A 144,179-nucleotide genomic window follows, 5' to 3' on the forward strand; every position below is an offset into this window, starting at 1 on the left:
TTTTACCACAGCACCCCTCATCACAGGTGACAAGAGTCTAGTGAGGAAATTCACATATTCTACATGCTCCTCCTCAAACTATTTGGAAATGTGCAGGATTAGCTGGGAATTGTAGTGGGGGTTTTGGTGGTTTGTTGATTTTTAATTTTTTTTTAATGAAGAAGTAAAAAAAGTTTAAAATGCTTTAAACATTGTATGTGTAGATAATTCAGACAATTGGACTACCTAGTATGTAAGTCATTAATTTCTAGAAGCACCTTACTCATCCTAATCATAATAACATCACCCATTTAAAAAAAAAAAAATCTATACTCCTATGTTTGCTCTCATTTACATCTAATAACAGCCATAGTGACCTCAGCACCGGGCATTCTTGGGGATTAATGACCAGCTGAGACTAATGGCACCCTTGGCTACATCTCTGGTCATAAATGCCTGTCAGTCTATCATCAATCCTCAGAAAGTGTCCTATATCCAGATCATTACTACTTAGCCAGTAGTTAGAATGAAAATGAAGAGTGAATGTATGCAAAGATTTTCCCCGTATTATACATGGGAGAGTGCGTTTACCCCATCAGAAAGCTTTGCCTTAATAAGACATCACAGCAATCTGTATTGACTCACACACATTGAGTGCATTTCTGTGATTAGTCCTTGTGCAATTAACCCCCTCAACAACACATAATGAGGGAGAAGCAGCAAGAATTCAGGTTGAGAATTGCTCCTAGGTCTCTCCCTCTTGGGAGTGGACAAAGTGCAACCCTAGTTTGGTGCTGTCACTAACTTCTGTCCAAAACATGGTTTTCTGTGACTAGCAATATCCAGCCATGATGGATATGTTTCAGTGCTCCCCATGAAGGCAAAGGCTGAAAGCCTCAGCCTAGATAGATCATTGATATGCCATAAGAGTCAGCAAAATGAATCTCACTAAGAGCCAGACGATAAGAAGTGCACCATCAGTCTGAGTCAGTGGTCACTTTCATATTCTTTCCATAATGGCTTTCAGGGGAGATGCGTTTTGAGGATTTGACCCAAGAAGTCTCTAGGATCTGTGTAATTTTTCAAAATACAGCAGCAAAAGCAATCCAAAACATGTGCCTCTGAATTGCTGGAAATGCCAGAAATGTTTGTGAAGACAAGTAAGAAAACATGGGTATGATTTGACTGACAACCAACTGTTGCCATTTTTACTTTTCTGTCGACTGAATGACCTCAGGAAATATTTATGCTGGCAAAATTGTAGGTGCAAAATTGGAAAATGAATTGAAACTCAAGCTGGCAGGAAACTGCTTTCTCCACTCCCCTTCGGTATGTGTGGGTGTTCACATATTTAGAAACTTAATTAATAGTTCTTAGGGACTTTCCCTGGCTATTTTTCAATGAAGAATGATGCCAGTTGATGATTTAAATTTTTTTTTATATATATACATATATATAACTAATTAAAACCAATATATTTTGGTCTGGAAATATTCAAATGGGGAAAAATGTGATTTTTTTACCGTCTATTTTTCACATAGCCTTTATCATTTCAAGACAGTCAGAAATGCTGTATGCTTTGCCTACTGATGCATGTCATTTCACATGTAGCCTCTTGGGCTTCTGCTCTCATAAAAGGCTTAGGTCTGACCAGTCCTTACAATTTAATTTGTTGCTTCTTTTAGTGCATGTGTTGCGCTTATTGTCCTGAGAAATTTCTGTGGTTAGGAAATTTTCATTTGGAGAAGACTACGCCTCTCTAGCCTGGAATTCTCATGAACCATAGTCTGCTATGAAGAGCAAACAGCACAAGAGCTACTGCATCTGTGGGACACAACATCAGGAGATGAACTAGCCTCAACAGTAGCAGAGATGGTGCCCACTCTGGGTGATGGTGTTTGAAGCTAAGCTCTTGAAGTGATTATGGTGTAGGTGCAGAGCTTCAGGACCAGATGCTTTGATCTACAGTTAACTTTCTTCTCAGTATCTGATGCAGCTATAGGACATCCAGCCCTAGCATGCCATTGCACTATACTGCATAGGCAAGAAGGAACATCAGGGTTGCTAACAATGGTACATACGAGGGAAGGGATATTTCCCCATTCCAGGTGTCTTCTGATTATTTCAAATTTCTTCACTGTTTTAAAAGCATTGAGAGGGTATTTTTTATTTTCCTGTCTCTAGATGTTTATTTATTTATTGTTGTTTCTTCTATACACATGTTGAGGATAAATAATTGCTGGTTTCATTCTCAGAAACAAGTACATTTGGTAATCTTAGGTTCATAGGATCACAGGATGTTAGGGGTTGGAAGGGACCTCTGAAGATGGAGTCTAACCCCCCTGCCAGAGCAGGAATCTAGCACAGGTAGCACAGGTACACATCCAGATGGGTCTTGAAAATCTCCAGAGATGGTAATGGTAACAGTTAAACCAAATTCTTAGGAAGTCTTGAACACTGATGTTGAAAGGAAAACGAAGGTTGCTACACAGAAAACAATCCGTCAGAGAAGAGTACTGGGAGAAAGGCCTCCCACTGGCCTTAATTGTCTTTTACATGTGTTCCTGTAATTTCCATTGTGTTGCTTGTGTGTGAAGGAAAGAGAGGAAAGGGGTGATTTTTCTAATAATTCATCCTAAAATACTTTTTACTTTTTCATTCATGTAAGTGTTAAATATAGATAAGAGGATATGGGTTAACATAAGAGTCCAGTGCAGAGCAAACACAGAAGTTTAACCAGTCTGTGCTCTTACTGAGATGTACAAGAAGTGTTCAAGCTAAAACTGTTGAAAAACCTCTCAATAGGAGTCCGTCATCTCCATAGTTTGCATTCATTCATCTTTTTCTTTTGTAGGAAAGAAAGGAAAAGAAGCTATCTAAATCAATGGGATTAAGCAGTATTTTGCCAATTTACACTGACACCTGGCTCCTTTAAGATAAGGCCTAAATGAACATTCACTTGTGCCAATGCATACACTCAGACTGTTGACCTAACTGTTTAATCTATCATTCCTGAGATTTGGATGAACAAATGCTGGAACTAATCCTGTCTATTGCATATAACCTTATGCCCAGCCAGGCATTCATAAAATGTTATCAACATCACGTGTCAAAGAACTTTTAAATTTATTTTCCATTTTTATTTTTACTTTTAAAGGGAGAAACCAGAAGTGAATATCAATCAATCCCATCATAAGCCGTTTGAAAGTATTATGTACTATGTGAGGACAGGTCTTTAACATTCATTAAAACTGATGCAAGCATTATATTACTCAAGGAGCAGAAAGTCTGGGGAGAATAAAATACACAAAAATTCTGCAGAAAAGAACATAGACATGAATGACAAAGGAAAAATTGGTACATAATTTTCTGTAATAGTAAGCTTTGCTATGCATGCGAACTCTTATCCCCCTTCCAGTATGAACATTATAACTAACAATTTGCATGGCAAATGAGAGACAAATACGCCTGACCCTTTGGCTTTGCAATACATCTGAGAGCAATATGTCCCCTGTGAGAAGTTCAGGACTTTGTCCTGCCATTGTTCCCAAGCCAGGATGTAGCTACACCATTGTAAAATCATTGTAACCCTCACCCAGCTCTGCTTCATCACATTTTAATCTTATACCTGGATGGGTGTGCAAAGATGTCCCAATGCACAAGGTGCAATCCCTCACTGAGTAACATTGAGCCTGAGCATCCAGGACCTAAAATTACAAGAGATTATTTCTGCTTTGAATTGTCTGAGTTTTTGTCCAAGTAAGTGGCAGCCAAAGGAGTTGTGAATGATAACATTGCCTATGAATAGCCTGCAGTGGCAGGTGGGAGTGTGTGAGGACAACAGGGAAGGCTATAATAACCTCAGCACTTCAGTGTCAAATAAAATAAAAAACCAGAGCAGCATCAGCAGTCAGGGAACAGTTATTCAGTGCTTTTATTCTTTATTATGCTTTATTACTATTTTTTACATAACACTGTGTAACTATTATTGCCAGCTGTTGCATTGGTCTGAAACTACATTTCCCTTCTCCATTATCCTCTTCCTTACCCTCTGAGACTGGGATTACTGCTGTGAGAAGTTGGTATCACAGCAATACCCAGCAATGGCTAGATATACACTGGAATTTTACCTTGTCTAGGTAAGTTCTCTGGCCTATTAGGTGTTTACCCAGGGTGGCATTACTCTAGGAATAAAAGCCCTTGTCCTTCTCAATCAGATGGCACATTCTGATTGAGCTAGGATTTCCACTGAACAGCTGGACTACAATTAGAAACTGATATCCATGAAGAAAGAGCCATTGACTAATTATGCTAATAAGATAATAGTCACCACCTCTTCAAACTGCAGGCTTGTCACATCTCTCAATGGTACTGTACCGAGGGGTATTACAAAATCTGCTTTCAGAGCCCAATCCTGCTAGGGTTTGGAAGGGTCAGACTCAGAACTTGTCTTTTCACAAGTTAAGGAGATTCTTTGATAGGAACAGTTTAAGATGAAATTGAAGGAAAATGAATTTCTGAAACTGGGTTACAAGAACCAGTGGAGGTTCAACTGCCTCCAGCTCAGTGAGAATACCGTTTATTGAAAAGGATGACTTCATGTTCAGAAGGAACAACTGATGGTGCCCTTTGTGTTAAAAAGCCCAATTTTATACAGCTCATGCAAGAGTAATTTAGAGCTGTAACGCATGGATTTAGTTGTTGGGAAAGTAGTCTTCAAAGAGATTTTTAAGTCTATTGCCTTGTTTTTAACCCTCATTATTAACCCTTATAGAATTATGATGGAGCTTTAATATGAAGTGTGATTAACATGAGTTTATGCTCATACCTATGCTGGTACACTGAAAATGTACTGAATATGATAAAAGATTGAAGTCTTTATTAAAATCACTGCCTCCATGTTAAAAGAATATAATTGCAGATGCTTGTTTGTTTGATTGCACTTTTCTATTTCAATGTATGGCTGCAGAGGTTGAGAACTTTTGTTTTATGTGATGTCCCTACAAGAGTTCAGAGCAAGCCCACTGTAGGGTTAGAGCCTCTGCAGAGCACTGCATGGCAGGCATTGCATTGCATTGCCACCCAGCTTGGCCAGTTGCACACGGTTGTTATTCACCTGGGAGAAAGCAATGCAGCTCCTCTGAAACCCGTCACAACTGCCTATTTTTCAAGAGCAGATTTGCTCAAAGGCCAAAGCTCAGCCAGGCAGTGTTAGGCTTCTCTGCACTGGCACACATTTATGGGTCCACATGAAAAAAATGTTTGTGTTGTTTTGTTGGACTCATAACAGCTTGTTGACATTGATAAATGTAACTATTCAACTTTAACCCTTTTCAGAACTGTACATTGAAATTCATTAGTTAGAAATCATAAATGGGTATCACTGCTCACTCTGCCTTGATGAGAGTCTTACAGCAACTGCCAGTTCTGTTAGTCTAAGTGCCTACAGTAGATGCTGACCCTTCAGAAGAATATACTGCTGGTAATCCTCACAGTGATGTGTCTAATAACACTGCCTGAGGTACTGATGGTCACTTGTTCATGTGAGGTACACAATACTGAAAAGATCTAAAAGTTGAACCAACTCATAGTGAAGAAATGAAAATCCCTAGTGCCACTGGGACATGAAGAGACAACAAAGTCTGAGACAAAAAAATGGCCAAAGTCCACTCTAGTCACAGCATTAAAAAATACTGCAGGCAAAAGGAGTGTCCAATGCCCGAGTATTTGCATCAAACATAATGCACAACACTGTCCACATGATTTAATTATCAGCAAGATTTTGTTCTCGTTCATGTTCAGACTCTGGCATTGTAATGAGCCTATTTCTGCTTAAACAAGCTTTTTAATATTCACTTTTTCTCAGAGACCAAAACATTTATGAGATGCTTTTTACATAAGGTGACTCTACTGAAATCTGAACAAAATTGCTCCTAAATGTAATGCTTTCAAACTTGCTGAGCAAGCATTGAAATGTTTACCTGCATTGTAAATGGACAGGACAAAATTATTCCTAAAGTTAATTAAAAATAAAACCTACCTCTATTTGCATTCATAAAGATCTAACTTGACATCCCAAAAGCAGCTATTATATGTCAACATGTCATGTGCATTGGGAATATCTGATCCAATTCACAGCTCATAAATGTCTAATTTAAAAAAAATATATATACAACAATTTTAATTGGTTCATTGCATCATTTGTTTTTATTACAGTTTTAAACTCTTGCACAATAGTCAGGGATAAAGCTCTTTCAATTTACAAGGAAAAATATATGAAGAAGGGTCTTAAGGAATATAAAGCTAAGTAGGAGTTCAATAATCACCATATGTACAGTGATGGCTAAATGGCTGAATGCTAGTTAGGTTGTAAATCTGGATTTTAATATATTATGAAGTGGACTGAATTTATCTGTGATATGTTTTAACAGTGCCAGAAATGTCAAAATAGAACTAAAAAGAACGTGTTGTTAAGTTTTAGGTTCAGTCCAAAACTTTAAGCTGATGAGCACAGCAGACTATATTATTTCTTGTTTAAAAAGCACAGAAAAGAGAAAGAAGTCACAATATTATTCTCCTGGTTGGTTTAGCCACTGATGATTTTTAGAATACTGTAGGGGAGAAAAAGTTAAATAAGATATGTTTTATGGCTGACAGAGTTTTTGTCTAATATTTGATAAAGAAAACTCAATTTGTAATTATTTATGAACTAGCATCAAAGAGTTTATTACTTTGATTACTCACTAATCATTTCCCGTAAACGCAGTGACCTAAAAATCCCATATAATCAATAAAGTAGTAAGTTTCAGATTTAAATCACTGCACCTTGTATTCTTGAGTAAACCTTTGGGTAATTTACAAAGGCTGTTGGATTTTATAGTAAGTGTTTTTCAAACCAAGCTGGATTCTAAACAATAATGACTTTTTAATGTGGATCTGTGATTACATTGTCATAGTGAAATACGACAGTCTTTGAGTGCATTCGAAATGAGGCAGTGGGTGAATTACTCCAAAGGCATAGATTACCATAGCCTCAGGTAAAGCAATCTTCATAAATTAAACTCCAATCTAAACTGACCTGTCACTACAAACCTGTTGCTAATCCCAGTAACTTAAATTTTGGTGTACAATTTGTAAACAAGCTCTTTTCTTATTACCACAATAGGAGACAGTTACTTTGCTAAAGTGCTTTAAACTGAATGTGAGGGAGGAAAATTGTACATAACTGCTTTATGGGTTTCTTTTCCATAATTTCAAAAAGCTGTTAGTTTAGGAAATGTAACTTGTTTGCTAAAATGTTTATGCTTTTATGATATCTCAAGCAGGCAACTGAAGGAGCCTTTGTCATATACAGTGACCACAGCACTTTCCTAACTCATTTTTAATATACTGAGCATATATGACTCATGCTCAGCAATAACATCTACAGATCGATGATGTCCAGAAAAGTTTTGTACATTTAGCTGCTATTTTTTGGTGGTGCTTTTGTTTGTTTGTTTGTTTGTTTTCCAGAGCAGCTGTCTTCTGAAAATTGTATGGCTTGTCTGGTGACCAGAAACTGAAGGCATAGTTCAGAGATGGCTTTGGATGAAGAGGCTGAAAGAATCTCTGTACCAGCTCTTCCCGCAGCACTGCTTTCAGAGCAGCCCACCCACCACTGCAGGGACCCTGCAGGCACAGCAGTCCTGACCCTCAGTAGTTTTCAGCCCAGCCTATCAAAGATTGAGTTCTTCTCAGAGTGGGCACTTCAATAGCCTATACAAAATTCAGGATGTCCATGGTGGTTGAAAACCAAGGAAGAAAGCAGAGCAGAGAGTCAAGAATCTCTCGAAATGTCAGAGAAGTAGGGCAGGTATCACCACAGCCATTGAAGTCCAACTTTTCCCTACTTAATGTTTACTCCTTCAGTTCTGGTGCCTATTCACATTTTCCCCCAGCTTTTATCCCACTTATCTCTTGGGCCAACAATTCCTCTGTCAGCACTCCTTGTGTTACCAACTGAGGCTTACACAAGCCCAAAAGATGAGCAGACAGGGGCTTAAGAATACATTGAAGTATTTATTTTTACTGCACTTTCATCTGTCCTATGGGCAGCAAAGAAGAAATCTTAAAATCTACAGATGGAAATTGAAATACATAATTTAGTTAATAGAAGTACTGGAATGAAGGATTTTTATGAAGATAGTTTGGACTTTTTTTAAAACTTATTTCAAGTTCTAAGAGTGATAATCCCATGGTGGCTGGAAAAGTTGAATACTTCTCATGTCTACCTGCATGAACAGTGGTTAATGACTATCAATAGTAAGTTCAATCTATGTTAATCAAGACCTTCATATTCATACAGCATGGCCCTTAGTTAGTTGCTTTTCAATGATTTGCTTTTTAGTCTAATAAAAGTCCCACTCAGCCTTGCATACATGATAAACATGATGTTCTCACAGCGTGGGATCTGGGTTTGAGTCATAAGCTCAGTTCTTTACTCCCTGGGATGACAGGTTTATATATAGGAAGGTAATGAGGCAGAGAAAGGTTTCCCTGTTCTTCCCCCTCTTGAGGGTGTTAAGCCTTCCTTATTAAAAATGACAGAGGTCTGGGTCATGAAGACATTTCCGAGAACTGAACAGAGCAGGTTGAAGAGGTATGAATTTTGTATGTACTCAATTTCATTAAACATCCTTTATTCAGATGATTTCCTTTAGGATGAATATTTCCTTCCCCATCCTAATTACATACTAATATCATGCCCACTTCTTGTGCTCTTCTTCTTACATGGTTATTCATCCTCTAATCATACTCACTAAATCTGGTGTCTAAAGAAAACTGGTGATATACAGGCATTTTGTGTCTGCCAGGCAGTTGGCATCTCATGCCCAGTTATTTTGTGCCTTGCGACCAATTCCATCCAAACTTCATGTCTAAAATGATGTCTCATTTTTATAAGAGTCATGAGAGCAATCAATTGTGATATGTACCTTTCTACACAGGGAAAGATCCTGCAGATGTCGGTGAATCTACCCTAAGGTGATTCTGTGAAGGACAATAACAAGCATTTTTGTAAATATTGTTATCCTCAGTAAAGCACAGATATACTTCCTATACTTCCCACCCCTTCCTCAGAGGGATGGCTGAAAGCACTTCATCAGCCCATGGCACTTTCATTTCACTTCTTCCTTTATCTGCTCTCCAGCAGCATTGCTTACACAGAATTAATTTGCTCCTCTTACAATGGTGTCCTTAATTGAATGACCTCATGCTATTTTTTCATGCCTCATGTAGTATACAAGAGGGGATGTGGTCACAGACAGAAAAGAAATTATTTCTTCCCCCTTATCACCCTCTAGGGTTTGGCCCAAGCCATACTGACCACTGTTTGAGTTGTGCCTGCCCGCAGAACTGCCTTTCCTTCTGGACTTTTCTGGAGTGCTCCATGCCACAGTGTCTGTCTCACAGTTATTAATGTATTTCCATAACATCTTTGAGAGGTGAAAAAATAGTAACCCTATTTCACAGACAAAGAATTCAGGCAGGGAGGGTTTAGGGCTAAATGCCTGGGCCTGGATTATTGACACTCAGTGAACTTAATCTCCTATGTCATTTCCTGTGTTCAAAGACAAAATCTGATGGACATCTTTGCAACCCACAAATGAATTTTGGTGCAGGGGCAGAATCTACTTTCCTCTGTAATGGACATTGAAGGGCACTGGACAGACACTGGACATCAATGCCCTTTGTACTTACCTCGACTCATGTCCCAAAATATCCAATTCCAGTTCACAAGGAGCCTCTGTACATATGTGCCCAAACTGACCAGAGGAATTATTGAAGATATTTTCTGGGTACTCTCTTTGCAATGTAAGTGATCTTAGGTCACCTAGATTTTGTTCATGATGAACAGTCATGTGAAGCCAAGGAGACATTTATGCAATGAAAGTAAAGTACTTTGAGCTGTGCAGTCTGTTTTAGTGGAGTAATAAGGAATTCTATTTTCACATTAATGACAATACAATTAATTTTAAATAATCTTAATTTTAATTAGAAAAAAGGTCTCTGAAAGTCTGGCTTGGTTTGCATTTCATAGTGACTTTTGATAGCTAAATTGCAAGTGTAGGAAGTACTGCTTTTCATGAGCTGATGAAAGAAGACCTTTTCAGTGAAAATAGCATTGAAATTACCCAAGTAAATAAGCTTTGAACACACATCACAAGCCAAGACACCCCCTCAACCATGTCAGACAACACAATGCATATGCCACAATAAAAATTACATGCTTTGACAGATAGAATGGTGTTCTGTACCACAGTGATTGTGAACAGGTGAAGTTAGTGTTACCTCACCTTCACCAGCACAGTCAAGAGCCAGCTGTGGAGGAAGTACAGGATAAGAAGAATAAAAGCAAAGAAAGGAAGACACTGTGTGGAATACAGTGAACTATGAATTGGCCTATACTTACTACTACTCATCCATTGTCTAGCACTGAAATATTTCTTTTTAATCTTTTATGTCCCATTATTTTTGCACAGGAGTCTGGTTTGTTGATGGATATTTCAAGCACCAGGTAAGAGTGGATGAGAAAAGAGGGGGATTATAGAGAAATAGCATCTCAGTGTATCAGTATGATTTTCATCAGTAGAAGCATGTAGACGGGCGACAATGAAAGAAAATTCTTAGCAAACCATGATCTGACAACAACTTCACCTCTGTTCCTGAAAATCTGGGAAGTGTTTTGAAGCATGAGCAATCCCAAAAGATCATCCAGCTGTGAGATGTTTGGAGGACATCATGGCGACAGACCAATACTTTAAAGGGATCAAAGCAGACCTATTATCTTCTTCATTCCCCAGTACATCCTCTTTTTTTGCCCACATTTCAGCCTTTGGAAAATGCCTGCTGTAATCAGTGCCACATTTTGTAAGGAGCAGGTAAAAGAGCTTCCACTTACAGGAAGAACTGCATCACTACTGAGGCTGCTGACACATTCTGACTACAGGCCCTTGCTTATTTGCTCTGCTGCCAAGAATATCAATTGGATACTACACTTGCTATTGATCCAAATGAATTTTTTTGGTTGTTTTTATTGTGGTAAAAAATGTGAATGCATTATGCTATGTCATGTAACCCTATAAACCAAATGAAAGGTACAGGAGAGAAAGAAGCAGAACAGAAAGACATCAATGCTAGTGCTGTGTATTTTCCAGTCTATAACGTTGCATTTTGGTGGATAGACAAAAACCACAACATATTTTCTTGTGTCTGAGTCTGGAGATGATTCAGCTTCTCTCTGTCAAACCTTGATAGGAGTGTCTGTGGTGATTAACACAGCTCCATCATTCTGGCTGATAGCACTATTTGCAACATCTTAATTAAGAAATTAGCATACCTGGAGCTGTGTGTGACATTCAAGGAAGAATCTGGAAGATGGGTTTCATTGTCCTCACAATTCCTTATCCATCCTGAGCTGCTGTACACAGACCAATGAGTAGTGAGGTGTTGCAGGGCCTTTGCAAGCCCCTTGCTTGGCCCATCTCTCTGCTCTGGCTCTCAAGTGGAAATCTGTTCTCCTTAATGCACAATGGGTCCATGACTAGAGAAGTGACCTCACACATATGCGATGCAGATGAAGCACCCACAAAACAGTAAAGGGTGGGTGTTTGTGTTGGAGTGGGCTTTTGGAGGCTGAATTCCTTGCTCTCCCTGATGGTTGACACATCTCTTCTCCCAAGGATGGGCAATAACTCTGATAAGCTTTCAGTGTGTTTTGCACTAATAGGTGCCTTATGCTGAGATGAAGGTTAATAAAAGTCAAGTTCCTGTACACTTGCAAGGCTGTTCCTGGCCACTTATGAGGCAGCCTCTGTAGTTTTGGTTGTGTTTCTCTGACAGGCACAACTGTGGCTGTTCACATGAAGTTTAGCAGAAGTACTTAAGGTGCTTAAAAGCTCTGGATTTTATGCATCTGTTTTCAGCTCAAAGTTGCAGTTTTGTGTCAAAGATCTAGCTTTTCTGTCCTTGGAATCAGTAGCAAAACATTGATTCCCACGTCATTTTGGTATCTGCAACAATCAGCAAACAAGAAGTTTTCCCAGCTGGATGCTCACTTGCATGTAAAGGTGGTGGACTTCTATGTGTTTGTACTCTCCATGGTCATAGAGCCTATAGCATTGTTTCTGCCTACACACTTAGTAATATGTCCTGGGCAGAGGTTATTAGTCTGCTAGCCAGCTGGAAAAGGAGTCAGATTCACAACTGAATGGTCCCAGGAGGACCCAATAGTTTATTCTGTCCTGTGTAGTGGATATTTCGTGTTTATGGAGTCTTTGCAGGGATATGTAATTACAGAAGCAAATCACTCTTCTGGCATAGCAAGAAATACAGTGATGTGGGTCAAAGACAATAAAGCTCGTATTCCTGCCTTTTTGTCTTTGCAATGCTCTTGAATCTCCCTTCTCCTTAAAGCAGTGTCTCTTGCGTCTGGGATACCTCACAGAAATACTTGGCTTCTCCTGTAGAGCCTTTCCTCCTCGCTCACATAAAACCTGCTTCCTTTTTCCTAAGATGTCACATATTCCCCCATCCCCAAGTCCTTTTTTCTCCCCCTCTGAACATGTCCATCCATTTTTCAGGAAAATGCAAAGAATCATGAGGACATCTGGATATATTCGTAATATGTGCATGGAAATAACAATGTAATAAGCTGCATACTGAATGGAAAATAAAGTCTAAACAGTTGCAAGCTTACCTCTAGCATAAATATCAATCAGTGTGCTTCAGTGGATTTGTGCCAATGTACCCCTACTGTGGATGCGAGCCAAAATTTGAACAGCAACAAACAGCCCATTATCAATCCATTAGTCTTCAGTGACTGAACTATACACATAAAATCTTGTTTTACATGCATACTCCTGCCATTCCCCAGCAGAGATAATGAGATTACATGTGCCGTATCACTCAGCCCAGAAACTTGTCACATTCTAATGAGTTCCTTCTCTCTGCCCACAGACACAAATAAAACACCTGCTTTTTCTTTTCCTACATAAGAGGCAGCCAGCAGCCAGCAGCTCACTCATGAAAATGCTGGCACCCACTGCAGCACCCAGCTAACATGTGTGATGATTCATTGCTAGCTTTGTCTGTCACTTTGCATCACGTGGGAGAAGAATAGAACAGGCGGTGGCATGTACTGCAGCATTAGATGTTGCTGGGAAATTTAACATGAATCATTCCCCCAGTCTCTGCTTGAAAGCTATTTTCAGAATAAAATTGTTTTCCTTCCTTCCTTCTTTCCTTCCTTCCTGCCTTCCTGCCTTCCTGCCTGCCTGCCTTCCCTCCTGCCTTCCTGCCTTCATTCCATTTATGGAGTTTTGATGAAATACGAAAAGAAAAATTGGATAAGATATTTTTATTAATTTTGGTTAATACTAGTGTCATGATCCTTTGCCCTATACAATTTTCCTGTCCTTGAGCTAGATCTATTGTGTGGATATTTACAACTGACTGATGTCTACATTATTGTAACTCTTTTTATGCTTATTTAAAAATGCATCCACACAAACAGCCATAATGAGCCTTGTACCCATTTATTCACGTTACCAAAGGTTGTCTCAAAATCTGACCATTTCTAGTACCAAGGCCTCAACCTGGCTGGAAAGTTACTGTTGTACCTGCAGTTATCACCTGAAGCTGACCCACAGTACCAACGTGCATGTTCTTTGCCTACAGCAAATGTGAAATACCTAGCACAGTGTGACTCTCTTAGCTGGTGCGCAGCCACTGCTGAACCTTGCTCACATAACAGTGCACCTGAAAGACACTTTCCCACTCAGAAAGCCACTTTCTTTTTTTTTCAGAAAAGGCTTTTTGGGAGTGACTTTTTCTTTCTTTGCCTTTCCCACACTAGCATTCTCTCCCAGCAAATGGTGGATCTACTGGTGATTTACCCAGGGAACTCCAGCTAAACCCATCTCTTGATATTATAGTGATGAGACAACCATCAGTATGCCATGTGGGAAATTTTTTTTTTCTGCATGTTGCACAGTGCTTCTGTAGGGCTGCAGTCTGCAGAGGGTCAGTTCAGGGTGTCCAAGTGGAGTGTAGGGGGTGCATATGTCTTGTGCTGGTTGTCTGCTTTGGAATAAAGTTTGTGTTTTGTGAAAAAAAAAAAAATCCTTTGTAAAACTCACACAAAATCACAGAATGTTAGGGGTTGGAAGGGGCCTCAAAAGATCATCCAGTCCAAGCACCCTGCCAGATCAGGATCACCTACAGTAGGTCACACAGGAACGCATCCAGGTGGATTTTGAATGTCTCCAGAGAAGGAGATTCCACAACTTCTCCAGGCAGCCTGTTCCAGTGCTCTGTCACTCTCACAGTGAAAAAGTTTTTTCTTATGTTCATGTGGGACCTCCTAGGCTCCAGCTTGCACCCCTTACCCCTTGTCCTGTGAGTGGACATTATTGAGAAGAGCCTGGCATCATCCTTGCAGTACTTATTTACAAAAATGAATGAGGTCATCCCTCAGACTCCTCCAAGCTAAAGAGGCCCAGCTCCCTCAGCATTTCCTCATAAGGGAGATGTTCCACTCTATCATCTTTGTGGCTCTGCACTGGATTCTTTCAAGCAGTTCCATGTCCTTAAACTGAGAGGCCCAGAACTGGAATCCATATTCCAGATGCATCCTCACCATGGCAGACCAGAGGGGGCCACAGCCCTTTTAATACATCCCAGGATGCTATTAGCTTTCTTTGCCACAAGGGCACGTTGCTGGCTCATGGTCATCCTTTTGCCACCCAGGACCCCCAGGTCCCCTGTGCTGCTCTCCAACAGGTCAGTCCCCAGTCTATGCTGGTCCATGAGGTTGTTTTTTTCCCAGGTGCAAGACTCTACACTTGCTCTTGTTGTATTTCATTAATTTTTCCCCTGCCCAGCTCTAGAGCCTGTCCAGGTCTTGCTGAATGGCAGCATAGCATTCAGGTGTGTCAGCCACTCCTTCCAGCTTTGTGTCATCAGCAAACTTGCTGACAGTGCTCTCTGTTCCCTCAGACAGGTCAGTGACAAATATAACGAGTAGTATTGGTCCCAGTACTGATGCCTGAGGAAATCCATAAGATACAGATCTCCAACTATTGACCACAACTCTCTGACTTTTTTCCTTCAACCAGTGCAAAATCCACTTTATGACCCGATTATCCAGACCACGCTCAGTTTAGCTGTGAGGATTTCTGCTCTGAGATGATGCTGTGCAAATGGCATCCTTTGTTTTAGTGATGGAATTCATACTACAAATAAAAGAAAATCTAGCTGCTCATTGTGCTTTTTGATGTTGATTGAGTACATTTTGCTGAAGAGCTGGAAAGGCAAAAAGATGTACAAAGGAATGGTCAATGTATCCCCTAGATTTTAAGGTGGAATAGCTCATTGATCTTGTTTGGTAGTTTGTGTAAATTCCATGGTGCAATATGTCTTAGAGCCTGAAGAGATGAGTGAGGATCTTTAGAGCTCATCTGAGCTGAGGAGGAAAAGGGGGGAAAAAACCCTCTCCCATTACTGTATAGAGTGGTTGTCTTTTCAATTATGGATGAAAAGATGAGTGTGACCCTGAGGGGCTGGATTCAGATAGAATGCAAGGTGGGAAGAGCCTTAAAACCAAGCAAAATCTTTACTAAGAGATGATTAAAAGGGGACATAAATGTCTAGAAGTGTTTTAAAGAGAGAAGCATGATCGAGAGAGGGGGAAAAGATTCTAGTGAAACATGGAGTAATGGTATTAAATTAACAAAAGGAAAAGGTTTGCTGCCTATCAATAAAATCCTTTCTGTTTTCCTGTGGCTTTGTCTCCCAAGGGAAGTTGCAGGAGCTCCATCATTTGAGTCCTGGCAAATGACTTGGGACAAACCACAAGAAAGTGTAGTTTAAGGCACATTACTGTGATGTTTGGGGATGGAATTACTGATCTGGTGGCTTATTTCTCCCAACCTGCTTCCTTGGGAAGCTACAGCATTAAAGAAAATTGAAAAAAATACAACAGGAGTAGCAGGTAGCTCCTGTTTATACACAAATAACAGCACTACAACAGCAGAAAGAGGCACAAATAGAGCAAAAGGACTGACAAAGGCTACTAGCACCTGGGAAAAGGAGGTATACTGAATAAATTGCAGGAATGAGACAGAACATATGAATGGGATTAACAAAAGCAACTAGCACTCTTGGATAGAGACTAGCAGAGGTACATAAAGACATTTGTGCAACAATTCTGTGCAAAAATTAGTGCAAACTTTCTTCTGCTCTTGGTCACTCTATTTCTGCCATAGGAAATTCAAGCCTAGCAATTAATAGAGGAAGCAAATCTTATAGAATATGCTCAGAGTTTTCCCTGAGATTAGTCTGCCTGGAGATCTCATTCCCCTCAACAGAATGTAAATCTGAATGCCCCATTTTAAGCCCAGCATCAGGCAGGGTAGGAGGTGCTCACATCTTCCCAGGTCACTCATTCCACATTTTCCATCACCAGGTGGGAATACATGAAACACAGAAGTCACTGGTGCTGCTGCAGAATCCAGGTACTTGGAAAAGCCACCTGGAAAAAACAAACAGAAAAAGTAGATCGGGAAAATTGAATCACTACAGGAAAAGGCCTTGAACTGTATCCTGTAAGTGAAAGGACAGAACTCCACTTCAGTAAGAACGAGAAGAATTTGTAACAGTTTCCTTTGAAACACTGGAGGAAGGTGTTTTTGTGTGCTCTGTAGTGCTGATAATCCATTTTGCATCAATATTTTAGCTACCCTCTAAAATTCTCAAATATACATTGAAGCATTTGTTGGCTAAGCCCCACATCACCCTGGTGCAATAAAAGTCTCACCTTTTCAAAGTGCTGGGAATACCCAAGGCAAAGGATGTCTATTGTTTGTGGCCACAGAGCATCAGATCTGGAATCACATATTGCCACTCCTGAGCTTCCAGGCTGCTGTTCAAAGCCTGTGTCTGGTCTTACACCCCTCTTTATCAGTGAGCTCTATGATTATGCACACACTTTAACTTAGTTAGCAGGATTTTACCAACTGCTTGAGCTCTGAAGGATTTATTGAACAGATTATCTAACTATAGAATGGTGTACGATATTTCACCAAGTTAGCTCAATAATTATTTAAAATAATTTTAAAATACTGTTTTTAAATGGAATTCCTCAATATTGAACTACAGATACCTGGGAGCTGGCTAAATTTTGAAATGAAACACTGGTAGAAATCTGCCCATTCTGATTTGCTCAAAATTCAGCTGACATCTTTGTCATTGCACAGAATCCCATTTTTTTGCAAGAAGGTCAGAAAATGCACCAAGGGGAAAATGCAACTGAACAACTGAGCACCTCTGCTTTCCTGGGAAGAACCTTCAACATTTTGTTGTAGAAGTGAGACCAATAGCTGAAGAATAAATCCACTCAGAAAAGCAAGAAGTAATAGTGATGCTTTAAAAATAAAAATAAAAAAAATAGTCATAGGACAAATTGCTTCTCATCAAGACAGCAGAGAAAACTGATTTAATTTCTTTGATATAAGTCAACAATAATTAGTAAATCTCTGGAAAATAAATTCAACCACCTTGAGAGCAGGCTATAAATGCTAAGTATATTGTGTCAAAAATTAACATATGAACCTCAATCTGTGCACCAATTCAAAATCTGATTTAACAAACTGCTGTTATTAAAGTCATCTGGAGAACATTCCATTATAAAAACAAATGAAATCTTAACTCTCTGTAAAATAAATATTATTTTTTTCAAAGCCTAGGCAGAATGCATTAACTTAACGTGCAATGGTCTAAATTATGTATTAAACTCAATTATTTTTATTACTACTTTTCAATTAAGGTGACATGATTGACTCCGTTATTATTAGCGTCTCAGTTCTGATACTACCTGCATGTCAACTTTTGCTATCTTCTTGGGGAAAATTTGCTCCCAGAGCTGTTGCAATGAAGTCTGTCCTCCGGAGTTCTAACAAGAGAGGTTTGTTGTGAAGAACAAAACAGCCCTGTTGTTTATTGGAAGATTAGAGACATGGTGCTTTCTGTCAGCTTTGGCAGCATTTTGGGTGAAAAGTATGACTACTAATGTTCAAGAACTCAATTGTTTGGTTCTTACCCAGGTTGATACTATGGATATGTTTTTGAAATTGCCACTTTCTTTTACACTTTTTTTCTGCCTTAACAGTCACCAAGAATCTGACCCAGTTTGAAATGCTGAAGCTACTTATAACATGACATGGATCTGAATTAGAGAGGGAAACATGAACTGAATCAGAAAAGGAGATCTCATTGACATTAATGTCTACAGTCATTGGACTAATTCAATGAATTAATGCAGCAAGTTATTCCAAAGATATTGTTCTCTTATACCATCATCTTTGTACACATAGAAATCAATGTTAATGACTCTTTTTTAAAAAAGAAAAAATTGCTTGTGTGAGTTTGTAGTTTTGAAGTGTTCATCATTCTCTATTTCTAGTGTAATTTCTCACAGCCAGAAGTCATGGTTTCAGTGTTTATAAATGTTCTAATGCTAGTAACACATGAAAGTTCCTTGGAACATAGTTTTAGGCTTAGACAGTCATCAAAGGAGATTCCACTAGCACACTGTATCTCAAGGAATTTTACTATAATATGTGGTTTGCATATCCTGAAAAACAAATACACAAATTAAAAATCTTAGTCAGATCTCTTCTTATTTTCACTGGGAAACCTTCTCAGAGATCCTGGAAAAGGCTTTAAACTTTTATTTGTATGGTGACTATCAGATTTGATGCACTATCTCCTTCATGTGTAAAGGTCCTGTTTGTAGAATATAAGCCTTCAGCGTCAGCGTTGTGCTCATACGCTCCATGCTTATCGTCTTGGAAGAATCCACATATTGTGTCTGTGCTTCACCAAAAGCTTTTTGTTTATTCATTTGATGAATTTCTTTGAGTTTAAAGAAAGAAATTAATTTTACTCTATGTGATCATTAGAAAAGCTTTTAATGAGCACTGTAAAACCCAACTAATTATCACAACGGCATTTAACTCTAAATAAAATTGACAGGGAGGAAGAATATGATACATATAATTTTGCACAGTTTATTAAAACACATCTATCACTTTTTTTTCCTTCTAAGTAACCTGATCATATTATTCTATGATAATTTTGCTAATATTTTTTTCTGTGCATTTAATATTTAAGTGGCTTTTACTGATATTAAAGTCATAATGCATTTTATGGAAATTACCTTGCATTCTAATTACTTTTCTTGGTGAGGAATGGTAAATAGAATTATCTTGTTATGCTTGTTGTAGATGAAAGCAAAGAAACATTTAATGACAAGAGACTGCTAACAGAAAAAAATTTTCCATATTCACGTTTTTTCAAATGAGTCTCTTTTGCCATCAATTCAGAGACACACAATTCGCAGAACCTCTAACAGGAATCAGGCATGTGTATGAACAACAAAAAGGCTGTGAACAGCAAGTCATGTGCTTTTAACATCATTACTTTCTTTTTTTATACTGTCTATCTTTCCAAACGTAAGCTGAGGAGAGTTGAGAATAGACAATGAGCTACCTCAAGAAGGCAAAAAATGCAAACAACCCTGTCCTTGAGCCCAAGCTGCCCCATGCTTTCAGAAAATCAAGATACAGTTAGAAAACTATAAATTCAATCTACAAAAATTATGAAGTCACAGCCTCTGTAGAAGTTAAGTCCTTGCCTTGTTATTTTTTCCCACCAGTTCCTTATATGAAATATACTTACAGTCAGGTATGAAAAAAGAGGAGTTAATTGCTGGGAAATCAAGTTTTCATGCCACATCTGCTCTCAGTTATTCTACTAAAGTCCAAATGAGGGCACAGATAAGACTGAATTAGCATATCTGAAAACAAGATTGGACAATTTTTTAATGAATCTTTATAAAGATGAAAGTTTGCTTCAGAACTAGCACCATCTGAGCAGGGCCCCACTGGGGATATGAGATCTAGTCAGGCCTCAGAGAAATCATGCTTCACTGGCTAGCTTGAGTTGGGATACGTCTGTGAAATCAAAGTGTACAGAGGCCCTTACATTGTATGACTTTGTAACATTCTGTCACCAAAGCTGCAAAATGGAAAGTGACACAGCAGAGTATAAAGTAAAAATGCAAAATCACTACATGAAAGGGGTTGGAAAGGACCTCTGGAGGTCATCTAGACCAACCATCCTGCCAGAGCAGGTCCACCTAAAGCAGGTTGCACAGGATAGTGTCCAGCTGCTCTTTGAATGACTCCAGAGATGGGGACTCAACCACCTCCTTGGGCAGTCCATTTCAGTGCTCCATCACCCTCAATGTAAAAACGTTCCTCCTCATGTTTAGATGGAAATTCCTATTTTTAAGTTTGTGCCTATTACCTCTTGTCCTGTCACTGGGCACTACTGAAAAAAGACTGGCCCCATCCTCCTGACACCCACACTTCAAGTATTTATAACTACTGATAAGATTCCCCATCAGTCTTTTCTGTTCCAGGCTGCAAAGCCCCAAATCCCTCATCCTTTCTTCATAAGAGAGATGTTTTTGTCCCCTAATCATCTCCATAGCTCATTGCTGTACCTTCTCAAGTAGTTCCCTGTCTTTCTTGGATGGGAGAGCCTAGGCAAAACTGGGTGCAATATTCCAGATGAGGCCTCACCAAGGCAGAGTAGAGGGGGTGAAGATTCTCACTCAGCCTGCTTGCCTCACTATTTTTGATGCTCTCCAGGATGCCACTGGTCTTCTTGGACACTAGGGCACATTGCTGGCTCATAGTCACCCTGTTGTCCACCAGAACTTCCAGGTCTTTTTCCAGCAGGTCAGACCCTAACCTGTACTAATAAATGTATAAAATGAGAAGTAAGTGCATAGTAACACTAACAAACAAAATTTTAAGTGCCAGTGTTGTTTCTGTAAGGTTCCCCAAACTTTGCATTTTATTTGACAGTATATGCATTTTTTTCTGAGGACCTTTTTTTGCACTGGCACCGGGGTTTCCTTACACATACTAAGATCTACACGTGTAGAGGTAACAATTATGCCACAGGTAATATATTTTATTGGTGGTTATACTTGCAGTAGCTCCACCACCATGGATACTGGATAAAAGAGTTATCTCTAAGTGCCTCTTAGTCAAATGCAGATGCAGATGTATTAACATCACTTTTCTGCTCTATTTAAGTGATGCTTTCCCTGTAGCTAGAGACAGCTGCAAAACAAAACTCTAGAGGGTAAGTGAAGATTTGAACTTTATTAATCAGTGAGCCTCCTGGGGCATGTAGACATGCCATGGTCATCTTCTTCAGTCTGGCCCTCATGTCACAGAGGAAGGTCCCCCTAGAAATGTTCTTGCCACAACTACTGATCTGTGTGGGGACATGCACATTTATTGCCTCATGACTGAGAAGGAGCAAGATGAATGGAGATGTTCTCTATCAAAGGGCATCTCTGAGTCTTTCATTTAGTCTTCACATGCGCTTTACTTCAATGGTCAGCATTTTCTGGTAGCATCTCCAAACTGACCGGCAAGACACATGTGGTAAGATTATTGTTGCTCTCATTTATTTAAGTTTCAGTCTTTGTGTTCTAACAATGGTGTAGTATCCTTCATAACAAGAAAGTGGATGAAAAATGTAAAGTGAAGCTTTAACTCATGCTGAAACTGCATATTCAGTTTACCTGAAACATTATTTCTACACTAAGTAAATTTCCATGAGAAATTCTGAGTTCTGATAATAATGTCAATTTCACAATGTTCTAAGCTTTCTTTCCACTAGAAATGACCATTAGATGAAATAATTTTAATTTAGTTTTCAGCTCACTTCTCCCTGTTTTTGAACAGCAAGAAAAGTAGTTCTTCCCTTGTCATCACTGAAAACTCCACTGCAAACTCTAACCCAGTAGTCCAGTCTGTAAATCTATTAATTCCTTTTTAGTGAAAACATCTTCTGCAGCATCTACCACAGCTGTACAAACAATAATTACAATAATATTTCACTGTTATACTAAAGATCAAGTTATCTGTGTAGAATATTTAGGAAGGTCAGTGTCTCATACATAACATACAGGCAAAGATAGTGCCTCCAAAGTATGTCATTAAAATTTACTGCAAATGCACTACAACATTTGAGTTTGCCATGTACATGTCTCCCTGTAATAGAACAAGTTTCTAAAATGGATTAAATCCTGATTTGATTTTACTACTGTACATATTACAAATGCATTTAATTTTAAGTGAAAAAATAAAGTGTAGCATATGACATCCTAATCTGATGTATAGCAGTTTCACCAGCAATTTCCTATGAGATATGTCCCCTTTTTTTGGTAAAAATATCAGGTTGCTTGAGTAGGTCAATAAGGCTTTATATGTGGCAGCTTGGTCCTTAACCAAATACCAGATAAACTGAAGGGATCTCAGCAAGAGGGACAAGAGTGAGTTGAAGGAGGTTTACTTGTTTTACAAGGCACAAAGAAATTATTCTCCCTTGCTGTGTTCCACCTTATTTAAATAGACATGGAAGGAAAATGCATGCAGTGCTTTTGAAAGTTCACTGGAAGATTTACCATTGACTTTTAAAGACTGGGAGAAGCAGGGAGAGAACAAATGGATATGGATGTGTATCAAAGACACAATCTTGTCTTGGAGGTCACTGGGTATCTCACTGATGGAAAACAAATAAATGAGTAATTGCATTAACTGAATGATTGGGTTATGGGCATTACTCTCTTCAGAATCCTTCAGAGGCTTCAATATGTTGACTTCAGCAAGGCAAAATCCTCTCAGGGCATCATGACCATTATGACCTCTTTTCTCTCAAATTATGTTAGTCCTGAATAACATTTATGGAAATTAACTTATTAGTGCAAATTGATACATGATGCTAGGCCAGCAGAATTGGCTGTTCTGTATTATTTTATTTATGCTGCAGCACCAGTTATAGTGTAATAAACAGAAAATGACTCTATCGTTACGCAGAGGGACATTTAAGTTAAGAATCATGTTGTTTCAGAATCAGAATGAAATCTTGTTTCTTTAAAATCCTTTGTGCCATCCTAAAGATGTATGTATTCGTTCACATCTTCTGTCATTCACTGGTTTTCCATCAAGATTTGTGGTGGAGAAGGGCAAACCGGGGACAACACCCTGCACACAAGTCTTGAGGTGAGGAAGCTGAAAAAAGACAAAACAAGTGCAGGCAGAAGGGTGGAGATGATGCCCCAAGGCTGCTGATGGTGCCAGTGGTGCTGGGGATGTGGCTGCAAGGCTTTGCCAGCCTCTCATGGTCTCATGGGGACCATGTGGAGGTTTCCTTATGCCAAGGCAGGAGGTGTCACGTACGTCCAGCCACAGGGCAATACCTCACATCTCCAAAAGAATAGCAGAGAAATCTCTGCAAGTGCCAAATCCCCAATCCAGTAGTGTGATGGAGGAAAGCCAATGTACACAACACAATACCAGAGCAGCATAATGCAAAAATCCAGGGAAAGAATCCACTGACACAAAAGCCATAGTTAACTTACTACTGCTTCATTTATCTCCCAGAAAGGCTGGGAGAGAAGTCTGAAGGAGAATTAAGAAGCTTCCTATGTGGCCAGATGCATTCATATGCAAATATTTGTCTGCAAGGCTTGAGATTAGTAGTACTGCCCTGGGACCAAAAGAACCTGTCCTGAGCTTTCAGTAAAGCACCTCAAACTGGCTTTGCCATTGCCCATGTCATACTTACACGTGAGACCTTCTAATCTCACTGTATCATTTCAGTTAATTTGGGGGCAGCCCCTGAGGCATAAGAATGTTTACATCAGCTGTCTGACAAACCATCACACATAATGAGGAGAAAAATAAAATTCAAACTACATTTATATGGAGGGAATGGAAACTAATTTTCACAGGAAAAAGAGAATTCTCTCAGATTCCTTCACATTACCATATGGAATTGCACCAGCAGTTGTAAAACAAAATTTAAATGATATTGCTGAATGTCACATCTAAATCTCTGGCAAGTTTTCATGATGGCAGCATTTTGATCTTTTTTTTTGCCTTTTTTTTTTTTTCCTCTGACCCTAGGGATTACGAACAAAAGCTTTCCTTTCTTTTTTTTCCCATTTCACATTCAAATTAAATCTTATCTGAAAATTAACAAAGCTTGTGTTTCAAAATGAAAAACGGAGATAATAAACGCTTACACTGTGCATGTGAAAAAAATCTTTAAGTTGAAAAGGAATAAATTGTAATTTGTTTTCTTGTATTTGCATATGTCATAGAACCACAGAATGGTTTGGGTTGGAAGGGACCTTTAACAGTGATTTAGTTCAATTTGCCTGCCGTGAGCAGAGACATATGTAACTAGATCAAGTTGCACAGAGCCCTGTTCAACCTGACCTGGAATGTTTACAGTGTTGGAATTTCTACCACTTCCTTGGGCAACTTGTGCCAGTGTTTCACCACACTCATTGTAAAATATGTCCTACTTATATCTAATCTAAATTTACCCTCTTTTAAAATCATCACCCCTTGGCCTATTGGACAGAATCTGCTAAAAGACTGTCCTCATCTTATGGGCTTTTTAAGTACTGAAAGGCAGCAATAAGGTCTCTTCTCTAGGGTGAAGGATCCCAAGACTCTCAGCCTTTCTTCATAGAAGAGGTACTCCAGTCCTCTGATCACTTTTTGTGGCCTCATCCTGCTGCAACATGCCCATGTCTTTCATGTGTTGAAGACTCCACAGCTGGACACAGCACTGCGGGGGGGGGGGGGTGGGTTTCATCAGAGCAGAGTAAAGCAACAGAATTACCTCCTTCTACCTGCTAGCCATGCTTCTTTTGTTTCAGCCCAGGATCATATTGGCCTTTTGGGCTGTGGGCATGCATTTTAAGCTCGTGTGCAGTTTTTCATCCATCAGTACCACCATGTCCTTCTCCATAGGGCTGCTCTCAATTCCATCATCCCCCAGCCTGTATTGATACCAGGGGTTGCTTCAATCTAGGCCCATGACTTTAGACTTGGCCTTCACACAGGCCCACTTCTCAAGCTTGTCCAGATCCCTCTGGATGACATCCTGTCCCTCAGGTGTGTCAGCTGCACCGCTCAGCTTGGGGTTGTCTGCAGAATTGCATTGATAAAGATATTAAACAGAACAGGTCCCAGTACAGACCCCTGAGAGCCACCATTTTTCATTGATCTCTATCTGAACACTGAGCCATTCACCACTACCCTCCGGGTGCAACCATCCAACTAATTCTTAAGCCATCAAAATTTTCTCATCAAATCCATCTCTCTGCAACATATCAAAAGGGATGTGGACCACCATATAAGAGGCCTTATACAAGTTCAGATACATGACATTCACAGCCCTTCCTTTGTTAACAGGTTGGGCAGGCAGTAGTTTTCTACCAGTTTTTAAAATGGGTCTGTGACAGTTTTGGCTGTGCCTTTAACAAAGTTTCAAGCAAATCTACAGTTGGGTGTTAAAAGGAAAACAAAGATTGTTCTAAAAGAATTTCATTGGTCAGATGTGAGATGTACCATAGCAATAGCTCACATTCCTTTCTCATTCTTCTCTCTTCCTTCTGGCTGCTGGCATGTCAGTGTCTCAAAGGAGGAGTTATCTAAAGACCTTGAGATAAGCATTACTAGCTTTCTAATGACGCTTTTGAACTAACTGAAATTTCCCTAACATCTCTCCTTTTCTCTTTTCTTCTAATTAACCAGAGGAAAAAGGGATGGGAGAGGTTGGGGGAAGTGGGGCAGTGTCCTCCTGCCCAAGAATGATTTCTGTGCTGTTTGCTTTTGGTAAAAACTTGTCTAATACTGTAAATACTGTACATTTTTGTACATGTTCATTGCATTCTGTTATTGCTTTAAAATACAGCCCCTTCATTTGCTTCCCAGACTGAGTTCAGCTGAACTTTTGTTGATGTGTGTGGGTTAAACCATCACAGGGTCCAGTGTTTCCGTTTTTCCAGTCACCAGGGATTTCACATGACTACTTTGACTTTCCAAGTATCATGAAGAGTGGCTTGTAAACTACATGATCCCTCAGATCTCTGGGATATCTCTCATCAGATCCCATAGACTAGTGTATGTTCAGGTTCCTCAAGTGGTCACCTACTTTATCTTTTCTTATAGCAAGAGGTACTTTCCTCTCTTGGTCTTGCAGTCCCTTAGCTTGGGAGGTGTCAGAGGCTGCCAGTGAAGACTGAAACTAAGAGCTGTTCAGCACTTCAGCCTTCTCCTGTTGGCACCAGTTGGCCAATCTTGCTCATCATGGTGGGTATGCTTTCACTGACCTTCTTATTCTAGTAGAAGCTTTTATTGTCCTCTGCATCCTTTGCCAAATTCAAGTCCAGCTTCAGCCTGGCCTTCCTGACTCCATCCCTACACAAATCTTACTTTCATAGAGTGTTTTGTGGAAAGTTTGCAATTTTGCCCGGTTATCTGGGTAGTGATACCTGGCTGCACATAGCCCCCACTGGCCATTTCAGCTGTTGGAAAGAATTCAAGTACAAAGATGTTCTGTGAATGCTCATTTTCCTCTGGCTGTCTGAAATGTACTTGAGAGGAAGCAAAGGATTTTCAAGAAGGGTTGGCTGTCTCAGCTTCCCAAGTAACATGTGCGGCTTGAGCAGTGAAAAAGGTGGCTTTGTAGCAGAGTTGGACACTGTATGAATGCATCAAGTTTAAAACAGAAGCCTCTGGAGCAAAACCAAAGCACAAAAAAAGCCACACTCTGATGGTTCAGAGTTGCAACAGATTCAAAGCCTTAGAGCACAAGGCACAGCAGCAGAGATGCAGTGACAGCTGTCTGCGAAGCTACACAGTGGTTGAAAAGACAGAGTGTGTTGCACGGTACAGGCAATAAAATGCTCAGATATTTGGGGAAGTTTCTGGAAAACACTGAGCTGCTGCTTGGTGCTGTGTCTGGGCACCAAGGGCTCCTGAGTGCCCTGTCTTTTGCACAGGGACAGCACATGGATACAGGACCTACTGTGCTCCAGTGCCATGACTGTCCCTGGGGTGGCTGCGAAGAATGTGAGTTGCAGATTGTAACACACTCAGTATCAGCTTGTATAAGATGTTGCTTAGTGTGCTGATATAAATACCCAGTACATGACACTCTTCTCTTTTTCTTACTTCTGTTTTTCAGTGCTAGTAAATAAATAAATAAATAATCACAGAAAAGTAGGCTTAAAAATTCACCCATTAGCCCCAGAGTGACATTTAATGTTGATTTCCCTCTCTCTCACATTCCTCCTCAGAGACCTGAAGATATGAGGAAAAGAGAGGAGCAGAAACCTGTGGTTCATCTTGCTGGGCTGCAGGCTGCCCAGCAAGCCTGGTCCTTTCAGCATGCCATGGGAGGGAGCAGAGCTGCCAAAGGGAGCTCATTAGCATCACTAACAAAGGAGTAAAGCCACTGACTAAAACAACTAAAATCCCCCTTCTTGCAGAAGAAGGTGGTATAGAAACTTGCTAGCCTTACTTCCAGCCTCCAGCACCCGCTAGATTCAACTGTGTTGGGCTGCCACAAGGCTTCTTTGTCCCAAAACTAAGCATGAGGACAAGTGCCACCTGCCTGATTGAGAGGGACATGGGAAGGACAGGGAGAGCAGGAAAGCATTTCATACTGTTTGGTAGGGGTAGAAAGCAATGTAGTGCTCTGAGCTGTCACACCCAAACAGGGGGATACAGAAGTTACAGGAGCTCTATGTATTGCTATTGTGCAGCCCTCAGTTCAGCCTGTTTTCTCAGGAAAGGGAAGAGGGTCAAGGGGGTGGGAACAGAACTAAATCTATAGCTCTTCATAAGCACTTAAACCTGAAGCTGTCTTGATGCAGATTGAATCAAAATAATATCTGAAACTTTCTTTTCTGAGCCGTTCTTCATAAATAGTAGCTTTCTGAATAATGTGAAGCTGTCAGAAAACAAAACAAAACCACAAAACCAAAACCCAAAACAATGCATGCCATGGTTCCTCTTCCTTTCTCAATCCTGATAAATAGATGTGAGTCTGCTAACAAAGAATTCCAGTGAGCTTAGATATCTGTAAAATTTGTGCTTCTAGTATCTCAAAGATTTCTGGGCCCACTCTGATCAGGGCTGCAATTCAGCCAAGTCAACTAAGAAAAATAGCAACTTCAAGAGGAAAGTTTGCCAGGAATTCCTTGTTGAGGCCTTAACAATCTTTTCCTCTTCAAAGAAATTTCTTGCAGTTTTATAAAACTTACAGCCTCATCCACTGAATTATGCCTTTCAAATACCCTTTTTACTGTTTAATAAACATGACATTAGTTTAGTGTTCAGTTTTGAAGAGGTCTATTGGTCTGTCCCCTTCCTTCTGCAAAGTTTGAGGTCTGTCTATTTTAATTTTAGGTGTAGCACTGCAATTCACCAAAATCTGTGAAAGAACCACTAAATGTGAGAGTACAGTCTAAGTTTATTTTTTTATATTCTCATATGGTGCCAGTTCTTCCAGGACATCATTCCAGAGCCATATAAACTCCAACAATGTTACTTTCCCCACCTTTTTTTCTGTATAACTCTGAACTTTTTAAGGATATGAATTAAAAGCATATGCTTCCATGGAACCAGCACCAAGTGAAAACAGTTGGTCTCATTTACTTGGACTTGTTTAGACCCAGACTTGATAGTTAGATAATAGCTGGACTCTATGATCTTAAAGGTCTTTTTCTATGAATCTGTGAATCTATGATTCTATGAATCTGTGATTCTAATCACTGCCCATATATCACCCTTACTGTAGCATCAAAGCAAAGCCTAACTCCTCCCAAGACAGAAAATATAAATTAATTTGGGAGGCAGAGATAATTATAGACTTCTCTATTATTTCTGGTGCCATATAACAAGTATGCCTGGTTCGCATAGTGGAGTCATGTGTCTGCAGGACTTCCCTTGCTGCATGAGAGTAGGAGGTGTGCTGAGGAGAGTTCTGACCTGAGGATCTGACTCCAGTTAATGGATTTAGTACTAAATGTAAATTCTTGCTAATATAAGAAATTGGAAGATAATTTTAGCTATTAATGAGAACAAGTATGAAGCAATTATTTCTTGTCAGTCTTAATGAGACACAGCAAAGAATGTGCCAATGGATTACCACTTCATGCCCCTGCCTTCACTAGGTTGAAGCTCCATGTTGGAGTACAAAAGATAATCAAGGATAACCTACAAATATCTGCTTTGAGGACATCCATAAAAGCCAAGTGTTTAATAAATGTAAGTTATGACCTTGATTTGGGGATGAACAATGAAATTATGCCAAGTAATTTGTTGATAACAAGCTCTATCTGCTTTTGTAATTAAAAAAAGTGATTAAGAAAGGCTAAGTCATTAATGGTTAAACTGCTGCTGGGATATGCATATACAATTTATAAACTTTTGCCGGAGGGATTTATTTACTGGTTCTTTTGAAGAAACTTCATTCTTTGTAGTATTTACAGAATGCAAGAGATAGTAGATCAATATTATGAGCAGAGAAGAACAATCATTCTGATAAATGCCAGTGGAATTGTAAAAGAAGATACAACTGCTGAATCTCACAGCTCAGCTACTTCATCTTTTTCCTGGTTCACTATCCCAAGGGTAGATGGTCAGGTTTGGCAGGTAACTACATAAAATACAAATAAGCCACAACCCTCCACAGCCAAGACCAATACTCAAGCATCTCTTTGCGGTTTCAGAAAATGGACATTTTTAATGAAGTTTTTTTGTGTTGTGCATCCACTTTCTAGTTCTGAGCAAATACAGAAGCACCAGAAGGGAATGGAGCAGATCTTTCCATATAAACAGATGCAGTGAATACAGGGCTGCCTTTTGTCCCATACCACAGGAAGGAACAGGCTGGTATCTTAAAAGCCCCAAACACAGTAGAGTACTTGAGATAACATTTTAATATTGCATTTAGTGCCTGATCTCAGCTAGGTCTCCAAATCTGTTGAATGTTTCACATTACGTGGGATATGTATACCAGCCTGGGATATCAGTTTGAGGGAGAGGATGCATCCCCTGTCTATGGGACAGAAGGTAGCATCCTACATTGGCTGTGGCAGTTTCAATGCAGAAATATTAACTGAAGAAGTTATTTGCACATGGAAGAATTTAATATTATTTATAACTTGCAGAAATCTCTCTGAAAATTAACATTTCAGTTTTGTCACAAGTGTCACACAGTCCCCTTTTTCAATTGTTTTAACTTCTATTGCAGTGCATGAAATAAAGGAGAAAATCTCTATTATTTTTATAGAGAATAAGCATCCAAGGTAAAATAGAGATCTCTCTATACAGAGAGATACATAAGTAGTACACATACTATAGATATTTCTATCATGTAAGCATATGTCTCTGAATATACTATTGATGAAACCCAAACTTTTTTTAAAATTATTTTTTAATTTTTATTTTTTATGTATCTTTCAGAGAGTAAAGATTTTCAGATTCATGTCTAGGTAGAGAAAATCACTTTCTGCTTGGTAATGCCACCTAAGAACAACCAGAGGCTCTAAAATTTATTATTACCCTTCTTAAGCAGCAGCATGGCTCCTAGATTAATCTTGTAAAAAATTATGAAATGGTGTCAATAGAGGTCTTATATTTCCCTGCTCAAGGAGACAGGACATCTCCAGCTATAAGAGATAATGAAAGAATATCAGGTATCAAAGCTTTTGCTTTAGAAAGATTTACAGCTGCTGATTCATACCATAAGTCAACACTGAATAATTAAAAGACTTGTAATTAAAGGCTAATTTAGTATTGATTGTGTCCTAGAGCAAAGGGGCCAGTGCACTGTTCTTGTACCATCCTGTGCAAGCTTCATCAGCCAGACAGCCAGAGCGCAATTATCCTAAGTAGCCTTCAGCAATGGGATGGCATCTCCTTCAATCCATTCTTATGTGCTCCACAGGTGTGTTAACAGGAGGGCAGAGCAGGCTAGGGGGTAAAAGTGATTATCTTACAAGGTCTCGAGTATTGCAAATTCCTTCAGAGCACTCTGTGCTCTAGAAGTGAGCTGCAAGTCTATTTCATTTGGGAAGGCTGTGTATGGAATATTTCTTCAGTTCAGTTTTCTTCCGTGCTCTTGCTCTTCATGGTTCCTGTGATGGACATTTTGGTGTGAGAGCCTTTGTCAGGTGTCTCTGGTTGCTGCCTCCAGTGCTTTTCAGGAGAAAAAAAAAAAAAGGTGTAGAACTGCTGTCTTACTGGGGGAATAAATGAGAAAAGGAGGGCCATGGATAACTGCTTTCCAATCTACAGACCTGTCTGCACCTGTGCAGCCATGCACATAATTTAGCTACATGTTCTGAAAGTGGAAGACTTCAGTTTGCCAATACACCCAGAGAACTTATTCATCACTTTACTGATGAACAAGAAAAATCCATGTATTGTAATACGGCAAAGGCAGCTGTCAAAACTCAGGAAGTCACATTTCTTTCTATGACACCTTGATGATCCTCTGATTAAATTTCACTATCCTATAAGCAGTATATTGCCACCAATCAACTGATTCCTTTTTTTCTTCCAGGATCTCATATGCCTTCTGTATGCATCATATATCATAGAAATTAGGTAATATTTAATGTACTGAATCATAAACATTAGAGATGAAAAAATCTCATTAAGTCATCAAACTCATTCCTTTGTCAGTGCAAAAAGCTTCCCATGTAGAATAGAATTTAATTTTTAACACAAGGTATGTTCAGCCCACAAATATCTCTTTTTTTAGTGGGTATTCCACAGAAATGACTTAGTCTTTGCTATTGGTAATATTTAGGATCATCTGAATTTCCTTTTTGAAATTTTGTTCCACAACTTTTAATTAGATTGCCACATTGCTCTGTTTCCAGAAAAGTCGTATTTGCAGGCAGTAGTCCTACAGGTTCTTTCCAGCACTGTTCAAAACATGAAAAGATGAGACTAAACATAGAAACAGTCCTGTAATATCCATTTGACAATATCACTAAATATCCCCCATTTGTATACAAGTAGTGCTGCTTTCGTATTCAGAGTTTCAGAAACCGAATTAATCACTTAAATCAACTTTTGTTTAATGGAATTGATAATTACTTTTCAGTACTTATTACCATTAAAACAACATCCCCCCCCAACAACCTCTAAGCCTAAGTTTTCTGATAAAACAAGCACTTTTGTTAGGTTGTGAGGTGTTTTTCAGCTGAGATTTGGAAGAAGAACAATATTCACCTATTTAACCAAATATATGTTCTGGACTCTTGCAAATACTACAATTCACTTCTTCTAGCTGTCTTGCATCCAACCTGGTAAGTTTGTATCAGATCAGAAAATCAAATCACTTCAACAATGGGAAACACTCCATTAAATATTGCTGCTTTTGAGGGATAGATAGAAGTCTCTCTGGGAGATCCTTTGTGGTTTTGCTTCTCTCAGTGAGTTCAAAGTGCAAAGTTACTGCCAGAGTCTGTTATACAGCCATGGAATCATTAAGGTTGAAAAGCATGTCTAAGATCATCACGTCCAACTGTGAACTCAAAACCACCATGCCCCACTAAACCATGTCCTGAAGTACCATATCTACAAATACTTCGAACTCATCCAGGGATGGTGGCTCCACCACTTTGCTAGGCAGGCTGTTCCAATGTTTGAGATAGGTTACATTCTAGGATTTACATTCTAATGAAACACAACTGAAGCCACTGGGTTGGACTGAGTATCCCATAGCTTTTCTGATGCTGTTTTGTGCTGTGCATTTTCTGCAAACAGGCTAAGGTAATTGTGCATATTATTATTATCTCATTCAGTAAACTCTTAGCTCAACTTTTTATCTCAACACAGAGGGGATTTTTTGTGTAACTTTCCCCTCAATTCTGTGTTGCAGGGAACAGGCTGGTTAACCCATTCAGGTTTGCTGTAACCTATTGCATCTTGGATAGTCTGTTTTCTGATATCATTGGTACTCAGGTAGCATAAAACAGCCAGTGGGACATCAACAACAGAAAACACATATCACAGAATCAGATTACAGTTGGAAGGGACCTCTGGAAGTTACCTGGTCCAGACACACTGATGAAGTAGAGTTACCTGGATCAGGCTGCTCAGCACTGTGTCCAGATGGCTTTTGAATACATCTAAGTTGCAAGATAGTTGCACAACCTCTCTGGAAAGTCTGTTTCCCTGCTCAACATTACAGCATTTTTTTTTTTTTCTGATGCTAAGATGGCACCTCCTCTGTTTTAGCTTATGCCCTCTGCCTCTGGTCCTGTTGCTGTGTAGGACTGAACAGACCCAGTCTCTGTCTTCTTTGCACCCTCCTTTCAGGTATTTATAGACATTGATAAAAACTCCTAAACTTTCTCTTCTCCAGAGTGAACAGTTACAGCTCTCTCAGCCTTCCCTCATAGCAGAGATACTCCAAACCCATAATCATCTTGGGGGCCTTTCTTTGGATTGTCTCAAATATGTTCATGTCTCTTTTGTACTGAGGAGACCAGAATACAACATGAGACTCCTAGTATGACCTCACCAGTGCTGAATGAAGAGGAACCCCCTCCTTTGACACTGTTTTCCTAGTGCAGTCCAGGATAACATTAGCCTTCTTTATGACAAAGGCACGCTGCTGGTCCCCACTAACTTGTTATCCACCCCAAAGACACTCTCTGTCTAGTAGTTTTTCAGCTGGATTGCTCCCAACATATATTGATGTATGAGGCTGATCCTCCCCAGCAGCAAGACTTTGCAATACTTGTTGAACTTCATGAGGTTCCTGTTGGCCCATTTCTGCAGCCTACCAAGGTCCTCTTCAATCTCATGATCCTCTAGCATATTAGTCATTCCTCCTGTATTTTTTGTCATTTCCAGACTTGGTGGGGGTACAGTGATGACCTTTTTTTGTATTTGCAGTATAAAAAATGTGGCCATAATGGATGGGCTATTTATGAATTTTGATAATACAGATCACTATCTCTTAAGGCTTCATACCATCTCATTATAATGTTTGGCTGTCAGCCAAAGGGCAATTTCTGACCAGTCTCACTACTTTTCCCATTTGCAACAATGTCACCATCCTGCCTGACCTTTCAAATCAATTCATCTTGTAATACATTATTGACTAATTTCCTGAAATTCAGGTGAAATGTGCCCATTTTTATCACTGGTCCTTCCTTCCTTACTGAAACTACCTTATCCTCTGGTACTAACATTGCCATTAGTAAGCAATCAAAATTCTTCTCCAAAGGCGTTTCGATTTTATTTGCTCTTTCCATGCTGATTTCAGTGATGTATTTCATCTAATCCTAGTGCTTTGTCAACTTTTTAATAGTATTGAGAGCTTTAATTGCCTTATTATCTTCTCTGCTGCAGTGAGAGTTTTTTTCTTCAGCATTTCTATTCCCCTCAAGGAAAACATGGACCCTGGGATATTACAGGTCCTCCATTTCCTGGGATGAAGAAATTGCTCAGACCCTTAAGGTTATCTACTTCATCTCTCAGCAACATTTAATCTATCATGGCATCTCTTTATCTTCCTAATAAATTTGCTTCTCAGGCAGTAAAGGCTTCATCATCCATGCTCTTCAGACACAACTGTGTCCTCTGGCCTGGTATTCTTTTCTTTGTTACCAGGACAGATAGGATTTCGGGGCTAAAATCCCAGTGAGTATTTTGGGTTAGGGCTCTAACCTAAGGAGAATCACTCTCAGCTAGAAATGAACCCTGGGCTCTGCTTCTTTTTCTCATGGAAAGGCCAAAAACAAAAGAGGAAACCTGCCCAGCACAGGTGATTTGACATATAGCAAGCTGAAGTACCTGTAAGCATTTCCATGAATGGATGTTAGTGGGGATTGGGGCAAAAAGGTACCTTTTTTCCCAAGTCTATATTATTTTGCAGAAAACAGCTTTGAGTTTCTCATTATGTTGTCACCCAAAGCACAGGCACAAAATGAGTTTGAGTGACTGAACAGTACAGCTACTCCAGTGCTGATGCTCTAGATTGCTGTTTTTGTTGTACCCTGTCTTATTTTCATAGAATCATAAAAATTTTTAGGGTGGAAAGACCTCTGAGATCATCAAGTCCAACTTAAGACTGGCATGCCCATTAAACCATGTCTCCAGGTGACATGTTCACATATTTCTTGAACATCTCCAGAACCCCACCACCTCTCTGGGCAACCTATTCCAAAGTGTAACCACTGTTTCCAGGAAATATTTTTTTTCCTAGTATCAAATATTAACCTCCCCTGGTGCAATTTCACGTCATTTCCTCTCATTCTATCACCTGATACTTGGGAGGAGAGACCGATCCCCACCTCCCTATGACAGATAATCTCTCTCTTTCATGTGCCCATTACTGGGAACAGTGGCATGTCCCAGCTTTCATTGTTATTGCCTCCCAGCTGTATGCCCTGCCGTGCCTTTCCTCTGACTTTATCAAAAGTAAATGATCTTAGAGCATGATGGGTGATTACCTCCCAGACCAGATCCTGCAAAGACACTGCAGACAGGGACTAACATGAGAAATTCAGGATTAAAATCTTCTCTTGTCTCACTAATGGATGTTGTTTTATTCACCTGGCTTTCCCATCATGGAGTCTAGATTATACACTTCCTCTATGTGTCACCTGCAGGCAGATCTGCTGAACTGAGAATAAAGAGATTAATAACATCACCGCCTGTATACAGCCATGAGAATCATACACAAAAGAAAACACACTTTCCTGCTCAGAGCTATATTAACTAGAATGTCTGTATTATTTAAGTTTTGCCTTAGATACACACATATACTGGAAAAAACAACAACAACAACAACAACAAAACACCAAAAAACCAAAACAAACCAACCAAAAGACCAACTCCCAAATATCTAGTACATATAGTAAATCTTCTCTATTCTGTTCTAAGTTTGGGGGGAAAGTGTTGATTGATTTGTTCGTCTGAGTTATTTAGAAAGGGCTGAAACCTAGAAGGCTGTTAGTTTCTGCTAAAATGAGTACTTTCCTCCCTGAATAAAAACATTTAATTTAAGGGCTCTCAGTGTTTCTGCATGTATTCATGTTTTAAACACAGATATTAAATGGCAGTAGAGCCAGATCTTTAAGCTACGTTTCATGGCTGAAGCCATACTGAAGTCAGTGTGGTCATATTGATTTATGCTACCTGAGGAATTGACCCAGAGTTGTTACTTTTCACTGGATGTCACATAAGAGCTATAAATTAATTTCTGAGTACACATAAAAGAAAATGCTCCATGGAGAGAAACTTGAAATCAGAAGCTGTACCTGAAAAGATTGCTCTGTCCTATTGCGAGTACACCAGTATTTATCAGGCACTTCCAGTGGAAATTATGTTATCTGGGTATCTAATGTCCCCTGTGTTCCAAAAGGAAGCTGAAAAAGATCCTATCAATTCAAAGATCAGGCTTGTCTTTGAAAATTGTTCTCTTCCCGATATTAGAAGTGATATCTGACATTGCAGCAGCAAGAAGAATTTCCATTTTCTGGACAACAGGTTTACTGTGTGTTGCAGAAGAGGAATTTCCGTGCATTGCTCTGCAGCTACCATATCTAGGATTTTCAATTTTTTTTTTTTTTCATTAGCTTTTCTGTGCAAAGGACAACCAATACAAATACTATAGCCACAAAGAGACTATGGGTGAAACCAGTGAGTTAAAACCTAAACCATCCTATAATACAAAGCATTTGGATTCTTAAACTAGATTTAAGGTTTATAGTTCAAATCTCAGTTGGAATAGATGCATTAACATGGATTTTAGTACACCCCCTTTTGGCTCTTGAAGTTCTAGGGGATTTGGTCCAGCTTGACTTGGTGAATTGCAAGTTTTATAGTAAAATACTACGAGATTTGACCATCTCATTTTGCAGTGACACTAAACAACTCAAAGAGCTTTGTCTGCCTTTCTATCTCCACTAAATCTACAAACAGTTTAAACCTGTCTTTTGACTCTTAAATAACCTCAGTTAGATGGAAAATAACCTACATGTTCAGGTTAAATCTGAATTGAAACACTAGATTGAAAATATGTATCACAGTATCACCAAGGTTGGAAGAGACTTCAAAGATCATCGAGTCCAACCTGTCACCACCGACCTCATGACTAGACCATGGCACCAAGTGCCACATCCAATCCCTTCTTGAACACCTTGATTTAAATCAATATCTTGATTTCTGGTAAATTGTTTTACTGTTTTGAAATTACCTTCTTTAATAACTCAGCCCTTTCTTTTGAATTATTGAGTTGTTCCACAAAATAAAGCAGATTGGTGAGAAGCATTTTCTCAGAAACAAGGACAAGCACCATAGCTAAGGTGGAGAATTTTCTGAACATGAGCTTCTGCTTCAGAGGAGACAGGCTTTGGTTATTTGCTCCTGCATGTACATAGTGTGCTGTACAATCTCTTCTGTTTCCTGTGATAGATAAGTAATAATATCCTTCAGTAGATATTTTCCAATAAACAATATTTCATGATAAAATGAATAAAACTTTTGGGATTAACAGATAGTTCCAGAGATGTCTTAGAGGTATCTGAGTATGTATAAATAATATGAACAGCAAGCTGTGATTTGAAGTAAGCCAAAATTAGTGGAAAATGTTCAGAAATTAACATTTCAGTATTTGACCAGTTGTGACTCTTATCCAGTGCCCAAAGCTACTCAGTGCCACAGCTTCAAAACAAAGGCAGTGCTTTTCACATATTGGCCTGCAGATTGCTCACTGCTGATGCATGTCCCTTTAATAGGCAGGTCACCTGATAGCTGAGACATGAGAACAGGAGAAAAGAAGATTAATGTATGAAATGTTTCATTTTCAGGAATTGTACATGGGATTCAACTTGGTTTTCAAAAGACATAAGTGCTGTCTCATCTACAGCTTGAATCAATGCTCCTTATCCTGGCATGTGAATGCTTTAACAGGTTGACTCTGTGTGTGTGTGTCTTAAAATTTCAGTGAGTGCAGCTGATCAACTTGGCATGTTCACAGGCAGCAAGTGGCAATATGTTATAAGACCTGAGATTCCTTATCATCCCTCACAGGGATTTCTTTTAAAGTACCAAGAATTTCTGTTAAATAAAGGGGTTGTTACATCTGTGAATAGACAGAAAACCTGCTTAAATCTTCATAGTGTGATGGTTAATCACGATGACATCTACTGAAATCTTTCCATCTTTTCAATGATGTGCCAATATATAAAGGGCATTGCAGATGTCAGCTGATAAGGGAAGCATAAGTAGAAGTGACATAGTATTAGAGAGAGAACAGAGAAAGTGACTGAGCTGTCATATTCCGATGAGATAAACCACCAGATTTCCTTTTCACAGACACCTATTCCATAAGTGGATGCCAGGTACAGCTCCTCCTCGAAACATCCTGCAGTCTAAATAAGGGGCAGGAAGGAGTTTGGTGGCTTGAAATTTTCTGGATTTTATGGTTTTGCAAAATATCAGAAATGAGGAATTGGGTGCAAAATTTAAAATATATGAATTAAATATTTTGGGATGAATTTTAGTCACACATTTTTCTGGCCATTGGAATATCATCTCAAACATTTAGCAAATCATTCTCTTCCATTTGGAGGGCAAGATTCAACTATATATCTGTCTCTGGCTTCTCTGGGCAAAAAGGGAGAGTACTGCTATTATATATAAAACTATACATATAAGACACAGACATAGAAGACAGTTAATAATTGTTAAAAGGTGAACTTTTGTATGGTGCTAGTAATGCAATTACATGACAACAAACCCAGAATAAAGGATAGATTGCTTTCCATGTTAAGCAAGTTAAAAATGTGTATCCTGCTTACCTGCATAGCCAGAACAGGCCTCTCCAAACCTAAAAAGCTTGGGCTATAGTTACATTGTCTGGAAAGATACCAGACAAAAGGAATAAGCCCTGAGTACCCAGCTAACCTGCTACAGAATCCTCCTTGTGGGAAACTGCAGATCGTGGTGCCTCTATTTCCCATTTGAATTGCTGTACTGGAAATTCACAGTTTTGGTTAAATCGTTCAATTGGCTTTTTTATTCCTTGTATGTGGAATACACTACCTACAACTGAATGACAGAACCTGAAAATATACTTTGTAAATAAGTTATGGCTATGTCTGAAGATACCACAACAAGAAACATTCAATATAAAATATAAATATATAGTTTTTTTACAGTAGAACACATGAGGAGATTAAAGAAAGCTCCAATGTTTCGGAGCTATCTTTAATTCAGATACCGGATCCTCTTGTTTGCTTTGGGATCATTATCCTGCTATTCCAAATCATGCACTTAGTTTTCTATTGTGCACATAATACAAGTCAGCAAATTCAGGATACACAAACAGGATTTAAAAAAACCCAATCCTACTAACCTTATGGGTGGCTTACTCTGTTTTGAATGGATGGTTCATTCTACCAGTGAAATCCAATGTGTCACAAAGATTGGGGGGAAAGTAATCTTCAGGACAAAATGGGCTAGTTCTGCTCTCCTGTTTGTCTCTTTTTTCTGTTTGGGTATCTGGTCCCATACTGTAAGACAAGCCCCACTGACTGACATACATGTAGATACTGTCTTTAGCAGAGTCATCTCAAGGTGCTTGCTGTCTTATATAAAGCAGGGCTCACATTTCTGTTCTGTTTTAATGTCCCATTTATTCAGTGCTGAATTATAGCTGGACAGTTCATCCTGACTAAACTAACTAGGATAGTTGCACACACTGCAGTCTGTCTGTCACAGGTCATCATTAGGATATTAATGATCATCTGTAAGCAAAGCACATGGGCAGGGTATTATTAGTGCAAGCAATTTAGCCTCCATGCTTTTTGTCGGCATGAATGCAGTTTCAATTAAACTGCAGTTGGCTACAGCTGAAAAAGCTTTTATTAGCCTGTAATGAGCAGACTTCAGTTTTCTCACAAAATTCACTTGTTCAATAACTACTTACAAGACAACTGTGGTGTTGCAAAGACTGTGCTTACATCTTCTATTTCTGCACTGTTGGCTGGGAAAACTCAACATATTCCAAATTTGACTCCTCTTTTAACCTTTCCTGAAAGTGAAATATGATTTTTGCTCCTGTGTAAATCAGAGTTCTGCTACTTGCATTTCAGTTATATTGACTCGAATGAAAATGTTTCGCGTTTTTTCTCTTCTGAAGCCAAGGTGGTGTTTTCTTTTCAAGCTGAAAAACTGATTACTAGAATACAGTAGTCCCTGCAGCAGTGCAAATTAGTCGTCCACTGTGCAGCTTTGCAGCCAAAGGAAGACATAAGACTGCTTCAGAGCTAGTCTCTAGGGATCCAGTACACCAATTCATTCTGCTGTTTGTGTCTCAGAAATCCTCCAGAGTGCAATCCAATGACCATCAAAGCCAACTGGCACTGAACTGTGTCATAAATCCAAATCTCATGATCAACAGGGTTTAAAAATCCCTCAGCAGGGGAAAACTGGATATTCCTGCTGCAGTGGCAAGAAGGTCTAACAGGAGCCATGGCGGTATGTACAGGAGAAAAGAGGAAGGAGAAAGGAAGTCGTTTCACCTCTGACTCTGGCATTACTCAGGCTAAGGAGGAAAGGGAAGGTAAAGGTCTGGCATCCAAAATTTAAAGATAATTTTGAAGAATCAGAGAGGGCACAAGCAGAATCAGGGCAATTACTTCAGAATGGATGTATCAATGATGTGTCCCTATGTAAAATACAGTCTTCACTGCATTTGCAAGGACAAAACTGGATGCCTTCACTGAGCATAGGATTTAGCAGAGGAATGTGAGGAGGTATCTGCAATCTGTATAGCAGGTGAGACCTGGTTTTTGTGTTCATGGCTTTAAACTCTGTGTATCTGAGAAATGTGACAGCCTTACTACAAGGCTCAGGAGCAACAAACCTATTTTACCAGCTTTTGGAGCAAATAATATTCTGATTAAATCCAAGTCTGTTGCCTTGCACAGAAGCAATGAAACAGCTGGTCTCAGTTATGGGACCATTTCCTTGACATGTGTTTGGGTAAGTTGTCATTAGGCCTCTAGAGTGACATTCCTAGAATGTCATAAGGAGTTGGATTTTTTTATATATATAGGAAAAAATGTATGCTGGACACAGGACACATTTTATTAGGGTTTTCTGCAAAACGTAATTAAAGGACTGTAGGCTAATGTTGACCTTTTCTTTTGTTTAATTCTTTTGGCTATGATCTTCTCATGCTGCTTTTTCCATTTGTTTAATTCTCTGCTTATTTTGATTGAAGTTGATGGGGAGAAACTGTATTAGCTTGTAATTTTCCTGTCACTTGTCTTATCATTTAAACCTGGCCACTCATGAAAACATTATTGGGCCAGTTGGCTTTTTATTTTGACTTCTTATGGATGTTCCTGTGCTATAATGTTGTTCATATATGCAGTATGAGCTTCCAAAGTCTACAAGACACTGAGGATTCCTGTATTTTTTATCACAGACACACTGTGAAAACTTACTTTCCATTACTCTGAAGACATTTCTTTAAAATCCGTGTGTTAAGCATAGAGAAAATATTGTCTGTGTAATTGTTATACAAAAAGTTCATAATTTATAGTCAAAATCTAAATATCTGTTGGTGATATACTGCTAAATAAAAAAAGAATTAAACCTAGACAAAATATTTTCATAAAGCAGGCAGAAGGAAAGCATGAATCTTCTCATTATGAAATTCCTTTATTCTCTGATCAGCTGGCTGGAGTTTTTGGAATAAGCATGCAGATTATTTCTGGTGTTTGACCAGCACTGCCACATATTAGAAACACTTAGCATAAAGTGGACCCAGTGGGAGAGTTGCTAGAAAGCTTCCAAAATCACTGTGTGCTTGATTTGTGGCCAACTGCTCAGTTTGACCATGATCAAATCCATTCTCATTTGCTGTTGCTTAATGAGTGTGTCTCAAGTCTGTTTGCTTGGCATTACTGCTCTGGAATACTTACTCTCTAAGCAATAATAATGTTTGTCTTCACATGTGGAATCATATTAATAACTGAAGTAGAACATAAGCTGGTTATTATGCTAGCTGCTTACCTTGTGTTATTTGCTTTTCTTGTATCTGAGTTGGCTAATGGTGCAGCATTGAGTACTGTTCTTAGGTAATCAGCTACATACTCTAATTAACAGGAAATAGCTCATGATAGGTTCAAAGAGGAAATATAAACTGGTACTTGTGCATATAGCAAAGCAGAACAGTACATTAACAGAAATTGGTACTTGTTCTGATTGGTATTTTACTTTTAAGTAATATGTTACCACATTCTCCCTCATTTGAAAAAAAAATGCTTTTGCAATAGGCTGCTCACAACAAATCTCTTACACTGGAAAAGGAAGGGAGGCAAGGGTGCTATGTGTAATGCTTCCTCTCTTGATAAGTATAACTGCCTTGAGACCTCCAGGCCATCTCCTTTCAGTGATTAGGGAATCCAGATTTGACTACTCTCCCAGACCACAACAAAATTGCACACTGATTGAAATAGCAATGAAACAATTTGTGTTACCTTGAACCACAGTATCACCACATCATTCTTTAAAAGTTGTGGATGCTAGAAGTTCATCCCACTTGCTTACTCTAGCCAGATAAGGGAAGGTTTATGGGAACCTACAGCTGGAAATGCAAAGGGATACTACAATTTGCCATTCCATCATATAGTACCATTTAGAAAACTTCTTCAAAAACAAATTGTTCATGATTCATTGGTATTGTATTACATTGTCCTTTAGCTAAAATAGCCTTTTTTGTTGTTGTTTGATTGTGGTTTTTTTTACCCCTGCCCTGAGTATCTCTCAGGAGAGTGAACTTACTTTTTCTTTTTTTTTTTTTTGTTTATATAGTGTGGCAAAATAAAGTCTACCTCTTTCAATTTCCTCTCATAAAATATGTTCTCCTTTGCCCAATCCATTCAGTGAATCTAATTCTTAAATTCAGTCTTCAGACTTAGTTCTCATTAGTGCCTCACACAATGGCATTCATACTTCATTCTTAATTTTGGGATGTCTTAACAGTTGCTGTCTATTATTTCAGCAGCTCTCTTTTTTTCCCTCTGTCCACAACACATAAGTGACTCATTAAAAAATTATTTTTGTTTCTGATATCCCTGAACATTTTCATCTTTATTGTGTCCAGTTCATGAGCTCTCTAATCAGATTTCACACCAGTCGCCCTATGGATAACATGCACTCTGGCTGTGAAACCACATTTCCTTTCTAGCATTTCTCATACTACTACAATTCTTTCTTTGCTTTACAGTGTCTTAATAATGTTTCTCAATCCTGTGTCATCAGAAAGACTCCCATAATTAGAGCCAGACCACCTAGCGAAAAGTGGTCCCAAGATATATGCTTCTAGAACTTCATTCATAACTTCCTCTAAGCCATTTTCATATCCCCTTTTGTTAGTTCCTCAGTAATTAAATATTTTGCTTTAGCATACTCAGTTCAACTAGTAATTTCCCAGGTACTAAGTTGAGGGGACTTTACTTCCTAAATCAAAAACAGTCAGAGAGAAGTCTGACTTTGATACAACTGACCTTCATTAAATTTTTTTCTGCAGTGGATTACATTCCTTTCCCTTCAGAATATGTCTTTTACTTTCCTCTCTCCCTCTGTCTTTACATATAGGATATGTTAATTATAATTTTGGGCATTTGTTTTTGAAATTTCATATTCCAATTCTTTGAGCATGGCAGGGTACTCCTCTTATCCAATTTACATCTCCAGCTACTGTCATTTCCATTAGCTCAGTCACATTTCTTTAGAAAGTCTATAACTTCACTTAATTAAATTATAGAGCTGGAAGAAAAGTTTCAGCACCTAATATCTCTGCAATAATCATCCATAGCTACATAATCTTTAACTTTTACTTGTCCATCCTTGCTTATATACATTCAACTCGATAGAAATGTCAGCCAATTTATTGCAGAGATTTTCAATCCTTACCATTAAAGTTTTCCTTGTGTTTAACACAAGTTTTTGTCATCTACAATTTAAACTACTTAGTTCCCATTCCAGATATCATGGAGATGGACATGGACAGCATCTTGGCTGTAACAGCCTTTTGCCTGTTTAAGGGCCATTATGCATCCCTCAAGGAACTTTCCAGTAGTATAAATGGTCCCGGTTCTTTGGTTCACACGCAACTGGTTGTATTACTTTAGATTCTGACTACCCTTTTCTAGAGCACTGTGCTCGATGATAACAAAAATCTCACAAAATCTTTCTTTGTGTTGAGCCAAATATATGAACTAACTGACATGCTTTCTCCCAGGACTCGTGGTCATCTCTTGATCTGCTAAAACCCTGAGCTCTTTGTTCATGAATTTGCTCCTAACCTATTATCACTTAACTCAGATAAACAGCTGATTATTTCTACTGAAATGTTATATCTACTGAAATGTTATTTACTTTGCTTTTACTCCCTAACAAACTTTTAATATCTTCCTGCCAATTTTCAGAATGTTCCTTCAATAAACAAGCTCATTTTGAATTTTCGATGTGCTTGCTCCATATCCTCTGCAAATTTAATAAACATGCTTCCTATTCCATCATTCCCGTTAATGAAATTATTGAATAAATGCAGACTTAGGCCAGACTCCTGCAGAATGTCACTCAATACATCCTTCCATTTGGATAATGAACCATTGATAAGTACTTGGCATGTATAGATTTCCAATCACTTTTTTTCACTCCTCTCATACCAGTTTCATCAAGACAGTATTTTCCTAGCTCGCTAATGAGAATGTCATGGGAGATAGTGTCAAAAGCCTTATGGAAGTCAAATACACCCATTGCTTCTCTTTCATTCACACAACCCTTGGTTTGTTCGAAGAAGAAGGTTGAATGGATTTAACACAGCTTCCTCAAAACAAATATATAGCATCCTCTGCTTATCCACTTTTATTTTACAGAGGACAGTTTGTTCTAGAATTTTTCTAGAAATCAAAATGAAGATGGGTGGTCTAAGTCCTCAGAGGATTTCTTTTGTTGTTGTTGTTTCTTAATAACCTGAAATTTCCTGTCTCCATCTCTTTGTAGACTTTCATCTTTGGCTGCTACGGTTTTGTGCATTCAGTGCACTTTTTATCGCCTACATTCTCTTTGATTTTATCATTTGACTGAAAAGACAAGGCTGAGTATTTATTTGGTTCAAAGCTCTTTATTGTGTTTCTGCCATGGAAAATACTTTGATTTTTTAATGACTTCTGTATTTCCCTTCTGTTCCCTTCTTTTCTGTCTCTGGCTTTGTAGAGGCAACAAGGACTGACAGGAATTGAACAACCTTGTCCAGGTTCTCCAACACAGTAGTCTTCCTCTGCTTCTGCAGGCATGCATTGTGCACAAGAATGACCTGGTTATCTATGGAGCAGAGCATGCATTATGCATTCACTGTGTGCATGAGTATTATTTCCTTGCACCTAAAAGACATTGTGAAACAACTGCACTTTGCACGACCAAACTAAGGGCACACTGCAAGTGTGGGAGCAGCAGTGAGCTTTGCCAGGCTCTTGATGTGACAGGGATTCATAAACTCACCTGCTGTGCTTGCTACTCTATGGGTAGGGGCAAATTTTCATGCATATTATACTTTCTAATAAAATTCTGGAAATACTGAAATCCATGGAAAAAATATCAATTGTGACCTTAAAACTGGGATTTCAACTTCAGAAATGGCTTTTTTCTTCAATCAGTTTTCTGTTATATCCTAGAAGTGAAGAATCAATGGTCCTTTCTTTTGCCCTTTTCTTGCTTTCAGCTGTTGCTGTAGAATGTTTTCTCCTGTTGAAGATACTGCAGCTTTCTGAACTCTAAGAACTTGCTAAGGTTTTGCTTGCCATTAGAAAGGTCCTGCTAGCTGGACCATTTTCTAAGATCTCCACTCTATTAAGCTAATCCATGAATATCTGTTGTATTTTAGAGTGTTTAGACTTCCTGAACATGGTTTATTACAGCATTTAAATACTTTTATTAATTTTAAAAGGTCAGACAAAATCAATCAAAACAAATCAATTTACATTTTTAAAACTGTGTTACTGTGACAGAGATTGAGAGGCCCCTAGGTTCAGGGATAAATTAAAATAGATTTAGCAAAAGAAATAACTGCTGTAATTGTGAAGACTAAGAACAGAAGGGATACATCAATGAGAAAGAAAAGGGTTCTAGGAATGAGTCAGCAGCTGAGGTAATTCTACGGGGTGATTCTGATTTCAGACTAAGAACTGGTCCACAGCCATTAATTGAACAGTGCAATCAATTTCTGTGGGTTTATTGTTTGGGTTTTTCTTTCCCCCTCTCATAGAATTCCTCTAACTACTCCAAAGCAGAATTATGAACAGCATATTCATCTCCCAGCTGAAGCCTAGCTCTGTACTCAATGTACAGTGTGTGAAATGGCTGAACATATTCATAACCTTTCTTTCCTCTAACTGCTTCTTTATCTCCCATTGACATGTTTGCTTAGTTTCAGATCATCATATTACTTTGCAACCCTGTTCACTACTGCCTGTTTAAAATTCAGATATTAAAGGAGTATTATAGACCACAGTGGGGGTCTTGCACAGCTCTTCCCTGAGTCAAGACAGAGAAGAGTGTGTTTGACATTGAATGCAGGAATAAGAAATGGTCTGTCAGATGAAATTTCCTGCTCTTTGTAAATTCTAAGGAAACTTGGGTGAGTCAGCTCAACAATCCAGTGGCATCTCAAAAATGTGAGGTCTTGATGCAGTTCTTTCCTGCTTCTTTCCCCTTCCACTTAAGAGGTGAAACAAGCCTCTAATTGCCAAGGTGGGAGGGCAAGTGGCAACCTAAGCATTGACATTTCAACATGTGGCAGTGTCTTTATGATTTCTCACTTTTTAAAACAGTCCACTAATCACACTCAGCCCTGTTCCTCCTACCCACCCACCCAACCCCCTCCCCAGTCACTCCATTTCATCCCTTTAAAGGAAAAACCTCTACTCTGTGCAGAAAAAAACCCCAACAAACCAAACACCAAAAACAAACAAACAATAAAACCCAAGATGTCCTGGATACTTCTATTCATTTTCAGAAGCCAAAGCAGCTTCATCACTTTAAGGAATTGTTAGAAAGTTTGGGGGAAACTACCTCTGTATTTTTCTGCTTTTCACAAGATCTACTCAGTACTAGGACCAGAAATGTTGATATGTTGATGAGAAGCTACTCTAAATTGTGGCTGGAATTAGCTGAAGATTTGTTGGAAATCTCATTAAAAGACCCTGCTCTTGTCAGTTTTATAACCCAATTGCAGTGGCTTCAGAGGCTTGGATACATGTCACTGTCTGAACTTGCAGATGCTTTTCCCAACCAAGTTCCTATCTTTTAAGATTTTCCATTAACCAAGGCCACATTAAATCTTTCAGCTGATAGCGTTCAATAGCAACCTGAGTGAAATTTAACTGCTTAGTGGTTTCACTGCTAGAAAATATTCTATTTACTTCTTTAAATGAGCATTTCTATGTTAAAAATCTTTATAAGCACAAGGAATGAAAAAAAGATGTATCTTGGAACAAAGCTGAAAACATTGTGCACATTTGCTTTGGTGACAGCTTGGAAAGCTTCTTGAGCAGCAGGACTGCATGGCAAAGCCAAGATGACTTCTGTAGCCCTTTCTCAGGAAAAAAAAATAAAAATCTGCAGTGTCTCAGGAGGAAGGAAGATCTGGTAGATATGGCACTAGATGGAGTATCAGGACACCAGACTCTTCCTGCCTGACCTTTTGACTGCTCACTGAATTTCCCCATATGCAATTAATAGGCCCATCACTGGGGATAGCAGTCCTCCTATCTCTTGCTCTCTCATCACATCTGTCATGTTTGTTTTACCTTTGGGTGATAAACTTGCTCCCTGGTAGTGGCCTTTTATAATCTCCTTTTACAACCCTCCAAGCTCTGGTCCAGGCTGCTTTGAAAAACAGATAAGACTGTGGGGTCTGAGCATTGAAGATGAAGTTCCGCCTCAGGAAGCTCAGGACAATATGTGCAGCATTGTGCTGTCAATGCAGCAATTGTGTGGCCACAGAACTGGTCCTGGGAGGAGGGAAGAAATCAGAGGGGCAAAGTGACACTGTGGGTAAGTGTAGGGGATGAAACTCCTCATTCCACTCTTTGGCTCTTTTTTGTCCTCTCTGGATTTAAAGTACACAATTCACCTATACTATGAACTAGCGCTGGCTGATACAGCTACTAAACATTTGTTGTTTTCAGAAGCCTGTAGCTCTCTTTGCTAATGGAAAGTAAACAGACCCCTGATATTGCTATAATGGGTGGAGTTTTCCTCTCTCCATCTACAACTGTCCTAAAATAGCCATCTCAGTTCTGGTCACCAGTTCTTCAAGGCAAAATTATGCTAGTGAATGGAACACTTTTTTTAATGCCAAGTTTTAACAATTACTGTGTCAGGTTCCAAATCTCTGGAAAATAGCGTTTCCTAATGGAAACTGACTCTCCTCTCACCCAGATAACACTGTCACTGTAGTTAGTATCATGTGTCTCGTGATACTGACTGTCAGCTTAAATTGATTACCCAGGATGTTCCCCCAACACCCTGCTGTAAGATGTCACTGTTTGTATTTATAACTGACCTCTATCTACATATCTAGCAGATTTCATGTACAAAGTCTTATCCTCATTCTCTTCATAAATGTTTATTGGGAAACAGAAAAAACAGTATTCAATATCACTTTCCCTCTCCTGTCATTTCTGCTATGAAAAAAAATTACTGGTATCATAAAATAATTTGTACATTTGAAAATTAATTGCAGCTTTCTGAACTTTCTTTCAGTTCCATGCTGACTTATTATACAAGTATATATTTACAAACTGGATAGATTTAATCCAAACAATTAAAAAAAAAAAAAAAAAAAAAAAGGAGGCAAAACCAAATCAACTGTATTCAAATGTCAATTGCTACTTAATGCCCAGGCTTGCATTTCTTCTAAAGGTTGTTTCCCTGACTGCTAGAGAGATGAAATATTGAAATCCTCAGTTCTAGGAATTGCATTTTTTATGGTTCTTGGAGATGCCTCCCTGAGGACCCAGAACATGATGGCATACTTTGGTAAGGAAATAAAATGCTGCCTACTTAATAAACATGCTGGCCCTTCATATTTTAAGATATTTAAACTGTATTTGTGTTTCCCTAGTCTAGTAAAACTTATAAGAAACATCTCAAACCATTAGGTAAATAAAAGAAACAAATGTTCCCTTACTATATAACAAAGGTGGGTTTTGATGTTTAAAGTACTGTATTCCATTTGAGGAGATCATTATGGTGATGCTGGACAGACTTAATGAATGTTTCCTTTGATCCTTGAGATCTGATGTCAGGAATATCATATCTTGAGAAAAGTAGATGAATTTGGATCTGTATTCATCACATGTTTGTAAAAGGAATGGAGGATGAATAGCTGTTCCTTTGAAGGAGAGGAGCTGAAGAAGAGAAAAGATGCATATTTTAACTAGCAGGCCTTTGGGAAAACATGGACACAAGTTAATGGAACAGAGAAGACCACTCCAGCTGCCATGTTGCACCTCTGCTGGGCCCAGCAGACAGATCTGTATTGTCTCAGAGCACAATGCTTCAGAAACAATGAACTCAGCTACAGTGTACAAACTTCCTACCTCTCATGGCTCTTTCTCCAGTGTAGTCTGTTGTGCTGCTTGAAGAAATTCAAGTACACAACATGGATATTTCTCCTGCTTTGAAAAGTCATTTGTGCAGCTGTCATGCACTTGGATCTTTTAAACTTTTGACAAAGAAGCTGAATGGTTCAACACAAGAGATCATTTCCTGTTCTTTCATTGGTGTGTGAAGTTGGAGTAGAATGGATTGTGAAAAGCAGCTGAGTTTGTCTCTCATAACCTTTTAAGGTGATTTATTTTCAAGAAAAGTCTAAAATTTTCATTCACTTTAGATGTGGTGCATTGTCTCACAAGTAATTCAATAATTAAAGTTGCTTAGATGGTTTTACCACCTTTTGTTTCTTGTCAAAACAAATTACGTACAGCTTTTCTATGGATATGAAAAAATGGTTTTCAAACTTTATAGTTAGAAAACAATTCTCACTAAAAATGGAATGATTTATTGTATTTTACAATAAAATTGTAAGGACCAAGACATAGAAGCCTTAAGAAAATTACCATCTTTTTCATGTTGACTACTGAAACAGCAATAGCTTCATAAAAATCTCTTCACAAAAGAAAACCAGCCCTTAAAAGCCATCCTTTAAATTACTGAGTACAAAGAATTTAATCCCAACCTGTTTTAATAGTAGGGTTTCAAAACCAGGTAGTCAATGAAGTTGTTAATAGCAGTTAATTACTTAGAATGGAATAAAATACATTCCTATTGTGAAGAGGATCATCTTTGGAACATGAGCAGTCAAGGTTTTTGAGGAAATGATGTTTTTTCTGAAAGTTGCCTTTGTCATCTTCGGGTACTTTGCTACCAAATTTGTATGAGTGATCTATAGGTGCCTTTTTTCATCTCACATCAGCAGGGGTGTGGTGGGGGGTATGTGCATTGCCTTCTTTGCTGCCTCTGAAAACTGTTCAAGGGCTTGTGGGAAGGGCTGAGCAGCACATTAAGAAAAGAAAATTGAGATGAGCTTTAGTAAAAGAGAGTGAATAATGAAAAGGGGAAAAAAGAGAAGTCAGGGAAGGAAGGTGGCTGCTGAAGAGTGAAATAAAATTTAAATTCTGAAAAATGTGGTATCAGAATTACTTTGCTGTCTATGGAATAAGCAATATCTGGATTTCCCCTCACACTGAGAAAACCTATGTAATGTTTTCAGTACTAGCTATCTGGTTTCTGTGTTCTTACGATGCCCTCCTACATTGTAAGGTAGGTGTAGTTATTGATTTAGCTGTGCAATTGAACAGCTCAGTAGATAAAACATTCAGACCTCTTGAACTTTCTCAGCTTCTTATCTTCAGGATCACTCTGACAGAAACTTTTCTCAGATCTTGAGGAAAGCAGCATATATATAAACAAATGTATGCTGATTTATTTGTAAAAGAAGATTCATTTGTGATCATAAAGGCTGGAAATGGTAGAGTCAGTGCTCATAGCTGGAGGTATGTTTCCATAATAAGATATGCCATACTATTTGTACTTCATCCAGCTGGCCCATTGGAGCATAGCATTTTATGTAATTATTGCATAAATTTTAAAAGATAAAACATGTAAATGAACCTGAGTGGTAGTAATAAATGATTTTAATTGCCCAGACACAGACAAGATTGCATTAAGTAGAGGAAATATATTTGTAAATCTGGAATGAGAGTGCTTTCTAATTCAATCTGGATGTCAGATGACAGGCAAAGGAACGAGGCTGGCTTTGAACATAACTTGGAGAGGAGGTTGACAAAATAATATTAGAGGACAATTTGGGCTTCAGCTGGGGTCACAGATATGCTGCAAAGGGGATTAAAATTACAATCAAGGCTACATAAAGGAGCAAAAAGGAAGACCCAAACAATCAGCTTCAAAACAGTAAACTGGTGTAACTATGTAAGACAAATGAAATAAAATATTAAAGACAAAGATGATAGAAACCAAAAGAGATGAAATGGACACTGAGGGCTCAGTGATATCTAGACTCGATAAATGGCTATTATTATACCTGGTTGTATTCTCATTTGTCAGAGTCTGGGTAAACAACCCCTTCTTCAGATGTAAGACGAAACTTGTGTGTTGCCTGGAACTCATAGATCTAGGGATCACTGAAGGCAGAAGTCCACAAATTCTTGTGACGATCCGTAAAGACTGACATTCCTTCACCTCTTTTGCGTGTGCAGTTAGACACATACTTGGAGAAGCTTTGCAGATTCCTCTCAGTGCTCAGGGTTTGGTTTGAATTTATTTATACTCTTGTGTGTGTCTTTTTTCACCTTGTTTGCATTTCCTGCTCATTTCAGCAGTGCAGGTGGTACAATATAAACAATAAACAATAACAATATAAAAGTCATGAAGTGTTTGTGGGAACAGGATTCAGGCCTGGAAGGAAACACATAGGATGCCAAGCTCCAACTTCTGTAGTGGGATGCATTGGATGCTTATACATGGGAAAGGTAACTTATATCATCCTATTTCCTAAGTCACCAAACTTTCTCCAGCACCCTATGGCACATGAAAAATACACAGAAAGAACCCAAACACCACATGAACTGTAGTGTGCCATAGAAAGAAGGAGAGAGAGACCCCATAGGCTATCAATATCACTGAACAGGTAATACTTGAGATGGCCCCAAGAAGTCTCACTCCATGAAAATAAGCCTCATGAGAAGGACCTGGTTCTTAATGCCATGCTTCATAGGACTGTATGTCTACAAAGATTACCACCTCTAATTTAAAATTTTCATTATATTTGAGCTATTTTATATGCCTGGGATTTGCTTGCTGTTTCTACCAATCTTGTCCCCTCCTCCAAAGTCACATATAGGGTTTAGATGCAAATGATCTCCCCACCAGTTAAACAAGGACAGAGAGGATTCATAGGAGGAAAATTAGCTGAAACAGAGGCATTCCCATACTACGTAACTTCCTCCCCATTTCCTCCTCCTTGATCACCTTTGGTCAGAATCTTGACTTGATGCAGGCTACTACCTATGTGCAGCCATAACACCTGATAATATGATGTGCTGTATGCTGATCATTTGTACCATTAAAGATCTAGAAAAAGACTAGCTTCTACTCCTCTTACTTGATGAGAAGTTCAAGGAAAATCTTTGGTTACACACTTGATCACTCTCCAAGGAGTATATGAATTTTGAGACTGAGTTCAGAGAAGAGGTGAAGTATATATCTGGCTCTGGATTATTATTATTTGTCTCTAATCAGAGTTTGGCTTTGAGAAAAGGCAGAAATCGAAAGGAAAAACAAACTGTTAGTCCAGCCCAAGGCCCAAAGTCTCCTCACAAGATGGAGACCTAAGGAAAGGTTACCAGGATTGCTGACATGAACACATGAAACAAAAATTCTAAGGAAATAAAAATTAATTACCTTTTTAAAATTATTATTTCCTATCATAATAAAGCTGAAGTAAACAGCAAGGCAATGAGGCTACCCAGCTATTAAAGAGCATGACTGGGAAGTTAGTGACAGCTGGTTTGATAATGTTTCTTACAGTCTGAATGACTTCTTTCCTTCAGCATTCACAAAAAGAAGCTGAAGGTCACATTTCTGTGACTAGGATACATTTTTCTGGGAGGAAAGTGAAATGTTAAAAGGTTTTATGATTATACCAGAGCAGACAGGCAATTAAAAGCACTAGAAGTTGACAGGCAGAAAGTGCTTAAGAAATGTATCTCAGAACAGTATTCAACAAGAAGTGGCAATGGAAATAACAAAAACCTTTTGCAGCTGAGTTTTGATAGGTCACCACAGACAAGCAGAAAATAGGAAGAAAAGCAAGAGGCAGACAACAGGGTTAAAATGCAACAATAAGAAGTATGAATTAACTGTGAGAGAAAAAGAGGCAAATCAGTCTGTGTCTGGCTTGAGCAGAAGGTGTAAGGGATGAAGGCAGCAAAGCATGTGGTGATCTTGGGAATGGCTGTCAAAAGAGAGGAAAATGCAGTAGTGGGGGAAGCAGCGAATAGGCATCAAACCAAAGCCTAGCTTAAGTTTTACATTCAGCTTATTCCCAAGACAGCCTGTCACTGAATGATACAGCAGAAGGATGGCATTCCTCAAGTACAGCCTCCAGTTCAGAAATGGTCCTTACAGAAATAGTAAAGCTAATCCATGTGCTCGTCTTGCTATTGCCCTCTATGCTTTCTGTGCTGTGCTGTCTTCCACTCTTGAAACACCTTAATCTAAAAGTGGAATGAATCATGGTTGACTTTCACTTGATCATATATCTAGATACTTTTATGGCTTCCAAGAGTATAGGAAGACACTAGGGTAGAGGAAAGAGCATTTAGTTCCCTGGGAAAGGGAGGTTCTGCCAGCATTTTCTGATGCTTGAGAGTTGTTTGGAAGAATGACAGTTATAGTAAGAGCAGAAGATTGAAATGATGCAGTTAAACATGCTGTCATAAATGATCCTATGATAGAGAAGAATTTTCTATTTCTCAGCATTAACTGCAAATAGTACAGGGAATAATTACCAGTCCTTTAGGACCCTTCTTGTTTGGTGTATGATGTATGATTCCTTTTCCCTTTGATTTGGTGAGGGGTTTGGAACACAAGCCCTATAAGGAGAGGAGGGTTGCTTGGCCTGGAGAAGAGGAGACTCAGGGGTGACCTTATTGCTCTCTACAACTACCTGAAGGGAGGTTGTAGCCAGGTGGGGGTTGGTCTCTCCTCCCAGGCAGCCAGCACCAGAACAAGAGAACACAGTCTCAGGCTGTGCCAGGGGAAGTTTAGGCTGAATGTTAGGAAGAGGTTCTATACAGAGAGAGTGATTGCCCATTGGAATGGGCTGCCCGGGGAGGTGGTGGAGTCACCATCATTGGAGGTGTTCAGGAGGAGACTTGATGGGATGCTTGGTGCCATGGTTTAGTTATTAGGTGGGTTGGATTGATTGATAGGTTGGACGCGATGATCTTGAAGGTCTCTTCCAACCTGGTTTATTCTATTCTATTCTATTCTATTCTATTCTATTCTATTCTATTCTATTCTATTCTATTCGCTTCAATTTTTTTTTATCTCATTATCACTATGTTATGGCGATGTGTAAAAATTCCACAGAGATACCAGGTTCTGTAAAAGAAACAGGAAAGAAACATGCTGTCTTGCATTTTATAAGCTCTGCCAGGCTGGATGGAAAATATGGGGAGAATGTCTCCCCAAACATAAACTGGGATAATGCTAAGGTATAGAGAAACTAAGTGATTTGCCTATGTCATGAAGGGAGTTAATAAATGAGTTTCAGATTGAGTAGGAGAGGTCAGAAGAGCTAATTTCCGTGCCTTATTCAGCAATGGTCTCCAGCTTATCCAGAATCTCCATGAATAACTAACACAAATACTGTAATAAATAACAATGATGAATAAAGCTGTGCAGCACTTTATAGAGATATTTTTCCTATTTGCATTTTTATGTCTTTTAAAAAGCAGAGTTTTTTTTATTAAAAGAAAAAAAAATGTCTGTAAGAAAATTCTAAAGAGTATTTACTTTTTGAAAAGACAAGAAAAAAGCTATTAGCAGGAGCTGAATAGTTAAATTGACTGCTTTTAAGTCAAGAGAATCCTTCATTCCAGTATTATCTGAAGAACTTACTTTGTGACCTTGTGTAAGTCATTTGACTTCCTAACATTTCCATCAGCTCTAGTGAAAAATAGGAAAAATCTCAGGATCTCACTTAGATTTCACAGCTGATCTGTATTCCCTTCTAAAGTGAGCTACAGAAATATCAAAGATGACTATTGTTTAAATACTAGAGGGAAATATGGAAATGAGATCAAATAAAAGAAATAACTGGGTTTTGTAACCCAAACAGGATTAATCACAGCCATTAGAAGCTTAAACAGGGACAGTTGTGTTCATTGCTATAGTCACCTTAGTCTGTTTTACACTCAGCCACTCTGAGCAGAGACAAACCAGAAATCTCAAAAGCATGAGCCTAGATGCAAGTATCTCCACTTCATCTGCTCTGGTAGGAGGGAATTTTGTTTCATTTCCCTTTTAATCTTTTACTTTCTACTGCAATTTTAATAATATTTTCTAGGAAGAATCATTTATAGTATATGAAGTACTGACCTTCTCAGTAAAACCTATCTTTACTTTAGGGAGAAGTGTTCTTTTATTTCCTTTCCAGCTACTATTTAGCATGTTATTCTGTAAAGACCTAGGAAAACCTCAGTGTTAAATTCCTCCAGGAACCTGCTTAGGAATTTTGCAAGACCAGATGTAACAACTAATTTAATATGTGGACAAGTTAGCTGCAACATTAATTTACTCTTTCATCTAAAGTATGGCTGACAAATGGTCTAAACACAGCCAATTGAAAATGCTGTAAACCACCCAAATAATCAATAGATTCACCTGTGAAATTGATAAAGATGCTTTGACTAATTCTTTTAGAAGCATAAAAAGATAACTTTACTGCAGCTGGAAAGCAGAGCAAAATCCAAGTGAAATTCTCCCAATTTTCATGTCATTTTCACGCGAAGAAGGTTTGCTTGTCCTAAAATGAAGCCTTTTTTTTTTTTTATCACTGGCTAAAATAATACCACTTTTTAATGTATTTTTTGCTTTAGTTACATGGTTGCATGATTGGTCTAGCAATGAATATAAGAGCTTCCCAATGCAGAGTGTCAACCCTGGCAAAAAAAAAAAGATGAGTTCTGCCATGGGCTCCCATCATGGTGTATGGTCTCCATATGAAAAATTGGTTAGTCCTCTTCATCTTTAGCTGCATCCACTGACATCCTTGGTTAGAGCATGAAAACACTGAGAACTTCAAGACTGATGCACTTACATTTCTTCTCTTGAGTTAACAAAATGTAATACATTAGAAGGCAGCAGAACAGTTGCTGAAAACCAAAAGTTCCTCGTGTTAAGTGAGCAAGCAAAGTGGAAGGGAAAATAGCTTATCTCCAATACTTTACTTGATCTGTGTTAAGCCGCAAAGGAAACTCATTGTGGAAACATTAATAAAGACAGTTCAGAGATTGTATTTAAAAAAAATAATTGAGTAATCTTTTGATTAGGAAATTCTGAGAAATGCTGTGCAATAGTTTTCTTTCCTTCTGAGGAAGGAGGGCATTTAGCTGAATTATGGTGCTGCCATCCAGATGTATTTCTGTTCCTACTGCAGATATTAGTGAAATTATACCCCTTTCCATTCACAAGAGACATGAAGGACCTGACCACATACCTGCTTGTAACCACAGTAAGACCTGCTCTCTGCAGTTCCTGTTTATGACCGTTTGGGAAGTGTTGTCTCTTATGTGAAAGGCAGTCACCCCAAAATTCCTCAGTTTGGGTCAGTGTGATGCCAGGGTCACAGATATGGTTTAAAGTTTCCTTTCTGTTGATTCAGTTGTAAACAGAGGGATTAAAATCTCCCAACAGTTATACATAAATCCAAGGGAAGCTTCTCTGGAAGTACAACAGAATGGGACAGCTTCTGAATTTCTCTCTCTACAATCCAGAATTATTTAGATACTTCTGCATAGTCTTTGTCAGATCTGACTGTAGGAAAGTCTCTTGCTTTGAGACTTGGTCATGTTCAATAAAATGGGAGCAAGCAAGAACTACTACACCGATTCTGCAGGTTCTGGTAAATGCCTTTCAGGCTTACTCATAGGTGGCAGTCAATGTGGATAGTTTAGTTTATTTTCATTTTTTACTTGTTCACATTTCAATGAACTGGAAGCCATCCAGTGAAACTTGACCATCACCATAACCACATCTTGACTGAAAATTCTACTGTTCTCAGAATCCAGTCCAGAAAGGGGGTTTTATAGTTTTACATTTAAGGTACAAATATATTCATTGAGAATTGAATATAGACTCAGAAGTTCTCATTGAATCTGCCTGAATCTTGAAATTTAAGAATCCCCAAATATTTAGATTCTTTGTAGCATTAAACAGCATTCATCACAGCATACACAAAAGATTCATTATTACCCTTTATAAATATATTTATATATCCTGTTTTGGATGTTTCACTCTACCTGCATAATGTTATTGTTACTGTACATTCTGCTGCTTCCTAGACTATTGCTTTTATTTCCTGACAAGGCTGCTGGCCAGCTGAACTTGAGGTGTAGAAGTGTGGCCTCTGGACTCCGGCTCAACTTTTTTATTCTTCCTGCTACATTTGCCAAGAATTACACAGGCAATAGTTTCACTCACCTTGTCAACAAGAACAATCCTGTTGCAATTACAGAGGAGAAAAAAGAAACCTCCCTGCTTTACTTGCATCTATTTGTCAGCATAGATATATCAGAGAATCAGAAATTCCTTGTACCCCCAAGTATTAAGTGCTGTGATGCTATTGTTTGCATCCACAAAAGAGGCACAGGTCTGGCACAGAGGATATGAGACCTGCCAACCTTCTATTGCCATCAAATGCACTCAAAGTGAGGGCAACAGATTCAGGTGCCAGAAAGGCTGACCTTGGCTCTCTAGATATCATCCCAGTATCACTGGATATTGTGTACGTTTAGAACCATGATGTTACTGTAATACTAATACACTATTCATTGGCAACATCCAGACCCACTTTTCAGGGTACAGCTGCAGCCTACTGTATGCCATGATTCACAGTTCAGACTCCATGCCAGGTTTATCAACATGTTCAGTTCAAGGATGATGCAGTAGCCTCACTTCACAGATACTTCTGCTCCTGAAGAGTTCCAGCTGCCCTCTGCCAAGGCTTATACAGCCAATGTCCATCCGCCTAGCAAAAGAAATCAGTTGCACATACATAATTTATGCAACCATTTCCAAACACAATCTGTCTCTCTAAGGATTCAAATTCTGCATTTCTGAATAGAAAGCCAAGAGTCCTGACAGCTTACTCTACCAGGTTTTTTTGTGTGTCTAGGACTCTTGAAAACTGATGCCTGGCTATCCCTTTCATTGTCTTCATTATTCTGGATTTCAGTTGGAAAAATGGTGCTGGGCATAATTCTGTCATTATGTGGATCCTTGTACTAGTGGCTTGTGGTCCGTGATTCACCAAAATTGCAGGAACTTGCATAGACATGAGAGTAAATTCCACAGTCCTCCCTTGGTTAATCTGAAATGACACTTGGATGCTCCTGCCTGGCATCTGTTTTTTCATGACATCTAGAGACTCAGAGCCCAACCGGAGCATAGCCTGGGCCTGCTTCAGAAGCCACTCGTGCTGTCTCTGTATAAATGTACCTAGAGTTGTTAAAAAGAAGCAAGTCTAATAAGAAATCAAATGAAAGAATTATGCCAAAAGCAGCATTGTTTTCCATGGTGATCATTTTGTCAATGAATCACAAAAAAAACTCTGACTGAGCAGCGCCATACCAACATGCTCTGAAATTTTTACTCTAGCTGCTATTCACTCAGCAGTTCCCAGAGAGGAATGGCACAGAGTCATGAGCTTTAATGACTTAACCCCATTAATGGAGGTCCTGTTGCTGCTCATACTGCTACAAACATGAAACAGTAAGACTTGCTTAAAAAATGCATATAAATCAGGTAGAAGTCCTCCACGCTTCAGACTGCAGCCCATTACAGTCTGGAAGACATGAGAAAGACATAAAATATGAGTTTGTTTGCACATATCAATTGCCTTTTTATCTCCCATCTTCTAGGCTCAAAGGCATTTGAAGTGAGGAGATGTCAGTTTTGTTTTGTGCATTCACACTTTCATTGTAACAAATTATGTCTTTGACACGTCTTAGTAAAGAAGGAAAGCTAAAAACCTGCTTAAACCCTTGTAGTCAGAGGTACACAGAGATGATGTGCTCTGGTGAGGATTTTTGATATTCAGAGAAATAACATGATTGCTTCAACTTGTGGCATTGCTGCAAGTTGAAGCCCACTGCCCAGCTCTGTCTTACCTGGGACACAAGGTCAAAGCCCTGGGAAGGCAAATAAAGAGATTCAAGCCTGCACAACATCCCCACATCACATCTCCAGCCTTAGTCATGGTAGCAAAGAGATGCTGTGGGTCTCACTAAATGATGAAAGAGAGTTGAAGTGCCCATTGCCCACAGGATCAATCATTGTCTTTTCTACTTGGCACAAACTGCAAATGTCTGAGAAAACTCAGCAGAAAAATCATGAAAGCAGAGCACAGCTGGAGAACAACACCTGACCCATATATGCTGCCTGTCCAGCCATGAGACATTCATACCTGCTGCCTCTCCTCACTTGCTCAGCTGTGAAGCACGTCTATCAGTGCTGCTCTCAGTGGGGGATTAATTAAAATTTGTAAAGCATTTCAGACATATTCACATGAAGTATCCTAGGGGAGCACAGTATTTAATAATATTTATTTGGCTGACGCATTCAGTAGAAGGGGAAGGAAAACCAAGGCACATGTCTGTTTAAAAACATCCTTTCTCACTAAAAAAGACCAAGATAAATTAAAAGGTTTGTGAATGTGTTTCCTGCCAAACCTCAGGCCTGGGGCAAAAAGTACTGGTGGAGGAATCATGGCTGTAGTTTGATGATGTGGCTATCTAAGAACAACCACAGTGTTTTCTATGACTTGAGAGACATTTCTTTACCCTGTAACATGGCACGCTGTTAATATCTGCATTACTGTGTTTTTCAGTTCAGCTACAGCAACAATTAATTGCCTATGCAGAAAAAAATAGCGGGGGGTGGGGGGGGTGGGGAGGTGTCTGAATTTTTCAGACTTATGTCTAAGACTCAACTGGATTCTTTTTGGAAGGCTGTGGTAAAAAAAATTATGTGTAATTTTTTTCACTATCTAAAAATCTCTAATCTTTCAAAACTGACATAAAATACATAGTCAATCCATTCACTTTATTAATTTCAATTTTTTTTGGTGATCCCATATTTGCTGTTTTAAGAATCCTCCCAATCTAACTTCAAGATTCAAAGCCAGACAAACAGCCTATGGTGCAAACTTCACATCTGTATCGCATTACACTTGGCAGGAGAGATAGGTGCACTCATTTACTGGAGCTCAGCATGGGGTGAGAGTGCAGAGGTTATCATTCCTGATGGCTTACATCTTTACACATGTTTTCCCTTTATGAACAACAGAACTGCTTGTCAGTCACAACTCAAACCCACAAAAGCAGACATCTATTCCCTCTTTTCATAATTATTTCCATATTCTGCAGAGTCCCTTGTTAGGGTTCAGTAGTAGGGAAATTATTACAGATTAACAGTTGCAAGAGATTAGTTAACATCTTAAATGTGTGTGTAACATGGCAAACTAAAATAATAGTAAAAAATGTAACCATAGTGAAACATATGTGAAACCTAATCTGCAGCAATCTTGACTTAATATTAAAGCCTGTATCATATTTTTCTAGCTTTGCCACTGTGGGAATACTGAATGCACACACATAATATACATTGTTATAGAATTGGTAATCTAGATGATATATTACAGAAGAACCTAACTTTGTCTGGATCAGATTTAGGTACTTGCTTGCCTCATTAGAGATTTGTTTTCACTAGCCATTTACAAAAACCCAAAAGAACAACACCTGGGTAAGAATGAATGTCATTTGACAGAGGGAAATTAATAATCAGAGGTTAGGTGATTTACCCAAATCTCATAGGCACTCTGTGAGGCAATTAAGAAATTAACCTTCTTTTTTTCTTCCTTATGAGCAGTCCTGAGTAGTCCAAGATTTTTATTTTTTTCCTTGCTTGTAGTGAATAACACATGGTTTGGGTTACAAATTCAGCCTCAATCCAAAGAACAGATCTAATGATCACCTTTTTTCTGCAGTGACTTTCAACCACCAGATGAAAGTTTGCTTAAGCTTCATGAACTTCTATTTCAGTGAATTGTGGTCACTGGGAAATTTGTAGGTATTTGGAAAATACATGGATTTTTTTTCAGAAGACAATGAGCAGGTCAGACAAAGTCAGTCTTTGACTAATCTTCAGTAGACAGATGTATACTAACTCTTTATCATCTGGAGCACAAGTCAGAAATGGTGTGAAGTGAACACAAAGTGTTCACAAAGTGATCTACTATGAAGATCAACAGATGTAGAAGTCACACAAGACCAGTTACCACACCTTAGCTGCAGGGAAATATTAAAATGCTTACATTAAATCATGGAATATTGTCTGACCACTCTATACTTAAATATTGAATGTAACTCTCCCATTCTTATAGTTTCAAAATCATTTTTTGTTTTGTTTTGTTTTATTGCTAATACCGGAAAGAAATGTATTTTCTGCCTGCACATGGTTTTAAAAGTCTTGTTATGATTATATATGCAAAAGTTCATCATAATAAAGAGTACCTACAGTGGCACATACTTGAAATCTGCATTATGCATTTGGAAAGACTGAGCAGGCATGGGTGACTTGTCACAGGGAACCAAAAACATCAGCATTGCATGTTTGTGTGTAGGCTGTGAATGCTGTTTGATGCACTTACCAGTTCTTTCCTACAATATGTTGTAGTTACTGAACAGCACGGCTTGGCTATTGATGGGTAAAAGAAGGAAAAGATAAGAGAATGGACAGACAGTGATTTGGATTCTGCAGATGATATTTTGCAGGTTGGAAAGGACAAAGACAATCTGCAAGAACCAGCAGCTGGTGCAGCCTCAAAAGAAAATAATTCTGGGCTTGGAGACAGAGTGAAAACATATGCACAGTAAATTGTGCAAATTGAGCCTAAATGGTGAGGCATTTGACAATAAGGCAGAAAAAAGATGGATTTGGATGGTGTTTTTGAGGTTGTTTGGATTTTTTTTTAATACCAAATTTATAATAAACTTATTGTAGCACTAATGAGGTACTAACCTCTTGGGGCACAAAAAGCTATGGCAGTGGAGCATATTGGGATAACAGGAAACTTTTATTGGGAAGAGGGAGGATAAATCTAGATCTTCTTTACTGACTTCTCTGAATTCTCTGAGAAAGTCACAAGTTGATAAGAAGCAGCCAGTTGATGGGAGGAAGTTGGGTTACTTTCTATCATATAAGTTTCTTTTTTTCACTTCATTATCTCCACTTGACTGCTTCTTCTTGTGAACATTTAAATTTTTTTTTAAAAACCAAGTGAAAAATAAACAAACAAAACCAACACAAAAGCAGTGAGATTGTTTTATGCCTGCCTCCTTCTATAAAATCCCCGGAGCACTTCCTCTTGGACTGGATGCTAGCCAGATGAAGAAAGCCAAATAGAGCTACCTGCAATTTCTTTGTCACTGTAACACCATGTGGGAGAGTGCAATACTTGTGGAAAGAGATAACATCCAACTGTGGCACTGTGCTGTGGAACTGTCAAACTCAGAGAAGATGGTAATGAATGTGCATCATTGCTTCATATGATTTGTAGCAATATAGTTAGGGCTGTGACTGAACACAAGCCATTAAATTAGGAACAGAAGGTGAGCTACCCAGTTTTGTGCCTTGCCAAGTAAATTAACAGAGTTAATGATAGCTCAAGACTCTTGAGTTTGCTCTTCCCTTTGTAGTCTTCCTCAACTGTTTGCTATAAGTGCAGCATATAATTATCTATTCCATGTTATCAGTGTTGTGCTGTATAATACCACATATGGTGAACCTAGGTTTTGTTCTAGTGCATTGGAAGGAAAAACAAAATTCATAGTTCAAAAGCTCCTCTATCAATATAATGAGTGGAATATATACTTTTACCTTTTCATTTCATTGCTGGAATATCTTCTGAAAGACGAACTTGGGTTAAGGGCCACTTTCATAACCTGTTTGGCATCCAGATTTTCTTTCCAATTTCCATGTAGAGGTTTCAGCCAGGACTAGTTTCACCAGTTCTTAGAGAAGAATATGAAAATGAAGCAAATAAAAGAGGAGTGGCACCCACAGACTGATAAAAGAGCCTTTTGCTATCAGAAACTGACATTAAGCTCTGTATCTTAAAGAGCAGAGTTTAAAAGAATATACATTAAGGATACTTACAGTACATAGTGCATGCCTTTGGAACACCTTGATGGGTTTATGATTTATTGCCTGTCCTGTTACTGTATAACATAGTTAATTTGCTCTATCTTTCCTTCAATCTCTGATGTTTGATTCTGTTAAATCTTTAAAACATGTTTTTCACTGCATGATTTGGTAAGTATTTAAAATAAAGTCTCCTGAAATGCATTTTTTTTTCAGTCTGTTTAAAGTTCTGTTTAACAAGTAAATGTGGAAAGGAGTGGAGAGAAGGGAGAACACGTGAAGTATTCACAAAGGCTAGTATGACACAGTCAGTAGACAGGGCTTATTAAGTTAAAAGCTTGTTTTACAAGTCTGGATTCTCATCTGGGACAGTGCAAAATAGCTCTGAATCCCAGAATTACAGAATGTTAGGGGTTGGAAGGGACCTCAAAAGAGAGTGTAGTACAAACCCCCTGCCAGAGCAGGTTCACCTAGATTTATTTCCTCTTTCCTTATACTGACAGGGACAGAACCATAAGAAGGAGGGATAAATTCTTCCCTTTCTTTTTATATATTGTTTGTCTGCGATGGTCAGGAGAAGCAACTCTCTTCTGGAGCTTCTGCATACTGACTTTGGATGCTAAACTATTTGAAAGAAACACATCAAAAAAATCTGAATACAGCCAACATAATTCAAAACATTTGTTTCTATGCATCTATGCACATCTGTGTACATCAACCACAATGCCCTGATTGGGAGGGGAGTGGGTCTCTTGGGGGTAGTGCCATTTGAGTCTGGTCATGGATACAGCAGAGACCAGGAAGGTGTATAGCAAGTGGCAGCCACAAATAAGCCTCTAAAGAAAAATAGTTAACAGGAATTTGTGTGCTGGTTTGAAAACACAGTGAGAAGTGGGCAAGAATCTGGACACAGGACAAGTCAGTCATAGGGTATCCTGCTTTGTCCAGGTGAGCTTGTATGGCACATCCTGCTGCCTATCAGGCTGTCAGGGACAGCATAAACCCCAGCTCTTCACTGGGACAAAAGCATCTCCGCCCCCAGCCAGGGGCCAGGGGAATCAACTTGTTTGAACAATGTCAGAAAACAGATGTCTTGAGTCAGCCCAACCTACACAATGAGCCATGTACTTCTGGGGCTGTCTGTGTCACAGACAGATACCCCTGGGTAGGCCTGAGAGGTGGGAAATGATTTGGGCAGGCTGTGGGTCTGTTGTGTTGCTTTCTGTGCTCAGGAGCCAATGGTGAAGAAACCCTGAGGCACACAATGCACAACTGGGACCAGGCAGTGGTCGGCTTCACTGTGTCTGCCTGATGCCTCGTATTAACCTTGTGTAGAAAAGGGGGAAACACAGGAGTTGTGTATCATTTTATTGGCTGGAGACAGGACTGAAATCCTGATGGAATTTAAAGGTGTGTTGTGATGGAATTTAAAGGTGTGCTGTGATGGAATTTAAAGGTGTGCTGTGAAGGCAGTGCGGAATGGGATACTCAAGGGATTTCCTTTCAGCTGCTGATTTCTGGAAATTTCTTACAAAAGTGAAGTCTCAGAGAAAGTGTTCTGTGGAGTTAATTGTTTGCATGGGTTTGTGCCTTTTGAAAACCTGCTTTTTCTGTAGGACAAAGTGTCAATTAAAGCCATTCCTGTTGCTCTTAGTTATTGCTCTTTAATGTGGAAAAAACACAACAGGGATGATTTTAGGTCTTTCCTTTCTCTGAATGAAAGAGGTTTAACATATGATCTTCAAAGTGCTTGATGTTTGCATTGAAGATACTGTAACAGTATGGTGGTATACCAGTAAGTCTTCAAATATAAGATGAAAAGAATAGCATATTTATATTTTACAGTTCTTTGGAAATTAACTTTGTCATATCAGGTATTTATATTAAGCTTACATACACACAGGCATGTATTCTTTTTTGTAGCACAGTAAACAGTATTAGACATATTATCAGCCCACAGTGTGAGCTCTTGCTATCAAGATTTTAGTGTCACCCCCAGGTTGTATTGAATGGCAGTGAAGGACAACAAGGATTTCTTGTGGGCTGCCACAGAAATGCTGCAGTGGACAGCTGGGAGGCAGCAATGGAATTGCTTCTTAGCAGAGACTGGTGCCCTGCAAGCAGCTCTCCTCCACCCTTGTCTGGCATCAAACAAATGGGTCTAGCTTCAATCTTCCCATGGCTCATACTGGATCAGAAAAGGACCATCACCGTGCAGGTCTGAGCTGGGAGGTGGCAGCTGTAATGGCTCTCCTCACATGTTTGCAACCTGCTGCCTCTCAGCTGAGATCTGTGCTGACTGCCCTCAGGACACCCACACAAGCCTGGTGGCATACCAAAGCACCCTGAGCCACCAACCAAACTGTTTCAAGCTTAATGATGTTGTTCTTCACATTTATCCTGAAACAAACATGTGGGCACTTAAGGCCTGTGCAATCAAAAATGGAGAGTAACCAGTTTTTGGTTACAAGTAATTTGCAGGAAAGCAGAAATGCCACAACTCACTAAAACCCTTGTTAATTGAGCACAGCTGAGACATACCCTCTCTTGACCAGATTGGCTTCCAGAAAGCTCCAAGCACCTTATGATCATGATGACTCAGAGACATGGGGCTTGAAGCTTTTTTTGCATCACCCCCTTTGCATCTCTTCCAAATCTCTACTGTGGCCTTAGTTGCCCAAAGTTGCCTCTGGCTTTCCCCTCATACCAAAAAATCTATCCATAAGGTGACAACTTTTGGTCTCCAAATGGGTTGAAAGCACCCTGGAGTCCTGGTGAATAACAGACTAACCATGAGCTATAAATGTGCCCTTGTGGCCAAGAAGACCAATAGTATCCTGGGGTGCATTAAGAAGAGTGTGACAAGCAGGTTGAGGAAGGTTCTCTTCTTCCTCTACCCCTGGTTGCAATCTTGGGCAGCCTGCTTTAGGTGAACGTACTTTAGCAGAGGGGTTGGACTAGATGATTTACAGAGGTCCCTTCTAATCCTTGCCATTTTGTGACACTGCTTCTGCATGGGAGAATGGGAGGAGGGTGCTGATGACACTTAGTGCCCCCCTGGTTCTACTCCAGGTGGGAAATTTTACTTACACACCAACTGCAAGGGTGCTTCGATATTGTTTTCCCTTCCAAACAGCCCTTTGGGTGGCTTTTATTTTCCATGAAGTAATTAAGGAGAGGAAGCTGAGCCCTTTCCCTTCACGCTTTTGTTTTGCCTGTGTATCATATTACAGTTGCAGGGGTCATGGCACAAATGTGTCAAAAGACTGGTAGCAATAAATAGCTCCAGAAGAGGGCTGGTGTTACTGCTGCTTTGGTGGAAAAGCAGAGAAGCAGGACTCCTTTTTTTTTTCCTTCCTGGCTTTTTATTTTATTTTATTTCTAAAGAATGTAAAGGCTCAGGAGAGCGTTTAGGTTTATTTTGTCCCTCATTAACTCTTGAATGGTTATGCATACGGTGCGATTAGTTACATGTTGTAGCTGTCACTGCCTCTGCCCTTTGTTCAGTCTAGCTAAAATATAGTAGCACCTCATTTCAGTAATAAACCTGACCTAGAGTAAAATGTGCAAATTCTTACAGAAAGTGCAATAATTGCAATTGATTTACTCTTCTTTGGGGAAATAATATCTGTCTCAAACAATAACATCAGCTTTTTCTTAATTGCATTACATTAATATCATAATAATCTGTATTCATATCCACATATAAAGCTACAAAGCACATTTGGGCTGTGGGATTGTTTTTCTCCTACCCTAATGAAACACACAACTCCCAAAATATGTTACCAGATCTGTGAAGCCCCCTTTTGCACAGAAGGTCACTGAAGGGAATAAAAAACCCCAACAAACCCACAAAACCAGAACCAACCAACCAACCAAAAAAATACAACAAAAAACTATAATTAAAACAAAACACAAAACCCTACTGGTCCACAACGAAGAAAGCCATAACTCACTCACTGTTGCCCTCATGTCTATTTTTGTTGTTAATCCACTAGCAGGAATGATGCCATATTAATGATGTATGTGAGCTCTGGACTCTTTCTTATTCCTGGCTCAGGGTATCTGCTTTCAACAAATGTCTTTTACACACATATGTGACCTTTCAGCTACCCACACTTAAGTCCATCTGTCATGATGGCATCATGCCTGCTTATGACTCTGGTCCACTTCTAGGGCATGAAGAAAACCAGTCTCTGTGGCCCCGTCAATAACATTTAATTGCAGAAAATCTTCTCCCAGTAATGTGGTGCACATGGATCCCAGTCTGGGGACCAACCATCTACCTGATGTCCAAACATCATCCCTGGGCACCTAGTCAAAGTGTCTGAGTGGATGCAATGTCAGATCCAAGTTGGCACTGAACAAAGGAAATGCCCTGACATGGCAAGACCATTAGCTGTAGGGGCTCTGCAAAAACCAGTCAAGGCAATCTCTGGCTCCTTTGCAGCAGGTCAAATCTGAAACCCAGCCTGTAAAACTAACACTATCAACAAGAGCAGTGTCACAGAGAAAGTTCTGGTCACTTTTCTCCTTCCTAAGATCAGTCTATGCAATGTGAAGCACCTCATGAGGAAGTCTTACTAACAAAATTTCCTTCAAAATAAATGTATTTTGTGTAAATTGATTGTTTTTTATTTGGAGAAGATGAAATTTCAGTTCAGAGGCAAAAATCCTAAAGTATCTGATGTTGTCAAAACATCAGATTTCACAGTATAGTATTTGGCATAAAGGGGGAGGGTTGCTATTTTTCCACTGTGAGATGGCTGTTTGAAAGGCAGGGTTTGTTTTTCAACTTGTAGGCAATTTGATACATTTTCTTACTTGAGCTCTCCAAAGCAACTCTGTGTTTAATTTCTGCAAAAAAGATACCTGTTCTGTTTCAAACTGGAAAAGAGTCAAAATGGCAGAATATCCTATGAAGTGGTAAGTCTCATTCTTCTTCTGCTTTAGCTGAGTTTAAAACATCACAGGGAGAATTTTCCAAGAGGTTTATGTATAACCTTTTGAATATGAAAGTGTTTTCAACCTGTAGTGTGTGGAAACAAATAGGGAAGCAAAATATTTCTATGGTTTTTTGATAACTGAAACAACAGGTGCTAGACTCATGAGTAATGAAAGGAGAACAGGGAATTAAAATACTTTTTATCATCTAACACCCAAGGAGGCAGTCAGTGGAATTGCCCAAAGAGGGTTAGCACAAACATGAAGAACTGTTTACACCCTGCACGAAACACATCAGGGAACTTTTTGAGACAGGATCTTGTTGAGATCAAAAGTACAAATGACTTCAAATTTGGATCAATTAATTTGATGTAGGAGGTCTTTTAGGGACAATTATGGTATTCCAGATGTTACCTCCAACTCAGAAAGTCCCTGAGCTACAGACTGCTGGAAGAATTCCCATATTTCCTCTGCTTCTTATAGTTTTTCCTTAACTTTCTGCTGCTGTTGGAGGAAGGATAACAGGTTAGAGGATTTTTTGTCTGGCCTTTCTGTTTTGTTGGCTGGTGAAGAACATGTCAGCCATGGACTGTTAATGCAAATAGTGTAACAAGACACTCAAAATGCAACAAGAAAAAACAAACCAAACCCAATCATTTATTTGGTTTATATTTCTTTGAAAAGTACTTATGTGTTTCAGTTAACCCTATTTTCAAGCTTCAGTGCTATCTCAGCAGCTGCAGGATGTTGAGCGGGAACTCATTGCAGAGTCCTTATTAGGAAAATGAAAACTGTGCATCAATAGCAGAGAGAAAAAGAGAAGAGAGAAGGAAAGAAAGATGAAGATAATAAGAGGGTGAGAACAGAGATATTGCTATTTGACAACTATCTCATGCTATCTTAATACTGTATTTGGCACCCAGTTACCATAGTGATTGGTAGCTGACTGCCAGGATTACGTAATGGAGTTGTCTCTGTAGAGCAAAAGCCAAATATTCGGGGGAAAAACACCACTTTATTACTGGAGCTGGGACCAAATGGCAGTATACTTGGATCAAGGGAGAGTTGTGAATAGATTCTTCTGTTCAAGCAACCAAATATTAACAACTCCTTCCCAGTGAGATGCAAGTGAAAGACAAACAGCCATCAGGACTTCAAGGCTGTCTAGACATCTCATCATTCTCATGACCATCTGACAGACGCTGTGGCAGCAATTTGGCAGAGGTGCTGTGAGAGAGGAAGGAGGTTTGGGTCTACTCTGGGCATGTGTGCATGACTGAGTGATGTTAAAGGCCCTCTCTTCATCATAGCAACTTGTACAAGTTGTAAATTGCACGCTCAGCATCTTGGTGAGTGAAACTGCTGCTTTTGGCTGCCCCTGCTGCATACACTGAGTAATTTCTGTGGCTGGCAGTCTTGCTGTAGTGCAAGGCACGGAGCTCTCTGGTCTGCATTTAGAGATGGCTTTTCCTGGGTTTCTCTCAACACACCCACACCATTCAGATGGGGCAATGGGAGGGCTGAGGGAAGCTCATACAATTGCTAAGCAGGCTGGAAGACATGGTCAGCTTGTGGGCCTTGAAAATATTTGCCCCAAAGAAACACTGAATACAGCGGGCTGGTGAGGGGGTTTTTATTTCCCTAGCTCAGAAATTAAGCTTCTGTAACCCCTGACTGAATTTTATACTATCAGCTGGAGATGACAAAACTAGATGACTTTAAAGCATCCTGTAAATGAAATGTGATTTTTAGGTCTCCCTTTATTCAGCATTCTTTCTCTATTTATTTTTTTTTTAGCAAGACCTGAAAAAAAGCTCACTAAAGCTGAGGCAAAGACTCCAACTGACTTCAATGACAGCTGAATACGGCTCTTTATAGAACAGGTTTACATGTCTCCATGCTCACAGAGCTGTTAGAGTTGCAGCTCTTCTGGACTACATGACAGAGAGTATTTCTTTATAAAGATGCTTTCCTTTGGATTTCCAGCAACAGCGACAACACCTATGCACAAGCACAAAAGCCACAGAGAAGTCATCCATCTTAGAAAACGTGTTATGCCTTCTAAGCGTTTCTAAATCAAAGACTGATAAATAAAACATGGGTTCAGTGTTAAAAGGAAAAAAAGAGCCCTTTTAACAGATTAAAGTGCTCACAGTCCCTGACACTGTGAAATAAGAGTGTTGAGCAGCAGGGCAGTTAAGAAAAAGGACTAGTTTTGCTGACAGGTACAAGCTGTTGTATGTCTTATAGCAGCCATTGGAAGAAAAAAAGACCAAAAGCTACTTTCCCAGCTAAGCCTTCCCAGAAGGTAACAAACTGTAGACATCTATAATGAAAGTCTTGCATGTTCTTCATCTGAATGTTGTGAGACAAAACTTCTCTCTCTGAAGGAACAGGAAAAGTATAGATTTTAAGCCTACCAAAATAAACAAGCAAACAAAATATGCATCCTTTCTATTATTATAATGGTTGAGTCCAACACACTGGAAGCCCTGCTGGTTTTTGCAGATTTTTTTTCCCCTCAGTGTTCTGATTCTTCTAAAAGCCCAGTACACTCTGTTGGGTTCTTTATTTCCAAATGTTCCTCAGCAGTTGTAAAAGAAGGGGTGGTAAAGTTCTGCACCCTTTCTCGTTCTTCTACAACTGCAAATGGAGAGACCAAAACAGTTAAAGGCTGTATTTATCCAGAGGAGAATATTTCTGCCTGTGAAGCGGTACTAACTAACTACAGTTATCTGATCAGAAAAGCTGATTATTAAGAATGACTTTTTTTTTCATTCTTCCATTCTGAGGCTGTGGTACCTTAGTGGAGGGGAGTCTCGCAGCAGAGGTCACTGAAAATCCTCCTGAATATTTCATCAGTTCTATTTCTCATGGCTTAGTCTACAAAGACAAACCCTTGTGTGTGAAGGGCATGGAGTTTAGAGCAGGGGGAGGAGGGATAAACTGATGTCTGCCCTTGCTTTGCTTTCTGACCAGAACACAGAGCACAGTAGCTGTGGAAGAGGCAAACAGAAAGAATTTGTGCACTATTAGAATCACAATTCTTACAGAGTGTTGCTCTTACTAGCAAAAAAGAACTGAAATCAAGGTGAATGAGAGCTAGATGCTTGTGCTGGTAGAGAGAAGTTTTACAACATCAACTGGCATTCCATAATCTTTTTAGATTAACTCACCTACTTACTGCTCTCATGGATCTGAAATGTAGCAAATCACAAGCCTAGGTTAGAGCACAACCAGGAAAACCTGTGAAACTCTTTCCCTAACCCAGAAGTACCATGTAGCCATGTAGCATCCATTGTGAAAAAGCCACGTTGCTGGCTCTGCCATTTTAGAACCATTTTCACAGTCATATAATCCATCTCCAAATTGCCCCAGACAGCAAGACGTGGACAAAAATGCATGGAGGGAAACTATAGGGTTGAATTGAATTATTCATTGCAGAGAACTGAGTTCTATCTTGCCCCTGAATGTCATTATGCACCTCTGTTTTGAGCTATAATAGTCATCTGCCCTTTTAGACATACTGACACCCCTGACAGACCATAGTATTCATTCAGGGATTTAATGAGACTGGAATCTGGCAAACCACTCTTGATAGTTCCTCAGCAAGCAGGTTTGGTTCTGTCAGCAAAGGGAATCACTAACTTCCCTGGGATGATGCTTATGTTGGTTTGGGGACTGTACTGGCACAGAAGCTGATATTTGATCAGGGGCAAAAGGGAGATAAACATTAATAACATAACCACATGATATTCCCATAGATATTACCCCTCTCTTCTGTTCAGCAGGACTGAAGGAGGGAGTTTTGTGTCTGTCAGCCTAGTTCAGTGGTCCTTGCTTAATGTTATGGCCAAGGTGAGTTTCCTATTTGTCTTCCATTTGTTTCATGTTTCATAATAAGCATCCTTCCAAGGTTTATGAGTCAGCGCTTCTTACAGCATTTCCCTATATTTCAAAACTGATGGGAGGAAGTAATGTGGAAAAAATACTTCTGCTCACAGGAAGCCATTCTGAGCTTATTTTTAAAATATGCATAATTTCCAAAACCCTAGAGGAAATTTCCACTTTGGTCAGAAAGGCTTGGATTTTCCACGATACCATTTCACTCAGGGGCATCTTCAGTGTGTTCAGAAAGCACTGGTGAACACTTCAGCTAATACAATCCTGTCTACAGCTCACATTCAGCCTGGGACTTTTAATTTTTACTTTATTTATTTATTATGTACTGTAGAATTTGCAGCCCATTGACTAGTAGCTCAGGTTTGTCCACTTGATATCTGCTACAGTGTGCAGAGCATTTGCTATGATTCTCTGCCCACATGCTTCAGCCCTGACTCTCAGCAAGTGCATGGCAGCCTCTGCTGACACTGACAATTAACACCAATTACACTGGCAGTTTTGTAGGGTGAACATCTACCCACAGGGAGCCTGAAAGAGAACAACTCACTTCATATAGACTATCTGATAGCCATTAGATAATAGTGATTTACTGACCCCAGCTGGGATCTGGCAGATGACCTAGATATTATCAATCTCCCCTGACACATTCAGCCTACCAAATCTGGGACTTTTGAAGGAGTTAATATTACCAACCATTGAGATTATGCTTTCCTTGCTTTAAAAAATGCTAGGAGAATAATTTCTTCATCCTCTTTTTGCCCTACCATGGTAGATGAGTGGAGTGGAATGTCAGATCCATATCCTGTGGAAAAGATTCTCCTCCACTGCACTTTCTAATCCTCTCTAGTTCTCCACAGCCAGATTAGTAGTAGCAGGAGCTATATGGCATTAAATAAAAGCAGTAGAGAAAGAACCAGGCTGTCTGTAACACAGGCACAAGTTTAGCCGGTGGAAACGAGAGAAGACTCCTGGTGACAAAGAGCCAGCACACTGGTCAAGTTCTTGTGTGCTCATCAGAAGTATGGAAAGCTGCTGTGAGGTGCTTGACATGCCTCCATCAAGTACTGCTGGATGGGTCCCAGATCATCTCCTTACACAAGGTGTTTTCATTTATCAAGCAGTGGTGTCTTTACAACTTCTTTCCCTGAAGCAATCACTGTTTCTTTTGGAGTTGATCTCTGAACAGATGGAGTTTCAGGAGAGCAATAATGCAGAGGAGGCCCTGCAGAGCATGAGTGGGGAAGCTGTTCCAGCAGAAATAAGAGAGACGTGAGGTGATGGTGTGAGAGGGGAAGAAAAGGCAGTGGGAGGGAAAGTAGAACCACTTCAAAGGGCTTAGACCTTGAAAGCCCAGGGCTAACATCAATGAAGACAAGGTTGGGCTTTGATTCCATCCTGGCTTGCTCTGTGTCACAATACATCTTAGCAACTCCTCTAGTTAACAAGAGTAATTTCTCCTTCAGACCAGTTCCTGATACTCAGAAAATACTGAGACTTCTCAAAGGAACAGACTGAAGTGGATCTCCTACCTAACAGAATTGAGTCACACAGTATCACAGTATCACCAAGGTTGGAAGAGACCTCAAAGATCATTGAGTCCAACCTGTCACCACAGACCTCATTACTAGACCATGGCACCAAGTGCCACGTCCAATCCCCTCTTGAACACCTCCAGGGACGGTGACTCCACCACCTCCCTGGGCAGCCCATTCCAATGACGAATGTCTCTCTCTGTGAAGAACTTTCTCCTCACTTCGAGTCTAAACCTCCCCTGGTACAGCTTGAGACTGTGTCCTCTTGTTCTGGTGCTGCTTGCTAGAGAGAAGAGACCGACCCCTTCCTGGCCACAACCACCTTTCAGGTAGTTGTAGAGGGCAATGAGGTCACCCCTGAGCCTCCTCTTCTCCAGGCTAAACAATCCCAGCTCCCTCTGCCTCTCCTCATAGGGCTTGTGCTCAAGGCCTCTCACCAGCCTTGTTGCCTTTAATTAACTGTTAACAGTTAGTTAAGACAACAGTCTAAATGTTGACAGAGAAAAATCCTAGGAGAGATCGGAAAATCTCCTAGGAGATTTCTCAAAATCTACTAATAATAACAATAAAGTAATTTGTTGGAAATTTTAAACCTAAAGGAAGATATTTGTTCTGTTTTGCGTAGTAGAGCACTGCAGAATCCAGCAGAGTATGCAATCTCCATACTGTCGTGTTGGATCTGTTCCTGGCCTACAGGTTTATTTTTGAAGTCTTCACTGTAGCTTCCATTGTAGTCCAGGCAGATGCCAGGAGGTATTCAACAGATTTCAGATGCAGGTCTCCTGACATTTCTAATGTTGCAAATATCAATAAAAGGCTTATGTCAGTCTCCATCTATACCCTTAAATATTAGTATCTTCTGTTTGGACTATCAGTTGTTGCATAATGATGGTGCTCTGCAGAACCCTCTTTCTGGAGATCCCTCCCTAGCAAACCCATCTAAATCCTTGTAGGGGTCATTCTTTAGATCATGTTTTGTCTTTGCATAATTCCTCAAAACAGCTCAAGGAAAATCACAAATCTTGCTATTTCCTGCAAAGGATGTTTTCAGAAGCTCAGGGGAAAATAAACTTGGAAGGAGCCAGGCAGGAGTCTGCTTGCAAAACTCATCTATGGACTTTCAGTATGGTCCCACACTACCCTGAAGACTAAAAAAACCCACAAACTGATACCTGCTTTCTGAACTGTACAGATTTTTCTTTGGTGCCCAAAATAATTTATTTCAACAAGAAAGTATGGTAGAAATCAGCTGAGATCAATAGCACTAAAAGTCCCTCTTACTTTTGTGATCCCATCTATGTAACCAATGTGGTTGATACTCCACCCTTTTTCTTTTAAAATTGATAATTTCCTCTGAAAATGTTTTCCCTTAAAATATTGACAAATCTCTACTTTAATTTGCTGTTTACTTGTCCTAGTGGTTTGACCTGAAATACCGAAGGCCTCTTTTGCCTAGGCACCGCTCAGTCATAGTAAGATTTAGTCCCTAAGATGAATCTTTTACAGATTAATAATTAAGACAGGTAAAACAGATCAGGATATCAGGAAGTGATAGGACTAGGGGGAATGGAATGAAGCTGGAGGTGGGGAGTTTCAGACTGGACACGAGGAAGAAGTTCTTCACCATGAGAGTGGTGAAGCCCTGGAATGGGTTGTCCAGGGAGGTGGTTGAGGCCCCGTCCCTGGAGGTCGTAGAATCATAGAATCAACAAGGTTGGAAAAGACCTCAGAGATCATGAAGTCCAACATGTCACCCAACACCTCATGACTATTAAACCATGGCTTCAAGTGCCACATCCAATCCTTTTTTGAACACCTCCAGGGACAGGGACTCCAAGACTAGGTTCAAGACCAGGCTGGATGAGGCTCTGGCCAGCCTGGTCTAGTGTGGGGTGTCCCTGCCCATGGCAGGGGGGTTGGAACTAGATGATCCTTGTGGTCCCTTCCAACCCTGACTGATACTATGATACTAAAAAGCAACCTTGAAAACATAACACAGGTCCTCAACCTCACTCTGTTACTTTCCACTTTCACATGATTTGTAACATTCTGGACGAAAAATAAATGTTGATTTAAAGAGTGTTTTGTTGGTTCATTGTGGGTTGGTTGGTTTGGTTTTTTTTGGTGGTTTGGTTTGGTTTTAGTTGGGTTTTGTTTGTTTTGTTGGTATTTTTTTTTTCCTTTCAATACAGTCGTACTAATGCAACCTTAACAGATTACACTTATACATGAAACTTCAGCATTGCAGACCAGCATACAAAAGCAACTAACTCTTCAATGCAGAAGTTCCTGTTAGAATGCTTGAATAAATATGTTTTACTTATAAATTCTTTGTACGTATATCAGCTATTAAGAAAATTCTAAGTTGGATGCATACAATTCACACTGCTTCCTCCAAGAACAGGGCACTAACATTCACTTTTCTTCCTTTTCTCAAAATCCCCACCTCCTTTCCACATTGACTTATTTGTTGAGTGGGCAAATGACAGCATTTTTGCTAACTGGCCATCTGACACTTCTCTGATTTGCAAATTTGCTGCCACCTCTTGGCATGAACAAATAAAGTACTGAGTGGTTGCTGCCTTTCCTTCCATGTAGCACTAATCTCAGTTGCTGATCTCTATCTGAAAGCCAACGTTTACACCCCTATCAGGATGCTGTCTCCATCTGACAAATTTACTTTAATCTGTCGAAATGTTACTGGGGGGAGGACAGGCAAGACTCAGTGGCCATGCAGATATCTTTGTAATGAAAACTAGGCTAAAGAAAAAATGTCTGATAACAAGTCTAAAATGTATTTTGTGGGAAGGTGTCTGTCCCACTTGAGTCAATGTCACAAGAGCTATTGTCAATTCAAAGGCTACACAATAATTTATTTTTTTCACAGGATTAAATTTTAGGCATGTGAGTACTGCTGAAGGGCTGTATAGGTTAATGGGAGCCCTGCTGGACACATCTAGAAAGTGATCTATGAAAGCCAATACTCATGCAAAGAGAAAACAGACAACACAAGTTTAGGTCTGGTTTGACATCTTGTTCCTTGTGCATTTGCTTCGTATAAATGCATGTCATTGCCTTTGTTCATAGAACATTAGTTTTGGGCCTGTCAGTGACATTTATTTCATGCTGTAATTAAATAAATAGTTTTTAAAAATTGTGGCAGTGATGGCAGACAGTGCTGGAACTAGTACCAGTCAATTTCTCTGAAACAAGCAAGAACAGATAAACATCCATGGTATTTCTTAGCATTGCTCCCCCTATACTTTCCATACATGGAGACTTTTCACAGTAAGTAGTAAAACATAGAGATCCTCTCCCTGAAAGTACCTCTATTCACATCACTCAGGGGTATGACCAGCTTTGGGCTAAGAGCAGTACTGCTAATTTTGATCTGAGGCAGTAACTAGCTGGCATGGTTGTACCTTTTCAAGAACTGTCATTGTATGGCGTTCCTCAGCTCTTTCAGCCTGAAGGTCAGCATTTCCCAAGACAAGCCCTGATCTGCCCTGCGCTTTGGAGTACAAGTTGTCTGAGTCAGAAGTCCATGTAACCATCCACAAGGCCTGAAATTTATATATATATATGTTGCTAGTGCCTTGAAAGAGCTAATTTCTTTTCTTACAGAAGCTTATTTTAATTATTCTATTCTATTCTATTCTATTCTATTCTATTCTATTCTATTTGTCAATATACATGCACTTCTTGAATAAAGGAATTTTTATGTACCAAGAGAAGGTTAGTTCCCCCTCCTCTTTTCCTTTAAAGGCTAATTCATACACACACTAATTTGTTCTGGCTATTATCACAATTTATTTTCATTGCTACAGGGCAGCCAATAACTTTAATAAAGGAGGTTTCAGTTACCCAATCTTCCCAGTTAATAAACTTCATTGAAATACCCAGAATGAATTGGCTCCCACATGCTACAAATACAGAAAATTACTGCGCTGTAGTGTTATCACTACCACACAGGTACAATTAAATGTGTGTTACGCGTGGAGCTGCACAGAACATTACCAGTAATGTCAAATGCAATTAAAAAGGAGCTATTGTGTGGCTCCATCTGAAAAATCAGCCTGCTTGTATGTACGTTATGCTGGATTACTCACTTGATAGAGCAATATTGAATCGATTGGTGTTTGGGATTCACAAGAGAGAACTAAGTAAACAAAGGAGCACAGCCTGCCACAAAGATGGTTAGTAGTGAGGAGCTGAGGCCTTCCACTTTGGTCAAAACCATGAGATATTTATTTCCTGCATCACTGGAACACTATTTGTTCATTAATGTTGACCTTATTAGGTACAGGCACTGTTTAGAGGGTTGTGGATTTTGTTCAGCCATGTGCACTATCCTTCTTCTATAGAAGTGACAGTTTTATGCAAGTCCACAGCGCTCTTTAATAGATCACCTTTCTGTCAGGTTATGCTCTAGTTCCTCTTCCTTTATCTTTAAATCTTTAACTCTCAACCTTCTTTTTATACCCTTGTCAGCCTGAAGACACCCCCAATCCAGGCAATTACTGCAGTAAAATTGTTGATATATTCCTGCAACTCAGCTCTTGGAAATAAAATCCTCTCTCGAGACCTATCACTATATTAAATAAATATGTGCTCAGTATTTTGATTACTTTTATTTGGTGTTTTCATTTGCTTGCAGTGCAAAACTGCAGTATTCTTGGACCAAATTCAGTGGTAACTGAAATCTAAACAAAGTCCTACTACATCTATGTAAATTGCAATAATCATCCTTATTCCAATGTGTAGAGTCTTACCAAGTCAGGATAGCATTAGGGAGGGAATCTCTGAATTGCAGACATCTTAAAGTAGAAAATAAGATACCTTTTGGTGGGGGGTGAGGATTTAATACCTAAAATTCACTATCTACTTAATTGGAGGTATTAGTGGGACAAAAATATTTATTGTCTTTGAAATTCAGAGGACAAGCAGAGGAGCACTGGTTGGGAGGAGACGTCCTGGGTCTCCAAGTGCCCTTCATATGACTGCAGGTTATCACACCTCAGCGTAATACTGGCCTAATTAAAGCAACTTGCATGAGTGCTTCCCCTTGGAAAAGAAAGTGAGGCTCCCCTTTGAAAGCACAGATTTTACTCCACATTTATTTATTAGTCCAGAATGCTCTTTTCCCCTCTTTTCAAATATTTGATTTAGGCTCTCAAATAAAGACCACACTCCCTAAAATGAATTAAAAGCACAGAATGAACCTGCTACTTCTTTAAAGTGCTGTGTTGCACGGTGATCCTGGTGCTAGGCTTTGCCAAAGAGGAGCATAAAATGTACTATTTCTAAGATCATGTCCCTGGATAGAATAAATCTGCCCAGCTCCATCTAGACCACTGGAGTTACAGTACCTCATGAGTGTCTAACTTGTATTTTTTACTTTCATTACAAAGATCAGAACAATTGAAATGGTGACCTAAATCTCAAAATAGCAGCTGTTCCCTGAAATTATTAAACTCGTTCCTTTAAGAAAAGCACATTCAAGAGTTGTCTCTCTCAGTACGGCTGAGGACCCCAGTTCCGTGCCTGTAGGCTTCCTGGGGAGCATTCCAGTAGTTGGAGCAGCCCTTGCTGGATGTGGATTTGGTTTTTAAAAGTGAATTAATTCGTGTTGGAGCTTTGCAATTTAGATTGAGAGCTTGTTGCCCCATCCCCAGGATGGTGTGTTTGTTGTGTAGCTGTTGCAGCCACTGGTAAGCAATGCCATCTGTAAAGTGTATCAGCTCTCTGTAGGGAAAGGCAGAATGGGAATGTGGGGGCTGCCAGTTGCATAGCACATGTTGGTGTTGCTTAAAATGTCATGCTACTGTGTTAAAGTCGTATTGAATGCATTGCATGCCACAATATTGGGTGGGAGCAATTATAGCATGCATAATTGCTGCCTTTCACTCCCCCCGCCTTTCTCCTCTGCCTGAGTTTCATGTGGACACGTTATCCTGTGGGTGATACAATATGAATTAAAGAAAATTGCATGATTCCTTAACACCCGCATCACACAGATTGATTTGCATTTACTTGTAACTGAAAACATATGGCTAGTCATGGTTTAAGAAAAATAAAATAGATTACAGCAACCCCAGACCATGACTGAATGGAGTTATTCAGCCCCTGCATTGTATCATTTAGCTTCACAGTGGAGCAGATACCTAATCTAACATAGAACAGGCCATCTATAATCAAAGAGTTTGCTGCTCCCCAGCCATCCTGGAATGATCACTTAAGCACTTGGCATGATAGATATCCAAAGCTCGTTTACCAGGAGGAAAGTCGCACCAAAGGGAAAACCCAGGTAGGAAAACCTTTAGGGGACTGATTGAAATTGCAGGTGACAAGGGGATTGATGGCAACAGCAATTAGATGGCCTCTAGAAAGTAGATAACCGTTAGAGATACAAAAGCTTGGTTCTGTGTGGGATGCCACAGTTGTCCTCTGGTTGAGAGCATGACCTGCTCTCTTCCCTGAGATGGCAGAGTGATTTCCATCAGGACTCCTGCTCTGCACCTCATTGTAATTCAGGAAAGTCCAGCACTGAATATTCTCACTGTTCTTATATCCTGATGAGATTGTTCTGCCACAATGCAGTCAGGACAGTGCCTTAGAAAATTACTTTGTGAAACCCTGGGCTTCAAACCTTTAAGTAGAATCCTTAGACTGAATTCAAAGTACAATGTGATGCAGGTGCTTGTATCCTTCCCTTTCTTTTTTTTTTCTCACTTGGTTTATTTTAATTTTAATTTCTTTCTGGAAATACACTCAGACTGTAGATTGTTTGTTTTTCATAGTTCTGGATTCATGAAAATGATGGATAACTCGAAGTAATGAATCCCGTGACTGCACTATTGAAATTATCTCAACCACCAAAATGTCTATTTAATCTACATCAGAGTGCCTGCCTTCCTTTTGTGCCCAGACAAATGAGCTAAGCATAACAAAGTACCTCCAACATTCATTTCCAAGGATCTGAAAAGCAGTTGGCTTGTCTTAGTGCAGTTCTACGTCTGGCAGCTGTCTGGCAGTGCTTCTGACAAAAAAATTGGGGGGCGTGGGGGGGGGAAAGGCAGGGAAGGAAACTTCTCTTTATGAAAGAAAAGAATGATTCTATTAAAATCTCACTTCTGAATTTTTTTCTCATTTTGTTTTAATTTCTATTGAAGTCAGTGGATATTCTCTATGAAGGAAAGAAATATGCTTCTTCTTTAGTTGTCCTTTCTTTCTGAGTGGACTGTATCTACCTGAGGCAGCCTAAACCCCACAGATATGTGCAAACTTTCTGTCTTGTTGAACTGATGCCTGAGCAGGAGAAATGTTACAAAAGCAATGGTAATCCTGGTGCACACATATATGCTTGCACAAGTACACCTTCCATCCAGAAGCAGTCAGTTTCTGGAATCCTATTTACAGCCGTGGCTGCTGAATGAGAATAGCCCCACCTCTCATGAAACATCCCCTCCAGGATGCTGTGATGGGAGACCGTCTCCATCCTGTAGGGTTTAGGCTCAGCCAAGGCCACATCACTGAATCAGGACCTTGGGCAAGGGAGACCCATGCACAATCTAAGCAGAGGATCCTCAAGATCTATGCACCCAACAGGACCATTGTACAGTGCTCACACCCATCCTCTGCCAACTGCCTCCTTGCAAGGTGGTCAATGCATCAGCTGTACGTAAACTGGGGAGAGTTCTGTAACATAAAACAAATGACCTTTTAAGTCTTCCAGGGGGCTGAATGGAAGTAATAACCACATTAAACTGGTTTCCACCATAGTTAAATTGTCTGGGCCTACATTTCTGTATTCCATTACTAATCTTAAAGAGGGGGAAAAAGAATAAAAACAAGATTTTTTTTTCCCCTCCATCATTCCTTGAGACAATGGAATAACGTGTAATTGTCATTCATTAAACAAATCTCTCTGTGCAGGATATAAAGAAACCACAAAACCTGACATCCCCAAATGAAGCAATTCGTTAATCACAAACACAATGAATAATTATTTTAAGAGAGGAAGCACAAAGGGCCTTAGAACATGGAGCTTATGTGGTGGGACCTGGCAGCTGGGAGCATTCCAGCCCTACCGCTGATGCCTGCCCCACTCAGAACAATCTTTTCAGGATTATGTCCTGTTGAGTTTTCTGTTTGTTTCAATATGATGTGTTTGCTTGTCATTTGGAGCAGTCCAACTGGCTGTATTACTGAGTAGGATGATGATAAAATTTAATAGCAAACCTTAAAAAATTATTTATTTAATTGTACTGTAGAAATGTTTGGTTAAAGAAAAATATTCCCCCCATAGTTCTATGGTTTCTGTTTGAAGTGCTTTTGGATTGTACTCAAGGCATTTGGGAGTTTGCCAGGAAGGGGAGTAAACAAGGGAGGCGTGGAGCTTTTATTCTCGAGGAATGTATGGCAGATCCAGGGCACAGTGGGGCCAGGATGTTTGTGCTTTAAATTCAAATCAGACACACAAAACACAAACAAAAAGCCATTACTTGGGAAAGAAATATGCTGGGATCACCTTGTTGTGGAATTCAGATAAGAAAGGATTTATTAATTTGTGTGGTTCATCTGCTTGCCAGAATGAGGTTAATACCTATGCACCTCCAGTACTCTAGTCTCTGGATTACTCTGAATAATTCTCAATTTCATCATTTTTTATTGCTTTTTATCTTTAAATACTTGATAATCAGAACTTGTTTATATACAATAAAAATGAATCTAAGATTGTGTTACTGCTTTTATATGTAGCACTAATTCAAACAAATATTTGCTGGAACCTATTTTTTTTCAGTATGTCAAGAACTAGGGCTAGAAGGTGGTATTTGAGGTTATCTAGCATGTTTCTCTACGCCCAAAGCACAGTCAACTAATTTCTTTTACCTTGCTCTTAAAAATCTCAACTGATGGAAATTTCACCGCCTTTCATTGAAATCCCTTCTGTTGCCCAGGTGTTTATCATCTACAGCTTTTTCCTGATGTTTACCCTACATTTTGTTTCATGTGATTTAAGTAGTAATTTATTAATCCTTGTCCAAGCCATAAAGGACACAGAGGACAATTCTTTCTCTCTTTGCAGCAACTTCTCACATTCTTGGTATTGGTTATCATCTTCTTTCTTTTTTTGTTTGTTTGTTTGTTGGTAGTTGAGGCAAGTGAATTCGTGCAAAAAGGACCCATTTCTTAGGCTGTTGAACATTTTTATTCTGCCTTTCATATCCTTCCTTTGGCACCACTCCTTTTAGAAGTACAATGTCAAGGACTGTAAGGTAAGGTAAGAAGCACCATCTTTTGCATGGCTGTATGGAAGGATTATTTCATGTGACTTTTATGTGCTGCTCTCCTGTTTACACAGCCCACAATAATATTTAAGTTTTTGCAGTCATGTGACAATGTTGACTCAACTTCAGTCTGTGAACCTTGCTAACCTCCAGATCCTGTTTCACAGGGCTGATGCCCAGCAGACATTTTGCATCCGGTGTTTGTACAATTCATTATCTCCACTTAGAAGCGTTCACTTTTCTCTGTTTTCATTGAACTACATCCAGGTTTTTGCAGCTCATTTCACCCATTTGTCAAGCAGATTTTAAATTCTAATTGAGTCCCTAAAAATTATTGCAGTTCCTCTGTGCTTGATATTTGCCAGTTAGAGATCCGCTAACATGTCTCAAATTAGGGGATAATCTTCCTGACCCATAAGACATTTAACAAAATTTGTGTCCAATAGCTGTAAGACATCTGCCACATGCCCTGGAAAGCTGAGAGGAAGGTCAGCTTCAATCACAGCTTATACAGGTTCTCAAGAAAACAGGTATCAAGATGGTTTCAGGCAAAGAGAGAAGTGACAGCATGGCCCAAACCCATGGCTGTCAACTTTTCATACAGAATTGAAGAATTTGTGTTACCCAGGAACCACCATATAATCACACCCTTGGTGCTGGTCACCTCACTGTGGGAACTGGGAGATGTGCTCCGGAGCCCTTTCTAGCACAACAACAACTGCCATATGTATATGTGAACATACTCTGACATGAAATATATTCAAATACATCTTTTAATGCCTCTATATGTTACATGTTGTACAGTTCTATTTGTTATATATGCAGATATTTTACATGTTAGGAAAAACATGCTTTCAAATCCCTGCTCATTTCACATGCAATCACACAGAATCAACCAGGTTGGAAAAGACCTCACAGATCATCAAGTCCAACCTATTACCTAATACCTAACACCTCCTGACAACTAAACCATGGCTCCAAGTGCCACACCCTATCCCTTTTTGAACACCTCCAGGGATGGTGACTCCCTGCTCCCTGGGCAGCCCATTCTACTGGCTAATTACTCTTTCTGTGAAGAACTTCCTCCTCACCTCGAGACTAAACTTCCCCTGGTGCAGCTTGAGACTCTGTCCTTTTGTTTTGCCACTGGTTGCCTGGGAGAAGAGACCAACCCACACCTGGCTACAACCTTCTTTCAGGTAATTGTAGAGAACAATAAGGTCTCCCTTGAGCCTTCTCTTCTCCAGGCTAAACAACCCCAGCTCGAGACCTCTCACTAGCCTCATGTCCATTCTCTGGACACATTCAGGTATGTCAATGTCCTTAAATTGAGGAGCCCAGAACTGGTCACATTTGATTTAAAGACCATTGATACTCTGCTGTCTGTAACATAGGGAAACTTGTGGTGTAAAGCACCTAGTCCTAACTCCAGACAAATGCATATTGCATCTCCCTCTAGTGGCTCAATCTACCTATCCATCCTCCAACAATAAATGTATGTATCAGCACTAAGTCTACTTTGTTCCTGAGGACAGGAATATAACTTCCTCTTATGAAGAGAGCTCATTTATGAACACATCTTCATTTTGAGGTATCTTCTGTTTCTTTAGTTCCTGACAAGGGTTAAAGTCTGCCTGAATTCTTGACTGCAGCACAATCACTCTAGCTTTTGCATACAGAAAATCATGATATGCATGAGGAGGAAAATGTGGATTTCCAGTCTAAAATTAGTTTGGTGGTAGCAGAAACAATGAGACAGAGTACAAAATTCAAGTATGTCAGACAGTTTTGTAACATATTTTTCTTTTTCTTTAAAAGACTGGAAACAGATAATAAACTAAGTTTTACAGTTTATGGAACCACGTGTACTGGGAAGCTTTACAGAGTTGCAGCCAAAAATGCCTTTCTATAGGTTGCGTACACCACCTATATAGGTGACTTATGCTCGGATACTTGTCCAAGTAACTCCCACTTAAGCTACTTGGTTTTGGACTTGCAGATAAGTCATCATCTAACTAATCAGCTATAAAATGAGGCAGTCATAACTCTGAGCAATTTCTCCCTTCTCTTTCCATCATTGAAACGTGCCATATGCCTCTGAGCACAACATGACCACCCCAGCCAAAAGCCAGCAACTTAACTACCCTCTGTCTTCATTAGACATTCTGCGCCTCTCTCCAGCCCTGTGTCCTTCCTCCAGAAGACACATAAAACCAAGGTCTTGGGCACTTGTGTTAATTAACATTCCCATAGTCCTTTTTTGCAAAACTGGAGATAATAGTCCTGGTGTGCTGGCCAACTTCCAGTGTGCAAATTACATTCGGCTTACCTCGAATCCCCCTGGCAGCTGGAGGTGACTGAGGTATTTGAAAGCATTCCATCCTTTGCTGTGTTGTGCACATAGAATGAGCCAGGCTGGGAGCTGAGCTGCAAGGGGATGGGCAAAGCTCCCCTTCTGTAAAATATATCAGCTAAAGGTATAATCAAAGGCGAGCACAAATGCAGGAAGCTTATCCAGTGCTAATATGAAAATGAAAGACATTATTTACTTCCCACTGACAGCAAGTTTTTCCTTTTTTCTTCACTTTTCTGTATACAGCTGCTCTTATAAATCATTAGGCATAAATTTGAGAGAGGAGTCTGCAACAGAGGCATAATTAAGACTTGAAATTTAGGTGTCATTTTTTTAGTTTCTGGTTCTACATTCACATTCCCCATGGTCCTAGACAAGACAATTCTGTCATTATTCTAATGTTTCACATGCTACTATCTGAAAATACAACACGCTTATTAAAACAAGAGGTTCTTTTAATAAAGGTTGAGGCTCAAATACATTACAAAAGCTTTTTTAACATTGGTACGAATACAAATTCTCTTTAGGATATTCAGTCTGGGCCCCAAAGCTGTTACTAAAGGCTTTCCACAGAGAACTTAACTTATCTCAAAGTTAGAAACACTGAGCAAAAATTATGTTGAGTATTTCCTTCACTGTCATTTTCCTTTGTCTGCTTCTACTCCACCATAAGTCTGTTTCTATTGGGAATGAAGAAAGAACCTGAAGACTCTTGATGGATACTCCAGGATACTTTGGTTGCTACCATGCCATATCCATGATGCTGTTATAACCCCAGAGCTGTATGGAATATGTGTAGAAGCTTCCTTAAAGCCTCAGCATCCAAATCCAGTGTGTCAGGTTATAAAATTCCAGCAATTCATCCATTTCTCTCACCTGATTTGGAAAAGTCAGTGCATCTACTAATCTGCAGAAGATGTACTTCTTTGATTACGGCTCATTCTTTTGCCTGCTGCAGAGATTCCTTAATTGTAAGATATTCCTTAAAAGCTGAGTTGGGGCTGTTTAGCCTAGAGAGGGTTGAGTATAAAATCTTCTTAAAGCATGTAAACGCCTGAAGTGAAGGTAAAAGGAGGAAGGGAGGCAGTCTCTTTTCATTGTTGCTCAGTGACAGGACAAGAGGCAATGGGCACAAACTGAAATCTGGGAATTTCCATCTGAACACTGGGAAAGTTGTATTTTATTTTTTTTTACTGTGAGAGTGACCGGTCACTAGCACAGTTTGGCCAGAGAAGTTGTGGAGACTCCATCCTTGGAGATATGCAAAAGCCATCTGAATACTGTCCTGGGTGGCCTGTTCTAGGTGACCTTACTTTAGAAGGGCTGTTGGGCCAGATGATATTTGGAGATCTGTTCTGACCTCCAACCATTCTGTGGTTCTGATGTATAGGAACCAGAAGCAAGATTCAGATGTATGAATGACAAAGAGCTGGGAGGAGATAATTAGAAATTTCACTGTCGATATACCAAATTTTGTTCAAGTACAAAATAAGAAAACCAAATATGGGCCAACACTTCAGAAAGGATACCTTTGAGTTATATCAAATGCTCATCTATCCCAGTCTATCATCTCTGTTGTTGAAGATGTTGATGCTTTAGAAAGAGATAAGAAAGTGAATGTAAAACTTCTCTCATTCACTCATTGGTCTGAAGATTACATGGTTTGCGTGGTTCCAACCCAGAAGAGAAGGGAGGAATAATGTGCAGGGATGCTCGTATTTCCATGATATCAAACACAAAAATTTTCTGCAAGAAGTCAGAGCAAATATTCCACATTTAACCTTGAGCTATTCTGAGCCCTGGATCTCTGTCAAAATCAGGTTGATCCAGTAACAAACACTTCTGATATTTTATGTTTTTTTTTTTTATTATTATTATAAAGTGAAATTAACAGATTCTAGAATGCAGAAAAGCTATTTCCCCAAGACTTCCTCACTCAGTGGTTAATTGTTTCATTAAGTCTTATCTTGCATCTCTTTCTCAGAAGCTGGGAGGACAGGACACCTGTTAACTTGGTTTTCTATTATTGATTGGGGCGTCAATGAAGACTAGCATTGCTTTGCTTTATGTTTTAGATGACTGCTTATTTCAAATTAAAATGAAATTGTCAATCTCCAGCATTAGCTTTTCAGACAAACTAAATTATATTTATGATAGTCTTCTTTATTTATCTGCAAGATGACTTTATTTGTCCTAGACTGGGGATCTCTGCTTGATCTTAGATTATTATGATTTGTTTGTTTTATATTTCTCAGAGATTTATATTCTGAAACTCCTCCAGTGGCATTAACAAAGATTTGATAACTCAGGTGATAAACGAGTTCTGCTTTTAAGTTTCTTATAAAACTTCATTAGAAGTGAAATTAATCACTGTAGATTTAATGTGAAGGGAAGACAGAGGCGGTTATTTGATCTACTGTGTTCAAAAAGCTGGTTAAGCTTTATACTGCTCTATATGATAATAAAAAATTACGATGTAAGACCAAGGTCATATCATAACACATGAGCAATTGCACTGCGTGATGCACTGACAAAGGATGCTTGTTCAGCTTTATAGCTCATACTGTAACCTTTCTCTACTTTCTACACACTCCTAATGCACTTACAGTTTGGCTACTGTCTCAGTCCAGAGAGGGTAAGAGACTCAGTTCTTTTGAATGTTCCTGTGTTATGAAATTAGAAGCACAAATGAGGCAAAAATATCCACAGCGAGGTTATTTATTAACAGAATAAAGTGGACAGAACAGAAATTACCACACCCCCCACCACCCCAAGACAGTTTGGGTCTGTGGAGGAAGTGTGCTGCCACTTTGGCGTGGAGGAGACGTCATCCTTGTTGGCTGTGCTGTCCTCCACTGGAGGAGGGGAGGGAAAGATCCCAATGTCTAAGTCCTTCTCTGATCAGCCTCTTCAGCTCCATGAGTTGCAGCAGGTGGAACTTAGGGCATGGAGAGAGGGCTCCTCCTGGTCTGCTGCCTCCAGGCTACACGGTGATGTTTTTTTCTCCTGCGTCTGTCCTTTTCTCTCCTGGTATTTTCTGTTTTTCTTCAGAGTGGCATTGCCCAGGACTTTTCCTTCTTCTGAGACAGTAGTTGCTCAGATCTTTTATACAGTTTTTTAGGTATGTGTTCAAGTAGTGAATTCATTGTCCTTTCACCATCCTCCCTTCCCAGGATACATGATGGGTGGAGATGATCTTGTCTTATGCATATTCCAGAGAGTATCAATAGTAGTGGCATCTGCCCATTATTTCCAGGGCAGCTGCAGTCTGTTGAGAAATCTTTTTCCTTTGTTGGGGCACATCTCAGTCCATAATACAATCACAAGGTGATTTGCATCCAGGTTTTGTAGACAGGATTCCTACAGCTACCTACCTGAAAATAGACATTATTTTTGAAATGGATGGTTACATCTAGTTCCAGTTAACTCAAGAAAATTCTGTCATGCAAGCCTACATGAATTTGGGATTTCCAGGAGTACAGGATCTGTCCTATTTCTATGTTCAACTAAAGCAATAATGTGGTTACTTGTATATATTATCATTTATATTCTTGTTTGTCTGTCTTGCTCAATACTTTGAAATCCCTTGAAACCTCCATAAATAAAGTAGATTCTGCAAGTAAAAGAGAACAGCATGGTCTGCTATGTTCAGAAATCTGTCAATAGGGAAGATTGATCACATTGAGAAGCTGTTGTCCTCAGTATTGGAAATGAATATATCAGTCTGTATTTTTGTTTGTTTGGGGGTTTTTTGGTTTTGTTTTTTTTATGGAGCAGGGAAATAGGTGTTAAATAAAATATTTCCAGTGAGTGTTTATTGGTCCACAGAAAGCTGTAACACAGGCTTGGCTAGAATGAGGGGGACTATGTCTAACTGCAGCTCTGAGGTAGGGAAAGAGAATTATTTAAGCATCCCTTTTCCTGCTTGCCTATGCAGCACTCAATCATAAAGAGTCACTTAGACTTTCACATAGTCACCCATGTACTTAATTCTATCCTGCAATACTAGCAAATGAATATTACACAGCTGAGGCCTGAACAGAGGTTTCCTGGCCCAGTTAAGTAGAAACCATTGGACCATAAACATAAACAGATGTTTGCACATGTGTGTGATTCATTCAAAGTAACTAGATGAGTTTGGAGATTTAGCTTATAAATACATAGAGGATGAAATTAAGAAATTACAGCAGGAAACTAATTATCTCCAATTCTGTGAAAAAGCATCCTGTTCTTTATAATTTTTAAGGTCTCAAGTCATCCATTTTAGTGATGCAAAACTGAGGCTGTACTAAAAATAACCGTTATTTCACCCACTAAATAACTAAATTATCAAGTATATGATACAGTATCACAAGCAGTGAACAAGACTCACACTGTCCCTTTCATCATTGCCACAAGGGCCAAACTGAGAATCTAAAAAAGGTGTGTGACTATACCGCTGCAACAGCAAAGCTCAGCTACTTAATGCTGTGGTAGTACAGCAGGACTCAGCAATTAGAGAAAAATAAAGATGTGTTTAGGTGATTTGATGCAACACACATGATGTATTTCATCTCTTCCAGTAAGATGAGAACAGATTTGGAGGCTGCAGTTGTAAAACAGAAATTTAAGTGATAAAAATATTCCAATGTGAGCAGCAACAAAGCAAGTCTACACAGCTGCTTTGAAGAGTAATTTCATGCAGTCATGGCTGAATGTGATTTTTTTTCCCCCTGAATATTCAGGAGGAGATGACAGATTTAAGTGTTTCATATGATTAAGTAGAGGAGGTGGCCATTTTTCTGCATTTATGCAGAAGCAATAAAAATGCTCGGTCATGCACTGAATCCTAGGGTCAAAACTGCAGCTACTAGTCAGGTAAAACTCCCACTGACTTCTGTAGTTTTACTCAATATGGGCTTAAATAGCACCATCAGGTGGCTAAGTTGGGGAGGAAAAAAAGGCAGTGATTCATGTAGTCATTTTAATACCTGAAAATTCTAACTGCCCCTTTGGCACCCCTGAATGCATGAGAATTCAGTGTAGCAGCCTTGAGAGCATTTTGACAATCTGACCCATGATCTGCAGGAGTATCTCTGCTGAGACAAACCATGCTGCTTTTGCTGGAGGCTACTCAATGAAATTTTGGACCTGTTTGCTTTTTTGACCTATTTGCTTCTTTTTAAAACAGCAAGTAGCTCAGCATAGTGCAGCTTCACAGTACATGAGCTGAAGTGCTAAAGCTTGAACTTTGGGACAATCACGCTGAAAAACAAGGATGTATACTCTGTGGTGGTGTACCTGCTCTCAGCAACTCTGCTACAGGTTGTGATTGAACAACAGTGGATGAGGTTAGCCCACTATATTGTATTTCATGATGAACATTAAGCTGAATGTCCCCTAGAAATGGGATATTTCTTTTTTCACAGAAAATTATTTTTCATAAACTTAGTCCCCACAGCAGAGAAAGCAGGGAGACAGGAATGTTTTCTGCCAAACCTGCACTCCCCTCCATGGAGCCCCATGATTTTAACCAATTCTTTGGTGTTCAAAGAAGTTTCACACCAGAGTACCTGAGCCTACTAATACTTGCACTGGATATTTCTGACCTGAATAATAGCAATGAAACACGATTGAGCTGCTTGACATTTACAAAAAAGTGCTTGTTAAAAACAATTCCTCCCAACTTAATTAACGCTCAAACCCTTTAGGTGTTCCACCAAGTGCATATTAAAACAGCTGTCCTTTTCCCTGAAATGGAAGTAAACTAGAAGTGAGCTTCAATAAAACCAATGGACTATGACTTTTTCCAAGCACAATTGTAATGAAATGCTACTGCTGTAATATCCAGCTAAATACAGACTGGTGAGTTGGCTATGCCAGCTGCAGTGGCAGATGCAGACAGGATCATGAGCTTTAAACAATGCTATCGCTGAATAAACACAGACAAGGAGATAACGTTTCTACACCTCCCCAGTTTCCATGAAATTAGTTTTTGTTATTTTAAACCCAAAAGCTGATAATCCTCTCAGTATAAAATGAATGATGGTAATTGTTCCATAAATGGTATCATCAACTTCCATTAGTCATTAGTCAGGAACATTTGAAATTATGTGTTGCCCAGCTCTTGAAATTGCATTGCATATTTGAGGAGACTTAGTGCTTTGGTTGGTGAGAGATATCACCCATTGGTTTACAGTTTTTCACCTGTGTGCTTTCCTTCTTAGGACACTCAGTGGATGACCCAATGGCCACATCTAAAGTGGAATCCTTCCTTATGGAACTATCACAGTAAATACCAAATTAAGAACTGACTGAACAAGTTAACTGATTCAATACAGATATGTGTTTTCTGTGTTTGATGTGGTCAGGAAAAAGGAATGTCCCTCATTTACAGTGCATTATCATTTAGAAGTTAAACACCATTTCAAACTGAGGTCAAAGTCCAAAAATTCCTCCAATTTGTCTGTTGCATATGACATCATCCAACACCATCAACATGACAAAAGTCAGAATCAAGAAAATACAACAGTCATATCCATGAAACTTTCTACTTTTTTTTTTTTTATTTCACCAGCACTCTCTAAAGAAACAAAAAAATCCCAGCTATTTAGTGTTGTCAGTCTCTTTGCAAGGCAGAAGATAAATGCCAGATAAGTATCAATGTTTACCTTGTATCTCAGTCTAAGTCCACATGTATGATGATCTAAGCTCTGAGTCTTTCAGTACCTCTAGGGCCATTGGTGTTCATGGATTGGGTGCATATTAGAGCCATTCTGCATGTTTTATCCTCCTTAAAACTGAATGTTTTGCCTCATTAAAACTGGCTTATCAAGATCAGAATCCATGCAGTTCTGGGACATAATAATGTGTTTAATAATGATGGGGATGATTTGATTATACCTGCATATATTAAGTAACAGCATTTTTCCCAAAAACAAGTTCTGCTGAAGTCAAACATCCACTTGGCACTTGGGTAATAAATGACCTCATGTCATAATGAAGATGATTCAGTCCTACCCTGTGCATTTTATTTGATACAATTTGGCCAGTGTCTGAACAGATTAAGAACTACTATTATGGAAGGTAAATCATCACAAATTCACCATGTCATCTAAGCTCATTTTTATGGTATTTGCAGGGAAGGAGCTTTAAGTCCAATAAATATTGAAGATGACACTTTCAGTGAAAATAACCAGTCACTAGGAAATAAATGAAATGTGCATAGATATTACTTTTAAATATAAACCTGCTTGCCAGGTGCACTTAAAACAAGCCATTGAAATGCAACTCGGTTCATCTTTCAAGGGTTCAGATGGAGCCCATAGAAGAGTGCTGTGACAATTTGCATATGTCCATGGGGCTTTCAACCTTCTCTAGAAGCTAGCTGTTAAGCTACATAAGCAAGAGCAGGAGAAAGCTGCAAGTGTGAGAAAGGCTCTCCTGGTTTCCCTGTTGCTGTTTCATATCCTGCATCTCTCCTGTCTTTCTTTGTTTGCACCAGAGATTCTTGATCTAGCTGTAACATCCCCATCTTCTTGCTGGGAGAATGAAAAAAAAATCAGGTAAGTAGTAATAGTTGTTAACATAAAGAAATAGGAGGAAATGGAGAAGCAGAAGAGATCCCATTATTTAAAGTAACTATCCTTTATCAATCAATTTGGACAATAGAGGAAATATATTACATTATCCTTTGGGAGAGATACAACAATTTATCTTTTAAGAAGAAACTCAAGGGAACATTTCTTTCCCTTCCTAGCATCCTATTACTGTATTGGTGACTGTTTACCATTGCTTATAACATATCACCAAACAATTAAGCCTCCTTCAACTAGAATGATGGATTTGTAATGAATTTGTTCAGCAAAGTAAATCATGCATAGGTTCCTACCACATATCAGTTACTTCTTTCACAAGATTTAGGGCATCCATCAATCAAAAGGGTCCAGGCTGTTGTTAATTTAGAGGCACATATTTTAACTCCAGGAGATTTTTTTAAAGTAATGTAGACACCCCTAACAAAGTACATACACCCAGACTTTTTTTACAGAAATTATTGCTTTAGGGATCCACTTATCTGCTTGATCATGTAATAAAATTATAATTCTCAGTAGCACCATCACAGTTTTTTACTGTATTTCAGAAATGAATACATGAATTCACAAATTATTCATTGAAAGAATAAATAAAATTGACATTTCCTTAACCCCAGCTTTCCTAAAGAAATATCAACTGTGTAACAAATGGTTATTTTCACAGAATCACAAAATCAGGGAATTTTAGGGGTTGTAATGGATCTCCAGCGATCAAGTCCAATCCCCTGCCAAAGCAGAATCACCAAGGGCAGGCCACACAGGAACACATCCAGCTGGGTTTTGAAAGTGTCCAGAGAAGGAGGCTCCACAACCTTTCTGGGCAGCCTGTTCCAGTGCTCTGTCACCCTCACCACTGTATTGAGGTGGAACCTCCCGTGTTCCAGCTTGCACCCATTGTTTCTTGTGCTATGACTGGACACACTGAAAAGGCTGGCACCTTCATCTTGGCAGCCACCCCTCAGATGTTGTTAAGATCACCTCTCAGCCTTATCTTTTCAAGACTTTCCATGTACTGTAATTTCTTAATTCATTATTTCTGGGGTACGATAACCTGGAAGTGGTTAGCCTAAATCTCTAGATTCAGTTTCTGTCTCTTTCTCCCTGATTCCAAACTTGCAGCAAACAAAAGAGGTCCCAATTTATGTAAATAAATTATAATAATATTTAGTAGTATTGCAGCATCCAGCACCACAACTGTTGCTTTCCCTGTACTAATAACACTGCCTATTTCTTGTCAAGAAGAAATATGAATATGCAGAATAATCTTTATATCAGTTCTTATAAGCTAAGTTCATACAGCTTTGGGGCTTGTTTCACGTGTGCATTACCTGACAGGCCAGAGGTTGATTTACCTCCATAGCTTTGCACGTGCATATCCTCACAGTTCAGAGTAAAGCAAGAGGGTAATCTGCCACTGACATACACTGATATAACCATTTTGATATGCTGGAAAATGTTGAACAGATCAGCTAACTGGAGACAGTTTAGTAAATCTCAGGTTATCCAAGGTTCATCCAAATTACATCAAAGATTCATGCAGAGTCTGTTTAAGAGCTGACTACATACTGCTATACTCCCTACATTGCTGATAAAACCTGAAAACTTTTGCTTTTTGGTTGGACCATAATCATAGTGGGATTTTTTTCTCAATGTTCATAATTATTTTCAGTAATTTATCAGCACTGTAATTTTCTACCGCTTCGTCTTTATGCACATATTGACTGTTCCTCCCAAGGACATTTCCCTTGCTGTCAGACAATGACAGGATTAAATAAGGGGGTTTTAGACCCTTTTGCCTCTTTACAATTAGCAAACAGACTGAAAATGGAAATGAAGCATCTTGTTTACTCCTTTCTTTCCTCCATTACAGCAGCTTTCAGAGAAGCCAAACAAAATATGTTTTAGCACTTCACATAATCATTGTTGTGCTCAATGAAATTAGGGAAATTTGTTAAAGCTGACAATTCCTGGCTACTATAACTCATACTGTAAGTGGTGAGTAGCCACAAACAAAGGAAGCCCATGCAAAGCTGTGGTTCTGTGTTAGGCACCTCTAATGCTGGGACCAATCTTCAAGAGGCAGTGTTACAAGTGGTCAGTATGTGCAGGAAGCATCTGTAAGTATTCAGTAAGCCCATTTATGTACCATCAGAGCAGACTTTGAAAAAGTCTTGGTTTCCTTTGAATATGCTCTTCTGAACACCAAACTTGTTATTTAGACATTTTCATGTGACTAGATTTGTTCTGAACAGCATGACCAGAAAAGCCATTTTGCAAAGATGTCGACATGTGTGAATACTCATTCCTTTGTGGCTTGTGCTGCAGTGAAAATAGCACAGAAGGCAAGAGAACAGCTAAGGGACTAACAGCATAATTCTCCAACTTATGGGATAGACACCCTATATTGGAGGAATATTACTATCAAATTGAAGCATATTGGAAAGTCTGAGCTCAGCATGCTTGAGTCTGCCCTTTGCTTCACCATGTGGGTAGACCCTAAAAAAAAAAATCCTTTTGCAAAAGTGAGCACTGTTGAAACATCCTTTCCATCTCTAGTTTCTTCACCTTATGCCCTCCCAGGTGTGTTACTTCACCATATGTGGGTAGCACATCAGAATGCAACAGAAAGTGAATTTATTTCTATATGATGCTCCTGAGACAGTATCTCTAATCCTTCTCGTTCTTATTTATTGTACTGGTATTGTATTTCTTTACATTGAACTTACCATCATTTCCTAACAGAAGTAGAGAAGAGCTCACCTCTCCTAAAATAAGCAAAATTATGGCTATGTTTTCCTTCTACTGTCCCTCCCTAATGGGACTGTTGCCATTTTGAGTAATGAACCTCTACTTTAATTCCTCCTTCTTTTCTGCAACAACAAAAGAAGAAAAGGGACTATAAATCATTCAGAAGAAGAAATACTTTTGTGTGTGTGTGTGTGTGTGTGTGTTATGCTTGATTAAGTGTTCTTCATATTTATGCACTTCTCAGGAAAAATAAAATAAAAATCTAGATTAGCACTTGATCTGAATTCATAGTTTGCTTTGACATGAAAAGTCATTAAAAGAAAATCTTATTGACGAGGCAGCCAAATGGCTTTGGAGAAGGGTCAGGCATCAAGCCTCTCCAGTCCACAATCAACTGAACAGGACCAGAAGCCAGTCAAAAGTCAATAATTTATTAATAACAAAAATTAGAATGTGCAAAACAAATGATTCAATTGCTCACACCCACTGACTGATGCCCAGGCAGTTCCTGAGCACCTTCCCCCAACCAATTCTCTCCCTTAGTATGACATCATATGGTATGAAGTATCACTTTGGCCGGTTTGGATCAGCTGTCCTGGCTATGTCTTCTTCCATCTTCATTTGCACCTCAGCCTACTTACTGGTTCAAAATCTGCTTATCAACAATCAAAATCAAAATTATTCTAATCTTTAATCCAAAATGTACCACTATACCAGATACTAGGAAGAAAAATAACTATTCCAGCTGAAACCAGGACAAGACATTTATCTGATTGGTCTGAACTTTAACAGGGCTTCAGCCAGGCTGTGATCATTATTAAGATATCATATGCAAAATGCAGCATGTTTTTGACAGTACCTGTCAGCTACTGAGAGATTTTTCCCTAATAAAACATGCTATGAGCTCTGACAGTCATGTAGTCAAATGTTTACCTGTTTGTCCAGATATCAGTTCACTTAAATATCATTATGCTTACACTGTCTCCAGGCGTGTTCTTTAAGCAGGGTACACTGCTGTGCAGACACTTTATTCTATCTTCTGCAAAATGTATTAAAGATGTAAGATTTGAATCACAGGCTAATGAGTAGCTGTAGACTTTGAGGCAATTCAAGAGCTTAGGAGAAAACCCTTGGCCCCGTGGATGAGTGTATGCCTAAAGGGAAATTAAATCAAGACCGATAAAGCTTAAGAGCCCTAAGAAAGGGGTATTGCTGGTGCTTGCTCTTAAAACTGTCCGGTGAAGGCTGTTATCTTCCCCAAATTTCATGAATATAATTTAGCAATTTGCTAGTGAGGGAAGCAGCTGTGGTCTTTGCTCAGCTCATGTTGGTATTATGTTATTTTAGGTAACCACGAAGTGCACAGCAGATTCACTGGGTCTAGTTCCAGGCACAAATATCAAGAAACACTTGAAAACAGAAAACATCATAAATTGTGTAGGAAGAGATTATTCTATCAAAGTCACTTAGTTGGTTAAACCAGGTAACAAAGATGTAAGAGTTTCAATAAATATGAGCATTTTCCTGAATCACCTGAGGATAATGTCATTCCAGTAAATATTACTGAGTGGTACTTCCAATCATCTTTGTCCTTAGTTGCTCAGTTTCTGAGAAAATATGTGTATGTGGGTTGACTTTCTAAGAGCATTTCTGTAGTGCCACATGAAAATTAAATAAGAAAGATCAATAAAGGAATTATAACATAGATAAGGTAGAGGCCAAAGAGAACGAGACATTTTTGCTGACATAGGAACTACTTTAATGAAGAAAGGTTACTAGTGAAATTCCTGAAATAAAGATTTTGGGACAAATCTAACTTTATGTTTTCTTTAAAACTGTGGGCATAGAATTACAACTGATTCTGATATTTGCTGATACTGGGGTGACAATGTGAGATGGAAGATTTGTATGGTTGTCAGAACATACTCAAATCCATCAGAGAATATGACAAAATGCAAAAATGTGAAGAACAAAAACCTGTGCTGAAGGACAAATTTGAAGAAATTATACAGCAAGCTGAGAGCCCATTATGTAGAAACCACAGAAATGGGGAAAAGACTTGGATGAATCAAGGATGTAGCAGAAGCAACGATTCAGAAAAAAAAATACTGGGAGAGTTGTTAAAAATGGCAAATGTTGGGCATGAAATACTTCTGGTCTGAAACTGAAGTGTTCAAAATGTCTGTAAAAGCAGAAAAGGAAAAGAAAAGAAAAGAGAAGAAAAGAAAAGAGAAGAAAGAAAAGAGAAGAAAAGAAAAGAAAAGAGAAGAAAAGAAAAGAGAAGAAGAGAAAAGAAAAGAGGAGAAAAGAAAAGAGAAGAAAAGAGAAGAAAAGAGAAGAAAAGAAGAAAAGAAAAGAAAAGGAAAGAAAAGGAAAGGAAAGGAAAGGAAAGGAAAGGAAAGGAAAGGAAAGGAAAGGAAAGGAAAGGAAAGGAAAGGAAAGGAAAGGAAAGGAAAGGAAAGGAAAGGAAAGGAAAGGAAAGGAAAGGAAAGGAAAGGAAAGGAAAGGAAAGGAAAGGAAAGGAAAGGAAAGGAAAGGAAAGGAAAGAAAAGAAAAGAAAAGAAAAGAAAAGAAAAGAAAAGAAAAGAAAAGAAAAGAAAAGGAAAAGAAAAGGAAAAGAGAAAAGAAAAGAAAAGAGGAGAGGAGAGAAGAGGAGAGGAGAGAAGAGGAGAGGAGAGAAGAGAAAAGAAAAGAAAAGAACCAAAACCAACCACCCACCCACCCCCTCAAATGAACAAAAAAAACCCCAGAAAAACAAATGTCTGGAATGGTAGGAATCTCTTAAGATGACTCTTTCATCAGATCAATTAAAATATGGAAATGTACCCATCTATTATCTCTATTAGACATGTCACTAATAACTGTATGTGCCTTCAGTGTAGTGCAGCTGTGTCTAAAAGTATTTAAAGACTGGGGAATGTTGTTATTTTGCAAAGAAATGTTAACATTTCATCTGAAAGTTAAGTTATGAATACAAATTGAGAATCTTAATCTGAACTAGGTGATTAGAGGAATTGTTAAAATGATATGGATTAGTCCAAGTTTAGTGAACAAAAAAATGGCTGAGAAGTAGGTAGAATTTTTCACTGTAAAAATATTGAAACAGTAAATGCTAGGAAAGAAAGGGAATGATTTAAGGTAAAGGATGGTGTTTGCAAAAGAAATGCAATCATGAAATTAAGGAAATCAGCCTAAATGAAACAGACCCTGAACTTAGAATTCTACATCTATAGAAGAAAGTAAATTCCTTAACAGCTGTGTAATGGGATATATGAGGGCAGACCTGAATCCCTGACATTCTACCAGCTCGACTTCTGAATGAGATTCAAAGATACAATGTTCACTACACAGATAGCAAAATGTATTAAGGCTGTTCATGTTTGCAGGGGATGAGGAAGGACTGTGATTAAGAGTCTAATGAGACACCAAAGACAATCAACAATGTCATCAGACCCACAATGCCAATATTGAATGCTTGCATAGACTCAGAGGAAATGGGTTTTCTATCAGCTATGCTCTCACAAAAAATTCATCTGGTAGTGGCAAAGATCTTAGAAATCCATTTTTAAAAGTCACCTTAAAACTATAAATTTACTGCCAAATTATTCAGTTTGTTCATCCAACTCTTTTTGTGATGTGTGAGAAAAATGAATTTAACTATTTTGAAGCCATATATATGCTCCTTTTTTTAATCAGTGAACTCCTAGAGATAATAGAATTTATTCATGAAATTTACACTTCAGTGGTGTAAGAAAATGGTACAAAATCATAAATGCAAGGTAACAGAAAATATTGAAGCAAGTACTGCTCTGTAATTCAACTGAAGATTTTATTTACATCACAAGCCATCATAAAGTTAAGATACAGTTGCTCTGTATCAGCGACAAGGAGGTAGTGTTTGGAGGTGCCTGCATTGTTCTGTTGCTTTTGTACAGAATGACTTATAAAGCCAATGTCCATGGCATCCTCTTTTAAGAAAGCTGTCCCAAAGACTGAATCAGATGGAAAAACTAATTCCCATTGGCTTTGAACAGTGATTTAATATTATGTGATAGCTGAAGCAATCTTGTTGAATTTCAGAGAAGGTGTTCACATCTGCAGCAGATGGACATGCAGGAGTTGATCTCATTTAATGTTTGGAGACAAAAAAAAATTAAAAATCTAATAACCTCAAACAGACTTCATAGATTATGAATGAAAAGGTATCTTGCGGTCTGGCCTTGAACAGAATACTTGGTATGGAACTTCCTTTTCACCCAGTCCTTTAGAAATATGTGATTTTTTTAATTATTTTTTTTTTCAGTGACAAAGAGTAAGTGCAAATTGTTACAGCGAATAATTCAATATCTCTTCATATCCCTTACTTCAAATTTGAATTTACCTAGTAGTCACCTGGTTTATGATAGTACATCTAACATTTCAGTAATTTCCATTTACCTTATGTACATAGACAGAGACTACTCTCACTCCCTTTTGCCATAGGCTGTCCTGTTGTCAAATAGTCCTTTGTCATAATCATGGACCCATTTTTAAAAAACTGCTTCTCAGAGTGGAAGCAGAATCTTCACTTTTTACTACTGATTGTCTGCTTTGCTTGTTGTCTGTATTAAAACCCGTTGGTTTATTTGTTTTGTTTTGTTTTGGGTTTTTTTGCTGTAATCCACTTATGATGCTATCCAGTTCATTCCCTATCAGTAATTTGTCATCTTTGTTATTTTTCATGTCCCCATTACATGTGTCATCTGCAAATTCTATCAGCAATGATTTTAAGTTTTCTCTCAGATCATCAACAATGTTCAAGACTTAAGAAAGATGAATAGCTCTCAGCAGCCACTCACCAGACATTCATGTAGTTTTTAATGATTTGTCATCCATAATCATACTGTGAGACAGCCATTTTAATCCATTTTAGGTGAGTCAGGGGGATTTAGATCATTATTTTCATTCATCAAATAACACACATCTTAAGTCTTATGAAGCCTGAGTACCTGATACATGGCTAAACCTTGATGCAACCATTTTAGGGAAGGGGCAACTGAGTCATGTTGTAACTGCCATGTAGTTGTGTTACTGGGGTATTTACAGCCAAACTATGGTCTTTTGTACACCTAGGCATGATATATCAACATTATGACCTTTATCAACCAAGTTTATAGCGCCATAAGCTTGTAATCAGTTTGACAAGACTTCTTAATGACTAACGCAGCCTTGTTATTCCAGCCTCCTTTCTTTCTAAATCAACTGAAACCAATACTAGCCAGCCATTATTTTGCCTAGGAAGAATGTCAGGGTCATATCACCTACTCTATTCCAAATATTGGAGCAACATTAGCTTCCCTTCAACCTTCTGGATCTTCTCAGTCAACAATACAACAAGCTCTTCAGACAGCTCTCTTAAGATTTTTGCTCACAAGTAATCCAGATGTAGTATTCTAATTTGATTTAATTTAATGCCTTTTATACTAATTGGCAGAAAATACTTTTGTCCTCATTGGATAAGATTATCCTTTCTCTCATTTTTATCTAGTAAAGTAGCAGTTCCATCATTACTATTTCCTTTATTCTTTTGTCCTTATTAGCCTTAATTCTGCAGGCTCCTCTTGCTAGTTTTCTACAATCCCCAGTTTATAATCCCTATTAATTTCCAGTAAATTTCCATCTTTTGTAAAAATAGATTTATTCAGATGTTTGTTTCCTAGATAATACAGTGTTTGTTTGTTGCTTGTTTCTTCTTTTTTTCTTTTTCTTTTTTTTTTTCTTAAGTAGAGGGTGTACCTTGTGCTGTGAATTTCACAAACATATATTGAAAACAGTTTCCACTTTAAAGCACTGTGGTTCTCATACCTATTTTCAGGTCCCCTGCCCAGAACATGTTCAGTTCAGTACCCCACTGTTTTCTCTCTCTCCTCCAGTAGTGGGTGAACAGACGTCCCACAATGGCATGTACCCTGTGAAGCATAACCACAGTGCAGGGGTAGAGGGTTACGGGGAATAGCGTAACAAAAGGCTGAAAGAGATGTGGAGGAAGGACTCGGACTGGGGCACAGGACAGCAGAAGATTGAGACCAGGGCTCTATTGGGCTGTCCCACTAACACATATAAATCATAAGCCTGTAGTAGTTACTCCATTACATAGTCCTGTCCTAGTCAATTACTTTTGGCCATAGCCCTTCTCTGTTCCCTTTACCAAATGCCTGCCACAGATGTCCTCAAACAGAATCACTTTGGATTTGGTATTCTGATCATGATACCACGTGAAAGAGACAAAGTTCTCCCAAGGTACTTTCTCAATACTGGGAAACAAAGTCAGTCATAGAGCACAGTTTAAGCAGATGTAACTTTAAGCTTAAGGAAATGTACACACAAATCCCTGCAAAAGCAAGCCACCTTGATTTGTGTGTGACTTTTCTCAGCTGCTTGTAAGGGAACAAGTTTTATGATCATCTTGGTTTTCCGTTGTGCAGGAGGGGAGCTTCTTCTTTTTGTTCCTCCAGATTGCCTCAATAGAGAGACTCTCTCCAGGGAAGAAGAGACCTGTGGGCACAAGGGCAGATGGAGTGCAGATATGATGTCAAATGTGTTTTAACACAGCTGGTAGAATGCTATAAACCAGGGCGTTTGGACTTTGATTGAGGAGGGATTTGCATGAATTCCAGATGTTCACTATATGATCAGTCTTGCTATGTACACAAGTGTGTCCCCATGCACTTGTAAAACAAAGCCTGCCTAACCTAGGGAGTGAATAAGGGCACACTTGCTTTCCTGGAAGTATTCTGTTTGCTTTCCATTCAGATCTCATGTGTCAGGTCATGCACAGTTTCAGTGAGGCTCATGAGATTAATATGGGACTTTATGGTTGCTATGGACTTTATGATGTAATACCTTGATTTCACTGAAACTGAAGTATTTTTACATATGAAAATAAAATTAAAATTATGATGACTAAAAGTAACCTATCTGCACCTTTAGAGATGGACACAGATGATCATATTTCATGTACAAATCAATATTTGAACTGGAGGTTAGGAAAAAGTCTTCCCTATAGGTAGGTCCTGCTGTAATTGTTTCTAAAACCTCTCTTGCCACGTTCTTTGATGTTCCTGACTTGAAATAGTGCAGCAATTTCTCAGTTCTTGTCAGTCAGTGTTAATTTACTTTGTAATAAACAAGATTGGTATTGGACCCTTCATATTTCTCAGAGAACAACAGTCCAACTCTTTCCAAAGACATCAGCATTTTAGTGTTAAAAAGCCTAAAGCCCTGATGTAGTCTCAACAAAAGCTATACATGAAGGCTGTTATCTGTGGACTAAGCCTTTTATTTTCATTCTCTGCAAGTGATATTACAGCTAAAAGCTACTTAAAGAAAGGTGACTACTAAATGAAATAGAAACAGGGAGCTGGAAATTACCAGGATTAAAGACACCATCAGTTTTAGGTGGAAGATTTCAGGAAAACCAAAGCCAGAAGATTTGATTTGTTTGGGTTCACTGACTCTGAAGCAGAGAGGAAGAGGTCACTGGGTTTGTTGCTCGCGCTCTCCCCCGCCTCCCCATCCCCCTAGGAGTTATGGCACTTGAAGCTGAAAGACTTTGGTCTTTCAAGACAGATATTTCAGCTGCTGAAGACAGCATTTGAAACTATCTTCCCTGGCTCTAGTTGTACTCAGATTTTAAAACCACACCCTTGCCTATTATATCATCAAGACTGGAAATGATGGGCTCTGTTTAGAGAGTGAATCTGTTGAGGACCATGAAAAGTAGCAAGTCTTCATATATTTATGTGGAGATGTGGATGTGGAGACAGTCTTGGTAGAAGTTCTGGAACTTGAAAACTTAAGTAAAGCCCACAGTGCAAACCAGATGTCTCCAAACTAAGCAGGATATTGATAGAAACATTGTTATTGCCAAACTGGGAATGCAGCCCCCAGGATGGTACCAACACTGTGAGCCTTGTGACAATTCACTGGAGTAGCTCAATTGCTCCCGATGCAGCGGCCACAGCAGTGTGTCTACAAACTGTGGGTGCTTACCACGGTCCTATCAATTGGCTGTGCTATAAGTATGACCACAATTTCATCTTCCCAGGGGGACCAGAAGTCTGAAAAGCAACCTACTGAGGCAGATAACTCAGTTAGGATTTTCATGGTTAAGATTTCATCATGGCTCAGGGTAAATCACTGAAATAACACATTTCAAATTACTCACCATTAAAATGTAAATACCTGTTCCTCACAGGATTGCAGTGAGATTCCACTCACCCTTTTCCATTGTTTTTCACATTAAGGCATTTACTTGAGTGCAAGTGTTTTCCAGATGCTTATTGTCCAAATGAGATGCAAACAAGGTTTTCTTTATTAAACATTCATTGTCTTACTGTTTGAAAACTTCAGTCTGATTTTACCAACTGGCTATACTTCCTTTTCATACAGATAGAACATCCTGAATACCAAATAATCCTCAAAGTGTGTTTAAGCACAGTATTACTGGAACAAGACGGCTGCACCATTTTTTAATTTTCCCATGGGGAAACAAAAAGGCAAACCTGCAATAAATCTCTAGGTAAATCTTGCTTTAGTGGAGATTAGTCAGAGACATCCTTAATTCAGAGGCAACTAATTTATTCCTAAATCCAATAGAAAATACTGTTATCAGTGCCAGGATTCTGCAGAGGTTGAGGAAATTACATAGTTGAATGAAAGTAATTTTGTAACACTTTAATGACAAAATAAAATTGCACTGTTGTTCATACTGGTTGCAAAGGAAACACTGAGCTAGCAAAAGACTTCACAGTGTCTCTATAATAGCAAAATATTTCTTATTATAGGAGGATGTATATGATTCCACATTCCTCCTCCACAAGGAGGAGAGTCCTACAGAGAGATGAAAAAGTGGCATCTAGATGCCTCTCTTCTCTCTGTGAGTAGTTGAAAAGCAGGGGTTAGCAATGATAAACAGAAAAATCGTTTAAAATTAACTATGCCTTGAAAGAGGAAGGTTAGTATTTAATGAGGTTCTTTATTGGTAGTTTTTTATCATGAGATAAATGGTTCTGCACGAGTCACTTTTTTTCTTGCCAGTTTAAAAGTTAAAAAGTCCTGAGCCAAAAAGCTGTGATTTCCAAATGAAAACAAGGTGGGTGGCACTGCTGTGCTTTAGACTCCCATAAAGAGCTTGCTCTCCTACTCTTCCCAGTGACTGTCATTTCAGAGAAGATTCAGCTGATCAGTTCATAGTTGACTATAATTCAGCTCTCAGCTGGTTTTCTGAGGCCCCGTCTGGTCAATTCAGTCAAAGAGGACAGACAATGATTCAGTTCACCCCAAAGAAGGCACCTGCATTTCATCATAGGAATCACACCTTAGCTTTCCTAAGGTGAGTCTTCCTCTTGGTCTTCCTGACCAAGACTTACTTGCCTGCAACAAAAGCTCAGGATGATGAGCTTGGGTCAGACTCCTTTGCTGCCATGCCCTTTCCTGCTGAAGATACTAATTCCATGGATGTGAATTGGAGCTAGTCCAAGGCTTCTTAATATGTTGCACTCAAAGATGAATTTTTGTTTGTTTGTATTTTTTTGAGATACAGAAACGCCATGAGAAAGGGGCAGCAAATTAGAATAGAATAGAATAGAATAGAATAGAATAGAATAGAATAGAATAGAATAGAATAGAATAGAATAGAATAGAATAGAATAGAATAGAATAGAATAGAATAGAAGTAGAGTAGAACAGAACAGAACTATTTCAGTTGAGTGACCTAAAATGATCATCTAGTCTGACCACTTCAGGACTGAACAAAAATTAAAGCCTGTTACGGAGGAATTACCAAAATGCCTCTTATGCATTGTCTGGCATGTGGCATCAATCACCTCTCTAGGGAGTTGTTCTGGTTTTTAACCACCCTTTCAGTAAAGAAATGCTTCCTAATGAAACTGAAGATGAGGATGAAGAAGATTTACCATCACATGTTAAAGACACAAAGTGGGGGAGGTGGCCACTCCTTATGGAATAGCCTTCCTCTCCTTTCTGGGCAACAATGCTTTACACATCACAGTCCTGCCATGCACACACACACAAAAACCCACAGTAGATTCAAGGTCATGCTAGCAGTTCCCACATGTGCCTCAGATCAGCTGTGCATGTGCTGTGGCACCCTCCTCATGCTGGTTACTGGCACTGTAAAGAACTCTTAACATGATCTGGTAAAAAAACGTTTCAGCAGCTGTTTCAACATATACAGCTTAATACCATGAGAAAAGGTATTCACCAAGTACCATACAATCTGAGTATTTCCATTGCAGGAGAAATACGTTGAAGCAAAAAGAAGTTAAATATTTTTTAAAAAAACCTATATCTATATTTATAATGATTCCTGCAAAGTCTCATATTTTCTGTGGAATTTTGTGGTGAAATCTTCTGGCTTGGATCCTTTATGACCGAAAGGCTGGGAAGGGAGCTAAAGCAGCAGAATTGCAAAAGAATCACAAATTCTAGTTCTTTTACTTCATTAGCTCTCTTGTCTTATTCTCTTTTAAGAAACATACGTGATAAAGCCTCAGGTTGACATAATCATGTCCTTTCACGTTGTCACACGATTTAATTAATATTGAAGAATCCATTTGGATATCAATTATAACAGCATATATCCAGTATAGCTTCTCCATTTCAATGGTATTGCAGCAGTATGTAACTACAGTGATCTCAGAATGAGTCCTGAAGCCTTTGTTATTCTCTGAAAAATGCAATTGCTACTCACTTACCTCATTCTGAATTTCAATGAAGCCTTTAGTATTATCTCTCAGTTCCAGTTTTAAGTATTGATTGTAACCTACTGTGTGACATATACAATATCCAGCTTTGCATCTTGCACCATATGAATCCATTTCCAGTAAACAGCAATGAACTTGAGGTGATCTTTGCAAGTGTACATTCAATTAGGCTAGAGGGCATTTTGTGGTTAATGTCTGTAACTGTTGTAGACTTCAATTCAGATCTAAATAAATTCTGCTTCATACCAATTCCTTTGGTAATTTGCCTATATCATAAGTTATCAACACACAATGAGGAGAGCTCAGAATTCAGATGACAGGGCAACTATCTAAAGTCAATTCTTATTTAGGGATTTCTATTGCTTTCCACTGATGTAACACCAAGCATTTGGGCTGCTCCTCTGCTTTTAAGATTATGCTTTCATGAAAGCAGCAGCTGTGTGGGAAGTTTGAGTACAGAGGATCAAGCCTTGACTTGGTGTGCAGCTGTTAAAAATGCTTAGGGTCGTCATCAGATCAGCTTTTGGGAATGGCAACTCTGTTAGTGTCATAGAAAGATGTAGAGATGTATTTAAAAGCAGAAAGAATGTTCTTTTTGGACTGCCTTTTTAACCCAGCACCTTGATTTTAAACAGCATTTTGAAGCACCATAAGTGAATCCACATCCAGAATTACATTGCCAGTAGCAACTCTCAGAAATGTCAGTAAAGATAACTTTGAATCTGACATATTGTTAAGTTTACATCACTCCTGTGTCAGTGAGACTGAACTTCTTTGCAAATCATCATTAGCTCATGTCTTATTCCATAGGCAAAAGCAATGAGAATTTTATATTTTTCAAAAAAGAAAGCAGTAGTAATGACTAAGGACATTTGTGGAAAGAAACAGCCTACTGTGTTTAGAACAAGCAACAGTAACTCCTTCAGTAGCATACATGATCTTTAGAGACTTTTGCCCTGAACAAACAAGGCCATTACCGAAGACTGCAAGTAAGAATTTGGAGAATCTCTGTAGCTTGCCATATCACTTCTGATTCCCTTCTATGGAGTTTATCAGATCTCTGCAAATCAAAGAGAAGGTGGGAAAAAAGCACTATGTAGCTTCTATAAAAATGCAAACAGCATCATTAGGCTAGACAGTAGCAGAAGCCCGGTGCTGTCACCTCTCCAAATTAGTGAAAATGAAAAGAGAGAAAAAGGACGCAGGCAAGCAAACAAACAAAAAAAAAACCAACAAACAAATAAATGAAAAGGAAAACATCCTTTTCTGTTTTTAGCATTTTTAAACAGGGAAAAATCTTCAATTCCAAATCTGGCAGCTTATATCCTGTAGTTACTGCCAGCCATATCTGCTTAGGAAGGTATTATTCTAAATGGGTAAGCATAAAGACTCTGATGTTCTTGCTAATAAGTTTGAAGGAAAGAGGAATATCATTATCTGTTGATTTATATTTACCATTATTTGTCCAGGTGCTTCCCACCTCTTTTAAATATATTGGAGATTATATGCAGAATTGCACAACTTAATGGGCTGAAGAAGTTTGATGACAACACTTAAATTACAATTATTTTTCCAGAGATCTTCCTGAAGGTGATGCATTGCCATTTACAGAGGTGTTTTCGAAGAAAGCAATTGCAGAAGCTCTAAACTTTGCGCATTCAAAGGTAACTTTGTAGTTGTAAGACAGTTAATAAAGGAAAAAATCTATTGTTCCTATTTTCACAGGTAAATGAAAGCCTCGGGAAAAAAAACAAACACCACACCACAAAACATACAAACAAACAAAAAACCCCAAGCAAACAACACCCAACAACTGGGGCACTAATGCCCTTGTCAAAGGGGCATTTAAACTCTTTGACAGCAGTTCAGGACTCATTTAGGTTCCAACCAAGTCAATACAAGGACTCAGTTGAATCAGAATTCCAGGCTACAAGTGTCCAGCCCAATGCAGCCTAGTTACAAAATTAAAGAGATTACTACAAGTTTTGATGTACATCTTTCTAACATGCCCAAATCACAAAGGGAAAGAGTATATCCTAGGAAGTAAAGGAAGTGTATGTGAAACTGATCAGATAATGGGTGCTAACTCTTCACACATTTGCTATTCTGTTGCTTTTAACGGTGTTGTTTGAATCTCAGATCTTCTTACCTGCTATTTTCAAACTAGTTTCTTTGGGTTGCTCAATGCCAGGATGGACCTTCATTTTCTCTCTTGTGCCTAGGCAGGCAGGACTCGTCACTGACTTTTGCCTATTGTTAAACCACAAAAACAAGGCTGTATAAGAAGTCTGGCCTGGCAACAGTTACATTCAGTACTGCTTTACAGAGGAAATTAGGCAGGTAGAGAGTCACCAAATGGTTCAGATTCCTGGAATCAACGGCAAAGTACTAACAAAAAAAAGAAATTAAAGCTTCAAAATGTCTTTTTAAAAAGTATTCAAAATATGACCACATTATGTCAGGTGCTTCTGTGTTTCTGGTGGTGTGCCAGTGAGCAGTGATGTGTTGCATCAGGTTGCCACAACCCAGGCACTGGATGTCAGGTCAAATAAATACAATGTGGCCTAGCACACATCAGATTTAATATGATTCATCACCCTGAACAATCAGTATGTTGAAACTCTCTGCAATCTTCTTAAAAATAGGTAAGTGGTGTTTTTTTTAAACTCTCATCTATAGTTGCAGAATGAAAACCATCATCTAAAATGTGAAATATGTTGGAGATAAGCCAGACAGTGTATGGAGGGCGGGGGGGAAGAGAGATGTTTTAAAAGATATAAACTCAAAGAGATTCTTCAGACTTCAGGAATGAAATTTAAGTACCTTTCCAGGTGGAAGAATAAGCTGATATGTCAGCCGTGTCAGTGGAGTGGAAGGAACTGATGAGACCCCCTTTTCCACAAACTTCCTATGTGTGCCTTTGTTTTCCCCAAACAGATAATATTTTTAATATATCAAGAGGACATAAGGAAAATAAATGCATTAGTGAATGTGAAGCACTTGGGTTCTGTGCCAAAGAACGCACAGAAAAATTGGCAGAAATTCAGGTAGATGACTGGCCATGTGTGTCTTAGATTGGTTTCTTATTCTGAGGTTAATTTAAAAAAATAATAATAATCCTGAGCTGACACAACATCGTTGAGTTTTCTGTCAAGCTACTGTGAGCTTGAGAAGTAAGAATTGTCTTTGTCTCCTTATGCCACGACCAAACTTGTCAGGTTTTTGTGATTTGACAGTAATATCAGTTCAGGCCAGACAAACTAAGATGTTGTCTTATCATTAAAAAGTCTACTCTGTTCATTGTTTGCCGAGCAACATGTTCAGTATCTTTAGAATTATAAATAGAACTTACTAAATATTTATTTACTTCATAATGTCCCTTCAGTCCCAGGACATGGGTTTGAGACTACAAATAAAGCAGATTTGACTTTATTTTTAAATATTTTTTTTTCCAAAGTGGTGATAGGGTGCACTTTAGCAACAGTCTCATAGCATGTACTGATATCTGTAATTACTGCATTTTTTACTATTAGCCTGGATTAATAATTCATTAATGACAGCATATTTTAAAATTAGGAAAAGACTATAAACTTTTATTTAGCAATTTAGTTAAAATTTCTGCTAAAGAGCTCACTCTTGCAACAGATCAACTTATAAACTACCAGGACTGTAGTATATTTTAGTTAAGAGTAATTTCAAAGAACTGCATGAGATGATAATCTCATAGCTATCTCCTAGTATTTACAGTGTGTAAGAAAAGATTGTGTTTGGTTGCCCTTGCTGTCTCACACAGCCCATGTTAAAAAGATGGTCAATATAACAACTGACAGTCTTCTTGAAAAGGACACTCTTGGTCACCTCATCACTGACTGTAGAAAAGTACAGATCCAGGAGGGGAAATTACCTTCCCAGACTGATCACAAAATGCCTTTTAGAGAAAGGCAGCTAGACCTCTTTTTTTACAGGTGTAGGGACAGGTTATGGTTTTGGTATGAACATGGGTACAAGACAAAAGCAAACTCCTCTACTCAGTGATGAGTGCCACAGATACTCCGGTTGCAACAGAGCCCTTTTGCTCCAGATAGGATAGACTTGTGAATGACAAATGCTGTATAACATGACAAGGCACTCTCTGCAGTGACAGTAGTGCATGGAGTCACAAAACAAGCCTGCTCTCATTGATTCTACTTGTGAATTGCAAAATAACAACTTGAGTCCATTTAGCAAACAATGGATAGATGCCAAACAATACCTAACAGCAGAATCAGCAAACGCTTTGCTTATATGTCTTTAGTATTCATACATGGGGCTGTAATATTGGCCTGATAGACACGACATGGTACATGTTAAGCATCACTACTTCCACAATGTGATGTTCACAAGCATAAAATGACACTTGTCAAAATTACCTACTATTCATTAAAATGATGATCTACAAATATTGTTAGGAGCTTGATTTGTACTCCTGTTGAAATTTATTGAATATCACTCCAGTTTCTTCTGTGTGAAGCACTGTAATAAATAAATAAATGCATCACAGCTGTGATATAAAGGACATGCTTTTTATGATCAGATACTGTACCTGTTATATGAAGTATTTTTTTCAGAATAGATGTGACAGACTCTAGAGAGAGATTGGTGAGATCACTGAGCTCTGAACTTCTTCCAGTCTCTCTCCTGGATGCTATAATACACCTGTATATACTTTTAAATAACTTTGACATCAGCTGTATTCTTCTTAGGAATGGAGAGAAAAAAGGGTGAGGACAAATGTCAGGAAACTACATTAACACTAAGGAATTCCTGAACCTGGAAAAATATTACTCTATTTTCCTTTCTGTTATGAATGCATTTCTGACTACATTTAATTTGAATGTATTTCTAAAGGTATTTCTGCACAGAGTAACCACCACCAGTTTATGATTACACAACTCTCTCCATCTATGATTGTCTCAAGTGTTTTCATTTCACTAAACACAAGATAATGTCCATGAATGATCCTTGTTCAGTCAGGAGGAGTTCACTGTGGTGGCTGTTTCAACTGCTTTGTGTAGTGCATGGATCCGATACTGTCATTGTTTGGCCCAGACTCTCCAAATGCTTTCCCTTTGCAAATGTATTGTGTTACTGGACACTTCCAGTCCATTTACAGGGCATATTGAATCCATTTCAAATCCTGTCCCAGAGGTCTGATTTCTACCTGAAAATGGTTAAAAGTACCTCAACTTCATAACTGGAAGGTCCTGGTAACTAATGTGGGGTTGTGTTTTGGGGGGTTTTGGTGGGTTTGTTTGTTTGTTGTGGTTTTGGAGGTTTTTTGGAGGGGTTCCTGATCAGTCAGCATCTGTGGGGTACCCAGCAGATGACTTGCCTGCTTTCCCACCAGCTTTGCCTTCAGTCTAGCTCATTCGGCAGGTGTAACCCAAAGCGGTGGCCATAAGACCAGCATCACTGATGACACTGAACTGGGCTTTCTGCTTGTCCTGTACAACACGTGACTAAGTCCTCATTTCTCTGAGTGGATGCAATGTTTGAAAGCCAGAAAGCACTAAGCCTAGAATTCATGTAGCAAAGAGAATGATTGTGTTTCATAAAGTTAAAAAACAATAATGTGAAAATGTCAAACTAGAAATACAGAGATTCTTTGGGCTTATCTGTTGGCCAGATTTCCCTATTTTGATAGCTCTCTTTTCTTATTGTTCAAACTACTAAATATGTTGCAGTAGTTTCTGTAGCTGTTACAGGAATGGCAGGTGGTTTTGCGCCTCAGGGATTATATTTATCCATCTGTCTATCTCTTAACATGCTAATATAGTTCCATTCATACTCTACCTTGTAATCCTTAGTGTAGTTCCCCTTACAATATCCCTGGGAAGAAACTAAGTGCTAAGAGCAGAGAAAGCATTTTCCCCTTTTTATAGGAGAAGTGAGACAGAGGAGAGATACAGGACAGCTGGCTTTTTACAGCACATAAGCATCTATTGCTCATTTAGAAGAAAAATTAAACCTATGCAGAATATTTTCTAATTCATGCATGTAGATTGTGCCAGATTGCAGGGGTGAACCTCAACATGCCATCTTCAACCTCCAGAGTGACTTCTCCTGGGGACTCCATGATGCTCTCACTCCAGGCAAAGAGAAGTTCAGCCTTAACTTGTAATGATACCAGTGGTTTTCCATTTGGCTTGGCACATCATCTACAACAGACTGCTAATATAGAGAGTTACTCTTATAGGGTTTAGTTTCATATAACTTTCTCTTCCAGATAGATCAATACTGAGTTTCTTAGATGGGACCTCCTTCACTAGCTAAAACTTGATCATGAAGAAAATAACTTAAAAAGGAGAAAGAAATATAGGCCAAATATGTGCTTTCAATCCTAAAGTGAGGGGCAGCCCAACTAGTAAATTCTATTTTGCTCAAAGGTACTTTTTAAGTGTCTAGACAAGCTATAGATGTCAAACTTAGACTTTTTTTTTTTTCTTTAGATTAATTATCCGTGAAAATCTTTAGGTAAAAAAATGGAGAAAGTTAAAAACGAAACAAAACCAACCAACCAACCAACCAACCAAAAAATTCTGAGGGTTTGCTTTAGCTACAAAATAGGTGTGACTTTTGAAAATGCATCTTCCTGTGAAAGAATCAAACACAATTTCTTCATCAAGTGTTGAAGGAATTTTGATAGACTGAAACATTAATTATCAGCACAAAGATAAAATTTGTTTCAATTCAAATTGTGTAGCACAGATGATGACATCACGCAAAGGTAAAAAAAGTATGATAATAAAATAGATGAAAGTAAGTGCAGAAATCCTGCATTTCAGCTTTGCAGATGTTATGGTTTTGTTTAGATTTTGTTTTGACTAAGACATGGACAAATGTTAGAGTGAAAGCATTTCCCACTGGGTAGCAGAACCTTAACTAATATCAGCCACTAGTAGGAAAGAAGGGGCTTCTCTTTCTGTGATGATTCTCTTATTATTTAAGTTAGCCTCTGAGGATGTAGTTTTTAATTGAACTTAATATAACCTACAGCAGGAATGTATATTAAATAAAAGTTTGCCCAGGGAAGAGTTTCAAGTTTACACCTTTCTCAAAGAGTACTTTTAAACTTCCTTCTTCTCGATAATCCTTTTAAATGTGTGGACTCTGGTCACACAGCAAGCAAGTTTTCTTTTCTACCCACCTCTCTAAGTGACCATCAGGTTACATCTGCTATCTGTTCTCTACGTGTTGACTCTGCAACTGCAGTGGAGATATTTCCATTGCTTTCAACTGCATTCCACCTCATCCAGGTAAAAGAGAGCAGATTTGAAATTAATGGCAGGTTATCAAAAGTTCACATAGTTGCACATACTGAACAGTTTCCCTGGGATATTTCTGGATTTGTGCATACGTGGTGCCATGGCGGAATAAATTTATTTCATTTCCACTAATAACAGTGACACTACAGTCAGTAAATACATGACTCCTTTCTAGTCAGTAAGAGATAGTAATACCATGTTACCTCATTTTTGTCTTTTATAATAGGGTAGCAGTGACATTTGAAGGAGATTGTCAAAATCCACTTGCAGTTCAAGGTTAGGAGCCAAGCTGGATAAATGTTAGTGCTCATAAAGTTAGCAAATTCTTGATTTTTTAATCCAGTTAAGATGGTTTTATTTACCCACATTCCTTCAACAGCTGATGACTCTACTACTCTTTGCATTATAAGGAGACAGCATATGGCGATTTGTTTCCCAGAGACTTTACGCTCTAAGAATGACAGGGAGGACATGAATTATGATTTTTCACAGGTCCCTAAAGGAACACTAATGTTTGTGTTAAGTGACTACCACATGAATAAAGGTTGGATGGCAAGCTACTTTCGCAAGTAGAATTGAACTCAGTTCTAACTCTGTACCTTAATTCCTGTATCAGTTATGCTTGAATACTTAAGCAATTACTTTGCTGAGGCACAGGACACCAAAACAGTGCATATTAAGTTTGCATTAGATGATAATTGAAGAAAATGAACTTCAGGTGCTTGCTGTGTGCTTGGATTATCATTGCCTATAGTTAAGGCTGCCTGACAAATTCCATTAAAAGATGGGGGTTTTAGCTTTCAGAGCAAACAAGTTCAGGATGCAATTTTTCTTGCCAGAAGAGCCCTCAGGCTGATTTTTATAGAGAGCTTTAGCTAAAAATAGTTCTTACATCTCTGAGAACAAAGCAAAAGAGAATAATAGACTTTAATTTTGCATGTGAGTACAAAAAAATTTACATCTGTTTCATTGGCAAACTGTTATACCATTACAGGTGGGAAGAGGGCCTTGAAAATTAGGTTGGATCCACCAGTGTCAAGAGAATACCTTTTAAATATGTGCTGATTATTGATTTTTTTAAGATTTTAGTTCAGTCAATACATTCTCATAAAAGCCATGTTAGAGTTTGGAAGCTGAAGTATTTGAAGAACCCATCTGCCCTGAGCATAGCTCCTTCTTTTATCTGCTAGATAAATGGCACAAGCAGCTCCTCAGTGTAACTGAGCATTGTTATCATGCCTGTAATGACTGAGCAGAATTTCCCTACAATTTGTTTCAATGCACAGCTGGTGACTACTGTGAGAGAAAGCTTAGAAATTCAGGGAAATAAAGATCTCTATTCTTTACTATGGGTGATGTCCATGCAGTTCAGAAAAAGATAAAAAAAATAAGGGAAAACGGGGAAGTAGGGATATTTTACAGGGAATTGTGTAGGAAAGAACTAGGCAAAATAAAAGCCAAAACCCAGAAAAGCTGGTGTGTGACTAGAACAGGACTTCACTCTCATGTAAAACTTATACAGCTTTTCCTGTCATGTTCATATATGGCACACAACAGAACAGAGCAGGATTTCCCTTTTTACAAACAGTCACATGGTAAAGACAAGGGGTAATGGGTGCAAGTTGGGAGATTCGGACTGTATGCTAGATAAAATCTTTTCACCATTCAAACTATTACACATAGGGAGGTGATGGATTCCCCTGCATTAGACAGTTTGAAGGCCTAGCTTGACAGGGTGCTGGGCCATCTTATTTAAACTATATCCTTAACTTGAAAGATGATCCTTGAGATCCCTTTCAACCTGGTATTCTATGAATCTATGAACCTCAGAAGCATGTACCATGCAAACATTTGATTGCAGCGCTAACAGGTTTTCATTTGATTATTTGGAGTCTGTCTACGGACCTGTTCCAGGGCTCTATCCTTCTTCAATACAGAATAAATCTGAAAGAAATCTTCAAACAAAATATCATATGCTAACAGTCTGTAAGAAAAGCTTCTTATAGGTTTATCTTTGAGTATGTGAGCAACTATTCCCAGAAAAACTCTGGGCTGTTGTTTCAAACTACAATGATAGCATCCTGTAATTTAACTTTACTCTTACCAAATGCATAATTTACTCTTGCATGACCAGTCTAGTGGATGGCTATTCTGGGAAGCTTGGTATTTTCATTAGGATAACTTTTCAGTTGCACAGTGGGCTCAGATAATTTAAAACAGCTTTCTTAATTAAATAACAGCAACTTCTAAAATCTCAATGTCTGTGATGCAGAATCACTTGGATCCCAAAGCTTTATGAATGAGAGGTTACAAAAAACAATTCTGATTTGCTGGAGATCTGTAAACAAGAACGGAAAATCCAGAGCTACCTGAATTTCTTCAGCAGTTGTTTGTTTTGTTTTGTTGGGTTCTTTTATGTGAGGCCATGAGGATGTTATTGGTATCAGCAGATTTCTTTGTCCCCAGAACTTGGTCATTTTGCTACCTTTTTACTTTTGTTTAAAATCCCAGAGAGTACTTTCAGTCTGCCCTCCTCTTAAAGAGATAATGTACCACTGCATTTTCTCCTGCTCAAGCACCATAACATCAGTCCTTGAAAATAATGCTCAGTAAAAGCATTCATTTTTGTCTTCCAGAAAGATAACTTAATTATTTTTTCTCTTACTCTTCGACCTGCTCTGCAGATGGTAGAGTAAAATTCATTATGGATGCTGACATTTTCCCTTCCAGTTCCATATTCACAAATTAACATTTCATTATACAATCAGTACAGAACGCATTGTAAAAGATGATTTTACATGATCAGATGCAGCTTACTTGTGTTAGAGAGTGAAGCAGGCTGATGATGGAACAGTGTAAGTCCATTGTTTAGAGGTAATACTTTATCACAGACAATGCACACTAACAGCCATCTGATTAATAGGCCCTCCTACTCAGAGCTGCCAAGATAAAATAGTTGGCAGATTACTGTTATTTTGGGCACACTCTTCTCCACATGACATGGGTATATTAGCCAACAAGTTGTGTGCTCACACACTGCTTACATTACTTAATCCGCATTACCTGTCTAGATTTCCAAAACTCATTTTTTCCCTTTACAGTGTCGATGAATCTGGAGGAAGTGTCTTATGAACTAGCCTTCAGAGCCATCTTGTTATTTTTCTATGTGTTTAAATCAGCAACTTATGTATTGTCAGTGGCAAGACTAGGAGGGCATGTCCCAGTTTGTCCCACTCTCACTTCCAAAACTTATATGAGCACTTTCTGTTGAGCCCACAAGCAAGTAAATAGAAATATTTTTTCTCTTTTTGCTTTTACCAGTGTTTTAAAATTCATGTCTGTAATTTCAAATGCCCATTTTAACCATCCACTCTAGATATATATTTTCAACTGTCTGAATTCTCCACTAAATTGTCTGGCAAAATCTAAGAAGGTATTTTCCCAGATTGCCTGGCTGTGTTTTAGCCAGCTGCTCCAGATTAGATGCACATCCAAAGGCTTCTGCGTTAAATTTCAAAGTCCTCATCCAGCTTTCCCTTTGCTTACCTCATGTAGCCAACCAGCTACACTATCACTTGTTATTCACAGTAAATCCCTACCTCAGCCTCCTTGCTTCTTTTTCCCACTTCTAGACAACCCTATACTCATCTATTCTAGCTTCAAAAAAATTATCTGAAAAACTAGCACTTGTGTGTTACCATCTTTCATGCTTCTTCCCATTCCTATATATCAGGAAGGTCAGAAAACACTAATAATGCTGAGCAGACATAATTGTTCAGATTAACCAGTTTTGGGAAACAAATTTGTGCTTTTTGAGAGGATCTTTTTCATGTCCTTGTGGCTGGAGCACTGTGGGAGTTGAAATGGGCTATCAGTAATGGCAACATCCCTATTTTTCCTTACCTCTGCTTCCAGTCACAGTTTTCCATGCATTGTTCTGGAAAAGGGAACCAGGAACCTCCTGGATTATCCTGTCCTGAGATGAATAAGACTCTGGTGCAACACCTCCAGAAAGGCAAAAAGAGATTGACCAAGTAGCACAAACCTCCGACCTATGATCTTTCTTGAGCGCAAAAGGCTGCCTCACGTGTTGGATGATAGCTCTGTCCCTTGACTACATTTCAGTTGCTTTCATCCAAGGAGTTGAGGGTGATCTAGTACATATGTGGCCTCTGGCACAGAGATTATGTTCTGTACTTCCAGGTTTAAGTGCTTACCTGGCCCCCTCCAACCAAGAGTTTAGCTCAGAACTACGGTCTGGTTTCAAATTCCCATCTACCGATTCATCTACTCACTAATTCTCTAGCTCATCTGAGTCATGTTTAGCCTTTTGTTCATAGTTTTCATCTTTCACAGTTGTTAAATATATTAAAGTGTTCTTAATGTGAATTCCACATAATTTCTTAGATTATGGTTCCAGACCAAAAAGTCTGCAAGAAGACTCTGATGTATTTTTTTGTAACTTAGGAGTTGCTTTGCAGGGTTAGAGTGAATTTTCAAATGCCAGTGGTGTGACTTTCTTTCTGCCATATGAACCATCCTATTCAGGCTTCAGCTTGCAGATCAGCTGTTCAAAGCAGTAAAAGTGGAAGACACTTGGTCAACAGTTTTATCCTGACAGTTTTATCCAGTTTTATGCTGAGTGAGTGTTAGCCAATCTGACAGTGAATTACCATAAGGACAGGCACAAGACCTTCTTGCAGTCATGACTGGCATATGGTCACCAGTATCTCTCACTGTTTCAAAACGTATAGGCTGGCAACCAGAGTGGGACAGTTTTCCTCAGTGCTCTCTGAAATCCTTCTATTGACCATCCTTAATTACCAGTGAGGACATCCTCAATAACCTTCTTGGCCAATACTAGCGTCTCAGATCAGTAATCTCCACAGGCCTTCCTTTTAAGCCTACTTTGGCAAGTAAAAGGATACCAATGGCTTTCCACATGCCTTTTTTGATTTTACAGACCTTTAGGGCAGATGGGATTTTGCATACATATGTTTTCCAGTATTAGTGATTCTCACTTGTTTGTTTCAAAAAGTTGTTGGATTGATAGTGATACTATTCTTACTGCCCATTTCTTCACCCAGGACAGTCAAGGTTGTTGGCTGGCCCACTCCTTGCTGTTGCTAGTGGTAGAAAAGACTGTCTGTAGGACAACTGAGAAGACATCAAAAGTGATATGGAATACTCTCTTGGTGTCCAGACAGAGAAAGCATTCATTTTCCTGAGTCTTCTTCAGGTTCTTCTGGCCCTCTATTTTGTACTGCTTAATGTCACCAACTTTCTAGTGGATCACTTTTACTTTGGCATCTTTTAAAGTGCAAAGACATGTGGACATATTTCTACTGAGCCAATGAGCTATCACTGACATCCAAAAGAGAGCAGAACATCTCAGATCATGGCAAAACCCATACTGTCAAGACATTTGAGCATTTTGCATTGTGCAAAAAAATAAATAAAAAAAAAAATTGGTCAAATAAGAACTGAGATTAAAAAAACCAAAACAACAAATGACAAAAACAACAAAACCCCCAACCAACCAAACAAAAAAACCCAGGCAGAGACCTAGGTGGCAATGTTTCCTTCTATAGAGGGAATTTTAAACAAGAGTAGTTGACTAATGTTTCCAGAGATGAGACTGGTTGAATGCCAAAACACAGTTTTCATAACCTTTAAACCTGAACTATGTAATTGTTGCATGAATCAAAAGAAAAAAAAAGTGACAGGTATGAACAAAGCAAATCTGTCAGTTATGTGGAAAGGGGAAGATTCATGTTGCAGGTAAGAGAGTAAAAAGAATTAGAAGAGTTAGAATGAAGCCAAAAAACTATAATAGTAATATTGAAATTAAATTCTTTCCCTAAGTTGGAAAGAAATTTCAGTTATAATTTAAAAGATTACATTCATGTGACCTGCTGTCATCTAGAAACGATTAGCTGAAGAAACAGATGCAGTCCCTCCATATAGCTAAATTAAACCCAATTCTTTCTCCCTCTTTGATAAGATATTCCAAAGTGAGCCAGCATACACAGCTATTGCACACTAATTAGTGGGGCAAGGCATAGTCTCAGATTACCAAGAAGCCAAGAGACCACATGGCCAGAGCCCATCTCTGCCTATCTGCCCCCTTGCAGCTTCATTCCATCACTGTAGAGTCATGTAACAGTGCAACAGCAGCCATGGTGGGCTGAAGAGGCAAAATCCATGGAGAAAAGGAACATCTTTATATAACTGGAAAAACTGAGCAAGCTTTCAGGCTCTTCAATCTTTCCCAATGGATTATGTGACTAACATCTTGTCCCTTTCCCCAATTATATTTGCTTTTTAATAAAAGATTTGGTCTCTCCTCATAACCTTGCCTCCCTTACATCCGAGCCAGCACACTCTGAGGCCATTCACTGTCTGTTTAATCTATGGGGCAAGAGCAACTATTTTACAATTTTAGCATTCGATATGGTAGAAGGAAGAGAGTTGAACTGCTGCTGTACATTTGTTGCATTTAAAATGTAAACGTCTAGCTGAGCTCTGAGCTCTGGTCAGAGGCTGCCCATAGGACTGCCATTTTGTAGCACAGACAATGTGAAATGAGGTGACCCTGTGATGGGAACAGGAACCTGAAGTCATTTCTCTTACAGCGTAAAGCTGCTGAAGAGATTAGTAATAGGAAACAGCACTTAGGAGCTTGTTAATAGGATTCACCTCTCTAACCAGTGTGGTAGCTGGTAGGGTTACCTCTAAGATAATTAGTCACTACTTTAAATGAACCTTTCTCTATGTAACTTAATCTCCCTAAACCTTGTCACTTCAGTGCTGTCTGCATTTCAGGCATATGGCTTTCTCTGAATGAGGCCGTTAGCAAGATAATTCCCCCCTTGCCAACAGCTATCATGAAGTAATAAAACAATTTGGACTCTTTATTCGTACATTAGACTTCCCTATCAAACAGATACATTTGCATCTTAAATGTAGATTATTAAGAAGCTGCCGATTTCAGTATGATGTCAAATTTAGCAAAGAACACAGTCCGTTTACTTGTAAGGTTCATCTCTGCTTTGCTTCTTTACCGGAGGCTTAGAAAGACAGAGTTGCTTAATGAACCTTTGTTAAAATGCACATTTATATCATCTGATTGGCCCCTACAGCAGCCTAGGAAAACCTGTGAAAAGACAGCTGCTGGATTTACCAAAAAAACCCTCGCTAATTGGAATTACTAATTGTTTACAGTTGCATTTACCGCAAAGAGAAAAATAAAAGGAAGTGATGGAAAATCCTCTATTTTTAGAGGAATGCAGGCTGCTAACAAAATGAGAACAGCAACATGTAGCTGGTAAATGACATATGATCAAGTCCTATTTATGTGCACTTTTTTGGTTTCAATCCTACAGGCAAGACCAAAGTATGTAAAGTCCTGTGACTTTCGGTGTTTTCTATTTCAGGAGCCCTTCCTGCTAGGTTCTAGAGAGAGGGATAGGTAGGTAGCTACAGAATGTACAGCCCAGACAAGCAATGTGGATGTCAGCCCAGCTGAGTGACACTTCAGCTACATTAATTACTTCTACAGATGTTAGCATTTACTAAACCTACATTCAAGTGCTTTGCAAAATCAGAGCCAGGGGTCATTGGAAAGGACCTAATGCAGGGTAGCAGAGCACTTGGAGCCAGCCGTGTGGCTGGGAACTGCATCCAGGGCTGCATGCATCTCAAGCTAGACCCTGCTTAACGACATTGCCCTTCCCTCTGCTGTCAGCCCTTGATACTCAAAGCACAGGGAGACAAATTTCTTAAATGAAAACAAAAGGCTAGTGACAAAAAATAAAGAAGTATCATAAAAAGCTGGGGTATTCACTACTGGGGGAGGGGACTGTGGCTCCAGCTGGGCTTGGCCCAGAGGACAGGCAGGAAATGATCTGAACTGCCAAGCTAGGATAAGAGTCAGGACTGAGAGAAAACCTCTGCTCCCTGGAAGGGCTGCCTGAGGAGAGGAATGAGTGTTTTACATGGCTTTTGAACTGAGGGACACAAACTTCAGAGCGCTAAAGGCTGCTTTGGCATTTCACCAAGAGCCTGAGGGCAGCCCCTAATTTGCATAAATTTGCATAAATGTCTTTTGTTGTGATTTCTGAGGTTTGGGGAATTTTTTTTTAGTGGTTGATTTTTTATTTTTTTTTTTTAAATTTTTTAAACAGCAGTAGAGAATCTACCAGGACAAAGCCAAAGCCTTGCTCTGAGGATTTTTTAAGTTTGAAATTCTTGGAAATGCTCTTGGTATGTGGGCATGGTTTTACACAGCAGACACCCTCAGTGCAGCTCATGCATTTAGTTTTGAGAGGAAGCAAGCAGTGCACAGCACCAGCGCTTCTCACCCACTGTCCTGTGCCAGCTTGCTCTGGTACAGCTCTCATTAAAAAAGTAAAAGCCTCCATACATACCAAAGGCAGATCTTCTGTGGGGTTCAGTGCATAGGGAATTGCATTTCAGGGCAGCAGAATAGCTCTTAAATAGCTGGAGTGAACATCACAAAACAACACAGCCTGGAATGATACACCCTGGTCTCAAAAATTATAGGGAAAAATAAGTGTGGGGCTGAGAAGAGATTGAGACATTTCAAATATTTCAGCTGTTTCCAGGTCTGTACATCTCTTAGTGCTTCCATGTCTTTAAAGAAGGACAATACTTCTCAGTATATCCATGTTCTTAAGAAATGTAAATCACCTCTTTTGGCTGTTTGTTGGAGACAGGGTTTGTCTGTTTGCTTCTTCTATCTTCCAAAAGAGATTATTAGAAACTGCCGTTGATTGAATATTTAGCTGATCATCTCTCTTTACACCATGTAATACAGGGACCAGTTCAAGAAAATTGCCACGTGAACTGGGCAAAATATGTTGTTATGTCTGCTGGATTCATTTGGGTGCAATAAGCACACTCTGGGAAGTCCCATATCACTAAGCTCTACTCAGGCTGTGCTGAAGTCAAAATAAGTCTTCATTTCTAGTTACATTTGCAGGCCCTGCAAGGTAATGGCAACACATCTCAGGAGGGACATCACACTTTGTTCTCATTTCTACATGGATTTCTTATGTGTCTTTGAATATTCTTCTGTAACCCTTGAAAAACTGCCACCTCCATGATGTGCCTGGCAATAAACCTCTCAGGTTCCTACAGTTTATAGTAGGATACATTTTTCCACAGTGCAATAGCTTTTTCTTGCAAAAAGGTGGGGCAAAGGAAGGATTTTTTAATATCTCCAGGGCTGGGACCCCAACCACCATTTCTGGGCAAAATGGTAGGAGCTGGAGAGTGGCAGTGGTGGGAATGAAGGGAAATGTGACCCAGTAAAGTTCAGCCATAAACCACAGCCTTGCCTCTCAAGCAGTACTGGAAATTCTCCCACCTTTTAAGTTGCAGCTCAAAGCCACTGTGGTTTTACTTGTGTGTGGTGAGTGAGAGAAGTTCAAACAAGGCAAGGCTTCAGTGCACAAACCATAAAAGCTCAGTAACCACCTAAATATAAAGAAGGAATGAGCAACTGAAAGAAAATCCACAAGTGTGTATGTTTCAATGTCTTGTTTAAGCACAGTTCATAGTTTGAATGAAAGCAGGAAGATGAGTAATGGTAAGTAAATGCTTGAGGCTGGCAATACAAAGAATTTTTGTTTCTGTAAAAAATTAATTCCAAGGTCATCCTCCCTCCACTGCTTTTTCACAGTGGTATGTCCAGGTTGCAAGCCATGCTGCTCTGACAATACAGGAGCTCTGCAGATAGCCTGACCTTGCCTGAGGAGAAGATGGACCTCCTCAATGCAAGTGTGGAGAGCAGTTGCTGGAGGAATCTCTTGTCCTTCCTGAGCAGCTCTGTATATGTTGCTGGGAAGATACACCCATGAGACTTCCACTAGCAGATGACCTTTCTGCTAGTGGAACAGACTAGCAGACTTACTAGTCTGTGTGTTGAACAGACTTACTCACTGTGGGTTGAAAGTTTATACCTTTCTGATACTCATAGCTGTGAAAAGTGTGACTATTGTGCACTCCAGTCCTGACAAAATTTCAGTCTCCAGGCTCTTCTGAAAAGACATCATCAAATAGTGCCAGGCAGCACTGTGAGGTTTTTGGTTAGATGATCATCCAACTGCAATCAAGTCAGAAATTCCCCATTTCATTTTGCATTGAAGAGTTTAAATGCAGGTTTGTGTTCAACTATTCTTATTTTAACCATAAACTTTTCACCTTTCCCAAATATGATGTTTTGATGTTGTGGTTATTGTGACTCAATGCAATTACAACAAAAAAAAAACAACCAAAAACATCACAGGAGGTTGTGGCAGAGTGCCAGCACTGAGACCCTCCTTCTTGCTCTCAGACCCCTTCAGCAACTCTTCAGTCTGAGAACACTCCTTAGGCATATTCAAGGCTAGAAAGACCTATGGGATTAGAAAATAAATGCCTCTCCTTACACCAGCAATCCCATAGAAATGCACAGCTTCAGATGAAGTTTTCAGGGAGTCTGGGATTAAAAGTGGGTTGTAAGGGAAGGCACAGTCATTTTAGGCATGTTCCATAAAACCACTCTCAGTGGTAAGCCTTCCTAGGAGAGCTTAGCTTTACAATTACAAGCACGGATCACCTAACTACAACTTGTCCAGCTCTAAGGAGGTTTAAGATTCCATCTTTGTTAACTCAAAATAGAGGCTGATCAAGAGAGGAACTCACTTTACCCACCTTGTTATTTCTTCAGGAGTGCAATGATATCCGTCACTCCTGAAACCTGCCATTCCTTGTGGTTCAGCTCCCTAAAATAACTATGAGGTTACCTGCAGCATTCCTTTTTTATCTGATATAAGGTCCCTTTTCCTCTCCACCTCCCTCTCTCTGAACTAGGAGTTGCCTGTCTGTCTTTCTCACAGATAACCACCTTCTTATCTCTGTTGGTATAGCTTGTTTTCCTAGACAAGCTGGGGCCTACACCTCTGCAGGTAAGTCCCTCTCTTGTTTACTTCTTCCCACATATTCAGCTCCATCAAGCAGTCTGAACATCCTAACTGGTTCTTCTGCGTTTACCTGTCTTCTGAAAGTGTAGCACAGGCTTTTAGCCTTAACAATACACATACTACCAAGAATCTTTTAAGGATTTTATATTTTGCAACCAATTGCAGGTTGTTTTCTTTGCAAATTAGCAATGCAACACCACAACCTATGTGTAAATCAGTAAAGATTTATTAGCCACCCACCTTGTCTTGGATTGTAATGATGCTGATCTCATTCATTGTTGGAAGTCTAAAAGAATAAATCAAAGATGTCTTTCAGGTAGTGATTTCAGTTTTTTCACTGCATTTAGTAGGGGAAACAGATTTATGAATACTTCAGCAATACAAATTAAAAGCTGGAATCCATTGGCAATAAAGGCTGCTCTGTTGTGTGGAGCTGTAATGATCATTGTTAGTGATTAAGGATCTGTTTGATATTTGTATTCTTTCTCATATGTTCTAATAAAAGCATACAGAATATCTCTATAAATTCATTAAGATATTTCCCCCCACAATATTAATAATACATTTGATTCTGAGAATGAACATTTATTGTGCTTTAGTAGGTAAGTGGTTGCAGATTTTAAGTTCCTCAATTTGAAAGCAGGAATGATCGACTCCTGGTAGAAACAACTTATGGATTATTACAGTAAAGCATACTACTGTTTGTTATCATTGGAAGGAACCTTCCAATCTCTTAAAATCACATATTAGAGGAGCTGCTTTGGATTTCTGGACCTATTTAAAGAGAAATTGACAGTTAACTTATCATTATCTGTCATTTGCGCACACAATGCCAGTCAAAAAAATCGCTCAGTAAGAAAAGCTTATTCCTACTTTTCAACTGCTTTAGTGTACCCATTATTTTTTTCCCTCTAACATGGTCAAAACATTCTACAGTCCCCACAGAAATATCCCTTCAGAAATATCAGTTTCTACATCACAAGTTTAAACTGCTGCCCAGTCAAAGCTGGTGAAGATGATGAAAAGGTGATTTTAATGGCCTTCATTAACAGACTGGAACAGACTGATGGTGTGGGGACATCAGTGCATGCAAGCAGCAATAGATGTTGCAGTGTGTCCTACAAGAAGCAGATAGTGTTGCTGTCTTCTACACCCAAGTGACTCAAGCTGAGCCCTGATTCAACAAACCTGCAACTCCAAGTACAAGCAGTGCCCCTATGCCAAATTGACCTTTCCTGAGCTACAGAGGCATTCTCATATCTCAGGAGGAGGACATAAACTCTTCTACTCTCCTGTCACACTGTCTTGCCACAGCTTTCCTGGGATCTCTGCATTTCCTTGGCCCTTGTGCTTCCAGCTCTTCCTGGCTCTTGCCTGGCTTTTTACTCCCAACTTTAGAGTATAGACATTTATAGTGACTGCTAGACTGATAAATAAATTTATCTTGCACTTGGGAATGTTTTAAAATATTTTTGTCTAGAAAAGATCCCTCAGGAAGAAGTGATGTTTGCTTTGAAGTGAATTATTCACCACCATGATTCGTTTTCCACATTGTTTCTAGACAAGGAAAGGGTAAATGCTATCATGTATTTTGCTGAGTATGCCTGAAAGGTCTTCTCACACTCAGAGAGGAAAAGTTGCCAACCACAATCCTAAGTGATTATGTGGTGTTTCATCCCAAATGAATATGTGAGATTTTAACAAGGAAAGAGATGCAGTAAATCCCAGTAAAAAGGCAAGGAAGTAGAGCGAGAAGATTCATGGTTTCTTGTAGTGCTTGTGTGAGCAACCATTCAGGTTTCATTGCTAAAGCTGGTGTGGGCTTGTGAGGACATCTTTTGTAGGCTGCTACATCAGTATAATATTTTCATGCTTTACATCTTCAGTGTATCAGACATTTTCATAGAGGCTGCACCCCATATACATTTTCTGTTCAATATTCTGTCCTGTTGCCAAAGTGTCACACCGTGTTGTGAGAGGCTGGTGACAAGATGGATAGTCACATGCTAGCCATGGTGTTGGGATGGTGAGAACAGTCTGGCAGTATTTTGTATAACATTGAAATCCTGGCTAATATTCCCACTGGCTGTTGGAAACAACAGCTCTGGTCTTGGACCCCAGTTCTGAGAATTCTTATCATAGACACAGAGCAGAATAAGGCTGGAAAAACTCACCAAGTGCATCACTCTGCCTGAAGGCAAGCAGAATTGCACCTCAGTTAGTCCTGATAGCTGTTCATCTCATCTATGCTTAAAGATATCCAATACTGGAGACTACACAATCTTGCCAGACAATCTGTTGTGTACTTCACTGTCTTTGCCACTGAAACCATGATATTATCTACCAGACATTTCACAGGGGACAATTACTTCCAGTCTTTCTCTTTAACTTAGGACATGGGCCAGGGTTGAGAAGTTCATACCAAAACTTTCATTCCTGAGTATTCTGGATGATCTGAATGCTTTTCTGCTGAACCTTGGTGAAGCCAAACATATGCTGTTCATTCTGTGAACATTCTGTTAGCAGAGCCTCTGGTCTTTTCCAAATGTTGCACAAAGGAGCCTTGAATAACTTGGGGAAAACAGCAGAATGAGATTACTTTGCCATGACCCTTCGCTAGGCATGCCACACCAGGTTCCTGTCCTCTCCTATTTTTGGCACCAGATTCCTTTTTCTTAGGAGGGCAGTTTTACCTTGCCATGGGGCTGCAGTTGTGAGTTGCTTTCTTCTTACTCTGCATGAGCTTTTACTGTCAAGATTATTTCTCTAACCTCACACAGTCCTGCACTTCTTGCTTGTGAGGCACTGAGTTTCCTGACAGAAGTTTCCTGACTGTTTTAAAGTTTTGGAGGGAGAAAGGCTATGGTGTTGCATGTTGCCTCTATTTCTCCCTTGAGATGGGTTTCAGGCTCAGTAATGAGTATATGGGTAAGTCATGCTGGGACATGTAAGGACAACTGGAGGGAGCTGAGAGTATGGGATAATAAGAGCAGGTCCCATGGTCAGTACGCAAAACTTTGCAGGCCATGCACCAACATTAAATTGTATTCATAGCTGTGGACAGTTTAGCCATTAGCTGGTGTTTTAATCCTCAGCACAGTGAGAATCAATTCTTCTTGCCATAAGACATTGTTCCGCATTGGTTAAGTCAGTGACTGTTTGACCCTTTAGTTGTCAGAAGACAGGGAAATAGCCTTGGAAGTTTGATAAGATATAAATACCTTTCTCTCTGCTCAGAATTACTAGGATTAATTATGGAGTACTGAAATTTGAATAAAAGTATCAGCAGTTTAGAGGTCATAATAAACAATTGAAAGTTAAGAATTGATAAAAGTCTATTTCAAAATTCCATGGATGCTATATAACTCCAAAAGTCCTCTTCTATTTTCACTTCCAAACTGAGGGGAGGGGGTATTACATTATGTAAATCAACCACAAGTTGTTTAGCCTTTCCATGAGAGCACCATAATATGGGAGGACGGAACAAATCCATTATCAGCAATGCCGAAACAAACCCTTTTGGGGACCTCCAGTTGATTCTGCTTACCCCCTCCAGTGCCACTGTGGAAATTGCTGTTTGTGAACTATTCCTCTCTCGCTGTGGCTCATCTCATCCCAGAGCTTAGAGGTTCACAAAACAAAGCTTCAAAGACATCAGTGTGGAAAGCACTGTATTACCTGCATTCTATCACTGCATCCACATAGCTGTGCACTAGTAATTACTGGGGACAGCAAATAAAATCAAATAAACACATAAGCAAATGCTAATGAAGGCAAATAAAGCTAAATAATACTTTAACAGGTCCTGATTACCTCTATTTTGGCTTGCTATCACTGTAGCCTGTTCTCATTGGGGAAAAACCAGTTCTACAATCCCTTCAGCAGAAATGGTATGCAGAAGTGTTTCATAGGTAATTATTTACAAATTCTCTGCAACTATGCTGCCTCTGTTGTTTTTATTAACCTAATAACATATATTATCTGGAGAAAAACTTAGTGTACATAGCAGTTAAATTCATATGTGTTATTCTAGTATGAAAAATATTTTGTTATAGTTTGCTAGCAATTATTTAGAATAACACAAACAGCTTGGGATGATTGTAGCCTTGTGAATTGACATTTGAAATATTTATCAGTACAGCCATCCTGCCATATGGACCCTTTTTGGAGTTATCAGTCACAGCATCCTACTGCTTCTGCAGTTTGGGTTCACATTCTCATGCTGTCTGATACTGTAACTTGAAGGAGCGCAGCTATGAGCAGTATGATGTGCACCACTACTTTAGGCATAGCTGTCAGCTTCAGCAAAGGAGATGAAGGCTTGTGGTGTGCATTACTTGCTGAGGCATTCTGCAAACACCTGCTTAATACTCTAGTGCACTGTTTAATGTAATGTATTTTATACGGATCTCTCTGAAAGTGAGTTTTAAATGCAAAAGCACCCATCACTGATCTTTTAGTCTGGATGGTGTTAGACATTGAGGAAAGAGATGGCGTTTTCCCTTGACCTTCTGCTTTACAGAGCTCTCCTTATTATGTAAAATGCATATGATGGCCTGGCTAGCAAAAGCAGGATGTGTCATGCCATTGTTTTCCCTCTCTTGCATCTGGCAGCTTATGAACAAATAGCTGGTATTTACCCACTCAACAGGGACTCCTATCTGTGCAAAATTCAGAATACAGAATACAGAATTAACCAGGTTGGAAAAGACCCTCGAGATCATTGAGTCCAACCCATCACCCAACACCATCCAATCAATTAAACCATGGCACTAAGTACCTTATCCAGTCTCTTTTTAAACACCTCCAGTGATGGTGACTCCACCACCTCCCTGAGCAGCCCACTCCAATGACCAATCACCCTTTCTGTGAAGAATTTCTTCCTAACATCCAGCCCTCCCCTGCTGCAGCTTGAGACTGCATCCTCTTGTTCTGTCACAGATTTTCTGGGAGAAGAGACCAACCCCCACCTGGCTACAACCTCCCTTCAGGTAGTCGTAGACAGCGATAAGGTCTCCCCTGATCATCCTCTTCTCTCCAGCCTCTCTGACCCCAGCCTGTAGCACTGCATGGGGTTGTTGTGGCCAATGTGTAGAAGCCGGCACTTAGATGTGTTAAATCTCATGCCATCGGACTTTGCCCCATCTGTCCAGCCTTTCAAGGTCCCTCTGCAGAGCTCTCCTACCCTACAGATCAACACCTGCCCCCATCTTGGTGTCACCTGCAAATTTACTGATGATGGACTCAATCCCCTTGTCCAGATCATCAATAAAGATATTGGACAGGATGGGGTCCAGCACTGATCCCTGGGGGACACCACCAGTGAAAACAACATTACAGATGACTTATTGCTGCTTTAGTGAAGAACTCTGCTAGCTTTTGCACATAAAAATAATGCAACCTAAATATTTTCTAATCTACACCTGGGAAATCTGTTTCTAAATCTACTTTTTATTCTCTGGTAACTTCTCAGATACTCTGATCTAACTAAGCTGGGTCAACAGCAAGTCTTCAGGAGCATTCCAGCACGGCCATTCACCCATCCCTCCCTGGAAGGACTCAGCTGACATCATTTATCCCTGCCCAGATTGTCCCACCAGCAGGAAGGGACTGCAAAGTGTTGTTTTAACCTACATATCTGGCAAGAAAAAGCCTTTTATACCCTATCTATCTTATTATATTTCTGTTCTGCCATTCAACATAAATGCCTTTCCATACTAAAGCTATGTGACTAACATCTGCCAGGTGTGCTTCATTGCTTTACCCATAACTTTCCCAGGGGATGACTTCCATGTGCAATCAGTGTTTTCTTTTGCTAGTGTGTTTAACTTAATGCAGCATGTACAGCCCTTGGTACATGTGTGATGTCCTTTCAGGACAAAAAATCAAACAACCAAATAACAAAAAACAGAATACAGAATGCAGAATTAACCAGGTTGGAAAAGACCCCTGAGATCATCAAGCCCAAACCACCACCTAACGTCATCCAATCAACCAAACCACGGCACCAAATGCCTCATCCTCCAGTGATGGCGACTCCACCCCCTCCTCTCTGGGCAGCCCACTCCAATGGCAAATCCCTCCTTCTGTGAGGAACTTCTTCCTAACATCCAATTTGAATCTTCCCATTTCTTTTTTTTTTTTTTCTATTCCCACCTGACACCCTTAAAGTCCCTTACCTGCCTCATTTCCCCCATTTTTTTGCCTCAAATCCCAGAGCACCTGGGCTCTGTTGGAGTCTCCTCCCACCCCAGGTGTGGCTACTTGGCCCGCCCCACCCACTCGCCTTTTTAATCCCCCCCCAGGCAGGACAGAATCTCCAAGCTGAGCCCATCTGGGCTGAGGGATCCTCCTCTCATCACTGGTGAGTCCTCATGGTGCGCACTGGGTGATGGTGGTGGTGACAACAAAGGCCGGGGGGCCTGGTGGCCCCCCGGTTAGCTAGGAAGAGATTTGATGACTACTCCAACATCATCCACGGGTGCTGGCTGGGCCTCCTTACTGGGGCTGAGCTCCTCTGTGTGGTATCTTGGCTGGTGAGGGTCTTGTCTCTGGCTCTGGGATGGGTGCAAAGATGGTGGTAGTGGAGCAGGAGCTGTTTAGGCAGGGTGGAGGGTGGTGTCAAGGGAGCAGGAGCTGCTTTGGGAAGATGAAGGGGGGTTAAACTAGATGACCCTCAGAGGCCACCTCCAGCTCTGGTGATTCTAGGATTCTATGATCTAATTCCAACCCCCTTGCCATGGCCAGGGACACCTTTTGCCAGACCAAGTCAGTGTCATTAAAGGCATTTTTCTCTTTTTTTTCTTTTTTTTTTTTTTTTTTTTTTACTGTACATAGAAATCAAAACATATTGCCTTCAGTGCAATTGCATTCAAGGAAATAATGATAGGGTATGTCTTCAGCAGAGCTAGGTACTGAACCATATATGCTGCATTCAATGATTAATTAGCCATATGCATGAAATCTTTTATGTTGAAGAACAAGGTAGAAATTCTTCCTAGTGAATTCAGAAAGGTCAGGACTTATGTCCTGGGAATTCAACTGAATGCAAGAATCCTTGGAAAGTGAAGCAGGGAGTGGGATGGGGTGTGGGTGAATAGAATTAGAAAAAATTGGGAGGAAAGAAGAAGGAAAAGAAAAATATAGATCCCTAAAAAATGTATTTTCTATAGGCATAAAGACTCTTTCCCTTTAAAATCCTTGTTATCTTAGTAGAAAGTGCTATTTTGTGTCTGATGCATTTTGTGTGTGTATAGGAGGATCCCAGAGGATTTTCAGGCTCAGCGTGTCTACAAAAGGGGAGAAAGGTAGGAAAGTAAAAATCATTTTTTCCTACCTCTGAGGAATTGCTTCAGGCAAACTGGGTGAACAGCTCAGAGAGTTAAGCTCCCAAATGTGTATTTTCTTCCCTGAACACAGAAGACTTTGCTGAACAATTGACAACTCCATCATCCTCTTGTTTGCACGGTTCTCACAACACCACAGAAGAGTTAATGTAAGCAATATGGGTCAGTGTTAGACAGACAGCTTCCTAAATGAGTGAAAGATGACAAGGTGGAATTTATGTGACAGGTAACTCCACTGAAATGGGGTCTAGCTGTTTCTTCTATGCTCTGTAGTTTTGGTGTTCATCAGGAAGGCACAACCTCTGCATTTTCAGGTGTCTTTATTTGATGACAAACTTAATACCCCTATTGTGGTTTAACCACAGCCAAGCCCCACATAGCTGCTTGCTCACTCCCCACCAGTGGGATGGGTCAAAGAACCAGAAGAGTAAAAGAAAGAAAACTCATGGGGTGAGATAAAGATAGTTTGATGGGTAAAGCAAAGAAAAACAGGGAATTCATTCACGACTTCCTATGAGCTGGCAGCTGTTAAGCCATCTTCAGGAAAGCAGGGCTCCATCCCATGTAACAGTTACTTGCATAGTGCCACAACTCTGAATGTCTTCCTCCTTCCCTCAGCTTTATATGTTGAACATGATGTCATGTGGTATCTAATATTGCTTTGATCAGCTGGGGTCAGCTATCACATCAGGGTCCCTTCACAAATTCTTGTGTACTCCCAGCCTCATTGCTGGGATGGTGTAAGGAGCCAAAAAAGGCCTTGACTCTGCATAAGCACTGCTCAGCAATAATAAAAACATCCCTGAGTTAACACTGATTCCAGTAAAAACTATGAAACATAGTCCCATACAAGCTACTGTGAAGAAAATTAACTTTTTCCCAGCCAAAACCAGTGCAACTCCCCAAAGATAGATTTAATGAAAACCTGATCAAAATTATTTCATCTGGAGGGAGAAGACCTACCAGGAATTGGAGCTTCTTTCCACTTCCCCTTTGTCACTTTACACTCAGTGTTCAAAACAACCTTGGTGAAAAGCCTCCAAACATTGCCCAAGAGGAGTCCTGCAGGATCTCAAAGGCCAGGAATATATCTTGAGAGGAACAATTCGAAAAAGCTTCTGCTGCTAGCTGTGTTTTTGGCCTTTGCCCATACTGTGTTAGATGCTTTTACAATTTCTTCATCTCTAATTAAGTGCAAATCATACTGAGGGCAGTGAAAGAAAGCAGAGAAAAATCTTCTCCTCGGGGAAACTCTCCAGTCTCCCTGCCCACTGGAAGGGTAGTGAGCATGTCTCCTAAAACAGAGGAGACAAATGAGAAATACAGGCTTGGGTCAGGGGGTGGAAGGCAGGTGAGGCTAAAAGGTGCTATGGCACAAAAGGATCAGGACACAGTACAGTATTCCATTTGTCTTGGACTGCTCAGCTGTGATCCAAACAACACTTTAGATGTCTCCTATTCCTTGTCTTAAAGGAAATCCTAGATACTCCTTCCAATTCATATGTAAAAGACCCTTTGGAGATGGGTGTCTTTTTATCACACATGATGAATCTCTTTGTACAGGCTGACTGTCACAAGAGAAAGGACAAATTTGGCCAAGTGCACCATTTGTCTAGGCTAATGGTTCCACTAGCTGAATAGATGGATTATGTGGTGCTGGATCTGGTTAAGCTTAATCTGTGAGTGGTTCTGCCCTGCTGCTGTAAACCAGAGAGGACTGTTTTTTGCTGAGAGCCCCTTTTAATATTTCCCCTCCAATGAGTGCATGAGCCAGCCAACAGCTAGAACAGCACGGCTGCCAGCCACAGAGGCCTCAGGCTCTTGTCCTCCATCTCTCTTCAAATGCCAGAAGAAGTTTTAGCTCACTCTAGCCTTAAAACGGTTCATTCTCGCCAAGTCAATATTTGCTTAATCTCTTTATCAACAACCTGGATGAGGGGATTGATAGTACCCTCAGCAAGTTTGCTGATGATACAAAACTGGAGGGGTTGGTTGACACCCTGCCAGGCTGTGCAGCCATCCAATGTGACCTGGAAAGGCTTGAGAACTGGGTGCAAGAAAACCTCGTGAAGTTTAATAAAAACAAGTACAGGGTCCTACATTTGGGGAGGAATAACATGCACTGGTACAGGTTAGGGGCTGCCCTTCTGGAAAGCAGCTACATGGAGAATGACCTTGGAGTGCTGGTGGGCAGCAAGTTCCCCATGGAACAACAATGTGCCCTTGTGGCCAAGAGAGACAATGGTAGCCTGGGATACATCAAGAAAAGTGTGTCCAGGAGGTCTAGGGAAGTCCTTCTACCTCCCTACTCTGCCCTGGTGAAACCACACCTGTAATACTGCATCCAGTTTTGGGCTCCCCAGCTCAAGAAAGACAGAGGACTGATGGAAAGAAGCCAACAGAAGGCCATGAGGATGATTGGGGAATTGAGCATCTCCCCTATGAAGAGAGACTGACATCCCTGGGGCTACTTAGTCTTGAGAAGACTGAGAGGGGATCTCATCAATGTGTACAAATATCTGAGGGGTGGGTGTCAAGTGGAGGGGGCCAAGCTCTTTTTGGAGGTGCACAGTAATAAGACAAAGAACAATGGGTTTGAACTTGAATGTACAAGGCTTCACCTCAACATGAGGAGAAACTTCTTTACAGTGAGGATGATGGAGCATTGGAACAGGCTGCCCAGGGAGATTGTGGAGTCTCCTTCTCTGGAGACTTTCAAAACCCACCTGGATGCATTCCTGTGCAGACTAACCTAAGTGATCCTGCTTTGGCAGGAGGGTTGGACCCAATGATCTCTTGAGATCCCTTCCAACCTCTAACATACTGCGATCCTGTGAAGTCGTGGGCAGTAAAGGATTCTAGTGCTTATTACACTGGACACCCAGCCCCTTCTGTTCCAGCTGCACAACCAGGCTGCACAAAGCATCTTAGAAAAGATGTATCCCAGGAGGTAGTTTTAGTGAACCGAATCCATCACCAACTCCTAGAAAGGTCTTCAGCTGGAAAAAAACAGCATTTGTCCTGCTGACACCGAAGTAATTACTTCCATTATAACTTGGATCAAACCCTTAGTCAGCTGTATTTTCATATTATACAACATGTTTAGGAATTGACAAAGCCTTTACTAGTTGCCCCACAGACCTTTTACAGAGAAATGTTTTGATATTCACCTTGTTTCTGTGCTGCAAGGCAGGAGTGATTCCCAAAGAAACAGGAGGAATTCCAGTGGTGTAACAGCTGTGGAAGCCAAGGCAGAATCAGGAATGAAGAAGTCTCATTGATCATTGTTCGCAGTGACCTTTCAGCTACCCTTATCAAATATTAACAATAATGACTTATTTATCTATCATTGACTGTGAGCTAGGTGCAAGAGGATAGCCATAAGTCCCAGAAAACTAACAAAGTAAATAATAGATACGTATCAATCTAGATTAATAAATAATATATCTCATATTCCAGAGTAGCTTAATTTTTTATGTTCAGAGGTGTTTGCCCTCACTTTTTCTGATCAACAGGAGGTCTTGGTTAAAAAGATCAGATTAGAAATGAATCTCTTTGATGTTTACAAAGGCAATAAGGCTTTCACACCTTTCCAAGTGCAATTCAGCTGCAGGTAAAGAGACTCTGAAGCTTGTGGAAGTGCTAATTAAAACCAATAATAACACGATTCACCTCCAACCCTGCTCTGAAGTGCCCAGTGCTTTCTGCCAAAAGGAGATCTCTTGTTTCAGGGATCTGCAACGTAGCAACTATTTGAGCTAAAAGGGGAGGGAGCAAAGCTGTTTAAATCAATCCTTGTCATAGGATCCCACTGTTTATTGATATCCTGGAGGTGAAAGGTTAATGCCTTACTCAGGAAACCACTCATTCTCTAAAATACTATTTTATTTTTATCTTGCTGAAATCTATTTTTATATTTCCCAAGACATTTTTATTTAATTTCTACTCAACATCTTTACTGTGTTTTCATAGTATCACTGCAGAGACTTAAACCATTTCCAATCTGAAATGGCAAGCTTTGATAGAAAATGCCAAGTGTTTGGTACTCTTTCTGTTTAAAAGATCAGCAGAAAGGAAAATTAACTTCAGGCTACTTATTTTAGCAGAACATGAGTTATCAGGGCCTCCAATACAAGCACTGAATTCGAAAGTAACAGAGCAACTAGAATAAACACTTGTTCCCAGGAATAATATGTCTTGTCACTTTAGCAGCTTGGAACATGTTCTCATTTACCCAGCCATTTTCTTGCCACAGCAATTATGAAATGGCCAGTTTGAAATAAGATCTGTTTCTATTGATTTTTTGTTCTCAACCTTTTTTCTTTTTTTTTTCTCCCCCCTGTCTTTGTACTTTCTGGATAATAAAAGAGAAAGGAAGTGAAAGGTACATAAATCTGCAACATATACAAATAACAATTCATGTGGGCAGTTTTTCCTGTGATATTCAATGTGAGAGACCTTCAGGTGAAAAAAGTTAACTGGGCTGTAAATATTATAATAGCAGCAAGTGGATTTGTTGCTTAAGAAGAGGACTGGTGTCTGGGATGTATATGCAGCAATAATTGTCTGGTTCTCCTCCTGTTTTCAGCATTTAGGATTTTCCTTTCTTCATGGTCATCAGTAGCTACTGGAAATAGTTAATAAATTCCTGGTCTGATGTAGATCAACAAATATTCTTTATATATATTCATTAACCTGGAATTACAAGAAAAGAGTGAGCAGAAACATGAACTGAGTTTCTCTCAAAAACAATCTGAGACAACTTTAAAAAAATACTTCATTTGTTGTAACTGATGTAAATCATATCTTGTTAAGGCTATAGAAAATACCAAGTTCCAGATATGCTACTGAGAAGTTACAGAGAGGCTTTTTCTGTATGACCATTTTTGTCACACTGACAACAGTGAGGAAAAATTCCTATTGTTCTCACATGTTTCAATGTCTCCTGGCTTTCCATGTATTGAAGTGAGGTCTGCAAATGTTATTCAATTCAAGCAAGAAAGCTTGCTTAAGCTTATCTTAATTAGATACCTTCATTTAACACAACAAATTTCACTGCATCCAGAAGGGTGTTTCTTCCCAGTAGTTTAGGATGGACTCAACACCTACCACTTGACCTTCTGTCAGCTTTTAGCCATAACAGGACAGTCAGTAGCTTTACCACAAACAGGTTCCTTTCCACACCCAAGTCCAGAGATCTGGTAGACCTTCCAGGAAATCCTGAATACTTTTCAATATATTTTATTTGGACAGAATTTGCCAACAAAAACCTCAGACATGGCTCTGCTCTTTCCCTGTGGGAGTCACAAGCTCGGAGGAGCTTGCAATTTCATGACTAGAGGGTGATGAAGGAGTCTGCTCTGTATTACACAGAGAAGCAGTGTCCTACTCAGAATTAGAATCTGCTATTTAGACCCTTTTGAATTGTTTTAGCATGCTCAGGACTGGAAAAATTCATTTCAACTTAAATAGAACAAAACATTTTGTGATAGCTGCTTTAGCCTCCTGACATTCTTCAAAACACAGGGTACAGCCAAAACCTCACAGCTCAGACCTTTTTTTCATTTAGTGCACTCATGTTACTTGATCTGCCAACTCACACTCATCTCCTCCCCTTGCTGGGAGACTTGCACGCAGGGATGCTAGTACGCAGCTGCCTCCTCATAGCAAATCCCTACAAAGCAGCCTGCAACATATCAGTCTTCCAATAGTCAGAACAGGCAAAGGATTCTTCATTTTGGGTTCAAAATTGTGGAAAGGAATGAAAACATATCAAATTTTACTTGCTAGGGGGCAAAATTTTACTTGCAAATCACTGGCCCTGAACTGATAATTTATGCAGGACAGGCATGAAGTGACATAGTCCTTGAACTGCATCATGTTGGCCCCTAGTCTCAAAGGTGAAGGCCAGTAAATGGCTCTCTTCTAAGTTCTTTGACTATGTTGACAGGCATAATCATCCCATGGAAGCCATGTAGGCAATGGTTCCCTGGACAGCTTCTGGCAAGTGCAGCCTTTTATGAGTTTTTCATGAAATTAATTTCCATTGCTGAGATAGGCATTACTTCTTTCCTGCAATGTTAACAATTAAACTTTGTCATTGCCATTTCCATCTTCCTGGTGATTCTCAGCCACTTCCAGCTGAGGGCAATTCTTCGCTCTGATATGTGAAGCAGATTTTCACTGCTGTGAATGCAGACCTCAGACATAACCCCCATCTAATGCAGACCCGGGAAAAACACTTGTTAAAATGAGAGATTACTTTCCATACTGACAAGTTGCACTTCTCTCTGCTGCTTGTTCCCATGTATTTCTTGGACAGCAGAAGTGATATGTTGTTTGAGGCTTGATTCTAGAAGGCCTTTTCCTTTTGATTATCATTCATTGTGGCTCTGTAAGCAGGAAGGAGCTGCCTGAATCACTGATCCTTATCATACCTAAACTTTGCCTGTCCCACCTGAGTGGGGCTTTAAACAAAAACAATACAACTCAGCATTAAAACTCTCACAGCATAGGCAAGGAGGGAGAGGCCCTGACCAGTAGGCCTGTGTTTCAGGAAGAGAGTCACTGAAACTACCCAAAATGAGCAATTCTGCTGTTTACTGAATTTTTTTCTATGACTGTTGGTCCCAGAGGTCTGGCTCTGTGTGGGTCAGTAATTATTTGCAGCAGCACTCTGGAAATTATGAATAAGAGTGGTTGTACAGTTGGGGTGGGTTGTGGTCAGGGTCCTGTGTCCAAAGGGAACAAATGAGAAGATCAGCTCCCTTGCCTCATTCAATCCCTTCCCTATAAGAAACCCCATTGCTTTCTAGTTCCCCACTCCATCCACCCACTGACCTTTCCTATTTTTGGCTAGACCTCTCAGTTTTATTACAACTTACCTTTCAACATTTCTTTTGCAAGAAAGCACAACATTTTCATCTCTAAATGGTAGCTCCAAATAATGGTTTCCAGGTGTTGAATTATTTTCTGCAAGTATGTATACATATTTACTCATCAGAGAAATAAAAAGGTAGCGATCAACTCCTAAATGGCACACACGATTGCTATTCTAATTCAAACACAACATGTAATACAACTGCTGGGGTAGGCTATAACATTATAAATGACACCCCCTTGGTGATGGAGACAAATCAGATTATGTGTGAGTAGGTTATTGATTGTACTTAGATTTGTAAGCGCTTAAATCAATGAAAGAATGGTAGATAACAGAGATAATACATGCTTGAAAGGAAAAGCATCTTTAAATACTTAGTTTTTAATGAACATTTTTTTATATTCATTAATATCTTAACTGGAAAGACTTAGGCTGCATGAAGTATAGGTTACTATTTGTTATCCAGATGCCTCAATCTAGATTTTTCTCTCAGTATTTATACTAGACATCAGTCCTGATTTACCTCTTGTTGAGTTAATGGAAGCATGTTATGCGGTGTTATTAAAGAAAATAAAGTCTTCAACTGACTGCCTCTGAAAGAGTACAACAAATTCTGAGGAGATTAGCATAAGGATTAAACATACACATTTTGTTGCAAGAGTTGTTTTCATGAATACAGACTTAATTGATTGTAGCAAAACAAATACGCACTTTGGTAATGCATGCTGAATCTCCAATTCAGCATTATTTTAATTAAGTCTTTTGAATGATGAATTTCAATACAGCAGATGTTCTTGAGCATTCAGGTATATAAATATAACTGGTGTCACTATCTGACAATTTGAGAGTTTAAGCACATATGAAACTGGGCCTATTGTAGAGAGATGAAAATGGAAGGAATTTACTAAACCACTGCTTGCACCTGTTTTGAATTATGATGCTCCCTCCATGCTTTACCTCCAGGGAAAGAAAGAAAGAAAGTCTTGTGTGCAATGTGGAACACAGTGAAAGAGACATGTTAGCTCCCTGTTTACAGCTTCTCATTAACCAATTGCATCTGAACCTTTGGAAGAGGGAATTTATTTATTTTTCATATTGAGTATTTTAGTCAGCAAATCTCTCTGCATGGACAGAAACAATTCATTAGAGTTGAAGGGGGACAAAAAAAAGTGAACATGGTGATCAAATGATTTTAAGGTTGAAATTATATATCCTCAAAAATAAAGAAGTATGCTAGACAGCTGTTTGCCTTTCTAATAACATCTGATTTTACAGAAAGTGTCTAATGAACTTAAATATGTTTGATGTCACCTTGAATTTTAAATGAGATCGTAAACATGTTTGGTCATCAAAGGTTTTGCGTGTATTCTCATTAAATTTTCATGCAAGCTTTTAATCAGTGCTCACACTCCCGTGCACGGAGTTCCTGTGCCTCAGCTCCAGATCATTCAGAGTCATCACACATTTGCTGCAGGAAATATATTGATAAATGGACTTGACTTTCTTCAGTAACTTGGGAGTTTTGTTGTTCTGCCTTTAAAGACATATGCACAGAAAAGCTCTCCCTGTTTTGAGCATGTCCAGATTTCCACAGAAAAGCAGTAGCGCCTCTCATCTGTATGTGAGAGACTGAGGAAATACAAGGGTGAAGAGCAAACTCAGAAGACACAAAGTTCTCCTACTGAATAACATCTTTCAGAGAGCACTTATATATCCAGAGAACTTCTAGGCACTGAGACTTGCAAATAAAAGGATTTCAAATCACCAGCCAATGCAGCCACTTGTGAGGCAAAAACAGTGTTTCATATTTATCAGACAAATAACACTGTGAATGAATATGAGAAGAAAAATTGGGAAGGATGTAGTGTCTGAGTCATTATTTAGGAAGACAGGATGTCAAACTCTAGTTATTATCATAGATGCCAGATCAAACAAAAAAACCTAAAGTGTGACACCAGGAACAATCGAAGTGAGGGTACAGATCACAAGGAAGAAAGGCACATCAGCTGGACCAGCACTACCACACACTCGGCACCTTGCATTGCCCTCCTAAATGTCTGAGAGTCCAGCATTGCCTGTGAGATGAAAAACTCATGTGAATTCTGAATACTGACCTCTGCCTTCTTCAGTTTCAGAGACCCAGATTTATTGTTGCGGAAAGCGCAAGGGTGTGTTTCATAGTCAGGAGCAGCTTTCCACACAGGTACTTTTTAATGTTCCATGTTGACAAGGACTGGGATGAATGAATTAGTGCAGCTTGATGAGACACAGCTTCCCATCCTTGGCACTGCCCAGGGCTGACCTCAAGGTATACAGACCTTGGTTATGTTTTCCAGTGAAGGGAACCCAAACTCTATCCACATCTCTGAATCTCCCTGCAACCTCTTTGGATTAAAAAATTAATACTCTTCTTCAGTATTTTAGTAGAAAGACATCAATGCCTTGCTTTATATCGTGTCCTTCTTCAGGATGGATTTCAGGGCCAGCTCTGTGTTCCTCAAAATCTTCCTTCCCAATATTTGCTTTCACACTTTTTTTGCCTCCTTTTGTGCCTTTCATTCTCACCTCTGAGCTTTTCTGGCTTTGGAAACCAAAACCATCCATCCATCAATGACTATTTGACATGAAGGCAATTCAAAGTCTCTCAGCTCCTGGCATGTGGACAAGTGTGTTGGAGTATGACCTAACATTTAAATAATGATTTACTGTTGAATATTATGAGAAACAGTTTCAAGGTAATGCCCTTCCAAAGATATACAGTATTAGTTCTTTATTGGCATAAAACTGTGTTCACTTGGAGAATCTTAAATAAAGTTTACTCTTCACAATTAGTGAAATTCTGAGTTAAATTATTTGCTATAAAAATATTCAACATATTACAACTGTCTGAACATGGTCTTCTAAGCAAAAGGGAGGTTTAATTATTTTAGAAGCAAAATATAAACAGTGTCAAGATTTAACCACTGCTCAATTTAATAGAAGTTCTGCCTAATTTTACAAATCATTATTTATACAGTTAACATGCATAAAAAGATTAATAAATGACCTCCATAATATCACTTTTGGTATAGTTAGCAGTGAAGGGAATTATTACGGTAATGTTGACAAAAATCCACCAGGGAAATCTGTACTTGCTTCCCAAATACAAGAATCATGGAAAGGGGAATAGAAAGAGAGGAAAAAATACTTTAAAAGAAACTTCATCAAGCAAACCTTAACTGTGAAATCAGTCTTCTATCTCCCCTCCAAAAAGAAAGCAGGTAGTTTGAGACAGTATGGGACTTGCTGGCAGAGAGAGAGTGCAAGAAGAAGCTTCCTGCCACTTTTCCACCTTCACAAAGAGCAGGTTCAAGACCAAGTGAGAGCAGGAAACCACTCCAAGCCAGCTTGCTCTACCCACAGGGATGAAGCCTCCTGGGACACTAAGTGCTCTGGCCAAAACCCAGTCCAAGCATTAGTGCTAGTAAGTGTCTTATACAAGGAGGAGCACCAGAGACCATCAAATACTCTTTCTGTCTAGGAGGTTTCCATTAGGAGCAATCTAGCATCCCCAGAGAACTACAGGCAGGCTACAGGTAGGTCTGGGCTGCAGATACAGAAACCATTGCCCTCTTATTCTGGTGGTTTCTACCACTGACATGTGGGCTACTTCTAAGGGTCCAAGAAAGACAATTAAGATAACAAGCTTACCATTGGCAGACACATTCTGAATATTGTTTCCCCTTAGTGCAGGGATACATAGACTGAACATGCAAAGATTAAATGTCTCTGTTAGAGAAACAAGTGTTACAAGCAGGCTTTCAAAGCGCAGCTTGCCTGTTTCTAAAGGCTGCACAGAATAGGAATGCAGCAGCTTTAATGTGCCACTGATAGGGCCAGATACACTGAAATATTATGAAGGAATTCTTAGCCCCCTGATGTCAACGGGGGTTTCAGCAAGGACATATCTGTCCCTCAATCTTTGCCCTGAAATGCATGCTAGTACCTCAAATAGAGGGAATTTCCAAGTATTTATACCACGTAAAACCTTGACGTCTTCTGGCAGACGACTATCTTCTCTTCCTTCCTTCTTGCTGACTTTTATACTTACACACCCTGTTGGTTTACATCTAGAAGTGTTAGCTGCAATATTTGGAGGCACCCACTGTGCAGTAATTACTTAATTCTGTCCCAGAAAGAAAGGAAGGAGGCAGGCAGGACTGAATGCAGATAACATTTTGAATGTTTTATTACAGCAGCACACCCAAGTGATCTGATCCCATACTAATTCCCAACACGAAAAAAAGGAAGAGAACAGGAGAAGCTTGTTGTACCTTCTTCAGAAGTGGGTACTGGGGTGCTTCACAGATGCCTGTTTGTCAGAGTCCTAGGTGGTATTTCTCTGTGTTTGCAGGATGAACCTCAGCCAATAAAACAAGTGTTTCTCCTTTATTAAAAGGCTTCTAGTAGATAATACAAAAATTAACTCTTCAGACACTGCAGAGGGGTTTTACTGCACTAGACAATATAATAAAAGATATTCTCTCTTCTGTAGAATTAAGGGTATTTTAAAAATAGCCTTTTCAAAGGTCAGCAGTCTGAGTCCCCAAACATCCCTCAGAAATATTATATGCAAACACACCTCCAAGTCATTTCAAGAAGAGAAAAGAATCTGACCCCCGTTAATTTAAAAAAAAAAAAAAAATATCAAACTATTACCTGCAGGGAAAAAAAACAAGGCTGTTCTGTGGCCTCTAACCTGCATCTTTCTGCAATGTTCATTTTTTTTGTTATCTGAGTGAGCTGAATAGACTTGCAGAGTTGTCATAGAAGTCAGAATAACACGGAGGGATGGGCACCAGGGAAAGAAGGAAGATGGGGTCAAGCAGGAAGGTATCTGACTGTGTGGAATCTCATCTTGAATTAATGTGTGCTTGGCCATTGGTTTCTGTGGAAGCCAAGAGCACCAGGGAGATGTAAAGAGGGTATGAAGTCCAGGAATTTCCTGATTCCACATGAAGAAAACCAAA

Source organism: Dryobates pubescens, chromosome 5, assembly GCF_014839835.1.
Source record: "Dryobates pubescens isolate bDryPub1 chromosome 5, bDryPub1.pri, whole genome shotgun sequence".
NCBI classification, from domain to species: Eukaryota; Metazoa; Chordata; class Aves; order Piciformes; family Picidae; genus Dryobates; species Dryobates pubescens.